The sequence below is a fragment of the Lissotriton helveticus genome, chromosome 5_1 (assembly GCF_964261635.1).
Source record: "Lissotriton helveticus chromosome 5_1, aLisHel1.1, whole genome shotgun sequence".
In the NCBI taxonomy this organism is placed as follows: Eukaryota; Metazoa; Chordata; class Amphibia; order Caudata; family Salamandridae; genus Lissotriton; species Lissotriton helveticus.
Genome location: NC_136065.1, coordinates 831,928,453 through 832,072,631, shown reverse-complemented (window position 1 = coordinate 832,072,631; position 144,179 = coordinate 831,928,453). Strand labels below are relative to the sequence as shown.

Here is a 144,179-nt window from a genome sequence, read left to right as displayed (position 1 = left end):
CTGTATGTTGAATTCATACAATTCTTTTTCATCTCTGCCACTTTGGTATTTACATATTTTTTGTTGGATGTGATTGGGACATGTTCATTCACAGAACCAGTATGAACAGATTTTCTGATGTCATCAGCTTGGCTGTGGAACATGTTCCAACCGAAAGCGCTACTCTTGAAAGAGTCAATATTTTAGAGGCCCCAAGATCTCCTGACAATTTTGCTCTCTTTTCTCCTGTAGGAGGAAGCGTCATGACCTCTATGTAAAGGATGGCAACATTTGAATTAAAAAATATAAATCCGTCAAGTTAACTTTCCCCATTCACTTTAGCAAAACATTTAATCAAGTTATTGCTGTTGTTGCTGGTTTTGAGGGCAGGTGGTGGTTCGGCCGCACTAAGTAGGACAATATAGGACATTTTTACTGAAAATAAACGCTCATTGTGAAGCAGGTGGTGGCCCCATTCTTTCCGGGTCCAGATCCTAATTCCAGTGTATCTTTCACTCCTGTTGTATGCAGATATTTCAGAAATCAAAATTGTCAAAATGATTTTGATCTATAGGTTGTGAGCTTGAAGAACTTTAATGGTACCAAACTGGGAAATCTGTGAGGCTCCTAAAAGACTAGTGTGGCTGAAAAGCATGAAAAACTGGTAAGAAGTAAATCACTTGTAGGTGAACCTGCCATGCTATTGACTCCATTCCAGTCTTAAATCTGCTTTGGCAGGTGAACAGTAAGCCTACAAAGATAAAGCTTTACAGTGACAGAGAAAGGCGTGCCCCGTAGTAAGTATCCCATTGACCATGGCTTTGATCACAAATCTTTGGCTTTGCCTTGATTACAACTAGTTCTCAATATGCTGCCTATTAGATCATCTGGTAACCTCGTTAAAAAATATCAAACACAGACTCCACTAGTCTTATTGAACACACCAGAGTCTCCTCTATTTTTACTGTCAAGCTTCTTGGTGCTAGTTTTGATCCCTGTAGATGAACCTTCTGTTTATCATAACTAAATAGATAAGCATGCTATCTACAGATCTTTGTCTTTTAATGACATTTAAGTATCGTATAACATCAAAAGTTTTGATTGGTATGTGAGACTAAAATTATTTCATCTAGCTTTCTGCACATTTTCCCAACATTTATTTTTGGTTGGTCAAATTGAGAATATAATAGTGACACACACTGTAAAAAGAACAACAGAAGGAAGCGTACATGAGTTTTATTGAATTCATCATGATGATTGGGGAACTGGAAACCCCAACACTTTGAAACAAAATTTAAAAAGAGTCAAAGTAGAGGGATTGCCATGTAATCATAAATTAAAGAGAGATCTGTATGATGAGACTGAATTGAGGATATTAGCATTGCTTTTTATAGATGCATATTGTTGCTTTTAAATTGATATACCCTATGGTCTTTGATCCCTTACCTCAACCATTGATAATAAGGAGCCAGAAAACAGAGACAACTGAGAATATGTACAGGAAAATGTTGGAGCGCGGTGTAATGCCAAATTTGACAACGCCGCAATCTGACAGTTTCAAAATGCAGAGATGTGCCGTATTTACAAAAATATGGCGCACCCTCGTGTTTCCCCTAGTACTGGCTCTAAAAAAGCTGCTAAGTGCCAGAGGAGGCACCCTTGCGTCATGTTGCTAGATCTGCCTGCACTGCAGGGGCGATTGTTTATGTGCAAGAAGGGACATCTTCCTGCACATAAACAATCTTTAAAGGTAATTTGGTGTTTCTATGCAGCACACATAGAAAGAGCAAAGTACTAGAAGACGTTATTAATTTCTCCTGGTATCGGCACCCTAAGAACAGATTTTACCTGGCCTTAGCTTTTGGTGCTGCCCCATCCTTGTAATTATGGGGCAGCGTAAAATAGCAATGGGCATTTGCAAAGGAACGCCCACCTCAACACACATTGCCCACCCCTTTGCGGCAGCAGACAACTTAACAGAACTTTTTAAATATGGGGTATGAAGTAATGTCACCGGAATGTCAGAAAAAGTGACACTCCAGTGGCATTAGGGTCTTATAAATATGCCTCGTTTTTTAGATCTGCCAAAGAAGTTCCGGTTCTTGAGCTCGGGCGCTTAGTCCATTCCACTTTCCACATCAGTTTAACTGGAAACTTTTCAAAGTATCAAAGGCATGGGTAGTACCCAGCTAATTACAATTCCACCTCAATTGTAATTTTGGAATACCTAAAGCATTGCCTTCATACTTAATCAATCTCGTGTAACTTTTTGAAAACGATGTTATCTTCTGATTTTGATACGTTTGTATAGCATTGTCAGTGAAGAGTTGAAAGAAAGGGTTGTAAGCACTCATGAGCGGTGACTGCATGATAAATTGATATTACAATTATAGCACGATCCTAGTAAAGCTACTAAATGGACATTTTTTAAACATGACGGTAAAAAAGGCCACCAGTTACATCAAGTCTGCAAGTTCTGCACAGATTTTACTTAAGGTTTTGCAATTGTTACAGTGAATATATTACGACCTTGTCATTTGTTTGGAGATTGTATGTTACAAGCATGCCCCATCTCATGTTTCATCTCACATTTAATCACCATTTTTATCCACTTTCAAGTTGATCACATAAGATGGCAACTAGCAAACTGATTTCATCGCAGAACACATAGGATCCCAAAATTTGGAAAGATAGGTTGGCCAGATTGTGCTTGCACTTAGCTAGCTCATGTTCTCATCTTCCTCCTATTTAATCTGCCTGTTTATATCATTTGTCTAAATCACAACTAATTACTTACGGTCTTGACATTTCTCCACGACTTTAACATCTTGGCACTGGGCCTTCTGAGTTTCTCTGCATCCTCCCTTGGCAGACATGGTCGTCACTTGCACCGGCGTGAAACTCAGCCACTAGGTAAAATATCGGAAGAGTCACTTCGAGTTGTGCCCAGCCTGGTCGAAGATGAGGCTTATATACACAGGCATCCCTCCCTTCCACTTGTTGAGCAACATTATCAGTCATATGTTCACACCCATAATTTGCATCATATCTCCAGAGGAAGATCATGATTAATTGGTTTGTTTTCTTGCGTGAGGGCAGAGTGTTGGGCTTTCTAATCTCGCAAGATATTTCACAATTATGCCGCACTGTTCCTATTTTTGAGGTGTGTCTTTTAAGGTTTGCTGATAAATCATTACTAGTATATGTTAATTATTTGAATACATACCATTTGGCGGAAGACCATTCAGAATTTGCATACCAAGCATATCTAGGAGAGTGTTACTTGACCTCTGATCTCACTACTCTTTCCTTACTTCCTCTTTTGGTGTGAAATTCCTTTAGTTCAACACACCTATCACACTAACCCTTGAAGCCCATGGAATGCATTGTTTAGGTATGTGAACAGAACTGTAAATGACTTTTTCCCCTGTCAGTTGGCTGTGGTATTTCCTTGGAGCTAAAATTATTTCCCCACTTAGCTATGTGGCAATATTTTCCAGTGAGTGCTCAGGAAGTTGCCTCCTCTGAGATTGTTGTTCTTTTCCACTTCAGTGCACTTTTCCTTATGATTTTCCTAGTCCCAATGGGCTCCCAGTGTAGTGATCCTCAAACGATGAGGAAAGATCGAAACCTTCTACTTCCCTATGCTCAGCCTTTATGCCAAAGGGGTGTGAATCCTAAACCAACAGACAATCTATCTTCACCCCGTTCATCTTTGTTCTCCAAGCTGGTCCACATCACCCTGTTCCGAGATGGAATCTCCCAACTCTACTCATGAATTTGGCCTCCAGATCCAGGATGGGACTGACTTCAGGCCAATACACAGAGCTTGAAAAACATAAACTTCTATTTGGAGCATGGTTCCAGGCTATGTTGGTATTAGAGAGTAGCAGTATGTGTCTAATCCATGGAGAAATATAGCAAGAATGATGGTTAATGTCCTTACACAACACAATCCACCTTCCAACACTTAGTCCTCATTAGGACTGGCTTCCAACCAACCTTACTTTTAGCATTGTGGGAAGAGATCACCAGAGAAGCCCTTTGTATTCACCAGACACACCCTCCATTACCAGGGGGAAGAGGAAGCCCATGTTTCTAGGGTCTGCCACCAAATCCATCACCGGTGGTAGGGAACCTCTGGACCTGGCCTCTACCATCACATGGCACACCCTCCACCAGTGGTGGCAGGAATCTGCAGAGGATAAAGGCCTTGGATCAGGCCTCTGTTCCCACAATTCCATCCACATCTACAGTCCGAGACAGGAGGGTCTTGAACAGTACTGTAGCCAAATGCTTCTTTATGGGGAAATGCCCCCTGAATCACACTTGGCCTTTGGCCCCACCCAGCAGACCAGTGTAGACTTTTATGGGGCCTCTGTGCCAAAACATTTATGTAAATAGTGCTTAATACTAGTTCAAATGTGTATCTGTGCTGTAAATACATGGTCTTACTGTTAACCACTTTAATAATACTCAATGCATCAAAGGTGAAATATGAAAGTCTGAGTTAGACTTGCCAATCATTAATACTCCTCCACAACTACCTCCCCTTGAAAGGTGGGCAGTTGCGGTGAAGATTCAGGGGCATATTACCAACAACTAGCGATATTTATCACCAAATGGGTTTAGCAAGGTTTTTTTTATCGCCAAGCATCGCCAGATATTATCGCAGAGATAACGTGCTTTTAGCAACGTTTATCTCTGAAGCGATAAAATATCCGGTGATAGCGCCGAAATGAGTGAATGTCGCTGAGAATACAGCGATATTCACGCATTAACGCCATTAGGGTCTTAGCCATAATATCCACCTCCCTTTGGATATAATGGCTAAGAACTGGTCTGAGCAGGCGTTAGCTTTTGGAGATATTCGAGCTTAGCGCGAATATTTCCATTGCTACGCCTGCATTGATAATAGGCGATAGCGATGTTAGCAACTGGTTTTAGTCCCTAACAGGTTGGTTACGCCCACTTTGCATGTCATTAGTGATAAATATCGCTGACATGCAAAGCAAGCCCCAAACCGCTCGCTATCGCCTACAAGCTGTCGCTAACTGCTGTTAGCGACAGCTTGCTAATAGGGCAATAGAATTATCGCCGCTTAGCGGCCTAAAGCGACGATATTCTCTTATCGTCCTCCTTGATAATATGCCCCTCAGTGACATGGGAGTCTGATTCCCAATTAACACTATCAGCCTTTCAGGAGCATTATCTGATAGGCTGTGATGAAAGGAGTTTGGAGGGAAGGGACTGCAGACAGGAGAAATGAGCTTTGGTGAGAGTGGACAATGGAAGGATACAAGGTCAATAAAAGGTGGAGGTGGGCAGTTATAGGACACAGGGTATAAAAGTGCAATGAGGGAACAGATGGGGAAGTGAGCAGTGCTGGGCCTTATTTGCAAAGCAGCCCTGGCAAAAATGCTCAAACCATCTTCCCCTTTGATATTTCACTTTCCACCCCTTTATCTCTCTATGTTTCTCCTTCCTTCCTTCCCTTCTCTTCTCTTCTCTTCTCTTCTCTTCTCTTCTCTTCTCTTCTCTTTCTCCTTGGATTCGTGACCCTCGTTCCCTCTCTCTAGAAGACTTTTTATCTGCTGCTATCGATAGGGGAGCTGGAGAAAGTGACAGACGCTCCAGCAGAGGCACTGGGACCCGGATTGTCTCCAGCCCACCAGGATATGCCGGGTGGAATAAAAGACCAGTCTGGCCCTGAAAGTGAGATTATTAGGGAGAGGGTTGAGGTTTATGAGAGGGAGTGAAAGGAGTACCAAGCTGTGATAGAGAAATGAGCAGTCACAGAAGAAGTGGATAATGACATCAGAGGTAGACAGTGACACTAGCACTGCCCCAGTGTCATGATCTTCCGTAATGAGAGAGGAAACAGCATCACCCCAGAAAGCCAAGAGACATAGGGTTGTGAGAATTCGTTTTGAATTTTGCAGGAGTAGAACCACAAGATCCAGAGGGCATTAGGGCAGCCACTATGTCTTCTCCAGTGTTTTGTACTGCCTATTTTAGCACCTCTCCTAGAAAGGGCAGGTGTTTGACAATCGTTTGAGAGCTGATGGACCATGGCTCTTTGTTCGAATTTCTCCTCGAGGCCACTTGGATTCATTGTTCCAGTCTTTGTTAGCTCTATGTCATCGGAGCTTTTCTTTGAGTGCTCTGAAACCATCAATCGCTCCTTGGCCCAGAGCGCCTTTCCTGCCTTTTCTTGTCCCCTCAGCTGCAGACACTCCGTAGAGCGGGAGGGCTCATCTGCAGAAAAGAGAAGGAATCGTTTGGCAGCTCGCTTCTGAACTTTTCCTGCACGTTCCTTCCCCGAACGCTGGTTTTAACCACTTCCATGCTAATGACAAGGTCAGCTCGTCATGGAGTGCCCATTCATTTCAATGGAAATTACATTCAATGTCTAGGCACTGGCTTAGCATTCAATTAAAGAGGAAGCCCCTTCTTCCTACCTCAGCCGTGCCTGGGGGACTCGCCTACGCTCTGAGCTGCTGGAGCACCTCGCAGAGAACAAAAATCCATCATTCTTCTTCCCTGGATATTTTTCTGTTCTTTTTTCTAAGCACATGTGCTTGATTTTGTTTCTTTATACGAGACTAGTCACTTTAACCAGAGGGTCAGCGCACACTCCCAGCACGAGAGTGAAGATCGCGCTCATATTTATTTTGACTTTTTTATTATCATTTGTATCTTTTCCAGGGATTACAGCCTTGCTACTTTGATTAAACTATCAGATGGCATTTTAGGATCGCAGCTGCTTGCAGATTATCCGTAGGAATTACGGCAGATACATTTAGCACTAGTGAGCCCTCATTCTTTGATGACATTTATCTGAGCTGCAGCCCTTCCCTGTATGTACAGCATGCAAGTTGGCCTAGAGGAGGGGGGGTTTTAACACAGCTACCATTCATACTGTCATAGCGGGGTGTCCGTTGTTATTAATAGCTGTGCTTTCTTTCATATACAGGGTGCCACCATAGGTTCCTGGTACCTCGAGAAAGAAGGATTTCCCGTGTTAAGGAAAGGACCGAAGAGGCCCTGTGGTGGTGGACCACTGCCTTTTATTTTTTTATCCATTTCCATTTTCCCCAGCCTATTTCTGTGCAGGGTAGGGTGTTATATGCTCCCTGCGGAGTAGTGCAAAGGAGAACTGTGAACTGTACATCGCCCCTGCTGGATCTGTTCCTGAGGGTTGTTGGCTGGTGTGATGTGCACCAATCTTAACCTGACAGATTGACACGCCGAAGTAGCATACCGAGCCTGGGTGATGGACACCAATGCGGTCCTCACCTTCATTTTAGAGACTATGTCTGCCATGCAAGTGGAGGTTCATGCTTTTCTAACTGAAAAACCTGACCTAAGAAATGGGTACTATACAGAGAGATGTGGCTAGACTAGTTAGAAAGGGTAAGCCAGAACATGCTGGAGGGTCTTACATCAGGGAGTGGATGTTGCATACCGCCACAGCACCCGCAAACAGGTGTACCTCTAAGCCATCAAAACCCATTTCAACAGGAGGGAGAGCATCTAGAGCTGGGTAATTAAACACCCCTCACTCTCCCCATAGTTGGCATCAAGGCCGGCAGCAATTCAAGTCATTCAGCCTTCACAAATACTCTTGACTGCCCCTGAAGGATTCTATGGGATCCAAAAAACTGCACAGAGATACGCAAGCTGTTTGAAAGGAAATTGCATCTGCTAACTTTGGATCGAGAATTAATCACTCTCAAGCAAGGCTCCGGGACCTTCTAACATATATTACCACGTTCAATCGCCACTTGGACAAAACGGATTGGCCACAAGAAAAGAGAACCACCTTGTTTTATCAAGGGCTTTGTGTGGAGGTGAAAGACTGTCTTGCTCAAGTGATCCCCCTGCCTCATACATGCAAACAATTGATCAAACTCACAGTACAGCTCGATCATAGGATGCAGGAAAGGAAGAATGACAAAAATCGATGTGACTTCAAGTACTTTGTGCCTCTAGGTCGACCAGGCCCTGGAGAAGTGGCAAAAGCCCCAGAAGGAGTGTAACCCATGAAAATAAATGGGATACGAGATCCCTTACAGTCGAGGAAGGGGAAAAGAAATGTAAGCACATCTCTGTCTCTATTGTGGAAAAGGAGGACCCTTTATCAAAGACTGAAAGGCCAGAACTAGGCATTTGGAAAGAACACCACAGTCCAAGACTCAGGCAATAGTTCTGGGGCAATGGAACAGGAGTGACAAATCAGAAAAATAGCAAACCCAAGCCAGCATGAGACCCCTAGCTCGGGGAGAAAAGACTAAGAGGTCACTCCTATAAATGCGAATACCATACAGCATTCGGGTCCACACCTGAAGTGTGCTTGTCTCTTTGGATGAGGGATGGAATATTGTCACAAGTACCAGCTTTGTTGGATTCGGGAGTAACGGGTAACTTCATTGACAGAACATACGGCAAAGACTTTGGAGTGACTTGTCAAAAGAAACAGGTACCCGAACCTGTGAAGGCAGAAGACGGAACAACGTTCACATCAGGACCCGCCAGATACCATGTACAACCTATAGTCATGTAGTTCGGGAAGGAACACTACGTGAGAATACAGTTCGACCTGATAGATGTGCTGCACTTCCGGTTGATTCTTGGTATGCAATGGTTCACGCTGCATGACCCCACTATAGGATGGGCCAGTCGTTGATGCCCCTTTCTGCAGAGAACATTGTACTAAGAACCAAGCAGTGCTGCCCCAACCTATGGATTCACAAGCACACCTTCTGTCAGTTGAATGTGAAGACCAGGGACTATGTTGTGTTACATCTTTACCTCCCAATTATTACTGTTTCTGCTCTGTATTCAATAAACAGGTAACGAGTGGCCTCCCCCCCATGGGGAGCACGATTGCTGGATTGAACTGACTCCAGGAGCAGCAATCCTGTGTAGCCGTATTTACGTTTTGACAGAATCGGAGACTCAACATCTCAGGGACTACCTGGACGAAAACCTAGCCAATGGTTTCTTATGTGCTTCGTCTTCCCCTGCTTCCTCTCCTCTCCTATTCATTCTGAAGAAGGAAGGCGAGTTGAGGATCTGCATTGACTACAGAGCTATTAACAGAGTCACCATAAAAAACGATAGCCCTTGCCTCTTATTTCGGTTGTGTTGGAAAAGCTGAATGGATAGACTATCTTTACGAAGCTGGTTCTCCGTGGCGCCTATTACCTGGTGAGAATGAAACAGGGTGATGAGTGGAAGACGGCATTCCGAATGAAGTTTGGACTTCAAATACCAGGTTATGCCCTTCGGCCTGTGTAATGCTCCATCAGTGTTTCAGTACTTTATGGATGTAGTGCTTCATGGACTCCTAGACGTGTGCTCCATGGTGTACATCAATGACATCCTAATATCCTCTTCCAGTCCTATGGAGCATGTGACACATGTAAGAGCCCTACTGGACAGACTGCAAAATAACTCATTGTATACCAAATTGGAGAAGTGTTTGTTTCATGCCTCTGGTGTGGAGTTCCTGGGATATGTTATCAATGCCAGGGGAATACGGATGGGCACTAGGTAGGTGGATGAGATCACACAATGGGAACCCCCATCAAATCTCAAGGTCTTGCAGAGCTTCATTGGCTTATCCAACTTCAACAGGAGGTTCATCAAGGACCTTTCTAAAATTATTTATCCTTCATTTTGACGGCCCAAGCTGAAGCAGCCTTCCTGGGAGGGTAGTCCTGTTTCTCCCAAGCACCTCTGCTACAACCTCCAGATGCTCAGCTACCATTTGTTCTAGAAACAGACACCTCATACCATGCTTTGGGGGGTATTTTGTCACAAAGACATCCCGATACAGGCCAGTTACATTCTGTGGCCTTTTGTTCTAAAAAATTCACCCATGTGAAAGAACTATAGCATTACGAATAAGGAATTGTAGGCAATCAAAAAGGCATGTGAAGAGTGGATACATTTTCTACTGGGGGCAAGCGTATGGTTGAGTTTTATACAGACAACAGAACTTTACATTTCTGAACACTGCCAGGGCGCCCACTCCGTGGCAAGTGCGTTGGTCCTTTTCCCTTTTTGGATTACGATTTTATTATCAAATACCCACCAGGACCTCAACATGGCAAAGCAGGCGTGTTATCCAGAACTGAAGCTGTCTTAACAGAAGAGGATACACCTGACGCAGAACCCCCCTGGCATCCTGCATAGGGCAGTATTCCTATAGAAAGAAATAGCCTTGATCACAGAGGAAGACTTTATGGAAGACCTAAAGGTATGCCTCTCTGCTGTGGACAAACAGGGGTGGTTGGGAGATGACCAATCAAGAGAAGTGAGAAAGAGGGTCTGTTATACCGTCTCCATGCATTGTACACACGAGAAGCGGGGTGGGCCCACAATTCTACCATGATAGGACAAATGGGTGTATACAAAACCAATACTCTCATAGAAAGACATTTCTGGTGTCCTGGGTTGCGGGCAGCTGTTAAGCAGTATGTCAAGGAGTGTGCAGTTCGTGCCCAACCAAAGTCTAGTCATACAAAACCTGCTGGACTGCTGTGTCCTATCACTATTCCACCCACTTCAAGGCACACCGTCTCCATGGACTTCATCGTAGAGATGCCACCTAGCAACGGACATTCAGTGATACTGGTGTTGGAGGATCATCTAACAAAAATGGGTCATTTGTTCCGATCAAGGCAATACCTACATCCTCCGTCTTAGCAAATGTCTTCTTGCAAAATGTGGAAATAGTACATGGTATACCCACAGGGATTATAAATGACCGAGGAACACAGTTCACATCCTGATTCTGGCGAGAACTCTGCAAAACCATGAAGGTCGATGCTTGTTCATCTACAAGCTACCATCCGCAAACCCGATTGGAAGACCGAGCGCTTGAACCAAACTCTGCAACAGTACTTACAATGTTTTTCAGTGCTATGCTAAACAGAATAGAGTACCCTTGTGTGGACTGCCAAATTCGGTTACAACAATGGGAAACACACCATGTTGGGGTGTTCTCCGTTTTATTGTGTATATGGGTTCAACCCCAACATGCTTCCCTTTGAGTGGTCAGTGGTAGCAAAACATCCCTCTATACAGGAGCATTATGCACATCTCCGTGCGGTACTCCTAGAAGTGAAGGGTTAATTAGCCAAGGACCAAGAAGCTGGTAGGCACTTTGCAGACAAGAAACAGTCTAAGGAGCCTTCTTATCAGGTAGGGGAAAAGGTTTGGTTAGCTACTTAGTACCTACATTTAAAGGGAGTCAACAAACTAAAACCTGAATATGTAGGGCCATACCCAATTGTAAAAATTGTAAACCCTGTTGACTATGAAACTGGCTCTACCGTTGTCATGGCGTATACACCCTGTTTTTCATGTCTCCCTTCTGTGTCTTTGCCCACAGAACACAAGGGTGTCTAGCACTCCAGTGCCTGGGGATGTGGACGATAAACTGGAGTACGAGGTACAAAGAATATTAGATTCCAGTAGTCGGAGAGTGACGCAGCTTGAGCGACTGACTGCCTCTTTGCCTTCCAGTACTGAATGTTTATACCTTACCCAATGCCCATAACCTCAAAGGCAGGTATCCCCTTCCCATTATCCACTACTTTTTAACCTTTACATCCCTCATCTTCTTAATACTATATATTGATTCTCACATTCATGCTATAACAAACATACGTTTGCTGATTGATTATATATGCTGCTTAACTGACAAAGATGTGTTAAAATTAGATCCAATTATTTGAACATTATGACTTTTATCTGACCAAGGTGTGGTAAAATTAGATCCAACTATTTTTTTTTTTTTTAAAGATCTGTTTATTGGATTTTCTGTTACATTTACAATATATGATATGTACATTCGTCAACACAGTATCACATAGCATAGATTATTTACTGCAGCAAATAAGTTGATTTGTGTGCTCATGCCTTGGAGAAGCATGTGCTTGGTTGTTTCCCACTAGTTTCCTGTATTAAGGTTTCTGTATATAATGTCCATTGCTCATTTGTTTAACAGAAATGTCCATGCTACATTTGTCACATTCCAAACAATGTGACTTGCATGTGGAAGGCAGTAGACAGATAAGCTCATCAACTATATTAAACATAAACAAAGGTAAGAGTTGAGCGATGCAGCAATAGTTTTCCCTTGTATATCAACCCATCTTTCCATATCCCCAGTTCTGCCTACAATATTTGATGACTACAATAGATATTTATGCCCCCATGGATAGAGACTTTGAAAAAGCAGAGCAGGCATTTACACAGGTGACTGGTAGGCTGTGTCGCTGTATGCTTCACCCCACTCTCGTCAGTCAGGTGTCTACTCTTCTATGAGTCAGTTGAATATAGTGAGGGGCTATCAAAGGCAGGCTGCAACCAGTGGGAGCTAACTTGGTGCTGTCACCTCATATGTATGCAAGAGGGGGCACTCTGTATGTGTCGACCATGGTGTAGTAAATAGTAGAGAAGGATATGGAAATGGTTCTACTTACTGTGTTAACTACAGTCAGAAGTAAGTAAACGTGCATTTCATGAAGAGGAAGATGATGTTTGAGGAGCTGTGCAGTGTAAGGGTTTGACACAAAAAATGCCAAAGTGGACGAACACAGTGAAGTGTGCAGTGGCAGGAGGAAAGTGAGAGGAGATGGGAGCAATAATCGGAGAAGTGATCAGTGGGTAGAAAGCAGAATACAGAAGAAGTGAGAAGTGTCAAGAAAGGTTTGCAAGAGATGGGAGAGGATAACAATGAACAAAGACATGGACAGTGATGTAAGAGGTGGGCTTTGAAAAGAAAGAGACGTGCATGGGAAATGGTTACTGGCAGGAGAGTTAGACAAGGGGACAAGGTAGTGAGTTCAAGAGGCAGTGAATTAAACTGTTGTAGTGGGGGAGATTGTGGATGTGACCTAGGCAGTCACAGGAGAACTAGTTCTTGATACCACAACAGACTTTACTTAGTGAGGGCAATATCGGGTCCATTGACATGAATGTACAAGTGTAAGGTCAGAGAATTAAGTATTGTAGCTAAAGTGTCCCAGTGCAATCTCTATTGCGCCCCTCACACCTATCACCCTCACAATTAAACTCACCTTCTAAATGTTTAAGGATGGGTGACTGACTCAAAATCATTTTGCTCTGAGCGTGATAAGGGCTTAAAAAGCACGTTTGAAAGCTATAGTTATAGGGAGCATGCAACTTTCAATAACCCATTCGATGCCATGACCCATTCGATGTGTTCACATAGCAAGTTTGAAGAATATTATTTTAGAGAACATATGCAACTCTCAATAACCCATTCAATGCGATACCTAACTGTCCGAGAACTTGACCACACTTGCGTTTGGAGAGGGGCCCTACAAGTTTTTCCACAATCTTTGGCGGCAGAGCGGTATTACAAAGAATTCAAGCCATTGACCATGGCTATTTTTGGTGCTAGAACTTGGGACCATACTATTTGCAAGAAATTAGCTGTCAAATACAATTTCTTTGTAAGATGGCTCCTTTGCACTCCTTAGAATGACAAGGATAGAGACACGTTTGCCAATTCATATAGATGTGTGCCTCCACATCCTCTTATTTGAGAGGAGATTTATGCTCTTGCTCTACTTGTTCTACTGGTTAAAACTATAGAGTTCACCAGCACATACAACATTAAACCAGCCATTTATGAATTATTAGATGATCCCAGAGCAAGTTAATGTCCTATGGTTTATTTTGTTAGATGATAGATTTCGAGTATAACCATACCCAAGGTATTCTGGCAAACGTAGTGTTAACAGTCTAATGAGTTGGAGAAAGTGCCAGTGTGGAACACACGAAGTTGGTTCCAGAGTTTAGTATTCGCACACAGACATGTGATTAACCACCTGGGGTGAGCTAGAGGGTTGATAATTGTCAGAGCAGGTTTGAAGCAGCAAATGCAGCTATCATCGAGAATGGCAAGATGTTCAGAGGCATACCATGGAAACTTCAAAATGATGACATTATGCAACGTTAGTTTTAAATCAGTTGAACTTGAGTAAACTCACAAGTCACGGTAAGCGCGTTGATAACCTCTGCTTGCAATTATTTGGTACAAGTGGTTTCATGGGTTCACGCAGGGTTTAGAGCATTGTGAAAACCTTGGGTATTCAGGTTTGAGGAGAAATAAGAGGGCTCAATGATTTGGGGTGTGCATCAGGGGTGGCCATGTGCCGCTGCATGTTTAAAATAGATTAATTAATTGATAAATGAATTTGGTCTGTTACGTAGGTGGCTTTTTAACACTAGTAATATGAATGCATTTGAGTTTGTATATCGAAAGAAGAGTGTATTCATCGTGCTGATGGTTGTCTATTGATTCCTTTTTATTGTCACACGCCCCGATGAAGGGATTATCCTGAAATGCTTTGTGTGCTTTTACAATAAAGTCGTGACATGTGGAATCGTGGAATTCTCCTGTGTCTTTATGAAAAAATGGTATACGAAGACGAGAATGAGTATAATGAATTGATGAGTTTGAGATGAACAAAAGAGAAAAGAAATGGAGTAAATAAGTGGAATAAGTTGAGGGGTAACATTACAAATTAATTGATTGGATTCATTCAGCAATGTTTTTGGCTGTGCAGTTTGGATGGGGATCAAAAGAGGTGCCCACGTGTCGGTTCATTGTTTTACTCTCTCCATACTACATTAACTACTCTGGGTTGTTCAAATGTATGTTTAAACCATACTCAAAATCAGCAGATCTGATCCCAGCATTACAACCACAATGTTGGTGGTGGCCTTTATGTCAGATAATTGCAAACTACAGAAAGGGCATTAAACCCTTGTCAACACAATCATCCCTCCTGCTGAGCACCAATCAGGCACAGACCGAAACCTAGAGTGGGCCTCTGAGGTGCAAATGTTTGCACCTAATAGACCCCTCCTCTTTCTCAAAATAACTACTGTTGTCTCAACGACTAGAGGAGAAATGGCAGTATTGCCGTAAAATGATTTGAGTGACTAGGCATTATTTACCTGCTACATTCTATGGGAGAGTTGATTACTGGCATCTCCTGTTTTGAAATGTCTGCCAGTTCATTTCAACTTGGTCCTTTGCTTCACGCGGGACCTGGAAGGCCACACATATATGTTTTTTCCTTCAATGTCATGCACAGTGAGTGAGGAGTGTGTACTGTATTTGGCAGTATGGTGACAAGAATCCATTTTGTGTCCTTTAGATTGTGTGGTTCACAAGAGAGGGTTTAGAGTCTGGCAGACAGGGATGTGAATGGTACAAAAGTCCCTGGATTGCCTCAAAGGATCTAGACATTACAATTTGTGTGGCCTACTGTAATACACCACAAGTAAAAAGTGAACCAAGGAGAAGCTAGTGCTTAGTTTATAAAATAATGAGTACCAGTGCCCAAAGCTGTGTTTAAAATCACAGGGCACTTAATTCCAAGGTTGCGTAGTCATGAATCTGCCACAGGCCTCTTTAATCCACTGCCAGACATTCCCTGCCCTTTTATGTCCCTCCTGTGGACTCCTGGTTTCTCCTTTTTTCCAGGTTTTCGGCCTTTTTCTTCCTTCCCTCTCTCTTGCACTCGCGAAAAGTTTATCAAACAAGTGCTGGTTCCCAAAACTGAGTGCCCGTGGCACCCACTGGCAACCACCGGCTCAAATTAGGCACTGGGAGGTGCTCTATAGTTCAAGAGAACCCTGCTTCCAGCTAATGCATGGAGAGGTTGGAGATGTAATACGGAGAGTAAATGAAATTTCCATCAAATTCATAGCTGGCAAGGACCGGCGATCCTTGGAAATGACCATAATCAGTTAGTCAGTCAGATAAACTTTGTTAGGTCAGTATTGGCCATTAAAGCACATAAAACACACAAGACAAAAATACTAAAACTACTGAAATACATAATAAAAAGGAAGGACAAATAATTCATATACAATTGCCAGTACAGATCTCTGAACCATCTAAGCCCTTTATATAAAAACTGTATCTAGCAATCTGAGGACATTTACTCAGAGAGCAGTAAGGCTACAAAAGAGACCATTAAAATGCATTTGTATACAGTACTTAGATATTATAAAAAGAGGGGCACTAATATATTAGAATAAAAATTCCTAAAAATCAGCTCAATGCATAAACTATTTTTTTCTTCGTCTTAGGGCACCTGATAAAAAAGTAGCAACACCAAAATAGTTAAAGGGTTAAAACAGCATTTGCAGGTTTATCAGGGCTGGCGTCACTTGTGCAAAATTACAGTGCTTTGAAAGAGGTAAAATCTATGTTTTCCGTAGGTCGTTAAACAATTCTTAGAAGAAAATAAAATGTAAAGAGAACTTCTTCCAAAAAGTCATCACAAGCACAGGGCTTTAAGGCACCTGGCTTAAAAAAGCCCTTTGGGACAGTGAACACCAGTGGATATAATTAAACTTGAACCCAATTGAAAGAAAATGTTGGCGTGGGTTCTTATTATAGGTCCAATATTGTTGTTCAAAAGTCCCTGGGCTCAATATAAGGTATTGCCTTATTGTGGCTTGATGATTTCCCTATTTCCACTTTCTGCCTTTCTTCTGTCTAGAAATAGCGATGTTATGTCTTTCAACTCATAGGGATATAGCTGTCTATGGTGGTTACACAGACTGGAGCGCCCTAAGTTGGCTAGCTTCTCCGAACCATAGTCCAACCAAGGGATATCAATAGCCCTATCCAGCGCCATACAGTCTTCTAAAACAGACTGGTTCAGGGTAGGAGTAGGGCTAGACCATATTTTTAGTCACTGTATTAAAGGAGCCATAGCTATAAGGTCAGAAATGCAACTCTGTCCAATTTCATCATATTCCTTGAACACCTGGAGATCACAGGCATCCTTATAACCCCAGACATCACTACCATATGTAGTCATTGGTATACATTTCTCATGATAGATCTTCAATATTGGATGAAGAGGTTTGGCCCCCAAGCTCCTGGCAAAGTCCATTGTGGCTCCTGCTGCTCTAGCCAGAGTGTTATTTTGAGAGTGCACTGGTTCTAGTTGAGGATACTCTGGCACTATTTAGAGTAGGGCAGTTGCAGCAAAATTGCAAAAATTGGCTAATGTGCAGTTGCTATATTAAGAGTGCAATGATGTTGGCAGCGCTCTAAATACGTCCGATGGGACATCTGCCACATATTGGCAAATGGGTCCTCGGAATCCTCTATTTTAAAATAAACCAAATAGAGTTTCAATTGTATAATCCATACAAATATGCATTAATACACAGGAAAAACAAATATTCAGATATGAAAAAATCCAGAAGTTCTTTATTGCAGTTTGGTTTTCTACATGTTCGTTAAGAAATAAATATTCAGTTTTGCAATGAAAATGATAACGGACTGTCAGCCTAACATTATACTGTTAAGTCAGTATTGTAGGTGTACCATTGCAAGATGTAAACAAATGAATAGAATATATTCAGTGAAAAATAGAAAGTTAGCAACCTAGGTCAAAAATGTTTATTTACTTGGGTTCCTGGAAGTTGTAAAAAGACAATTGAATGATAAATGTATAGTAATCATGTAGAACACAATTACATTGCCATACAAAATGTATTTTAATTCGATATTCTCACGTATGGATTTCCTAAAGAATCAAGGGGTTGGAAGATGAAGCTCCTGAGTTAGTTTTCAAACTATATACCACTCACTTCTTTTCTGCTTTAATGGTTCATGCAAAAGTCTTGAATAATTGCATTATCTAATACATAATCTATGTGAAGACAGTATTCAGAAGCAGCTGATAAGGATATAAAAATAGCCCTTAATGCACCTACAATTATATTCACCCTCCTATGAACCCATCCTATGACACTGGTGGTATTGGTGGAAAACCTAAATATTCTTGGATGACTCCGTAAAGCATGTTCTAGGGCCGCTCTTAAATTTTTGTCAAGCTCTAATTGCTGACAAACAATGGCTGTTGCTCGTCCACTTCTCACCAATACCTGACGGCCTTCCCTTTTCACTCCAAAGGATGGCATCTCCACACAAGCAGTCTTTAAAACGTGCATTAATTAGTTACACTCCATCATTTTGCTCTCCTGTTCATCACATTCTCTACTCATAGACTGCCTGACTTGCCTGTTCCAACTCTGGGGGTTCAAACTTACCATCCCAATCCTACAGATTCTCTCTTGTATGCTTAAACTTTGGGATCTCCAGCACTGAGCTACTTAACTGCAACCAGGAACAATAACCTCAAAGGCTATGTTAGCATTTTCCATTTAGTTCTTCTGGTACAATTTGTGTATTACTCTTCGTAGAGCATTCTGTAATATCCAATGACAGCACCTAAAAATAGTGTGGCTTCCATAAGGTGTCACACTTACCTCTGCCTCTCTAAGAAGGAGGTGATGGATCAAATGATATGCCCATACCTTCATGACTGCTAGGAGACGCAACCCAAAGTGCTGCAAATGGGTCCTCGATTCAATATCAATCCGAATGCCGATTCTCAATTTACTTGAGTAACACCAAAGTTCCTAATTTTATGGTTCCATACTAACCACATGCTTCTCCATATCTTGCCTCCTAATACTAAGGACTGTCTTCAAACCCCAGTTCAAGAATTAACCAGATTTGTTTGTATATAATGGTGTGATAACACACATACACTTTTTTATCCTTCTAACAGAAGCACAAATGTTACAGACTTCAAATTCATTATTCTTTCCCTTGTTCCTCATAGGAATACAATATGATATATGTTTCACACACCCTGTTTGTCTATTATGGCAAAGATTGGGGTACCCCCTTTAAAGTGTCATTAAAGTCTCTATCATACCCGGGGATTTTGTGGTCCACATCTAAAACAGTGGGACTTCTGAGATAGCTGCTTGGGCAGGTGGTTGTAATGAACATGTTTACGATGGTACTCCAGTTGTGTTTCCCTGGTGAGCTAACCAATGGATCAGAAAACGCATCCTCTTCTGATAACTTCATTCCCTCATGAGCAGCCCTCCAACCTGAGCAAAGGCACCGCATATGTAAATGGCATCACATCTTAGGCCTCTGAAGAACCTAGCAACAGGCAGCCATGCAGGAGTATGTCAACAGACTATGTGCGAAGTGCGCAAAACAACTGCAGTCAAGATCATCCATCTGTGATTCCTCTGTGGTTATTAGATGGCAATACTGGTAGATGTCTGTTAGAGGCTGCTTCCTCTACTTTATTAATTGTAATAGGAAACAATGAATGAATATTCCTGAAAATTCAGTGTCCCTGTTGCAATTCAGTGTTGGTATGAGAAGTTGCATGGACTGTACAAAATTCAATGTGCATTGGATAAATCTTACACAATTCTGTTGCAAGGTAATGTGTGTATGAGAAGTTGAATGGACTTTACAAAATTCCATTCCACTAGGATGAACCTTACACAATTCTGTTGCAATGTAATGTATGTATGATACATTGGGTGGACCTTACACAAATCCAAGTTGTGAGTTACACAACACCAGCCAGATGTCAGAACCTAAGGTCCTCGTCATGTGGTGGGCAGGCTACCCAGTGTAGATCACAGATTCACCACACATGCCATGAATCAAAAGCACTGTTCTTAGAATGCTTAACTGATATTTATCCATACTTTCCCCGTTCTCAGTTCCCACAGGTATTTAATGATAGAATACGGGGGTGATTGGGTGATGGTGTTTCTCATAAGAGAATGCATTTACAGTATTATCAAACTCCCAATAAGGCACACAGACTTCTCTGGGGGTGGCACTAAATTATGTGCCTCAAAGTGTTCCTGTTCCTCTGGCCCAAGTCTATTCTTTGGGATTACTGTGTCCTTGGTGGAACCAGAGATTTCTGCCATCCATGCAACGTTCACTGGCTCAACTTGCACATGATCCTGAGAAACCCCTTTTTATTGCCTTTAGCATCCAAGTTTCACATAGTACTAAATGAATGATCAGATTATTTATAAGAGATGAGACAGACAAAAGAACTTTTCATAATTTAACATTTTACTGCAGTCTCATTCAAGTGGCATTATTCTGTATACATCATAGTACATAATGTAATGAGACGGCTTGCAGTGCAATCGGAATCCATTTTAATTTCCAGTTTTACTTCTTAATCACAGGGAGTGGAAGGTAGATTCATAACATGGGAGCTGGTGGTTGTATTCTCAGGTCAGCACTTCCTGCCACCTTTTACTGACTGCTGGTCCTGGCAAACTGGAGCACATGGGGCTGTTGAAGAAGAAAGTGAACATTAATGAGTGATTTATATGACATGTCATGTACAGAAATGTGGTTTCAGAGCAAAAATAGAAGAAAATGATTCTCTGACACATTTATATTAGTGGGGAGAGGGTATTTATTTCTTCAAAGGAAGAAGATAGATGAACAATATTTGACTAAGGTGTTCCACAGAACATTATAATTTGAACACTCAGGATCATGGAACTGTCTTGCTATAGATGGCCGCTAACCCCAGCTTCATCGAAAAAATGCTGTGCAAGAATGATGCTCCCCTCACATCTTGTGTATTATCTTTCAACATGGATTGCCGGGCCGCTACGCTGACACTTTGAGATGCCAAATTGTAATGTTTAGTGTGCTATACGGTTACCGTAGTCAAACAAGTCAAACATTTTGTCCCCATCTAATCATGTGTGTACTTTTGTGGATATTGAATATTAGTTAGTTCCTTCTGCATTTTTCATGAGGCTCTATGTATCACTGAAGAAGTACTGACAATATTACCTACAGCTGCTCCTCTTCTAAGTTACATTGTACCATTATAAGTTGGTGAACACAAACAGGATATTTTAGAGTTGTGTTTATTTACGGTCAAAACTCTAAAAATCAGTCATGTTGCTTATCTTTACAAAACCAACCCAGATCGCAAACCAACCTTGTGTATCAAATCTTAATAGCAGTATCAGATGAAGTCTCAAGAGCACCAGAAGCCTGCAAAAAGTGAGCCTGCTGAAAGGTTTCAATGTCATTAGAAAACCTTCTATCATTTTTCTGCCAAATAAAGACTCCATCTCCCACCTGGAGCTTTTTATCCTGATGGTGTCTGCTTACCCTCTGTGGCTAACTGAAATAATAAGACAAAGAACAACCGAGAGCCAAAAGAAACAACCGTTGCAAATAACAGCGCACGATAACCTGGTGATTAACATTTCATCGACACAATTTACTGTGGAAGAAACCCAAGTGTTACAAAAAGGGCAATCTTTTGTACCCACCACGAGAACTAACACTCTTGAATTGGAAGTGAGCACTTTCAAACTTGTTCGCAACATCAGATTGAGACATTACTTTCAAAATGTTGTCACACCTACGATCCCAGAAGATGACATACTGCGAGGCCTTCGTCCCTCCAGCAATTTTTTGGCTCCTGTGAGTCATAAGATTATCGACTTGTTTGAAAACCTTGTCAAAAGAGACATTGCTAAATTACCGTTCCAAACGAGAGCTAAACGTGAGAACCTCACTAAAAAGGAGAAGAACATCCTGCATAAAATTGCCAGTAACCCATCGATAGTATGTCAAACAGCAGACAAGGGAGGTGCCCTTGTGATCATGGACGCTACATTTTATGAGGAGCAAACATTGGCTCACACTTCTGATCCTAACACTTATGTATCATTACCGACAGACCCCACTTATGAGTTCACTACCGTTTTGGTTGGAATCATTAAGCAGGCATTTGACAATGGAACCATCAATAAGCGTGCTAGAAGATACCTAACGCCTGATAATCCTAAACCTCCCAGGTTATACATGTTGCCCAAAGTGCACAAGCATCCTACGAAACCGCCCCTAAGACCCATCGTGTCGACTAAATGAAGCATGCATGAGAACATTGGAAAATTCCTGGATAAATATCTCCAACCCTTTGTGGTCAACACCAGATCACATGTCAGATACACTACTGATTTTTTGGTAAAATTTCAAGAAGCCATTAACAAACTGGATGATCAAGATCTTATACTTTGCACGGTGGATGTATGCTCATTGTATACATCCATACCTCATGATTTAGGCATGACGGCCATTGAACATGAATTATACAACTCTGACATTGATGTAGATCTTCAACTATTATTGATGGAACTTATGGTATTCACGCTTTACCATAGTTATTTCACAGTGTTCAACAAGTGGTTTCACCAACTGTGTGGAACAGCCATGGGAAATTGTGCGGCTTCGTCGTATGCGAACATCTTCATGAAGGCCTTTGAAGAACAGCACATTCTCAATCAGGCAGTGTGGCATGAGCATGGCAAACTCTACTTGCGATTTATTGATGACATTTTTATCCTGTGGAAGGGCACTGAAAATGAATTGACTGAGTTTCTGAGCACTTGGAATTCAATTAATGACCGGATTCAGTTCACATGGAACTTATACAGAGCATGCATCCATTTCCTGGATGTTGAGATTCAACGTAAAATGGGAAAATGGTATACTACCATATTTCGTAAACCGACTGATCGTAATTCCTTGTTACATCATCAAAGCTTTCACAGACCTGGATTGAAACGCAATTTACCCTTATCACAACTTATGCGTGTCAAACGAATAGTATCTTCTGAAAAGACATGCCAGGAAGAAATCATCAACATGTTGGATAGGTTCAAGACCCGGGGTTATCCCCCACAAACTTTGGAGAAGGCGGTTAATCGCATTCACGCAATGAATCGTGATGACTTGTTACAAACACGAGTCAAAACTGACAACACCCGGACGGTTGTTGTCTCTAAATATTCCATCATGAGCAACCGGTTCAGGAACATCATCTCTAAACATTGGTCTTTGCTCAGTTTGGAACCAGATTTTCAAGGAATATTCGCACAGCCGCCAATGTTTGCCTACACTAGGGGACGCAATCTCAAGGAGATCCTGTCTAAGCCCAGTGCACAGATCGAACCCGAAACTTTTAAAGGCCTCAGACCATGTTACAACTGCAGCAATTGCAACAACTGCATACAGGGCAATATTACCAGCCACCCCATGAAGGGTCATCCCATTAAACTGCGAGTGAATGCCACCTGCAACTCTAACAACTTGATTTACATGTTGAAATGCCCATGCGGAAAATGTTACGTTGGCCATACAGAAAGAAAAATCAGAACCCGCTTACTCGAGCACAAGAGTAACATAAGGACTGGCAATACCAAATCCACATTAGCTGTACACTTTGCTGAACAAAAACATACTGTGGCTCAACTCAAGTATCTTGTATTGGAACAAGTTACCCCCACACACAACAACAAACAGACCCTGTTGAAGAGAGAGAACTTTTGGATCCGCTACATGGCGACGATGCAGCCACACGGTCTAAATGATCGGATGGAATTTCTGTGTTATTTGTGATTTATATATGCCTTTTTATCATGATGACTCTCCAATTTTTTGATGTGAACATTTGCGTATGTATATGTATGGTGTTATCACCTTCTTTAGTTTCATTGGTTAGGTTCATGCTCTAACATACACTTGTACATTTTAGTTTAATTATCACGTTTTGGTGGTTTTACGGTATGGGAACTTTTTTCATCCTGTTTTTTCAATAGTATTCACGCTCCTTTGCCATCTCAAGATGGCGCCCGTTTAACGCTGCACTCTCTAGTCCACTGTTTATTTTTATGTCTTTGCGCGCGTCACACGCCGACTTTAAAACTTACGGGGACCCAGCACACTCGGGGTTCCTAGTCACCGTGTCGAACAGAGAATCTTCATATACCCGTTAGACTGTAAGTACTCCCTACGGGGGACCCGACACACAAGTTTTCTAAATATTCACGATGTGGGACTGATGGTTATGTGCTCATTCACAGATTTGGCGTAACGATCGACCACGGATGTAATTGATCCGTGAGTATTGAATTGTGTCCTGGCATGAAACCTTCGGTGATTTGGCATGTTTGGGCAACCTTGGTGGCTTGAGACTATTTGGCACTTTATCGTTTCTTCACGTTTACATTAGGAGAATCCTCGTCAGCCTTCATTTCATATTTAATGATGTTTTGTTTTCCGGTCTTTCACGCTGATATCTTCCTGCTAACATTGTTTCTCTTGCTGTTGGATGCATTTATTATTTTTTCACGCTGTATGCTCACCTCATCACATTTTATGGAACTTTCCATTCAGGCACGCTTAAGGTTCACTACACCATATTGAGTACTAGGTGGTGTTGTAGAGAGAAGGCAGTTGAACACCCATGATAGCATAATATTTTCTTTTATGTTTGTAGAGCTGTCCCCTGAGGAAGGGCTATTCAACGCCCGAAATGCATTGGGAGGATTAATTGTTGGATGACCTCTTAAGTTGGATGATGTATACGCCTCTTTGAAATCTTGATGAACTCTTGACTTGATGTGAATTAAACAATCATGGAACCTCTCTGAGTTTTGGATTTAACATTTGGATTTAATCAGATGAATTGTTTATAAGACACTTCGTGTCTTTCTGCGCTGTGCACCAGGGAGTCTTCCTCCCAGTGGAGGGAGCTTTGTATTAGTGTTACCCTCTGTGGCTCACATGTATTGAACTTTGAATCTGTTTTAATGTATGCAGTCTCTCGGTTCGCACAATTGGACGCATCCACCCAGGCTGACCACGTGTACTCACAGGTCAGCTTAGTTTGGACTGCTTACCCTATCTGCATTGGTCAGCGTTGACCAGTGGGTGGCAGGGGAAATCACAGCTGTTAATGTATGGGATTCTACCTTGATTACCCACCTACAGTGGGTCATTCAGAGATCTAGGGGAGACAGGAGACTAACGCCCACCAGAGTCCTAGTTTTGGGCCCCAATATCCTGTTGCTCTGATGTCAGAGCAGTGAAGAACCAGGTTTCAAAACTAGTGTTCATGCTACTGGCTCTAAAGTAGAGCCATACACAACATATCAAAATGGAGAGTAGAAACTGATTAAGAATCAAAATATCGATAAGACATTTCAGAAAATGCATGATATGGACACATTATTCACCAAAAGCCAGGCTGTATGTTTTTTGCCGAAGATAAGATGTGTGAAAAAATGTTTTCATTCTCTTTTTTCCGAAGTGATTCGCTCTCCATCTATAGCGACTAGTCTCTAAATTAGAGCAAATAGGGAATTTGGACTCAGATTCTCAAATCTTTCGTGCAAAGCAGAGCAGCATCCACATTTGCTGTGCTGCGTTGCACAAGAGGGAAAATACCAGGCAGTGCCATATTTCTAAAGGTCAGTCTGCTGCTGGTGTCATCCCCTGTGCTGGGCTTAAATGGGGCAGCCTTGATCGACACACAGCCTCGCACAGGTGCAGAGGTGAGTGTGCACTGTCCAGCAAAGGATCTGTTCTGAAGACAAACATTTTGTGTACAAATTCCTATGCATAGACAAACACAGACAGTTCTCACACAATGGATCTCTGGTGTGCACTGCAGCACGCATGCAATGTGCCTTTTTTTTTTAAATGTACACATTTCTCCTTATTTGCACCTGTTTGAAGTAGGCGTTATTGACACAATACCCTGTCTGGTTATTTTAGTAGACTGGCCATTCAATCAAAACCTATGAGTACTTGTGTTGATCTGATCCAGTAACATGTCTTTGACACTAAACCACAGAAAGTAGTTTTTGCAGATTAAAAAGTACACCTTTCCTGTGCAAAACACCTTTTGTAAGAGATAGAAAGTAGTAGGCACAGCTTTGCGTCGTGCTAGCTCCTGCCTAAAGTCTTAATAAACCTGAGGCTTGATGTTCTTGTGTAACCTTTTTCAATGGGCAAGACACCATGCTCTGAAGATGTTAAGAGTAGTCCATTATAATGCTGGAAAGAGACAGACAGGATCAGTCACCGAAGTCCATCCTGGAAGACAGAAATGTGGCACCTACACCTGCTCTTTTAGGGAAGACCAAGTTTTAACGGATCTTACCAACGCTCATTGCCATTCCGAACTGTGCGGTGAGGTCAAGAATCATGCCATAAGAATTCTTAAGTCTGAAGCTGGACCTACATGTTGTGAATAAGGTGCACATTCTGAAGGGATAGTTTGGTGCTGGAACAAGCCTCCGTAACCAGCCATCAGTCGATTCACGGGAAGAGCCTTATTCAATGGACTGACGCGTCACACAGGAAGTGACAGCACCTTTCCAACCATAACAGTCTCTTTGCGGCAAGGGTGTGAACCACCTGTGTGTCGCCTTTATTTCTCATTGGAAGACCAATCTTTTACATCTACAGTTCTCCAGATCTGCAGTACTGTCACTAAAACTACAGATACTGCTTTAGTCGCACTTGACAGCATTCAAATTACAACCTTAGTGGCTTATTTATGAGCCCCATGCAAAACCTTTGCACCACTGAGTGAAAGCCAACGCAGTGCTATATTTACAAAGTGACACATCTAGGCAGATGTGCCACTTTGTAAACCCCTACGCCACATTACCTGCGTCAGGTATAATGATTGCAGCGGGGGCGTTCCCAGGCAAGAAAGCCTCGTAGAAATGGCACAGTGAAATCTAGCAGATTTCACTGCACCACTTCTGGGATGCCACTGCGTCAAAACCTAACACCTGCCTCATAGCAGGCATAAGGCTGACACAGTGCAATTGTTGTAGGCCTCCCCCATTACTGGAGTTGCGTCATGCTTACGACACAACTGCAGCAATGCTTGAGTTTTACGTCAATAGATACATCAGGATTCCTGAAGCATCTGTCAATCCTTGCGACATGGACTTCTACACAGTAAATACGGCTTATCTATGGTGGCGTAAGAAGGGCACAGAGAAAAGTGTTGCATCGCTTTTTTATCGCAGCGTTACAACACTTAAAAAAAGGTTAGGCCCTTAATCTTTAGAATGGCTTTGGGATTGGTCTTCCGCCATATTATGCTTTTGAAAACTGAAGAGAGGTCTTTATCAATAATAGACTCACCCTAAAAAAATAACTAGCATTATGAAAGAAAATACACATTGCTAAATAACAATGTTTTTTACTTCAATACATGAATGACGTCTCTTAATTTGGAATGGTCAGCGCTGTGGTCATCTTCATGAAATGAAACTTACCTGGCTCACACTGGGGCTCACACTGGGGCTTACACTGAGGCTCACATTGAGGGGCTGGGTCCTGGCACAGCACCACTGGGGCACATGCTGAAAAGGAAGACAAGGGTGCACATTACAAACTCATACATAACATACGGTAGAGTGCACCTCTGATCTACATAGCCAAACCTAGCAGTCTTACATTAGACAAAGGCTACTGAGACACACAGGGGCCTGCTTTACAAGCCCATTCACAACCCTGCTGGGCTGTCTACATCATGATATATGTCCATAATATCGACCTACAATTATATCGCATCTGCTATTTCACAAAGTATATAGTTACTATTTTGAACTTTTTATCTAACTCACTTTGTGATGTGACTGTTAGATCAATGTCGTGGATGTGATATTGTTGTCATGCGATATAAAGTATGTGGTATAGAGATACCTCTACAGCGCAAACTGAATAAAGACTATTAGTGGTTTGGAAAACAGTCGACTAAAGATTTCCAAGTAAACCGACATCATTTTATTCAATATAAGGAGCTTATAAAAGGGGTCATTTTTCAAAGTAATAACACATCGAAGGGAAGTTCGACCACAGTCAGCAGAGTGATTTACATTTTTTTTTTCAGGCATAAGTTTGGCCCACTAGTATGTATGTCTGACTCGTGCCTGAAAAGAAAAAGAGGTGAAGAAACTATCGAAAAGTTTGAAAGCAGGAGTTACTTAAATAGAAATTTAAAACAAAAAAGTTCTTAAAAGAACGCAAATGCCCGTCCTGAAATGGTCCAACAAACGCATGAACACATAAACATTGATGAAAACAAGCGTATTTCAGCTATGACTGTCAGCGTCATGTACTTACGCACATACATGCACAGTTTACACCTGTGCGGGCATTAACTGTTTATGAATCCATCAAATGCCATCGCACTGTGTGTGGAATTCATACAATTCTTTTTCAGCACCCTCATTAGTATTTACATATTTTATGTTGGATGGGAGTGGGACATGTTCATTCACAGAACCAGTATGAACAGATTTTCTGTTGTCATCAGCTTGACTGTGGAACAGGTTCCAACCGGAAGCGCTACTGCTGAAAGAGTCAATATTTTAAAGGCCCCAAGATCTCCTGACAATTTTGCTCTCATTGCTCCTGTGGGAGGAAGCATCATGACCTCTATGTAAGGGATGGCAAGATTTGAATGAAAAAATATAAATCGGTTAAGTTAACTTTCCCCATTCACTTTAGCAAAACATTTAATCAAGTTATTGCTGATGTTGCTGGTTTTGAGGGCAGATGGTGGCTGGGCCACACTAAGTAGGACAAAATAGGACATTTTTACTGAAAAAAAACCCTCATTGTGAAGCAGGTGGTGGCCCCATTCTTTCTGGGTCTAGATCCTAATTCCAGTGTATTTTTCACTCCTGTTGTATGCAGATATTTCAGAAATCATAATTGTCAAAATGATTTTGATCTATAGGTTGTGAGCTTGAAGCACTTTAATGGTACCAAACTGGGAATCTGTGAGGATCCTAAAAGACTCGTGTGGCTGAAAAGCATGACAAATTGGTTAGAAGTAAATCACTTGTAGGTGAACCTGCCATACTATGGACTCCATTCTAGTCTTAAACGACTTAAAGAGGCAGTGAGGTTTCAGAAATTCTCCTGATTTCCCTATTGCTCAATCTGCTTTGGCAGGTGAAGTAAGCCTACAACCATAAAGCGTTACAGTGACACAGAAAGGCGCGCCCCGTAGTATCCAATTGACCATGGCTTTGATCACAAATCTTTGGCTTTCCCTTGATTACAACTAGTTCTCCATATGCTGCCTATTAGACCATCTGGTAACCTCGTTGTTGATTCTGGCACAGTTTAAAAAAGATCAATCACATACTTCACTAGTCTTATTGAACACACCAGAGTCTCCTCTAGTTTTACTGTCAAGCTTCTAGGTGCTAGTTCTGATCCCTGTAGATGAACCTTCTGTTCATCATAATTAAATAGATAAGCATGCTGTCTACAGATCTTGGTTTTTTTAATGACATTTAAGTATCGTATAACATCAAAAGTTTTTATTGGAATGTGAGACTAAAATTTCGTCTAGCTTTCTGCACATTTTGCCAAATTTAGTTTTGGTGGGTCAAATTGAGAATATAATAGTGAAACACACTGTAAATAGAAGAACAGAAGGAAGCGTCCATGAGTTTTATTGAATTCATCATGATGATTGGGGAGCTGGAAACCCCAAACCTTTGAAACAACATTTAAGAAAACAGCCAAAGCAAAGGGATTGCCATTCAATCATAAATTAAAGAGAGAGTTGCATGATGAGACTGAATTGAGGATATTAGCATTGCTTTTTATAGATGCATATTGTTGCTTTTGAATTGACATACAATATGGTCTTTGATCCCTTGCCTCAATCATTGATAATAAGGAGCCAGAAAAAGAGACAACTGAGAATATGTACAGAAAAATGTTGGAGCGCGGTGTAATGCCAAATTTGACAACGCCGCGCTCTGACAGTTTCAAAATGCAGAGATGTGCCATATTTACAAAAATATGGCGCACCCTCGTGTTCCCCCTAGCACTGGCTCTAAAAAAGCTGCTAAGTGCCAGAGCAGGCACCGTTGTGTCATGTTGCTAGGTCTGCCTGCACTGCAGGGCTGATTGTTTATGTGCAAGAAGGGACATCTTAATGCACATAAACTATCTCTAAAGGTAATTTGCTGTTTCTATGCAACACACATAGAAAGAGCAAAGTACTAGAAGACATTATTAATTTCTCCTGGTATCGGCACCCTAAGACCAGGTTTTACCTGGCCTTAGCTTTTGGTGCTGCCCTATCCTTGTAAAAATGGAGCAGCGCCAAATAGCAATGGTTGTTTGCAGTGGAATGCCCACTGCAACACACATTGACCACCCCTTTGCCGCAGCAGACAGCTTTACAGAACTTTTTAAATATGGGGTATGAAGTAATGTCACCGGAATGTCAGAAAAAGTGACACTCCAGTGGCATTAGGGCCTTATAAATATACCTTGTTTTTTAGATCTGCCAAAGAAGTTCTGGTTCTTGAGCTTGGGCAATTAGTCCATTCCACTTTCCACATCAGTTTAACTGGAAACTTTTCAAAGTATGAAAGACATGAGTAGTGCCCAGCTAATTACAATTCCACCTAAATTGTAATTTTGGAATACCTAAAGCATTGCCTTCATACTTAACATCTTTTTCAAAAAGTTAAAGGAGATTGATTATCTTCAGATTTTGATACGTTTGTATAGCATTGTAAGTGAAGAGTTGAACGAAAGGGTTGTAAGCACTCAGGAGCGGTGATTGAATGATAAATTGATATTACAATTGTAGCACGATCCTAGTAAAGCTACTAAATGGACATTTTAAAAACATGACGGTAAAAAAGACCACCAGTCACATCAAGTCTGCAAGTTCTGCACAGATTTTACCTAAGGTTTTGCAGTTATTACAGTGAAAATATTACAACCTTGTCATTTGTTTGGAGATTGTATGTTACAAGCATGCCCCATCTCGTTTCATCTCACATTTAATCACCATTTTTATGCACTTTCAAGTGGATCACATAAGATGGCAACTAGCAAACGGATTTAATCGCAGAACATATAGGACCACAAAATTTAAAAAGTTAGAATGTTAGGTTGGCCAGGTTGTGCTTGCCCTTAGCTAGCTCATGTTCCCATCTTCCTCCCATTTAATCTGCCTGTTTATATAATTTGTCTAAGTCACAACTAATTACTTACGGTCTTGGCATTTCTCCACGACTTTAACATCTTGGCACTGTGTCTTCTGAGTTTCCCTATATCCTCCCTTGGCAGACATGGTCGTCACTTCCACCGGCGTCAAACTCAGTCACTAGGTAAAATATCAGAAGAGTCACTTTGAGTTGTGCCCAGCCTGGTCGAAGATACGGCTTATATACACAGGCAACCTACCCCTTCCACTTGTTGAGCAACATTATCAGTCATATTTTCACACCCATAATTTTTATCATATCTCCAGAGGAAGATCATGATTAATGGGTTTGTTTTCTTGCATGAGTGTTGGACTTTCTAATCTCGCGAGATATTTCACAATCATGCCGCACTGTTCCTATTTTTTGAGGTGTGTCTTTTAAGGTTTGCTGATCAATCATTACTAGTATATGTTAATTATTTGGATACATACCATTGGGCGGAAGACTATTCAGAATTTGCATACCAAGCATATCTAGGAGAGTGTTACTTATTTGACCTCTGATCTCACTACTCTTTCCTTACTTCCTCTTTCAGTGTGAAATTCTTTTAGTTCAACACAACTAGCACACTAACCCTTGAAGCCCATGGAATGCATTGTTTAGGTATGTGAACAGAACTGTAAATGACTTTTTCCCCTGTCAGTTGGCTGTGGTATTTCCTTGGAGCTAAAATTATTTCCCCACTTGCTATGTGGCAATATTTTCCAGTGAGTGCTCGGGAAGTAGTCTCCTCTGAGATTGTTGTTCTTTTCCACTTTAGTGCACTTTTCCTTATGATTTTCCTAGTCCCAGTGGGCTCCCAGTGTAGTGATCCTCAAACTATGAGGAAAGATCGAAACTTTCTGCTTCCCTATGCTCAGCCTTTATGCCAAAGGGTTGTGAATCCTAAACCAACAGACATTCTATCTTCACCCCGTTCATCTTTGTTCACCAAGCTGGTCCGCGTCACCCTGTTCTGAGATGGCATCTCCCAACTCTACACATGAATTTGGCCTCCAGATCCAGGATGGGACTGACTTTAGGGCAATAAACAGAGCTTGAAAAACATCAACTTCTATTTGGAGCATGCTTCCTGGCTATGTTGGTATTAGAGATCAGCAGTATGTGTCTAGTCCATGGAGAGGATAGCAAGAATGATGGTTAATGTCCTTACACAACACAATCCACCTTCCAATTCTTAGTCCTCATTAGGACTGGCACCCACCCAACCTAACTTTTATCATTGCGGGAAGAGATCACCAGAGAAGCCCTTTGTATGCACCAGACACACCCTACATTACCAGGGGAAAGAGGAAGCCCATGTTTCTAGGGCCTGCCACCAAATCCATCACCTGTGATAGGGAACCTCTGGACCTGGCCTCTACCATCATATGGCACACCCTCCACCAGTGGTGGCAGGCATCTGCAAATGAGAAAGGCCTTGGATCAGGCCTCTGTCCCCAAAATTCCATCCACATCTGCAGTCCGAGACAGGAGGTTCTTGAACAGCACAGAGGGAGATTGTTATCTTGTACTGAGAGGCACATTTATGTCTGCTTCAATGATACTCGCCCAACTATTCATCACTAACCCCATCACCTCAGTGGCCTCATAATCCTGCTCTCCACTACTATCCTCCATATACCTCGGTCCCTTCACGATCCTGCTATGCATGTCTTACAACCAGCTGCTGTTCAGTTGTTTTCGACTTCCCACCTTTCCCTTAACACTATTCACTTTCCCAGTACACATTCCCTCCCCAACACCGTTTATGAGACTCCCCCTCTTGCCTCCCTATACTGCCCAGCCTCCCTCACTTCTCCTACATCCAGGTGCTCTTGGATATTCAGTTTCTCACCCTTTTTACACTTCCTTCTCCTTCCTTCGCCCCAGTGCCCCCACTCTCCTGGTTTGCCTGTCTTCAACTACACAAACTCACTTATCTCCCCTTCCTTCACACCAGAGCCCTCCCACATCCCCCAACTATCCCACTGCCCTGTAGTAACCTCATCTCAGTCCCATCCTTCTCCTTGCCCTTCCCTGCCATCCTACTCACCAGCACCCTTCACTGGAGCTCCCACACCCCCTTCACCCCACCAGCTGAGGGCCCTTCAAGCACATCATTGCAGATTACATAGTCTTTGCTGGTCTCCCTGACCCCACTGGACCTCTTCGGTTCCCCTTTAGATGGTGATCCCTCGGTGGCATGGCATGTACCTGCGTTCTACTTCTCTGCTCAACTAACCTACTTGACTTGTCTCACCGCTGCGTGTCCTGATGTGCCGGGCTGTACTGCCTGCGTTGGTGTGATGTAGCTTTACTCCTTCGTTGTTTATGCCTGACTCATGTCTTCTAGCACATCCCTACAGCTCTATAAATAACAGTGGCCATAATTGCATCCCTCAGTGACAGATCATCTACAATATAAAATGTACCAGTCTGTGGTACACTTATTAAATATTGGCACTACACAGATACATATTTGGCGCCATTTGCTTTGTAAGCATGAGACAGAGCACATGCATTTAGGCGATGCTGCCACTGCCACCTTTTAGCTTTTTAGGTCGAGGTACGATTGCAGAGAAGCTGCTACGCTAGCAATTACTCTATTGCTATGGCTTTTGTGCTGGAAGGGAGACAGGAGGTGGGACACGCGGACTGGCAATGTGCACGCGTACGGAGTGCATCTCCTGTCCATAGGCGTGCACATCGCCTGTCTCCCTTCACGCACCACATCTGTCAGCGCGCATTCACTTTCCCTCCCAGGCCTCCTCCACCCCCCTCCGCTCTTTGAAGTCATCGCAGCTGGTAGAGAGGGGCACATAGAGGGCTCTCCGTGTGGTATGCCCCGTCTCCCCTTGCACAGCTCTTGTTGTTTGTGGCTTCCCCCCTTCCTCGTTGCCCTCACCCCACCCTCCAAACTCACACACAGCTATAGGATTCTCAGGGCTAAGAAACCTTGCACTGCGACTCCCCCCCTCGACCCCAAAGCACTACCCCAGCTGCGGCATGTAAAGGTTAACGCTACATTGGAAGTCTCGTCTGATGGAAATCCGCTCAATCTCTACAACTGTATTTCTATATATATACACATCTGTATTATAATGTATTTACTCTCATGTAAAGCGCTCTAATGGCTGCGGGTCAAGTGTGCGCTATATAAAAGTCCCCCACCTCAAAAAACAAGCATTTGCAATGCAACAGGTCTTGTTTTTTAAGCTGTTTTATTTTTAGTAAGCCGTTTCTGAGGAGAACTTTGGTTGGTAGCTCCCTATTTTTTAAGCACAAGTTTGTGATGCAGCTGCTGGGTGAACTTCTGCAGCGTGGTGTAACTTATGTTCGAGTGTTTTATGACTCCTTTTGAACGTTGATTTCCCCAGTAGCTGCCAACTCTTGTAAAACTCTAGTTACGGAATGTGACATGCATTTGATCTTATGTTGGCAATCGGACATGGGGCAGGCTCTGCTATTTGTGGTGTGGCTAGAACTTCAGAGCGCTCATTGAAGGCAAGACGCCCCTTTCCTTTTGTCAATATAGTATACTCTTCAAATTTTAATATTTGTAAGCAGTAATTGAACGAATACAACTAACATATCTGATGACCGCTATTTGTAAATGGAAACATAATGCCCTGCTGACATATGCCTCTCGTAAGAGTATGCCATTATTGCTGGTTCCTGAGTGTTGGGCTGGTTGAACAGTTAGTTGGATGTGCTATACCCCCTTCTTCTCTTTTCATTGTTCGGCATCCTCCCGGGTCCACATGACAGTTGCTTGTTTGCCTTTCTGCCCCCTGTTAGACTCGTTTTTTGTGCCCTTCTGCCCTCTGTTAGACTCGTTTTCCCCTTGTTTTTCTGCCCTTCTGCCCTCCGTTAGACTCGTTTTTTGTGCCTTTCTGCCCTCTGCATCACCACATCATAACTCAGCGCTACCCCAGCATCATTATCACTCAGCACCACCACAGCACCACTCAGCACCACCTCAGCACCACCACAGCACCACCCCAGCACCACCCCAGCACCACCCCAGCGCCACCCAAGCACCACCCCAGCACCACCCCAGCACCACCCCAGCGCCACTCCAGCACCACTCCAGCGCCACAAAAGCGCTACAACAGCGCCACAACAGCACCACAACAGCGCCACAACAGCACCACAACAGCGCCACAACAGCACTACAACAGCGCCACAACAGCACCACAACAGCGCCACCACAGCACCACAACAGCGCCACCACAGCACCACAACATCGCCACCACAGCACCACTCAGCGCAACCACAGCACCACTCAGCGCAACCACAGCACCACTCAGCGCAACCACAGCACCACCCAGGGCAACCACAGCACCACCCAGCGCAACCACAGCATCACTCAGCGCAACCACAGCATCACTCAGCACCACCACAGCAACACTGGTTCAAATATGTTCTCTCAATGTTTCAAGCTTTATTACAAATGTCACAAAAAGATGTTAATATTTCACTTCTGTTCTTGGATTTTCGTCACAATAAAATACACTGAACATAATCTTCACAAAAGTTATTTACAAAAGTTTAAGCTATTGCCATTATAAATTACAATCACTTTTATTTAAGTATTAATTATTTTAAAAAATGTAAAGCCATTGTTATTTGTAATATCAATACATCTAAGTCACGTAAATACAAAACATGTTGCATTACAAATGCTATAGGTCTCACATTTGCCAAACTTATAACTATTGGCATTGTAAATGACAAAGCTATAAATTTAGCTATTTTCAAAACCAACACATAAATAAAAAAATTGTCATTTACAAGACCAATAGCTCTAACTTTCGTAACGCGAGACCTATTGCATTACAAATGCTTGTTTTATTATCATTTGTATGTTTTCCAGGGATTGCAGCCTGGCCACTTACGAACTTTCAGTAATTCTTCGAACTTTAGGCACTGCACATACAAGAGTGCTTAGGGGCGACCCGGAGGAGGGGCTAGCGGTGTGCGGTCCATTGCTGTTTTTTCTACATAAGGGCTCCCTTGAGCCACCCAAGCTGACGAGCTTCTGGACGACGCACCTGCGTGCTGGGCAATGAGGCCCGTGACGGTTACGAGGCAGCCTTCTCTTCCACCCCTATTGACTTTCTCTACTGATGAGGGAAGATATCCTGAAACCTGGGCCATGTCCCGGGTCTTGAGATCGGGGTAACAACAAGTATCTACTTCCACCTACATAGGTGAACCACTTACGAACTTTCAGTAATTCTTCGAACTTCAGGCACTGCACATACCAGAGTGCTTAGGGGCGACCCGGAGGAGGGGCTAGCGGTGTGCGGTCCATTGCTGTTTTTTCTAATGCTCCATCGGTGTTTCAGTACTTTATGGATGTAGTGCTTCATGGACTCCTAGACGTGTGCTCCATGGTGTACATCAATGACATCCTAATATCCTCCTCCAATCCTATGCAGCATGTGACACATGTAAGAGCCCTACTGGACAGACTGCAAAAGAACTCATTGTATACCAAATTGGAGAAGTGTTTGTTTCATGCCTCTGATGTGGAGTTCCTGGGATATGTTATCAATGCCAGAGGAATATGGATGGGCACTAGGTAGGTGGATGAGATCACACAATGGGAACACCCATCAAATCTCAAGGTCTTGCAGAGCTTTATCGGCTTAGCCAACTTCAACAGGAGGCTCATCAAGGACTTTTCTAAAATTATTTATCCTTAATTTGGACGGACCAGGCTGAAGCAGCCTTCCTGGGAGGGTAGTCCTCTTTCACCCAAGCACCTCTGCTACAACCTCCAGATGCTCAGATACCATTTGTGCTAGATACAGATGCCTCACACCATGCTTTGGGGGGTATTTTGTCACAAAGACATCCCGATACAGCCAGTTACATCCTGTGGCCTTTTGTTCTAAAAAATTCACCCCTGTGAAAGAACTATAGCATTACAAATAAGAAATTGTAGGCAATCAAAAAGGCATGTGAAGAGTGGATACATTTTCTACTGGGGGCCAAGCGTATGGTTGAGATCTATACAGACAACAGAACTTTACATTTCTGAAGACTGCCAGGGCGCCCACTCCGTGGCAAGTGCATTGGTCCCTTTCCCTTTTCGGATTACGGTTACATTATCAAATACCCACCAGGACCTCAACATGGCAAAGCAGGCGTGTTATACAGAACTGAAGCTGTCTTAACAGAAGAGGATACACCTGACGTAGAACCCCCCTAGCACCCTGCATAGGGTAGTATTCCTATAGAAAGAAATAGCCTTGATCACAGAGGAAGACTTTATGGAAGACCTAAAGGTATGCCTGTCTGCTGTGGACAAACAGGGGAGGTTGGGAGATGACCAATCAAGAGACGTGAGAAAGAGGGTCTGTTATACCGTCTCCATGCATTGTACATACCAGAAGCGGGGTTACAAGAACAAGTCTTCACGTGGGCCCACAATTCTTCCATGATAGGACAAATGGGTGTATACAAAACCAATACTCTCATAGAAAGACATTTCTGGTGTCCTGGTGTTAAGCAGTACGTCAAGGAGTGTGCAGTTTGTGCCCAAGGAAAGTCTAGTCATACAAAACCTGCTGGACTGCTGTGTCCTATCACTATTCCACCAACTTCAAGGCACACCGTCTCCATGGACTTCATCGTAGAGATGCCACCTAGCAACGGACATTCAGTGATACTGGTGTTGGTGGATCATCTAAAAAAAATGGGTAATTTGGTTCCGATGAAGGCAATACCTACATCCTCCGTCTTAGCAGATGTCTTCTTGCAAAATGTGGAAAGAGTACATGGTATACCCACAGGGATTATAAATGACCGAGGAACACAGTTCACATCCTGATTCTGGAAAACCATGAGGGTCGATGCTTGTTTATCTACAAACTACCATCCGCAAACCGTTGGGAAGACCGAGCGCTTGAACCAAACTCTGCAACAGCATTTACAATGTTTTTCAGTGCTACACGAAACAGAATAGAGTACCCTTGTGTGGACTGCCAAATTTGCTTACAACAATGGGAAACACACCATGTTGGGGCATTCTCCGTTTTATTGTGTATCTGGGTTCAACCCCAACATGCTTCCCTTTGAGTGGTCAGTTGTAGCAAAACATCCATCTATACAGGAGCATCATGCGCATCTCCGTGCGGTACTCCTAGAAGTGAAGGGTCAATTAGCCAAGGACCAAGAGGCTGGTAGGCACTTTGCAGACAAGAAACGGTCTAAGGAGCCTTCTTATCAGGTAGGGGACAAGGTTTGGTTAGCTACTAAGAACCTATATTTAAAGGGAGTCAACAAACTAAAACCTGAATATGTAGGGCCATACCCAATTGTAAAAATTGTAAACCCTGTTGACTATGAAATTGCCTCTACCGTTGTCATGGCGTATACACCCTCTTTTTCATGTCTCCCTTCTGTGTCTTTGCCCACAGCACACAAGGGTGTCTAGCACTCCTGTGCCTGGGGATGTGGACGATGAACTGGAGTACGAGGTACAAAGAATATTAGATTCCAGTAGTCGGAGAGGGACGCAGCTTGAGCGACTGACTGCCTCTTTGCCTTCCAGTACTGAATGTTTATACCTTCCCTAATGCCCATAACCTGAAAGGCAGGTATCACCTTCCCATTATCCACTACTTATTAAACCTTTACATCCCCGATCTTCTTAATACTATATATTGATTCAAACATTCATGCCATAACAAACATACGTTTGCTGATTGATTAAATATGCTATTTAACTGACAAAGGTGTGTTAAAATTAGATCCAATTATTTTAACATTATGACTTTTATCTGACCAGGGTGTGGTAAAATTAGATCCAACTATTTCTTTTTTTTTTTAAACAGCTGTTTATTGGATTTTCTGTTACATTTACAATATATGATGTGTATATTCGTCATCACAGTATCACATAGCATAGATTATTTACTGCAGCAAATAAGTTGATTTGTGTGCTCATGCCTCGGAGAAGTATGTGCTTGGTTGTTTCCCACTAGTTTCCTGTATTAAGGTTTCTGTATATAATGTCCATTGCTCATTTGTTTAACAGAAATGTCCATGCTACATTTGTCACATTCCAAACAATGTGACTTGCATGTAGAAGGCAGTAGACAGATAAGTCCATCAACTATTTTAAACATAAACAAAGGTAAGAGTTGAGCGATGCAGCAATAGTTTTCCCTTGGATATCAACCCATCTCTATATTTCCCCAATTCTGCCTACAATGTTTGATGACCACAATAGATATTTACACCCCCATGGATAGAGACTTTGAGAAAGCTGAGCAGGCATTCATGCAGGTGACTGGTAGGCTGTGTCGCTGTATGCTTCAACCCACCCTCACCAGTCAGGTGTCTGCTCTTCCATGAGTCAGTTGCAAATAGTGAGGGGCTATCAAAGGCAGGCTGCAACCACTGGGAGCTAACTTGGTGCTGTCACCTCATATGTATGCAAGAGCGGGCACTCTGTATGTGTCGACCATGGTGTAGTAAATAGTAGAGAAGGATATGGAAATGGTTCTACTTACTGTGTTAACTACAGTCAGAAGTAAGTAAACTTGTATTTCATGAAGAGGGAGAGGATATTTGGGGAGCTGTGCAGTCCAAGGGTTTGACACAAAAAATGCCCTAGTGAACAAACACAGTGAAGTGTGCAGTGGCAGGAGGAAAGCGACAGAAGAGGTGAGCAATAATTGGAGAAATGATCAGTGGGTATAAAGCAGAATACAGGAGAAGTGAGAAGTGTCAAGAAAGGTTAGCAAGAGATGGGAGAGGATAACAATGAACAAAGACATGGACAGTGATGGAAAAGGTGGGCTTTGAAAAGAGAGAGACGTGTATGAGAAATGGTTACTGGCAGGAGAGTTAGACAAGGGGACAAGGTAGTGAGTTCAAGAGGCAGTGAATTAAACTGTTGTAGTGGGGTAGATTGTGGATGTGACCTAGGCAGTCACAGGAGAACTATGTCTTGAAACCACAACAGACATTACTTAGTGAGAGCAATATCGGGTCCATTGACCTGAATGTACAAGTGTAAGGTCAGAGAATTAAGTCTTGTAGCTAAAGTGTCCCAGTGCAATCCCTATTGCGCCCCTCACACCTACCACCCTCACAATTAAACTCACCTTCTAAATGTTTAAGGATGGGTGACTGACTCAAAATCATTTTGCTCTGAGCTTAATAAGGGCTGAAATAGCAAGTTTGAAAGCTATAGTTTTAGGGAGCATATGCAACTCTCAATAACCCATTCAATGCGATACAAAACTGTCCAAGAACTTGACCACATTTGCGTTTAGAGCGGGGCCCTACAAGTTTTTCCACAATCTTTGGCGGCAGAGCGGTATTACAAAAATTTCAAGCCAATGACCATGGCTATTTTGTGGTGCTAAACCTTGGGACCATACTAATTGCAAGAAATTAGCTGTCAAATAAAACTTCTTTGTAAGATGGCTCCTTTGAACTCCTTAGAATGACAAGGATAGAGGCACGTTTACCAATTCTTATAGATGTGTGCCTCCACATCCTCTTATTTGAGAGGAGATTTAAGCTCTTGCTCTACTTGTTCTACTGGTTACAACTATAGAGTTCACCAGCCCATACAACATTAAACCAGCCATTTATGAATTATTAGATGATCCCAGAGCCAGTTAATGTCCTTTGGTTTATTTTGTTAGATGATAGATTTCGAGAGTAACCATACACAAGGTATTCTGGGAAACGTAGTGAAAACAGTCTAATGAGTTGGAGAAAGTGCCAGTGTGGAACACACGAAGTTGGTTCAAGAGTTTAGTATTCGCACACAGACATGTGATTAACCACCTGGGGTGAGCCAGAGGGTTGATAATTGTCAGAGCAGGTTTGAAACAGCAAATGCAGCTATCGTCGAGAATGGCAAGATGTGCAGAGGCATACCATGGAAACTTCAAAATGATGACATTATGCAACGTTAGTTTTACACCAGTTGAACATGAATAAACTCACAAGTCACGGTAAGCGCCTTGATAACCTCTGCTTGCATTTATTCGGTACAAGTGGTTTCATGGGTTAACACGGGGTTTAGAGCATTGTGAAACCCTTGGGTATTCAGGTTTGAAGAGAAATAAGAGGGCTCAATGATTTGGGGTGTGCATCAGGGGTGGCCATGTGCCGCTGCATGTTTAAAATAGATGAATAAATTGACATATGAATTTGGTCTGTTACGTAGGTGGCTTTTTAACACTAGTAATATGAATGCATTTGAGTTTGTATATTGAAAGAAGAGTGTATTCTTCGCGCTCATGGTTGTCTATTGATTCCTTTTTATTGTCACACGCCGCTGATGAAGGGAATATCCCGAAATGCTTAGTGTAATTTTACAATAAAATCGTGATGATTTGAGTGAGTAGGCATCATTTACCTGTTACATTCCATGGGAGAGTTGACTACTGGCATCTCCTGTTTTGAAATGTCTGCCAGTTCATTTCAACTTGGTCCTTTGCTTCACAGGGGACATGGAAGGCCACACATATATGTTTGTTCTTAAATGTCAGGCACAGTGAGTGTAGAGTGTGTACTGTGTTTGGCAGTATGGTGACAAGAATCCATTTTGTGTCCTTTAGATTGTGTGGTTCACAAGAGAGGGGACAGAGTCTGGCAGGCAGGGATGTGAATGGTAGAAAAGTCCCAGGATTGCCTCAAAGGATCTAGACATTACATTTTGTGTGGCCTGCTGTAATACACCACAAGTAAAAAGTGAACCAAGGAGGAGCTAGTGCTTAGTTTGTAAAATAATGGGTTTCAGTGCCAAAAGCTATGTTTAAAATCCCGTGGCTCACAGGGCACCTAATTCCAAGGCTGCGTAGTCTTGAATCTGCCACAGGCCTCTTTAATCCACTGCCAGACATTCCCTGCCCTTTTATGTCCCTCTTGTGGACTCCTGGTTTCTCCTTTTTTGACAGGTTTTCTACCTTTTTCTTCCTTCTTTCCCCTTTGTGTCTTTGCTCTCTTGCACTCAGGAAAAGTTTATCAAATAAGTGCTGGTTCTCAAATCTCAGTGCCTGTGGCACCCACTGGCAACTAACAGCTCAAATTAGGCACTGGGAGGTGCTCTATAGTTCAAGAGCACCCTGCTTCCAGATAATGCATGGATAGGTTGGAGATGTCATACAATGAGTAAATGATATGTCCATCAAATTCATAGCTGGCAAGGACCGGCGATCCATGGAAATGACCACAATCAGTTAGTCAGTCAGATAAACTTTGTTCGGTCAGTATTGGCCATTAACCCCTTCGATGCTTGTGACGGAACGGTTCCGTCACGAGCGCCGGTTGGGCTGTGCTTATGACGGAACCGTTCCGTCACAGCCACGCCCGTTTCTTAGAACCTTCAGCACAGCGCGAGAATTCGTGCCGCGCTGAAGGTGTTAAAGCACATAAAACACACACGAAAAACATACTAAAACTACTCAAATACATAATGAAAAGGACAGACAAATAATTCATATACAATTGCTAGTACAGATCTCTGAGCCATCTAGACCCTTTATATAAAAACTGTATCTAACAATCTGAGGACATTAACTCAGAGAGCAGTCAGGCTACAAAAGAGACCATTAAAATGCATTTTTATACAGTACTTAGATGTTATAAAAAGAGGGGCACTAATATATTAGAATACAAATTCCTAAAAATCAGCTCAATGCATAAACAATTTTTTTCTTTTTCTTAGGGCACCTGATAAAAAACTAGCACCACCAAAACAATTCAAGGGTTAAGACAGCATTTGCAAGTATATCAGGGCTAGCTTCACTTGTGCACAATTACAGTGTGTAGTAAATTACCTCTCTACTGTTCTCCACTGAATAGTGTATCTTATTGATGTACTTTCATATAAATGCTATGTTTGAGGTATCTTACTTATCTTTCTCTCTGTTTCTGCTGTCATTCCCTAAGGAAGGAGGCTGTGTAGTGAATTACTTCTCTACTGTTCTCCACTGAATCGAATGTCTCATGACATCATGGATTGCCTGGGTGTCTCTCTGTGCTCACAGTGTCAGTTGGTCAACTCAGGCTGAGCTGCTAGGAGGCTGCTCCTGGTGGGGCTTTATCTATACTTCCTATCTTCTCCTACTTACCTATCCTAGAACCAAGCTACAATAAAGGATTACCTACTCATGCAGTTGGACTGTGCATCTTCCTTTACTACACAGTGCTTTAAAAGAGGTCAAATGTATTTTTTTCGTAGGTCGCTATAAAATTCACAGAAGAAAATAAAATGTAAAAGATCTTCGTCCGAAAAGTTGTCACAAGCACAGGGCTTTAAGGCACCTGGCTTAAAAAAAGCCCTTTGGGACAGATAAACACCAGTGGATATTAAAACTGAACTCAATTGAAAGGAAATGTTGGTGTGGGTTATTAATTTAGGTCCAATAATGTTGTTCAAAAGTCCCTGGGCTCAATATAAGATATTGCCTTATTGTATGCTTGTTGATTTCCCTATTCTCTCTTTCTGCAATCCTTCTTGCTAGAAATAGCGATTTTATGTGTTTCAACTCATTGGGATATAGCTGTCTATGGTGGTTAAACAGACCGGAGCACCCTAAGTTCGCTAGCTGCTCCGAAACATAGCCCAACCAAGGTAAATCAATAGCCCTATCCAGCCTCATACAGTTGTCTAAAACAGACTGGCTTGGTGTAGGAGTAGGGCTAGACCATATTTTTAGCCACCGTATTAAAGGAGCCATAGCTATGAGGTCAGAAATGCAACTCTGTCCAATTTCATCATGTACCATAAAGGTGCAGGGGAACTGCTATGAGTTTTACGTAGGAATCTATTTTATGAACACCTGGAGATCATAGGCATCCTTATAACCCCAGACATCACTACCGTATGTGGCCATTGGTATACATTTCTCATTATAGATCTTCAACAATGTATGAAGAGGTTTGGCGCCCAAGCTCCTGGCAAAGTCCATTATGGCTCCTGCTGCTCTAGCCAGAGTGTTTTTTGAGAGTTTGCTGGTTCTATTTGAGGATACTCTGGCACTATTTAGAGTTGGTCAGTTGCAGCAAAATTGCAAAAATTGGCTAATGTGCTGTTGCTTTATTAAGAGTGCAATGATGTTGGACGCGCTCTAAATACATCTGATGGGACGTCTGCCACATATTGGCAAATGGGCCCTCGGAATCATCTATTGTAAAATAAACCAAATAGAGTTTTAATTGTATAAATCATACAAATATGCAACAGTACACAGGAAAAACAAATATTCAGATATGAAAAAATCCAGAAGTTCTTTGTTGCAGTTTGGTTTTCTACATGTACGTTGAGAAATAACCATTCAGTTTTCCAATAAAAATAATAACAGACTGTCAGCCTAAAATTATACTGTTAAGTCTATATTGTAGGTGTACCATTGCAAGATGTAAACGAATTGATAGAATATATTCAGTGTAACACAGAAAGTAAGCTATCTAGGTTCCTGGAAGTTGTAAAAAGAGAATTGAATGATGAATGTATAGTAATCATGTAGAACACAATTACATTGCCATACAAAATGTATTTAAATTCAATATTCTCAAGTATGAATTTCCTAAAGAATCAAGGGGTTGGAAGATGAAGCTCCTAAGTTAGTTTTCAAACTATATACCACCCACCTCTTTTCTGCTTTAATGGTTCATGATAAAGTCCTGAATAATGGCATTATCTAATACATAATCTATGTTAAGACAGTATTCAGAAGCAGTTGATATGGATATAAAAATATCCCTGTATGCATCTACATTTATATTCACCCTCCTATGAACCCATCCAATGACACTGGTGATATTGGTGGGACACCTAAATATTCTTGGATGATTCCGTAAAGCATGTTCTAGGGCCGCTCTTATATTTTTGTCAAGCTCTAATTGCTGACAAACAATGGCTGTTGCTCGTCCACTTCTCACAAATCCCTGATGGCCTTCCCTTTTCACTCCATAGGATGCATCTCCGCACAAGCAGTCTTTAAAACGTGCATTAATTAGTTACACTACATCATTTTGCTCTCCTGTTCATCACATTCTCTACTCATATGCTGCCTGACTTGCCTGTTCCAACTCTGGGTGTTCAAACTTGCCATCCCAATCCTACAGGTTCTCTCTTGTACGCTTTAATTTTGGGACGAGCTGCTTTCCTGCAACCAGGAACAATAACCTCAAAGGCTATGTTAGCATTTTTCATTTAGTTCTTCTGGTACAATTTGTGTAGACTGTTGCATTTATTATCTTATTAATTTTGAATCGGCCATTCTTCTATGGCTGACCACTGGTTCTTCAGTTTGACTATACTGGTCCCTAATGGAATAATCACCATGTCATATGTGAGGTCTACATTTTTGAGAATGTACATGCTGATGGCATATTCTTCTGCATTTTATTACTTGTATGTTTGTGTGTGTGTCCCACACTACTTATCTATCTATCTACCACCCTGATGAAGGTGTGCCCCCTGAGGTTCCGTGAAAATTATTACGATGTTCTGGGCATTACCGAATATGGACGAGTTTGGTATCTACGAACCGCAAATGACGAGTTCGGCAAGTGTGCGAAATTTCGCTACACTACCTGCCAGGGTTCGTCTAATATTACGCGTTCTTCATCTGAACCCTCGGGTTCCATTTTAGATACGGCATCCATTTTGTTTCTTGCCCTCACGTAGTCAGCGAGCAGATAACTGTTCGCCCCCTGACCCTCTAGTTCCCAAGCCTTGCGGAAGACGCATATTCCTTTCATGCATCTTTATGGCCGGAGGAATGACACGGCAAAGGCAGATGGCCCAGCTTGAGGGTAATCTGGTCGTGCCGGCTTATTGTGACAGCCTTGCAGGCGATGGGATCTAACTCTTTGATCCTACGATCATGCTTCCGATATTACCCCCACACTCTTTTCTCTACACGTGTCTGACTTCCTTGCAGCTGCTCTTGTCTCTTCTTCTTTGTCATTTACAAACTCTAATGGGTGTGCCTAATGGTGGGAATGTGTACTTTTACAGTTGGGAACCGGCATGGCTATTGTAATTATGTTCCGGGATTCTGAACACATGAAAGCGACCCTTTTGAAGTCTACTGTGGGAACTGAATTGTAATCTTTTGTCCACATGTTATGCAATGGCAACATTCTGTATAAAAGAGAGCGACCAACGTATACAATTTGAAGCAGACTCGCAGAACCTACATGTTCATGTACTTCTTATGACTCCTGTTTCCCTGCAGTAATAAAAGCTGATCCTTGACGCCGAAGGAAGTGTCCCGTGTCTCTGTAGTTTGTGCGCCGAAACAGGTATCCCATGAAGGTTATAGGTGTTGTTCCCTGGCACCGCTGGTACTGTTAAAAGTCCAGTCCTTCAGTTGGCGCCCAACGTGGGGCGACTTCAGCGGTACCGGTCCAAAGCCTGATGATCGTGAGGAACTTCGTGTGAAATCTCCGAGGGAAGGTGCACCCCGCTTCATCGATCCTGTTGTCGAAATAAGTGGCCCGAAGTTTTTCCCTGCGAAGATTCCCGCCTCCTGACGGCTGCGACGGACCGATGCCCTGACTGTCGACCTGTCTTCGACGCCCGGCGCAGACCTTATGTACAAGCGAGACGATAGACTGGCCTTCCTGGTGACGCCATTGAAGTTCTGAGTTAAGTATTTTGTGGGTCGCTCCCAGTCCTTAGTGGTTGTTCTAGCTTCTTGAAAGCTTTGTTGTTAGCCTTTAAGGCTTTGTTGTGATAGCTCACCGAGCTTTGTAATAGCCTCCTCAGGCTTTGTGGTTAGCTCTCCGAGCTTTGTGATAGCCTTAAGGCTTTGTTGTATTGCATGGTTCCATTGCATTTGTGGTTCTTAGTATTGGTCCTTAGTATTATTTGACAGTTTCAATTGCCAAAAACCGAGGGTTTTGACTTACACGAGGTTTAATTACTTCGGTAATCCTTGAAGTTTGATACTAGGTTAGTGTGCACGATGCCTAGCCATAGTAATTTGTTTCGTATTTTCAAATGTTGCGCAATGGATTCCCGGTTGGAGGACTCGTGTCCGATACCTCCAGTTGGAACTCCGATACATGATCTTTATAGTCGACATGGGGTGGGGCCTATAATATATAATGATTACTGGGTCCGTTATACAAAGAAAGACGGTGACCTTAGATGGCCACCACATGGAACTTTTGAACTTTCGATTTTAGATAATCTTGAGGCTAAATTATTCTTAAAGAAAGCTAGGCCAGCTATGTTTGATTCCTTTCGGATATGGCGTAAAGAGGCCAAACAGAAAGAAATCAAACAACTTAAAAAGGATCAAAAGCAAGGGTTTGTTCCGATAATGCAAACTATACGAGAATGTAAACAGGAAAAAGAAGAAAAGGAAATGGAAATCTCTACTAGATTGCATCATATGAAAATAGATAAATGTTACCCAGCTTTACCGAATAATCTAGAAAAGAAAGAAGAAGATTTGAAGGAGGATTCCTTGTTATCGTATTTAATGAAATCACCACCTCCTTATGTACAGGGTGCTACTGCTCCTGTAGCTCCTCCTGTAGTACCTCCTGTTGTTCCCCTTGTTGCTCCAGCGGCTGCGGGTCAGCCCGCTGTTAACCCTACGTTTGTTCCACCACCTGTCCTTGTTCCTACTGCTCCTGTACCTGTACCTTCACAGACTGTTGTTTCTGCTACTCCGACTACCTTGTCCGTTCCTACTATGCCTTCCTTCACCTCCAGTGTTGTTGCCCCTGTTTTTCTTTCTCCTTCTGTTCGTAAGCGTGTTCCTAACTCTGTTGCTACCCTTTATTCACCTCTTTCTGGTCCATTATTTTCGTCTGATTCATCTGAGACTCCTCAGAGACGGAGTCAGATCCCTAGTGGTAGGGAGAAAGAGACGTTAACAACCATGGCGCATAGGTGGATGAAACATCCTGCTAATTACACTCCACGTGTAGTCTTTGATACATTTTCTCAGTTTAATGAGCCTACGCAGAGATTCGTGTTTGAGGAGATGTGTAACTTTTTGAGGGAAGAATGGTATAATGATGATGTAGATAATGTACCGTCCGACATAATTGAACTTCAGAGTCACTTTTCGAACGGTATGATTATAGGAGACGATGTACGACGTGCCGTGGAACGCTTATTAGCGTTTAGATCCACAGCACATTCTCGGGTATCAGCAGATGATACCACCGAGAATTGGAAAGCGGTTCCTGGTCAGTATCCCATGAGAGAGGTTCCGCCACTGTGGGTGCCTGGTGATCCTAATGCAAACCCTGTGGTTCTACCACATTTTCGAAGAGTGTGGATACATCTTCCATGGAAACGATCGGAAGTTTTGCAAGTGAAGCAATCCTTACCTGATCCGCGTAAAAACCTGGCTGGTTATTATAAAGAGTTATCACAACTGGTAGAAGCTTCTATTATGAACCTTGCCGACATCGACATGTTGTTTGGCAATGTTGTACCGCAACCAGTTTGGGCCAAAATTCGTCAAGCCAACCACGCAGTTGAGTTAGGGGGTGATTGGGCTGCACTGCTAGCAGCTGATGCATTACAAGTTGGTGGGGCTAAACCTGACCAGTTGATCTTGGATTTGCCTCAGAAAATAATTACGCTCATGAAAACTCTCATGCCAGCGATGAAGGTGAACTGGGATAAGTTATCAGCTTGTAAGCAAAAGAAAGACGAGAGTGTCTCGGATTTCTTTACAAGGTTTGAGGAAGCGTTTGTCGATCACAGCGGCCAGGACATGGGCGCTGAGGGAGGACAGCGGTTATTCGTTGACAAGTTCGTATCGAATTTGCTGCCTGAGCTATGCAACAAATTAAAGAATTCAGAGAGTGCGTGGGCAGTTTCAACCCCTGCGCAAATACTAGCAACAGCCCAGTATTATGAGAATAGGGAAAAGGAAGAAAGTGATCGTGTAGAGAAGAAAACGAAGGAGCTAAAGACGAAGGTTTTGTTACAGCAAGCATACCCTCCACGATCAAACCAAACTGATTCACAACAGCAGTATCGACCACGAGCACAGCCCAATAGGACACAGCCGCGTTCTGACAATTTTGATTATAGATTTTCCCTTGGGTATAATCAGTGCGCATATTGTAAGAAAGAGGGACACCTAAAATATGATTGTCTTGCCTTACGGGACCGCCTAAATGGTGTGTCAACACGAGGAAATCGTGGTAGTGGTCCCCAACAGGCATCACGAGGTAGAGGTCGTGGTTCATCCCACAATCAGAGTGATCGTTATCAAAATCAATCAGATGCAAATAATTGTTTTGACCAGCGAAATGCAGGGTCAGTTCGATCTGCACAATATAATGTTGACGATTATTACGTAGAGCATGAGACTGTTGTAAATGACCATTACTAGGACAGCCAACGACAAAGAGAGGGAGTAGTGTCAGTTCCGGTCGATCAGAGTGGGCCTTACGTTGCAGTGGCTACATCGGGTGTAGTTGAGCCTTTTCTGTTAGACACTGGTGCGACGAAAAGTTCCATCATGCATTCGAAACTCCCTGGCGCACCTTTGTCTGGCTTAACGAACGTTTCCGTTGGATTCTCTGGCGCCCCTGTTAGCAATCCAGTTTCTAGTCCTTTGCCCCTTATGATTGGTCCTCGTGAGCTAACGGCTCCACTGATTCTATCTACAGGTTGTGGTGAAAATCTTTTGGGCCTGGATTTGTTGAAACGATTATATGCAACATTGTATTGTTCCCCCGAAGGAGTGGAGCTTACATTGGGACAGAGAGTGATCTCTCAATGTATTTATCAGTCGACAAATTCCCACCGGAATTGAGTTCCCTCCCTGCGTCCTTATGGGCCACAGGTCCTAATGATGTAGGCTTGTTAGACATTCCACCCTATGTGATTCAATTGAAACCAAATGCGCGATTACCGCGTTTACCTCAATATCGTATCTCTCTTGAGGGCGAACGAGCGCTGTTAGCAATCGTTCATGATCTCATTGGAAAAGGTGTTGTTGAAGAAACTCGTGGAAATGTGTGTAATAGCCCTGTATTACCAATTCTGAAACGAACTGACCTAACTAAAGCTCCTGTGTATCGTTTCGTAATAGACTTAAGAGAAGTAAACAAAATAGTGGTTCCACAATTTCCTGTAGTGCCCGACATTACGGCCTTACTAACAATGATTCCGGCATCTGCCTCCTGGTTCACAGTGATCGATCTAAAGAATGCTTTCTTTAGCATCCCGATTGCCGAGGAAAGCAGAGACCTATTCGGATTCTCATTAGGTGGTCGTAGTTTTAGGCTAAAACGCGCTCCACAGGGCTACTGTGAGAGTCCGTCAATCTACAGCCAAGCACTTAAAGGTCAACTTGATGCCTTTGTATTACCTAAAGGTGCAGCTTTGATTCAATACGTTGATGATCTTTTAGTGGCAGCTGATACAGAAGCTATTTGCAAAACGGCTACAGTATCATTGTTACACTATCTACATGACTTACATCACAAGGTATCGCCTTCAAAGCTACAGTATTGTTGTCAAGAAGTTACCTATCTAGGTCACTTATTGTCAAGAGAAGGGAGAAGGTTGACCCCAGAAAGAATTGCAGCGATTTCCCGAATGACTGTGCCAAAAACCCAGAGAGATGTTCGTGCCTTTTTAGGTATTACGTCCTATTGCAGACAATGGATTCAAAATTTTTCATTGTTGGCGAAATCATTGATAGCCCTTACGTGCAAGGATGTTTCATCCCCATTGCCTTGGACTGAAGAGTGTCAGAAAAGTTTTTCTGAATTACGTGATGCGTTGTGTTCGACTCCTGTGTTGGGCACTCCTGACTACAGTAAGCCGTTTACACTATACGTTCACGAGAGGGACGGTTGCGCGTTGAGTGTTCTGACACAACCTTTTGGTGGTAAGCAACGCCCATGTGCCTATTTTTCTTTGACTTTAGACCCAGTAGCAAGAGCCTTGCCAAGTTGTTTAAGGGCAACAGCGGCAGCTGCGGCGTCCATTCGACAGTCCGCAGGTTTAGTTATGGATAATATGCTCACGGTAATGGTTCCGCATGCAGTTGACACTCTATTGAATCGAACGAAAACTCAACATCTGACGAGCGCAAGATTGTCTGGATATGAGTTGACGTTGCTGGCCAGTCACATACGGATAAAACGATGTAATGTGTTGAATCCAGCAACATTGCTGCCGATCGACACAGAATCAAGTGGTGAAGCAGTACATGACTGCTATCTCAGAACTGAAGAGGAAACCAAGGGTCGTATTGACCTAAAAGATACTCCATTGACAGATCCCGATGGTACTTTGTATGTGGATGGTTCTTGTTTCAAGTTGCCGAACGGTGATGTGACGACTGCGTATGCTGTAGTTACATTGAGAACGATTGTGGAAAGCGAAAGACTAAGTCAGAATTCGGCTCAGGCTGCCGAGTTAATCGCTTTGACGAGAGCGTGTGTATTGTCTAAAGATAAACGGGTGAATGTGTTTACAGATAGCCAGTACGCGTTTGGTGTGGCACATAGTTTTGGACGATTGTGGAGAGAGAGAGGATTCCTTACGTCGCATGGCACGAAGATTCAACATGGTCAGCTTGTAAATGATCTTTTAGATGCACTCACATTGCCTAAACAGGTGGCCATAGTCAAATGTAACGCACATCAGAAAGTAACGGACGATGTGGGTCGTGGTAATGCGTTTGCAGATGAAACGGCTAAAGAAACGGCTAGAGATTTAACGAACAGAATGTATGTTACGAGCTCAGTGAGATGGCCAACAGAGACTGGTATGTGTGAAGACACATTTGAAAGCGTGAAAGGAATACAGAATGAAGCCACCGAGACGGAAAGGACTAAATGGAGAGAGAGCACGGGAAGATTAGATGAGAATGGATGTTGGGTTGATTTATCAGAGAAACAGAGATGGATGTTACCGGATGCGTATGTGCTTGCTGTTGTTACAATGGCTCATGGTATGGCACACATCAACACTAAAGGCATATGCAAGTTGTTGTCTCATGTATGGAAAAATGATGGGATTACTAAGTGTGCCGAGAGAGTGGTTAAGAATTGTATGGTGTGTTTGATGCACAATCCTGGTAAGGGCACCCCCACTCCACCTGGCCATTTTGCCCCTCCTACGTACCCTTTCGAAGTTATCCAGTTGGACTTTATCCACATGGAGAGATGTAATAACTTGAAGTATGTGTTGGTTGTGGTGTGTGCATTCTCTAGGTGGATTGAGGCTTACCCCCTTAAGGATAATACGGCCTTATCCACGGCAAAAATGTTGCTCAAAGAGTATTTTTCCCGCTACGGAATGCCTCGGGTCGTATGGTCGGACAACGGAAGTGAGTTTGTTGGGAGTGTGATGAAGAGTGTGTGTCGCGGTTTAGGGATAGTACAAAAATTCCATAGTGCAAATCATCCACAATCAGCAGGATTGGTGGAAGGATATAATGGCACTTTAAAACTGAAATTGGCTAAAATTCAGGCAACAACTGGTTTATCATGGCCCGACGCTTTGCCTTTGGCTCTCCTGTCGACCAGGGCAACTGTACACTCTCGAGTAGGGCTCAGCCCATATGAGATTGTGTTCGGCCGTCCTGCTAATGTATGGGGAGTCCCAAGACTAAAAGAATTTGACAGAATTGAATACCCTATGTTGATTGATTATCTCTATGATCTGACTGCTAAATTGAGTTTGATTCATCAACAGGTCTTTGAGTCTCTGCCGTCACAAACAGAGGGTCCTGGTCATCGACTTCAACCAGGGGACTGGGTCCTTGTCAAAAACTACGGACGAAAACGAAACCTAGAACCAAGATTTGTGGGCCCGTTTTAAGTACAGCTGGCTACGAGGACGGCGGTTCGACTACACGGACGCCGGAACTGGGTACACGCTACCCATACCAAAAGAGTCCCGCTTCCTTTGCCGTCGGACACCTGGATGAGAAGAGGTCTTTCTTCATCTGAGACTGACACTCCACCACATTTCGTTCCATTCAGCGAAGCACGGCTTGTATTTGACACCGTTGCTGACTCCTCTCAAACAATTTCCTCCACGTCAACCTTGGAAAATTCAACTGTTGAACAATTGCCTGAACAATTGAACACTCCTTTACCGTCCAATCCATTGTTTGAAGATCAGACTCGCCCTGGAAGTAGCCGATATTTTCTTCGTCCACGAACAAGCCATAAATAAAAAGATTTTTTTTTTTTTGTTTCTAGGTTCTACATTGCTCTGAAAATAGTGGACATTATATATTGTGTATCTTTTTCTTTTTCGTACAGCCAAGAACATTATTTAGCTAGAACCTACCATCCAGGTTGACCGTAAGGCCGTGCGGGTACTTCCTTCTATTTAGCAGCTACCGACACAAGGTTGGTTTCTATTATCAATTTCTGGGAACTCCTGGGAATTGATAACCGCTACTCAGAACGAAGTGCGTCAAGAACGTCGCGGACGGTCGTTAGGGGATGGAATCATCATTTGAGCTGTCGAAGAGAGAAGAAATGTTGGCGCAAAGATCTACATTACAGAAAATATGTCATACGAAATGGTTTTTCTCACAAGTAATCATACTGTTTCTCACCATATCTATGCTATTGGTAGGAGGAATATATTATGGGTCTCAGTTCTTATTGTCTTCTGCTACACCTACTCTTCCATCTCATGATCAATATTTCGTTTCTACTGTTTCTCCACATTCCTTTTATCCTTTGCCTCAACACGAACAAGTCAGACGTGCAGAATTCAGAAACAACTCTTTTATCCAACTTTTGCATCAGCATCAATTAGTGGTAAACACTACCAATTGTTGGGTGTGTGGGTTAATGCCACATACTATGGATAAAGGTATTCCGTACCTAGTTCTGCCTTATAGTGCACAAGGGTCAGCTCGAGCATTTCAAACTATGTTCCGTAGCGCACTAGATTCCTACCCCCATCGAGAACCACGCTCAGCAAACTCTGGTCCTGGCCCGTACCACAAGACTCTGGCGAGAGCTATTGCAGACTTAGATAGAGATATTTTTGACGCATCGCTCATCCCAGAGGAAGAGGTGCGAGCGTATAAGGAACTAAGTGAGGCCGAGTACAGCTTATCAGTGGGTGAGAGGCAGCTTAAAAGCTCGCCACCGATATGGATTGTACCTCACCTTGGTAATTTCTGCTTGAAAGGTCTTGGTCGAAATCCGAGAGCTCAGTTTGGGGAGAGTGCTTGTACCGAGATGTATGTCTTACCGACGCTCTCTTCCCCTGTCTTCCTGCCTGCCAAGGGTACTTACTTTGTATGTTATGATCGAGCCTATACATGGTTACCTCATGACTTCTCGGGTACCTGCTATATTGCGAATCTTTTGCCTCCCACTTTCACTGTGGCCTCTGATTACCACAGAACTAGAATTGTAAGAGGCGTGGTTAGCAAAGAAGATACTTCCGGACAAGAAGCGGGAGACTTCTTTAAGGGTTTCCTACCGTTCTGGGGACCGATGGTTAATAGCAGGAACCTGAGACAGTTAACTCGTGTAGTAGAATCAACTGCCAACATAACTGCAAATGCCCTTGGAAATTTAACAGCCGAAGTCCAGGCGGATAGACTGATGACGTTGCAGAACCGTATGGTTCTAGATATCATTCTAGCAGATAGAGGTGGGGTTTGTAAAGTCATCCATTCGAGCTGCTGCATATTCATACCTGATAACGCTCCAACGGTTTATCAAGCCATCTCTAAGTTGCACAAAATTTCGGAGTCCATACACGTGGACGAAGGAAATTGGACGCTTCTGGGATGGTTTTGGGGTCTGATATCGACTTGGGGTTGGAAGATTCTGATGATCATAGGGATTGTTGTGACATTTCTATTCTCATGTTGTCTTTGTGTACAATGTGGTCCTGCCTTATGTGGCCTTTGTGCTACGACGTGTATAAGACAGCCCGTTGTCACCAAGGAGGCATTGAAGGATAGAATAATGTATCAACAACATCTGGATGATCTGATGAGTATCGAAATCGATTATGATTCCGACTAGTGCTTGCCTACATGAGGGCAAAAGGACCGTCTGAGGTTCCGTGAAAATTATTACGATGTTCTGGGCATTACCGAATATGGACGAGTTTGGTATCTACGAACCGCAAATGACGAGTTCGGCAAGTGTGCGAAATTTCGCTACACTACCTGCCAGGGTTCGTCTAATATTACGCGTTCTTCATCTGAACCCTCGGGTTCCATTTTAGATACGGCATCCATTTTGTTTCTTGCCCTCACGTAGTCAGCGAGCAGATAACTGTTCGCCCCCTGACCCTCTAGTTCCCAAGCCTTGCGGAAGACGCATATTCCTTTCATGCATCTTTATGGCCGGAGGAATGACACGGCAAAGGCAGATGGCCCAGCTTGAGGGTAATCTGGTCGTGCCGGCTTATTGTGACAGCCTTGCAGGCGATGGGATCTAACTCTTTGATCCTACGATCATGCTTCCGATATTACCCCCACACTCTTTTCTCTACACGTGTCTGACTTCCTTGCAGCTGCTCTTGTCTCTTCTTCTTTGTCATTTACAAACTCTAATGGGTGTGCCTAATGGTGGGAATGTGTACTTTTACAGTTGGGAACCGGCATGGCTATTGTAATTATGTTCCGGGATTCTGAACACATGAAAGCGACCCTTTTGAAGTCTACTGTGGGAACTGAATTGTAATCTTTTGTCCACATGTTATGCAATGGCAACATTCTGTATAAAAGAGAGCGACCAACGTATACAATTTGAAGCAGACTCGCAGAACCTACATGTTCATGTACTTCTTATGACTCCTGTTTCCCTGCAGTAATAAAAGCTGATCCTTGACGCCGAAGGAAGTGTCCCGTGTCTCTGTAGTTTGTGCGCCGAAACAGGTATCCCATGAAGGTTATAGGTGTTGTTCCCTGGCACCGCTGGTACTGTTAAAAGTCCAGTCCTTCACCCCCCTGGGCTGTACACCGAAACGTGCGTTGGTCTTTAATTCCCTCGTGCTATTGGACCTTGCCTCCATCCACTACTGGGAGGACACACAAGAACTCTCCATTCTGACATCACATGGCTGTTTACCATCTGGATTGATTTTAGATGCTCTAGGAATGTTATTGTTGAATGAATGTGTATGCCTCTTTGAGTGAATGTAAGCATGACTGATGGTTATGAGTATTATGTATGGGCCCTGTAGGTATTTATGTATTATACCTCATATATCTATTTATTTACTATGTGAAATTTGATAATCATTTTTTCAATGATGAAAATAAAACAAAAACAATGTTGCTAATTAGTTCAACTTTCAGATTTCTTTGATTATATCTGCTGGTCAGCCCTAGACTTTATAGGATTGTGACTCTTTTTTAGGGCCTATTCAAACCCCTCTATATAGGCAGGTGCCTTCTTGTAAGTGTTGGTTCCTTTTACACACACACTTTTTTGTCCTTCTAACAGAAGTACAAATGTTACAGACTTAAAATGTATTATTCTTTCTTTCCCTGGGTCCTCATAGGAATAAGATATGATATATATTTCACACACACTGTTTGTCTATTAGGGCACAGATTGAGGTACCCCCTTTAAAAGTGTCATTAAAGTCTCTATCATATGGACTTTGTGGTCCACCTCTAACACAGTGGGACTTCTGAGATAGCTGCTTGGGCAGGTGGTTGTACGATGGTACTCCAATTGTATTTCCCTGGGGAGCTAACCAATGGACCAAAAAACGCATCCTCTTCTGCTAACTTCATTCCCTCATGAGCAGCCCTCCAACCTGAGCAAGGGCACCGCATATATATATGGCATCGCATCTTAGGCCTCTGAAGGACCTAGCAACAGGCAGCCTTGCAGCAGTATTTCAACAAACTTTGTGCGAAGTGCTGCAAAACAACTGCTGTCAAGCAGTCAAGATCATCCATCTGTGGTTCCTCCGTGGTTATTAGATGGCAATACTGGTAGACGTCTGTTAGAGGCTGCTTCCTATACTTCATTAATTAAAATAGGAAACAATGTATGGATGTTCCTGAAAATTCAGTGTCCCTGTTGCGGTGCACTGTTGGTATGAGAAGTTGCAAAGACTGTACAAAATTCAATTGGAATTGGATAAACCTTAAACAATTCTGTTACAATGTAATGTGTGCATGAGAAGCTGAATGGACTTTACAAAATTCCATTTCACTAGAATGAACCTTACACAATTCTGTTGCAATGTAATGTATGTATGATACGTTGGGTGCACCTTACACAAATCCAAGTTGTGATTCACACAACTCCATCTAGATGTCAGAATCTAAAGTCCTTGTCATGTGGTGGGCCAGCTACCCAGTGTAGATCACAATTTCACCACACATGCCATCTACTCAGGGCAGATCACAGTTTCACCACACATGCCATGAATCAAAAGCACTGTTCTTAGAATGCTTAACTGATATGTATCCATACTTTCCCCATTCTCAGTTCCTACAGGTATTTAATGATAGAATACCAGGGGTTGTTGGGTGATGGTATTTCTCAGAAGAGAATGCATTACAGTATTACCAAACTCCCAGTAAGGCACACATACTTCTCTGGGGGTGGCACTAAATTATATGCCTCAAAGTATTATTGTTCCTCTGGGCCAGGTCTCTTCTTTGGGACTACTGTGTCCTCGGTGGAACCAGAGATTTCTGCCATCCATGCAAAGTTCACTGGCTCACCTTGCACATGATCCTGAGAAACCTCTTTTTATTGCCTTTAGCATCCGAGTTTCACATAGTACTAAATGAATGATCAGATTATTTATAAGAGACAATGACAGACAAAAGAACTTTTCACAATTTAACATTTTACTGCAGTCTCAATCAAATGGCATTATTCTGTATACATCATAGTAAATAATGGCATGAGAAGGCTTGCAGTCCAATCAGAATACATTTTCATTTCCGGTTTTACTTCTTAATCACAGGGAGTGGAAGGTAGACACATAACATGGGAGCTGGTGCTTGTATTCTCAGGTCAGCACTTCCTGCCACCTTTTACTGACTGCTGGTCCTGGCAAGCAGGAGCACATGGGGCTGTTGAAGAAGAAAGTGAACATTAATGAGTGATTTATATGACATGTCATGTGCATAAATGTGGTTTCAGAGCAAAAATAGAAGAAAAGGATTCTCTGACACATTTATTTGAGTGAAGAGAGGGTATTTATTTCTTCAAAGGAAGACGATAAATGGACAATATCTGACTAAGGTGGTTCACAGAACATTATAATTTGAACACTCAGGATCATGGACCTTTGTTGCTATAGATGCTGCTAACCCCAGCGTCCTCCACAAAATGCTCTGCAAAATGGTATTCCCGTCACATCTTGTGTTTTATCTTTCAACATGGATCGCCGGGCCACTAAGCTGACCACTTGAGGTGCCAAATTTGAATGTTTAGTGTGCTATAGGGTTACCATAGTCAAACAAGTCAAACATTGTGTCCCCATGTAATCATGTGTGTACTTTTGTGGATATTGAATATTAGTTAGTTCCCTCTGCATTTTTCATGAGGCTTTATGTATCATTGAGGCAGTACTGAATATATTACCTACAGCTGCTCCTCTTCTATGCTACATTGTACTATTAAAAGGTGCTGAACACAAACAGGATATCTGAGAGGTGTGTTTATTTCGGGTCAAAACTCTCAAATGTCGCTTATCTTTATAAAACAAACCCAGCTCGCAGACCAACCTTGAGTAGCAAATCTCAACAGCAGCATCTGGTGAAGTCTCAAAAGCACCAGAGCCCTGCAAAAGAGGAGCCAGCTGAAAGCTTTCAATGTCATTAGAAAACCTTCTATCATTTTCTGCCAAATAAAGATTCCTTCTCCCTCCTGGAGCTTTTTATCCTGATGGTGTCTGCTTACCCCCTGTGGCTCACATGTATTGAACTTTGAATCTGTTTTAATGTATGCAGTCTCTTGGTTCAAACAATTGGACGCATCCACCCAGGCTGACCACGTGTACTCACAGGTCAGCTTAGTTTGGACTGCTTACCCTGTCTGCATTGGTTAGCGCTGACCAGTGGCTGGCAGGGGAAATCACAGTTGTTAATGTATTCGATTCTACCTTGATGGCCCACCTACCATTGGTTATTCATAGATCCAGGGTAGACAATAGACTAACGCCCACCAGAGTCCTAGTTTTGGGGCCCAATATCCTGTTGCTCTGATGTCAGAGCAGTGAAGAACCAGGGGGCATATTGCCAAGACAGGTAATAAAATTATCGCCACTTTAGCGGCAGAAAACTGCCGCTAAAGCGCTGATAATGGGCTTGATAATATGCTCTATGGAATTACAATTGAAGCTCAGGTTAGATGTGAAGGACATCTAACTTGAGCTTCAATTGGAATTAAATAGAGCATATTATCAAGCCTATTATCGGTGCTTTAGCTGCAGTTTTCTGCCGCTAAAGCGGCAATAATTTTATTGCCTGTCTTGATAATATGCCCCCAGGTTTCAAAACTAGTATTCATGCTACTGGCTCTAAAGTAGAGCCATACACAACATATCAAAATGGAGAGTAGAAACTGATTAAGAATCAAAATATCCATGAGTCATTTCAGAAAATGCGTGATATGGACATATTATTCACCAAAAGCTAGGTTGTATGTTTTTTGCCAAAGATAAGATGTGTGAAAAAAAAATGTCATTCTATTTTTTTCAAAAGTGATTCTCCCTCCATCTATAGGGACGAGTCTCTAAATTAGAGCAGATAGGGAATTTGGACTCAGATTCACAAATCTTTTGTGCAAAGCAGAGCAGCATCCAAATTTGCTATTCTGCGTTGCACAAGAGGGAAAATACAGGGCAGTGCTATATCTCTAAAGGTCAGACTGCTGCTGGTGTCATCCCCTTTGCTGGGCGTAAATGGGGCAGCCTTGATCGACACACAGCCTCGCACAGGTGCAGAGGTGAGTGTGCACTGTCCAGCACAGGATCTGTTCTGAAGACAAACATTTCCTGGACAAAATTCCTATGCATAGACAAACTCAGACAGTTCTCACACAATGGATGCCTGGTGTGCACTGAAGCACACATGCATGTGCCTTTTTTGAGAAATGAACACATTTCTCCTTATTTGCACCTGCTTGAAGTAGGCGTTTATGACACTATGCCCTGTCTGGTTATTTTAGTAGACTGGCCATTCAATCAAAACCTATGAGTACTTGTGTTGATCTGATCCAGTAACATCTCCTTGACACTAAACCACAGAAAGTAGTTTTTGCAGAATGAAAAGTTCACCTTTCCCTTGCAAAACACCTTTTGTAAGAGATAGAAGGTAGTAGGCACAGCTTTGAGTCGTGCTAGCGCCTGCCTAAAGTCTTAATAAACCTGAGGCTTGATGTTCATGGGTAACCTTTTTCAATGGGCAAGACGCCATGCTCTGAAGATGTTAAGAGTCTTCCATTATAATACTGGAAAGAGCCAGACAGGATTAGTCACCGAAGTCCATCCTGGATGACAGAAATGTGACACCTACATCTGCTCTTTTAGGGAAGACCAAGATTTAACGGATCCTACCTACGCTCATCGCCGTTCCGAACTGTGCAGTGAGGTCAAGAATCATGCCATGAGAATTCTTAAGTCTGAAGCTGGACCTACATGTTGTGAAAAAGGTGCACATTCTGAAGGGATAGTTTGGTGCTGGAACAAGCCTCCATAACCAGCCATCAGTCGATTCACGGGAAGAGCCTCTTCCAATGGACTCCTGCACTGACGCGTCACACAGGAAGTAACAGCACCTTTCCAACCATAACAGTCTCTTTGCTGCAAGGGTGTGAACCACTTGTATGTCGCTTTAATTTCTCACTGAAAGACCAATCTACTTACGTCTACAGTGCTCCAGATCTGCAGTACTGTCGCTAAAACTACAAATGCTGCTTTAGTCGCACTTTACAGCATTCACCTTACAACCTTAGGGGCCTATTTATGAGCCCTTTGTAAAACTTTTTCACCCCGTTGCATCACTTTTTGTGATGCAGCGGCAGAGTAAATAATAGGCCACGTCGTGCTATATTTACAGAGTGATGTATCTAGGCAGATGTGTCACTTTTAAACCCCTGCGCCACATTACCTGCGTCAGATATAATGTATGCAGGTTTGGCGTTCCCTGGCAAGAAAGACTCGTAGAAATAGCGCAGTGAAATCTATCAGATTTCACTGCGCCACTTCTAGGATGCCACTGCTTCAAAACCTTACACCTGCCTCATAGCAGGTGTAAGGGTGACACAGTGCAATCGTTGTAGGCCTCCCCCATGGATGTATGACGTTACAACACATACTTTTAAAACGCCTACCTTTACATCGCAGTTTTTACAACGCATGCTGTTACAATGCATAGCGCTAAGGGGTGCTGGATAGTGAATAGTTTAATTTACTATTCAAACTCCAGTCCCCGTGGATAGTAGGGAAGGTGTTGGATAGTAAATTAAATCTATTCCCTATCCTAGAGCGCCCCCCAGCGCAATGCGTTGTAATGACATGCGTTGTAATAGTTGCGTCGTAAAGGCACTGCGTGGTAAAAGTTGCGTTGTAAAGGATGTTCCCCCTCCCCAATGCATTACTGGAGTTGTGTCATGCTTCCGACACAACTGCAGCAATGCATGAGTTTTACATAAAGATACGTCAGGATTTCTGAAGCATCTGTCAATCCTTGCGACTTGGATTGCCGTACAGTAAATACGGCGCATCTATGGTGGCGTATGGAGGGCACAGAGAAAAGTGTCACTGTTTTATCGCAGCGATGCAACACCTCAAAAAAATTGGGCCCTTAATGTTAGCATGGCTTTGGAATTGGTCTTACCTCCATATTATGTTTTTGAAACTGAAAAGAGATCTTTATAAATAATAGACTCATCCTAAAAAAGACTAGCAATATGAAAGCAGATACATATTGCTAAATAACAATGGTCGTCTTCATGAAATGAAACTTGCCTGGCTCACACTGGGGCTCACACTGGGGCTTACACTGAGGCTCACATTGAGGGACTGGGTCCTGGCACAGCACCACTGGGGCACATGCTGAAAAGGAAGACAAGAGTGCACATTACCAACTCATACATAACATACGATAGAGTGCATCTCTGATCGACATTGACAAACCTAGCAGTCTTACATTAGACACACAGGGGCCCATTCACAAAGCTGCTGGGCTGTCTACATCATGATATAAGTCCATAAGATCGACCTACAAAAATATCGCATCTGCTATTTCACAAAGTATATAGTTACTATTTTGATTTTTTTGATCTAACTTACTTTGTGATTTGATGGTTAGATCAATGTAGTGGATGTGATATTGTTGTCATGTGATATAAAGCATGTGATATAGAAATAGTATACCCTCTACGACACACACTGAATAAAGACTATTAGTGGTTTGGTAAACAGTCGACTAAAGATTGCCTAGTAAACAGACGTCATTTTATTCAATATAAGGAGCTTATAAAAGAGGTCATTTTCCAAAGTAATAATACATCGAAGAGGAGTTCGACCACAGTCTGCAGATTGCTTACACAGTTTTTTTCAGGCATATGTTTGGCCCACTAGTATGTATGTCTGACTCGTGCCGGAAAAGAAAAAGAGGTGAAGAAACTATTGAAATTTTGAAAGCAGGAGTTACTTAATTAGAAATTTAAAACAAAAAAAGTTCTTAAAAGAACGCCAATGCCCGTCCTGAAATGGTCCAGCAAACGCATGAACACATAATCATTGATGAAAACAAGCGTATTTCAGCTATGACTGTCAGCGCACATACATGCACAGTTTACACCTGTGCGGGCATTAACTGTTTATGAATCCATCAAATGCTATTGCACTGTATGTGGAATTCATACAATTCTTTTTCAGCACCCACATTAGTATTTACATATTTTATGTCGGGATGTGACTGGGGCATGTTAATTCACAGAACCAGTATGAACAGATTGTCTGTTGTCATCAGCTTGGCTGTGGAACAGGTTCCAACCGGAAGCGCTACTGCTGAAAGAGTCAATATTTTAGATTACCCAGAAGATCTCCCTATAATTTTGCTCTCATTGCTCCTGTGGGAGGAAGCATCATGACCTCTATGTAAGGGATGGCAACATTTGAATGAAAAAATATGAATCGGATAAGATAACTTTCCCCACATTTCACTTTAGCAAAACATTTAATCAAGTTATTGCTGTTGTTGCTGGTTTTGAGGGCAGATGGTGGCTGGGCCACACTAAGTAGGACAATATAGAACATTTTTACTGAAAATAAACCCTCATTGTGAAGCAGGTGATGGCCCCATTCTTTCTGGGGCCAGATCCTAATTCCAGTGTATCTTTCATTCATGTTGTATGCAGATATTTCAGAAATCAACATTGTCAAAATGATTTTGGTCTATAGGTTGTGAGCTTAAAGGCTAGTAATGGTACCAAACTGGGAAATCTGTGAGACTCTAAAAGACTAGTGTGGCTGAAAAGCATGAAAAGTTGGAAATAAGTAAATCACTTGTTAGGTGAACCTGCCATACTATGGACTCCATTCCAGTCTTAAACGACTTAAAGAGGCAGGTATTGGTATTGTTATTGTTAATTTTGACTTGTAGAGCGCTTAATACCTGCAGGTCTCTAAGCGCTGCAAGAAGATCACCGGAAGTTCCAAGGGGGAGTTGTAACCCAGAGGGGAGTGTTATGCCCAGGCTTCTGTAAATAGTAGGGTCTTAAGATTCTTCCAGAATGGAAGGAGGCAGCTTTCGGAGCGGAGCTGACCAGGCAGCCTGTTCCAAAGTTGCAAAGCACACAAGGTAATGGACGGAATGTTGCACATTGGCAAAACATTCACCCCCAGTCACAGATCTGGGTTTAATCCATCATTATTTTGCTCACCACGCCACCCCAGTTTAGACAGGACCATATGCAAATCAGTCCAGCCCGACTGCCAAGCCATGTCTTCACTGGACTGGAATCAAGCATCCGAGGACCGGTTTCTGGCTATCAGCCGTCATCAGCCAGGATAGCTAGACTCCAGTGGCGTAGTGAGCACGGGACCCACGACTGGGCATACCCTTCCACATAGGGCGAGCATTGGCAAAACATTCACCCCCAGTCACAGATCTGGGTTTAATCCATCATTATTTTGCTCACCACGCCACCCCAGTTCAGACATGGCCATATGCAAATCAGTCTTGACCCTGTGCGTTTTGCTGTTCCAAAGTTGCGGTATAAGGACCGAGAAGGCACGGCCGCCTTTAGTGGTGTAGTTGAATTGTGGGCATTTTAGAAGGCCTTCCACGGAGGACCTTAGTGAGCGGCACAGGCGTATTTCTCCAGGCGATCCTTGATGTAACTGGGTGCCTGTCCAAATAGGGCCTTGTGTGTAATGCAGAGACCTTTGAATTTACCCCTCTGCTTGTTGGGTAGCCAGTGTAGTTGTTGCAGTAGGGGTGATGCCCGAGTGTGCCTAGGTAGCTTGAAGATTAGCCTGGTGGCATCATTCATCACTACCTGGAGTTTGCCCAGCAAAGAGTTCGGTAGTCCAATGTAAAGCGAGTTCCCATAGTCAAGACAGGTCAAGATCAGGGCGGCCACCACTGTCCTCGTGGTTGAGAAGGAGAGGTTGGAGGAGAGTTTCCTCAACTGTCTGAATAGGCCCACACAAGTTCCGAACATGGTGGAGACTTGATTGGCCAAGGAGAGATTGGCATCTATTTTGAGTCCCAAACTTTTTACCACCGGAACTGGTGATGGAGTATCACCCAGCTTGTGCGGCCAGTAGTGGGAATTCCAAGGGTTGCTATCATTGGTGATGGGCAAAACCTCAGTTTTATCCAGATTGATCTTGAGTGAATTGCCCGTCATCCAGTTTACCACAAATCGCAGTACGTCTTTCATTCGTGTGTGGGCCTGTGGGGTATTTTCTATTTATAGAATAATTTGCGTGTCATCCGCATAGTTAAATACCTGTCCTTCCATCAAGGCTAGGTCCTTCATTAAAGGTCTGAGGTATATGTTGAACAGGAGAGGGGACAGTGCTGACCCTTGTGGGACTCCACAGGGAATGGACCCCCTCTCTGACACCCAGTCGTCCATCTAGATTTTTTGGCTGCCGTCTGTCAGGAATGAAGTAATCCATTGGAGGATTGGCCCTCCAATACCAATGTCCAGTATTCTTTCCAGGAGTTGGGAATGGTTAACCGTGTCGAACGCTGCAGACAGGTCTTAGAGGACTAAGACACATGGCTTCTTGTTGTCTGCTGTGATCCTGATTTCATCAAGTACTGACAACATCACCAACTCGGTACTATGGTGAGCTCTGAAGCCAGTCTGCCGGTCTCCAATGAGATGGTGGACCTCCATAAACCTGGATAGTGTTTGCAGGACATGTTGTTCCATGATTTTGTCCAGGAAAGGAAGTTGGGCTATGGGTCTGTATTTTTTCATATTGGAAGTGTCAGCTCCTGTTTTCTTGAGTAGGGAGATTACTCTTGCTTCTTTAAAATTCCTGGGGACCTTCCCTGTTTCCAGCGAGAGGTTCAACATGGCGAGGATTGCTCACTCCATTGTTGGAAGCACAAGTTTAAAGATCCTAGGTGGGCAGGGATCTGCGGGTGAGCCAGATTTGATTTCGGTTGCAATGCGTTGCAGGGTCTCTCGGTCAAGAGTTTGAAAGGAAGAGATCAGCTCTACCCTATTTCCCCGTGTCTCCGCCTCTACATGGAGGAGTTGCTTAAAGGGGGATTTGTCTATGTCAGCCAGGATATCTTGTAATTTATCGAAGCAGGATAAGAATTTATTACATTGTTCCTGGCTGGACTGTACATCCAGCAACTGTTTTTGACTCAGTTCTTTGAGGATTTTAAATGTTTCCTTTTGTTTGTTCGTTGCCACCAAGATCCTATTTTCATAATATTCGGCTTTCCTGCTAAGAGGCGCTTTTTATAAGTGGAGACTTTTGCCCTGTAATCTACGAGAGCCTGTGGCTCATAAGCTTTACGCCACAGTCTTTTGTGGTGCTTCAGAGCCCTAAGCTCTTCCTTGAATAAAGGTGTGCCCTTGCCCTTGTTTCCAGTTTTTATTTTCTTGACTGGGGCTAATGTATTAATGGCAGATGATAGCTGACTGGAGATGGATTCAGCCCACTCTTCAATATCAGCTGTCTCTGGCCTCCTGACGGGGTTTTCTCGAAGTGTGCTCTCTAAGCTGGGACCCTCGATTTTATTCCAACTTCGTACTAGTTTACAGTTGGGTGGCGGGCGTAAATCATGCTTAGCTAGGGGGAGTAGAAGATTAATAAAATAATGGTCTGACCACTCACAGAGAATAGTATCTACTAGGTTCACTAATGGGAGAGTTGCCCAAACCAGGTTTAGGGTGTGTCCCTTCTTGTGGGTAGGGGTCGTTACTAGCTGTTTAATCCTAAGAGTGGTAAGCGTATCATCTAGCTGTTGGGCCTTTGCCCCTTGGGATTGTTGATCCCAGTGGTATTAAAGTCTCCTGTGAGGTTTCAGAAATTCTCCTGATTTCCCTATTGCTCAATCTGCTCTGGCAGGTGAAGTAAGCCTACAACCATAAAGCGTTACAGTGACACAGAAAGGCATGCCCCGTAGTATCCAATTGACCATGGCTTTGATCACAAATCTTTGGCTTTGCCTTGATTACAACTTGTTCTCCAAATGCTGCCTATTAGATCATCTGGTAACCTCGCTGTTGATTCTGACACAGTTAAAAAAATAGCAAACACAGACTTCACTAGTCTTACTGAACACACCAGAGTCTCCTCTATTTTTACTGACAAGCCTCTTGGTGCTAGTTTTGATCTCTGTAGATTAGTCTTCTGTTTATCGTAATGAAATAAATAAGCATGCTGTCTACAGATGTTGGGTCTTATAATGACATTTAAGTATCGTATAACATCAAAAGGTTCAATTGGTATGTGAGAGTACAATCACTTTGTCTATCTTTCTGCACATTTTGCCAAATTTAGTTTCGGTGAGGCAAATTGAGAATGATACACACTGTAAAAAGAACAACAGAAGGAAGCGTACATGAGTGTTATTGAATTCAACATGATGATTGGGGAGCTGGAAATCCCAACACTTTGACACAAAATTTAAAAAGAGCCAAAGTAGAGGGATTGCCATGTAATCATAAATTAAGAGAAAGTTGTATGATGAGACTGAATTGAGGATATTAGCATTTCTTTTTCTAGATGCATATTGTTGCTTTTGAATTGACATACAATATGTTCCTTGATCCTTTGCTTCAAGCATTGATAATAAGGAGCCAGAAGAAAGAGACAACTGGGAATTTGTACAAGAAAATGGCGGAGCATAGTGTAATGCCAAATTTGACAACGCCGTGCTCCGACTTTTTCAAAATGCAGAGATGTGCTGTATTTACAAAAATATGGTGCACCCTTGTGTTTACCCTAGTACTGGCTTTAAAAAAGCTGCTTAGTGCCAGAGCAGGCACCGTTGTGTCATGTTGCTAGGTCTGCCTACACTGCAGGGCTGATTGTTTATGTGCAAGAAGGGACATCTTAATGCACATAAACTATCTCTAAAGGTAATTTGCTGTTTCTATGCAACACACATAGAAAGAGCAAAGTACTAGGAGACATTATTAATTTCTCCTGGTATCGGCACCCTAAGACCAGGTTTTACCTGGCCTTAGCTTTTGGTGCTGCCCTATCCTTGTAAAAATGGAGCAGCGCCAAATAGCAATGGTTGTTTGCAGTGGAATGCCCGCTGCAACACACATTGACCACCCCTTTGCCGCAGCAGACAGCTTTACAGAACTTTTTAAATATGGGGTATGAAGTAATGTCACCGGAATGTCAGAAAAAGTGACACTCCAGTGGCATTAGGGACTTATAAATATACCTTGTTTTTTAGATCTGCCAAAGAAGTTCTGGTTCTTGAGCTTGGGCAATTAGTCTATTCCACTTTCCGCATCAGTTTAACTGGAAACTTTTCAAAGTATGAAAGACATGAGTAGTGCCCAGCTAATTACAATTCCACCTAAATTGTAATTTTGGAATACCTAAAGCATTGCCTTCATACTTAATCAATCTCCTTTAACTTTTTGAAAAAGATGTTATCTTCAGATTTTGATACGTTTGTATAGCATTGTAAGTGAAGAGTTGAAAGAAAGGGTTGTAAGCACTCAGGAGCGGTGATTGAATGATAAATTGATATTACAATTATAGCACGATCCTAGTAAAGCTACTAAATGGACATTTTAAAAACATGACGGTAAAAAAGACCACCAGTCACATCAAGTCTGCAAGTTCTGCACAGATTTTACCTAAGGTTTTGCAGTTGTTACAGTGAAAATATTACAACCTTGTCATTTGTTTGGAGATTGTATGTTACAAGCATGCCCCATCTTATGTTTCATCTCACATGTAATCACCATATTTATGCAATCTCTCGTGGATCCCATAAGATGGCAACTAGCAAACTAATTTCAGCCCCGAACATATAGGATCACAAAATTTGAAAAGTTAGAAAGTTAGGTTGGCCATATTGTTCTTGCCTGTAGCTATTTCATGTTCCCATCTTCCTCCCTTTTAATCTGCCCTTTTATATCATTTGTCTAAGTAAGAACTAATTACTTACGGTCTTGGCATTTCTCCACGATTTTAACATCTTGGCACTGTGCCTTCTGAGTTTCTCTGCATCCTCCCTTGGCAGACATGGTTGTCTCTTACACCTGTGTCAGACTCAGCCACATGGGAAAATATTGGAAGAGTCACTTCGATCTGTGCCCGGTCTAATCGAAGATGAGACTTATATACACCGGTAACCTGCCCCTTCCGCTTGTAGAGCAACATTATCAGTCATATTTTCACACCCATGATTTTTATCATATCTCCAGAGGAAGATCATGTTTAATTGGTTTGTTTTCCTGCATGAGGGCAGAGTGTTGGGCTTTCTAATCTCGCAAGATATTTCACAATTATGCCGCACTGTTCCTATTTTCTGAGGTGTGTCTTTTAAGGTTTGCTGATCAATCATTACTAGTATATGTTAATTATTTGGATACATACCATTGGGCAGAAGATTATTCTGAATTTTCATACCAAGCATATCTAGGAGAGTGATACTTATTTGACCTCTGATTTCACTACTCTTTCCTTACTTCCTCTTTGAGTGTGAAATTCCTTTAGTTCAACACAACTAGCACACTAACCCTTGAAGCCCATGGAATGCATTGTTTAGTTATGGGATCATACCTGTAAATGACTTTCTCACCTGTCAGTTGGCTGTGGTATTTCCTCTGAATTAATATTATTTCTCCACTTAGCTACGTGGCAATATTTTCCAGTGAGTGCTCGGACAGTAGTCTCCTCTGCTGTTCTTTTCCACTTTAGTGCACTTTTCCTTATGGTTTTCCTAGTCCCAATGGGCTCCCAGTGTAGTGATCCTCAAACTATGAGGAAACATCAAAACCCTCTGCTTCCCTGTGCTCAGCCTTTATGCCAAAGGGATGTGAATCCTAAACCAACAGACATTCTATCTTCACCCCAAGCATCTTTGTTCACCAAGCTGGTCCAAGTCACCATGTTCTGAGATGGCATCTCCCAACTCTGCACATGAAGATAGACTCAAGATCCAGGATGGGACAAACTTCAGGGCAATATTCAGAGCTTGAAAAACATCACCTTCTATTTGGAGCATGCTTCCGGGCTATGTTGGTATTAGAGATCAGAAGTATGTGTCTAGTCCATGGAGAGGATGGGAAGAATGATGGTTAATGTCCTTACACAACACAATCCACCTTCCAACTCTTAGTCCTCATTAGAACCGGCACCCACCCAACCTAACTTTTATCATTGCGGGAAGAGATCACCAGAGTAGCCCTTTGTATTCACCAGACACCCCCTCCATTATCAGGGGAAAGAGGAAGCCCATGTTTCTAGGGCCTGCCACCAAATCCATCACTGGTGGTAGGGAACCTCTGGACCAGGCCTCTACCATCATATAGCATGCCTTCCACCAGTGGTGGCAGGCATCTGCAAAGGAGAAAGGCCTTGGATCAGGCCTCTGTCCCCACAATTCCATCCACATTTACAGTCCGAGGCAGGAGGTCCTTGAACAGTATTGTAGCCAAATGCTTCTATATGGTGAAATGCCCCCTGAATCACAATTGACCTTTGGCCCCACCCTGCAGACCAGTGTAGACCTTTTAGGGGTCTCTGTGCCAAAACATTTCTGTAAATAGTGCTTAACAATAGTTGCAAATGTGTATCTGTGCTGTAAATACATAGTCTTACTGTTATCCACTGTAATAATACTCAATGCATCAAAGCTGAAAGTATGAAAGCCTGAGCTAGACTTACCAATCATTAATACTCCTCCACAACTACCTCACCTTGAACAGTGGTCAGATGCAGTGAAGATTCAGTGACATGGGAGGCTGATTCCCAATTAACACTACCAGCCTTTCAGCAGTACACTCTGACAGGCTGTGTTGAAAGGAGTTTGCAGTGAAGGGACTGCAGACAGGAGAAATGAGCTTTGGTGAGAGTGGACAATGGAAGGATACAAGGTCAATGAAAGGTGGAGGTGGGCAGTTATTGGACACATGGGATAGAAGTGCAATGAGGGAACAGATGGGGAAGCATCGCAGGCAAAAATACTCAAACCATCTTCCCCTTTGATCTTTCGCTTTCCACCCCTTTATCTCTCTCTTTCTCCTTCCTTATCTTCACTTCTCTCTCTCTTCTATGTCTCTGATTGCTTGGACTCTCTGACCCTCTTTCCCTCTCTCTAGAAGACTTTTTATCTGCTGCTATCGATAGGGAAGCTGGAGAAAGTGACAGAAGCTCCAGCAGAGGCACTGGGACTCCAATTGTCTCCAACCCACCGGGACATGCCGGGTGGAATAAAAGGCCAGTTTGACTGAAAGCTGATGGACCATGGCTCTTTGTTCGAGTTTTTCCCCGATGCCATTTGGATTAATTGTTCCAATCTTAACTAGCTCCACGTTGTCAGAGCTTTTCTTCGAGTTCTCTGAAAGCATCAAACCCTACTTGGCCCAGAGCGCCTTCCCTGCTTTTGCTTGTGTCCTCAGCTGCAAACGCTCCGTAGAGCCGGAGCTCTCCTCTGCAGAAAAGAGAAGGAATCATTCGGCAGCTCCGCTTTAAAACCAGCGTTCGGGGAAGGAACCACAGGAAAATGTTCTGGGGCAATGGAACAGGAGCGAAGAATCAGAAAAATAGCAAACCCGAGCCAGCCTGAGACCCCTAGCTCGGGGAGAAAAGACGAAGAGGTTGCTCCCATAATTGTGAATACCATACAGCATTCAGGTCTATACCTGAAGTGTGCGTGTCTCAATGGTTGAGGAATGGAATATTGTCACAAGTACTTAGCTTTGTTGGTTTCAGGAGCAACGGGTAACTTCATTGACAGGACATACGCCAAAGACCTTGGAGTGCCTTGTTAAAAGAAACCCGTGCCCGAAGCTGTGAAGGCAGAAGACGGAACAGCGTTTATATCAGGACCCGCCAGATACCATACACAACCTATAGTCATGTAGTTCGGGAAGGAACACTATGAGAGAATACAGTTCGACCTGATATACGTGCCGCACTTCGGTTGATTCTTGGTATGCAATGGTTCATGCTGCATGACCCCACTGTAGGATGGGCCAGTCGTGGAGTCCCCTTTTTGCAGAGAACATTGTACTAAGAACAAAGCAGTGCTGCCCCAACCATTGGATTCACAAGCACACCTTCTGTCAGTTGGATGTGAAGACCAGGTACTATGTTGTTTAACATCTTTACCTCCCAAGTATGACTGTTTCCACTCTGTATTCAATAAACAGGAAGCAAGTGGCCTCCCTCCCCATAGGGAGCATGATTACCAGATTGAACTGACTCTGGAAGGAGCAATCCCGTGTAGCCGTATTTACGCTTTGACAGAACCGGAGACTCATCATTTCAGGGACTACCTGGACGAAAACCTAGCCAATGGTTTCTTATGTCCTTCATCTTCCCCTGCTTTCTCTCCTCTCTTCTTCATTCTGAATAAGGAAGGCGAGTTGAGGATCTGCATTGACTACAGAGCTATTAACATAGTCACCATAAAAAAGATACCCCTTGCCTCGTATTTCGGTTATGTTGGATAAGCTGAATGGATCAACTATCTTTACGAAGATGGCTCTCTGTGGCGCCTATCAGCTGGTGAGAATGAAACAGGCCGATGAGTGGAAGATGGCATTCCGAACGAAGTTTGGACTCTTCGAATACCAGGTTATGCCCTTCGGCCTATGTAATGCTCCAGCGGTGTTTCAGTACATTATGGATGAAGTGCTTCGTGGACTCCTAGATATATGCTGCATGTATCCTCCTCCAATCCTATGGAACATGTGACACATGTATGAGCCCTACTAGAGAGACTGAAAAAGAACTCACTGTATACCAAATTGGAGAAATGTTTGTTTCATGCCTCTGATGTGGTGTTCCTCGGATATGTTATCAATGCCAGGGGAATACGGATGGACACTAGGTAGGTGGATGAGATCACACAATGGAAACCCCCCTCAAATCTCAAGGTCTTGCAGAGCTTCATCAGCTTAGCCAACTTTTACAGGAGGTTCATCAAGGACTTTTTTACAATTATTCATCCTCTCAAACATATATTGAAAAAAGGGGTGTCCCTCATTTGGACAGACCAGGCTGAAACAGCCTTCCAAGGAGGGTAGTCCTGTTTCACCCAAGCACCTCTGCTACAACATCCAGATGCTCGGCTACCATTTGTGCTAGAAACAGATGCCTCATACCATGCTTTGGGGGAGACATTTCCTACTGGGGGACAAGTGTACAGTTGGGATTTATACAGACAACAGAACTTTACATTCCTGAAGACTGCCAGGGCGCCCACTCCGTGGCAACTGCGTTGGTCCCATTTCCTTTTCAGATGACGATTTTACTATCAAATACCCACCAGGACCTCAACATGGCAAAGCAGGTGTGTTATCCAGAACTGAAGCTGTCTTAACAGAAGAGGATACACTTGACGCTGAACCCGCTGGCATCCTGCATAGGGCAGTATTCCTGTAGAAAGAAATAGCCTTGATCACAGAGGAAGACTTTCTGGAAGACCTAATGGTATACCTGTCTGCTGTGGACAAACAGGTGTGCGTGGGAGAAAAACATTCAATAGAAGCGAGAGAGAGGGTCTGTTATACCGTCTCCATGCATTGTACAGACCACAAGCGGGGTTACAAGAACAAGTCTTTACGTGGACCACAATTCTACCATGGGAGGACACATGGGTGTATACAAAACCATTACTCTCATAGATAGACATTTCTGGTGCCCTGGGTTGCATACAGCTGTTAAGCAGTACGTCAAGGAGTGAACAGTTTGTGTCCAAGGAAAGTCTAGTCATACAAAACCTGCTGCACTGTTGTGTCCCATCACTTTTCCACCAACTCCATGGCATACTGTCTCCATGGACTTCATTGTAGAGATGCCACCTAGCAATGGAAATTCAGTGATACTGGTGTTGGTGGATCATCTAACAAAAATGGGTAATTTCGTTCCGATGAAGACAATACCTACATCCTCCGCCTTAGCAGATGTCTTCTTGCAAAACGTGGTAAGAGCACATGGTATACCCTCAGTGATTATAACTGACCGAGGTCCACAGTTCAAATCCTGATTCTGGCAAGAACTCTGCAAAACCATGAAGGTTAATGCTTGTTTATCTACAAGCTACCATCCGCAAACCGATGGGAAGACCTAGCGCTTGAACCAAATTCTGCTAAAGTACAAAACAGAATAGAGTACCTTTCTGTGGACTGCCGAATTTGCTTAAAACAATGGGAAACACACCATATTGGGGTATTCTTTGTTTTATTGTTTGAATGGGTACAACCCCAACATGTTTTCCTTTGAGTGGCTAGTGGTAGCAAAACATCCCTCTATACAGGAGCATCATGTGCATCTCTGTGCGGTACTCCTGAAAGTGAAGGGTCAATCAGCCAAGGACCAAGAAGCTGGTAGGCCCTTTGCAGACAAGAAACGGTCTAAGGAGCCTTCTTATCAAGTAGGGGACAAGGTTTGGTTAGCTACTAAGAACCTACATTTAAAGGGAGTCAACCCACTAAAACCTAAATATGTAGGGCCATACCCAATTGTAAAAAATTTAAACCACGTTGACTATGAAACTGGCTCTACCGTTGTCAAGGCGTATACACCCGGTTTTTCATGTCTCCCTTTTGCGTCCTTGCCCACTTCATACGAGGGTGTCTAGCACTCCTGTGCCTGTGGACGTGGATGATGAACTGGAGTACGAGGTACAAAGGAAATTAGATTCCAGTAGTAGGAGAAGGACACAGCTTGAGGGACCGACTGCCTCTTTGCCTTCCAATACTGAATGTTTATACCTTACTTAATGCCCATAACCTCCAAGGCAGGTATCAACTTTTCATTATCCACTACTTGGCCAGGTGCCACCCCCTCAGTGATCCTATGTAGTACTCTTAGCGCCAAGACGCCCACGGGCAAACGCACGCGCTTTATAAATTGTATTAATAAATAAATAAATAAATACTTTTAAACCTTTACATCCCTCATCTTCTTAATACTATATGTTGATTCTCATATTCCTGCCATAACAACCATATGTATGCTGATTGATTATAAATGCTATTTAACCGACAAAGGTGTGTTAAAATTAGATCCAATTATTTGCACATTTAGGGCCAGATGTAGGTAATCCCAAATTACCGATTCTTAAATACCGAATCATACCGATTCAGTATTTAAGAACTGGCAATTGGGATGTAGGTAATTTTACCGATTTAATTACCGAATCGGTATGGATCTGTAATTACCGATTACTGGAGGCCCATAGGAATGAATGTCAATTATCGAATCTGTAAATACCGATTCGGTAATTGGAGGAAACATTGAAGGGTGGCAGGGTGTCACTTTGACACCCTGTTGCACCCCTCAATTGTGCATGGGTGCACATGTTGCAGACATACATCCCCTTAGGGCATGTATATCTGCAACATGGCACTGTTTAAAAAGCAAAAAAAATGCTTTTTAAAGGGTTTTCATTATTTACCACCAACTTCTAGTTGGTGGTAAATAACGAATTCTTCAACCCCTGTAGCACTGATTACAGTGCTACCTACATGTCAAAATATAGATTTGGTAATTTTACCGAATCGGTATTTTACTGAATCGGTAAAATTACCGAACTCGGTAAAATTACCGAATCTGTATTTTAACATGCCCCTACATCCCAAACTCCAAATACCGTCGGTAACAGCCGAAATCGGCCGTTACCGACCGGTATTTGCCTTCCTACATCTAGCCCTATGACTTTTATCTGACCAGGGTGTGGTAAAATTAGATCCAACTATTTTGTTTTTTTTAAACATCTGTTTATTGGATCTTCTGTTAGATTTACGATCTATGATGTGTACATTCCTCATCACAGTATCACATAGCATAGATTATTTCCTGAAAGCAAATAAGTTGATTTGTGTGCTCATGCCTTCGTGAAGCATGTGCTCAGTTGTTTCCCAGTAGCTTCCTGTATTAGGGTTTCTGTATATCATGTCCATTGCTCATTGGTTTAACAGAAATGTCCATGCTACATTTGTCATATTCCAAACAATGTGACTTGCATGTAGAAGTCAGTAGACAGATAAGTCCATCAACTAATTTAAAAATAAACAAAGGTAAGAGTTGATGATGCAGAAATAGTTTCCCCATGGATATCAACCCATCTCTCCATATCCCCAGTTCCGTCTACAATGTTTGATGACTAAAAAAGATATTTACACCCCCATGGATAGAGACTTTGAGAAAGCTGAGCAGGCATTCACACAGGTGACAGGTAGGCTGTGTCGCTGTATGCTTCACCCCACCCTCGTCAGTCAGGTGTTTGCTCTTCCATGAGTCAGTTGCATATAGTGAGGGGCTATCAAAGGCAGGCTGCAACCACTGGGAGCTAACTTGGTGATGTCACCTCATATGTATGCAAAAGGGGGCACTCTGTATGTGTCGACCATGGTGTAGTAAATAGGAGAGAAGGATGTGGAAATGGTTCCACTTACTGTGTTAACTACAGTCAGAAGTAAGTAAAAATGCATTTCATGAAGAGGGAGATGATGATTGGGGAGCTGTGCAGTCCAAGGGTTTGACACAAAAAATGCCAAAGTGAACAGACACAGTGAAGTGTGCAGTGGCAGGATGAAAGTGACAGGAGAGGTGAGCAGTAATTGGAGAAGTGATCGGTGGGTAGGAAGCAGAATACAGGAGTAGTGATAAGTGTCAAGAAAGGTTAGCAAGAGATGGGAGAGGTAAACAATGAACTAAGACATGGACAATGCTAGATGAGGTTTTGAAATGAGAGAGGCGTGCATGAGAAATGGTTACTGGCAGGAGAGTTAGACAAGGCGGCAAGGTAGTGACTTCAAAAGGCAGTGAATTAAACTGTTGTAGTGGGGGAGATTGTGGATGTGACCTAGGCAGTCACAGGAGAACTGTGTCTTGAAACCACAATATACTTCTTAGTGAGGGCGATATTGGGTCTATTGACATGAATGTACAAGAGTAAGGTCAGAGAATTAAGTATTGTAGCTAAAGTGCAATCCCTATTGTGCACCCCAACACCTACCACCCTCACATTTAAACTCACCTTCTACATTTTTAAGGATGGGTGACTGACTCATAAGCGTTTTGCTCAGAGCGTGATATATGCTGAAATAGCAAGTTTGAATGCTATTGCATTAGGGAGCATAGGCAACTCTCAATAACCCATTCGTTGCCATGACCCATTCGATGTGTTCACATAGCAAGTTTGAAAATTATTATTTTATAGAACATATGCAACTCTCAATAACCCATTCAATGCTATACCCAACTGACCAGGAACTTGACCACACTTGCGTTTAGAGAGGGGCACTACAAGATTTTCCACAATCTTTGGCGGCAGAGCAGCGTAACAAAAATGTCAAGCCAGTGACCATGGCTATTTTTGATGCTAAACCTTGGGACCACACTAATTGCACTACATTAGCTATCAGAGAAAACTTCTTTGTAAGATGGCTCCTTTGAACTCCTTAGAATTACACGGATAGAGCCACTTTTGCCAATTCACATAGATATGTGCCTCCACATCCTCTTAAATGAGAGGAGATTTAAGCTCTTTCTGTACTTGTTCTACTGTTTAAAACTATAGAGTTCACCAGCACATACAACATTAAACCAGTCCTTCATGAATTATTGGATGATCCCAGAGCCAGTCAATTTCCATTGTTTTACTCTGTCCATACTACATTAACTACTTTGGGTTGTTCAAGTGTATGTTTAAACCATACTCAAACATCAGCAGATCTGATCCCAGCATTACAACAGCAATGTTGGTGGTGGCCTTTATGTCAGATAATAGGAAACAACAGAAAGGGCATTAAACCATTGTCAACACAATCATCCATCCTGCTGAGCGCCAATCAGGCACAGACTAAAACCCAGAGTGGGGCTCTGTGGTCCAAAGGTTCGCACCTAATAGACCCCTCCTTTTTCTCAGAATAACTACTGTTGTCTCATTGAATAGAGAGGAAATGGCAGTAGTGCCTGAAAATGATTTGAGTGAGTAGGCATTATTTGCCTGCTACCTTCCATGGGAAAGTTGACTACTGGCATCTCCTGTTTTGAAATGTTTGCCAGTTCATTTCAACTTGGTCCTTTGCTTTATGCGTGACATGGAAGACCACACATATGTTTGCTATTAACTATCAGGGACGGTGAGTGTAGAGTGTGTACTGTGTTTGGCAGTATGGTGACAAGAATCCATTTTGTGTCTTTTAAATTGTGTGGTTCACAAGAGAGGGGCAGAGTCTGGCAGACAGGGATGTGAATAATAGAGAAGTCCCAGGATTGCTTCAAAGAATCTAGACATTAAATTGTGTGTGGCCTGCTGTAATACACCACAAGTAAAAAGTGAATAATGTGTACCGTGCCCAAAGCTGTGTTCAAAATCCCGTAGCTCACAGGGCACCTAATTCCAAGGCTGCGTAGTCTTGAATCTGCCACAGGCCTCTTTAATCCACTGCCAGACATTCCTGCCCTTTTATGTCCCTCCTGTGGGCTCCTGGTTTCTCCATTTTTTACGGGCTTTCTGACTTTCTCTTCCTTTTTTCCCCTTTGTGTCTTCTCTCTCTTGCACTCGGGAAAAGTTTATAAAATAAAAATAAATGCTGGTTCTAAAAACTGAGTGCCAGCGGCACCCACTGGCAACCACACGCTCAAATTAGGCAATGGGAGGTGCGCTATAGTTCAGGAGAACCCTGCTTCCAGATAATGCATGGATGGGTTGGAGATGTCATACGGAGAGTAAATGAAAGGTCCATCAAATTCATAGCTGGTAGGGACCGGTGATCCATGGAAATGACCATAATCAGTTAGTCAGTCAGATAAACTTTGTTCGGTCAGTATTGGCCATAAAAGCACATAAAACACACATGAAAAAAAATACAAAAACTACTCAAATAGATAATAAAAAGGACAGACAAATAATTCATATACAATTGCTAGTACAGATCGCTGAGCCATCTAGACCCTTTATATAAAAACTGTATCTAACAATCTTAGAACATTAACTCAGAGAGCAGTAAGGCTACAAAAGAGACCATTAAAATACATTTTTATACAGTACTTAGATATTAATAAAAAAGGGGGCACTAATATATTAGAATAGAAATTACTAAAAACCAGCTCAATGTATAACCTATTTTTTTCTTCGTAATAGGGCACTTGATAAAAAACTAGCAACACCAAAACAGTTCAAGGGTTAAGACAGCATTTGCAAGTATATCAGTGCTGGCTTCACTTGTGCAAAATGACAGTGCTTTAAAAAAGGTAAAATGTAGTTGCAATAAAATTCACAGACGAAAATAAAATGTAAAAGATCTTCTTCCGAAAAGTCGTTACAAGCACAGGGATTTAAGGCACCTGGCTTAAAAAAGCCCTTTGGGACAGATAAACACCAGTGGATATAATTAAACCTGAACCCAATTGAAAGAAAATGATGGTGTGGGTTATTAATATATGTCCAATAATGCTGTTCAAAATTCCCTGGGCTCAAAATAAGGTATTGCCTTATTGTAGGCTTGTTGATTTCCCTATTTTCCCTTTATGCCATCCTTCTGGCTAGAACTAGCGATTTTATGTCTTTTAACTCATTGGGATATAGCTGTCTATGGTATTTAAACAGCTTGGAGTGCCCTAAATTCGCTAGCTGCTCTGAAATATAACCCAACCAAGGGGTATCAATAGCCCTATCCAGCCTCATACAGTCTTCTAAAACAGACTGGTTAGGAGTAGGGATAGACCATATTTTAGCCACTGTATTAAAGGAGCCATAGCTATAAGGTCAGAAATACAACTCTGTCCAATTTCATCATGTGCCATAAAGGATGGGTTGCAGGGGGAACTACTACATGAGTTTTATGCAGGAATCTATTTTTGAACACTTGAAGATCACAGGCATCCTTATAACCCCAGACATCACTACCGTATGTAGCCATTGGTATACATTTCTCATTATAGATCTTCAATAATGGATGAAGAGGTTTGGCCCCCAAGCTCCTGGCAAAGTCTATTGTGGCTCCTGCTGCTCTAGCCAGAGTGTTTTTTTGAGAGTTTGCTGGTTCTATTTGAGGATACTCTGGCACTATTTAGAGTTGGACAGTTGCAGCAAAATTGCAAAAATTGGCTAATGTGCTGTTGCTATTTCAAAAGTGCAATGATGTTGGCTTTACTATAAATAAGTCTGATGGGACATCTGCTACATATTGGTAGATGGGCCCACAGAATCCTCTATTATAAAATAAACGAAATAGAGTTTTGATTGTATGATCCATACAAATATGCAGCAATGCATAGAAAAAACAAATATTCAGATATAAAAAAATCCAGAAGTTTTTTATTGCAGTTTGGTTTTCTACATATTCGTTGAGAATTAAATATCCAGTTTTCCAATAAAAATGATAACAGAATATCAGCCTAAAACAATACTGTTAAGTCAGTATTGTAGGTGTACCATAGCAAGATGTAAACAAATGGATAGAATATATTCATTGTAAAACAGAAAGTTAGCAATCTAGGTCACAAATGTTTATTTACTTGGGTTCCTGGAAGTTGTAAAAAGAGAATTGAATGATGAATGTATAGTAATCATGTAGAACACAATTACATTGCCATACAACATGCATTTTAATTTGATATTCTCATGTATGGATTTCCTAAAGAATCAAGGGGATGGAAGAAGCTCCTGAGTTAGTTTTCAAACTATATACCACTCACCTCTTTTCTGCTTTAATGGTTCATGCAAAAGACTTGAATAATGACATTATCTAATACATACTCTATGTTAAGACAGTATTCAGATGCAGTTGATATGGATATAAAATAGCCCTTAATGCACCTACATTTATATTCACCCTCTTATGAACTCATGCTATGACACTAGTGGTATTGGTGGGGCAACTAAATATACTTGGATGATTCCGTAAAGCATATTCTAGGGCCACTCTTAAATTTTTGTCAAGCTCTAATTGCTGACAAACAATGGCTGTTGCTTGTCCACTTCTCACCAATCCCTGATGGCCTTCCCTTTTCACCCCAAAGGATGCCATCTCCACACAAGCAGTCTTTAAAACGTGCATTGATTAGTTACATTCCATCATTTTGCTCTCCTGTTCATCACATTCTCTACTCATATGCTGCCTGACTTGCCTGTTACAACTCTGGGTGTTCAAACTTACCATCCCAATCCTACAGGTTCTCTCTTGTACGCTTTAATTTTGGGATCTCCAGTACTGAGCTGCTTTCCTGCAACCAGGAACAATAACCTCAAAGGCTATGTTAGCATTTTTCATTTAGTTCTTCTGGTACAATTGGTGTATTACATAGAGCATTCTTTTATATCCAGGGACAGCACCTATAAATAGTGTGGCTTCCATAAGGTGCCACACTTAGCTCTGCCTCTATAAGGAGGTGAAGGATCAAACCATATGCCCATACCTTCATGACTGCTAGGAGACTCAACCCAAAGCGCTGCAAATGGGTCCTCGATTCGATATCAATCCGAATGCCGATTCTGAATTTACTTGAGTACCACCAAAGTTCATAATTTTATGGTTCCATTCTAACCTGATGCTTCTCCATATCTTGCCTCCTAATACTAAGGACTGTCTTCAAATCCCAGTTCCAGAATTAAGGAGGTTTGTTTGTAAATAACGGTGGTGAACACCCACACACTCACACTTTTTTTTATCCTTCTAACATAAGCACAAATGTTACAGACTTCAAATTCATTATTCTTTCTCTGGGTCCTCACAGGAATAAGATATCATATATGTTTCACACACCCTGTTTGTCTATTATGGCACAGATTGAGGTACCCCCTTTAAAAGTAACTTTAATTTTTTGGATTTTGTGGTCCACCTCTAACACAGTAGGACTTGTGAGATAGTTGCTTGGGCAGGTGGTTGTAATGAAGATGTTTACGATGGTACTCCAGTTGTGTTTCCCTGGTGAGCTAACTAATGGACCAGAAAACGCATCCTCTTCTGCTAACTTCATTCCCTCATGAGCAGCCCTCAAACCTGAGCAAAGGCACCGCATATGTAAATGGCATCACATCTTAGGCCTCTGATGGACCTAGCAACAGGCAGCAGTATTTCAACAAACTATGTGTGAAGTGCTGCAAAACAACTGCTGTCTAGCAGTCAAGACTATCCATCTGTGGTTCCTCTTTGGTTATTAGATGGCAATACTGGTAGACGATGGGAAAAGCGCCTGGGATAAAGAGGAGGGAAAATGTTTAAAAGCTTTGCTGTCCCTCCCGGGGTCGGCAATGATCCAGGCAGTTAGAGTAGAATTGGGCCTAACCGCATGGAATGTCCAGGTGCAGATGAGTGTTCTTAGATTCTGGAACAGCTTGGGTCAGGGGGAAGTCACTAAGGTATCACAATGGTGTATGAAAGAAATTCAGACCAGTGAGTTAAAGTGGGCGAAGGCAACAAGAAGGAAACTCCTGGCCATTTGTGATTACCTGAATGTGAACATTGACCTTATGACACTCCAAACTAATGTAATAAAGAATGTTCTTAAAGTGCAGGGTAAAGAAACTTCTAGGGTGACAGACCAAATGTATCTGAGAGAGAAAGACTGTAAAGTTTATGAGCTCAGGATGGGAGAAAGACTCAAACTTCCCTTATATAGACTTGTTACCAAACCGTTGGATAAGAGCAGAAGTTTTTAAATTACGTATAGGTATTAATCTGTTATTTACAAATAGTGCAATAAAAACTGCCCTAATGCATCCTGATGGTAAATGTGTGTGTAAAATAGGAATGAAATGTGATATTTTGCACATCTTACTGGATTGTTATATGTTTTTAAATTTACGTAAACAGTTTCTTTGCCCGATATTTTTAAAATATGAGGTTGAGGATCGCACTAAAGCACGGGAGCTTCTAGATGATATGGAAAATTTTGACATTGCGATAGCCATCGGGAAATTTATGCAGGGGGTATATAAGTTCCCGTTCCGACTGGAGGCCCAAAATAGCCAATAGCCCTATAATCCAAATGAACTCTGGTTTTAAATTGTATAAAGGTTGTTTTTAGGATAATTTTTATTGTTAAGAATATGAATTTGTGTTATGTGATTTTAAATGATAAAGGATGAACTGTGGTTTATAGATCAAATGGTCTAAATAAACATTTTTTTTGACTTTGACTTTGGTAGACGTATGTTTCAGTGTCCCTGTTGCAATGCACTGTTTGTATGAGTAGTTGCATGGACCATACAAAATTCAATTAGAATTGGATAAACCTTACACAATTCTGTTGCAATGTAATGTGTGTATGAGAAGTGAATGGACTTTACAAAATTCCATTTCACTAGGATGAACCTTACACAATTCTGTTGCAATGTAATGTATGTATGATACGTTGGGTGGACCGTACACAAATCCAGGTTGTGATTCACACAACACCAGCCAGATGTCAGAATCCAAGGACCTTGTCATGAGGTGGGCCATCTACCCAGGGCGGATCACAATTTCACTACACATGCCATGAATCAAAAGCACTGTTCTTAGAATGCTTACCTGATATTTATCCATACCTTCCCCATTTTCAGTTCCTACAGATATTTAATGATAGAATACAGGGGGTGATAGGGTGATGGTGTTTCTGAGAAGAGAATGCATTTACAGTATTACCAAACTCCCAATAAGTCACACAGACATCTCTGGGGGTGCCACAAAATTATATGGCTCAACTTGCACATGATCCTGGGAAACCTCTTTTTATTGCCTTTAGCATCCGAGTTTCACATAGTACTCAATGAATGATCAGATTATTTATAAGAGAAAATGACAGACAAAATAACTTTTCATAATTTGAGACTGCATCTCATTCAAATGGCATTATTCTGTACACATCATAATACATAAGGGCATGAGAAGGCTTGCAGTGCAATCAGAATCAATTTTAATTTCTGGTTTTACTTCTTAATCACGGGGAGTGGAAGGTAGACTTATAACATGGGAGGGGGTGCTTGTATTCTCAGGTCAGCACTTCCTGACACCTTTTACTGACTGCTGGTCCAGGCAAACTGGAGCACATGGGGCTGTTGAAGATGAACGGCGCATCCAAGTATTTACTTACACCATAAGGGGAACGGCTGCCTTCACTGCCATCATTTCCCTGGACATTTCCTTTGCCGTGAGGGGAACAGCTGCACGCATGTCGACACGCTGCTCTGCCACGGGGAAGCTGGTGACTACATCTCCCAGCAGGCATTGAGCGGCGCAACCAGAGGGCGCCACCAAAAGGCGCCAGAGACCTTAAAAAACAGCACGGCCCTCCCGCAGCGCGGGACGCCGCATCCAAGCATTTATCTGCGCCGTGAGGGGAACGACTGCCTTCACTGCCATCGTGTCTCTGGACATTTCCTTTGCCATTAGGGGAACGACTGCACACACGCCCGCATGCCGCTCTGCCACCGGAAAGCTGGTGACTACATCTCCCAGCAGGCATTGACCGGCGTCACCAGAATGCGTCAGAGACCTTCAAAAACAGCGCGGCCCTCCCGCAGTGCGGAATACCGCAACCAAGCATTTACCTGCGCAGTGAGAGGAACGGCTGCCTTCACTGCCATTGTGTCACTGGACATTTCCTTTGCCGTGAGGGGAACAGCTGCACGCACGCCCCCAAGCCCACACGCCGCTCTGCCATGGGGAAGCTGGTGACTACATCTCCCAGCAGACATTGAGCGGCACAACTAGAGGGCATCACTAGAAGGCACCAGAGACCTTCAAAGACAGGGGCCCTCCCGGGAGGGCCCGTCCAGGCCCATCAGAGGCCGGAGGAGGCTGGGCTGGTCCCCACCTCTAACTTTTTAACCCCGGGATCTGCAAACAAAGTACTGTGGCTGTGTCCCCCGGATTGTTATGGTATAGTTATTGGAATTGTTTTGCCCTTTACTGTCACACAGTGAACACAGCTCGCATCCCAATTGACTCTATGCTGAGAATAATCTTGGAACATTTCCGCACTCATCTTTTTATGTGCTGCACAGACCCTCTTCTATTTTATCTTTGACCTTTGGAAAGCAAACTATATAAGTGGTTACCTGCATTAGCTTTGTAATTTTGCGTCTGTAGAATTTGGTACTTTAATTGGGCTGGGCCCAGATAGTGCCCCCCATTAGAGGTTTCTCCAATAGGTATGCCAGTAGTTGTGTATACCCTTAGAGCCCCGTACTGGAGATTTGTAACATTAAGCTCCTGTGCCCACTCTAAATTTAAACCCTTTAATCAACGCTAGAGTCTAACTTAGAGATACTGTAGAATGGGGAGACTAACCTGCTTTGAAATGAAACAGGCCCTGGCTATGCCCAAACCTAACACCAAGCCAACCTCTATCGATAGGATGTTGGAAAAGGCTTTAGGAGCTGTGGCGTGGCCACCCAAATAGATGGGACCGAGAGACAACTGTCCTTGACCCCAAATCTAGAAATCGCAATTAAAGACCCTAGCACCTCAAAAAATCATAGGGGTTTCGATAACTGATTCTCCCACTGACCAAACATCAATAACCGAAGCAGCTAACCCCGAGCAACCTAGGGCTGTCACATCTAACCAATCGGGTAAAAAAGGTAAACCCAAACCCAAAGCGAAAGCAGCGGTAAGAAGGAAGAAGCCCGCAGGAACGATTTCTGATAATGGGAAATCTGGGACTGGTGACCCAGAAGACAGTACAGAAACCACAAGTGATCAGCCAGTGTGGGTCACAAATCTAGTGGTGGATCTACAGACCCAAATGAGAGATATAGTTGAGGACGAACTCAGACCTTTACAGGAGAGGGTTGACAGGTTGACAGTACTTTTTAATGATTGGATAAGCACTAGGGGGGCATCCCATTGTAATGTTTGTCCTGAAAGCAGAACACTAGAACAGACCACTGCAAGCATTACACTGGCCAATCCAGGCCCCAAACCCAGTGAACAAGCTCTGTTACCAACATTAAACAGGGACACATACACCGTAGGCTATTAGAGACAGCATTTTAAGGCCCCCAACAGTTACTTCTAATTTAGCCCATTGTCCTCCTTTACTTCATAAATTTAGAGGGCAAAGGCAAACAAAAACACAGCAGGTAGGGGGAGGCGCCCCCATTAGCACAGAAGCTACCAATGACTTCTTCCCCCCTCCAGTTATAAACTTACCTCCTGCATCAACCCCTCACATCCTTATCATTGCAGGCATCCCTGAACTTAGAAGGGACCAATATAAATCCCACCAAGAATTAAAGAATAAATGTATCCATTGGCTTGCAAACCATAGGCATTTTAGTTATGAGCATGTGGAAGACATTTTAACTACACGCAGGGTGAGCTGGATAGGCAGGCGACACAAGCATTTACATGGAGATTGTATAGTAATTAATTTTAGAAATCCGTTGATGGCCCAAAGCTTTTTAGCTAGAGAGGATGGGAGAAAATCGGGCGGCACCAAAGTGCTTCCATTGGGTTATTTCTACCCCCCCCCCCCCAACAGGCCTCATCATGATATTAGGCACTATGAGCGGGGTTGGAGAAATGACCCCAATAATTGCGAGTTACCTCCCCCGGACCAGAACTGGCAAAGGCAATTTATCTTTAATATTCCCACAGCAAATAGGTATAGCAGCTTAGACGGAGTAGATTGACTTAAGGACCAGCCCTCCTACATTAAAGACCAAATGCGTCCGCCCTCAATAGAAATCGAGGCTCAGGCCAGTGATATAGGACCTTGCATGCTGCGTGGGGAAGGTAAAGCCTGTGGGAGAATGAGTGGCTCCCCTGGCTACGCCCACGATTGCCGTGACATGATACCGAGGGATAATCTAAAACCCTCACTAACCAGAGGGCTCGATTTGAAGGACGATAGTGTGAAGAAAAAGGCCTCACCGCAATCATCCCCTCTAGTGGCTAATAAACCGAACTGCCCCAATTGCCCAAAGACAAAGGTTCTATCGTTGAACATTGGGGGGTCTGAATAACAAGTTGGATGACCCAAATCTCTTTATTAGCCAATACAAGATCTGCATGTTCCAGGAGGCATGGGCCAGAGGGGATGTTTCCAAATTGAGTTTTGCCACTTTCAGTATTCCCGCAACATCAGGGGGTAAAGGGAGACCATTGCGAGGCCTTAGCACATGGGTGGGAGTTCACTTAGGTTGTACGGCTAAGCAGATTGATACAGTATCCAACGATATTTCATGTGTTATACGTCAGTTTCCATCCAAGATTTTGATAGCTCTTTTAAACGTGTACTCTAAACCAACCGCCCAGGGTAAGGAGTCTAAAACGCTGGAAGAGCTAACTACGTTCTTAGCCACCATTGCAGATAAACATATGGTGATCCTAGGAGGGGACTTCAATTGCCAGTTTGAGCCACTAGAGGGAATGCTTCAGGACAGCCTATATGATGAGGATACATTTTGGGCAATCCCGGAGACCAGGTGCCCACCAGTTAAAAAATGGTGCCCTTGGTGATCCAGATGAACTGCCTTGCTTTGAAACACTCCCTAAGAGCTTGCAATGGTAGAACTTTGTCTGACACATCGAGCAGTTACACCTGCCATAGAAATGAGCGAGGCTCTCTATTAGACTATATTTTAATCAACTCCAAATCCTGAGACAGGCTAATTGATTTTAAGGTTATTCCACGGCGAGACAGTGACCATTATGCGTTAGTACTAGAACTAAAAGAGCTCAATCCTGGGAGTGTCCTTAATATGGATAATCCTATTGATGCTAGGTTGAAACTTTCAAATTGTAGGAGAAGAGTTCGTTGGTCTGACATCAGCCAATCACAAGATAAACTCAGCACTCTATACAAAGCCCTGATCCCGGTGCTTCTGACAGCATCTAACTCAATAACCCACCATAGGGATAGTATAGACTCTGAGATGGTCACAATGAACCATGGCAGGTTAGGGAAAGTCACACTAGACTTCTTCTTTCCCAAAAAAACTAATAGGCCAAGTAGGAATCCCCCCTACCATTGGTATAACAATCATTGCCATAATGCTAAAAGATCGCTGGTACTTGTTATCAAGGCCAATGATCGCCCGTTAATTAAAACTGCTAGGACGACCTATAAGGTGGCCATTTCTGAAGCCAAAAAAGGGTGGGAAATGGATAAGTAGGATGTTTTGAGAAGGTTCTTGGGAGCTAGGGATATGAGGACCTTCTGGAAAGTTGTCAACACAGGTAGCTCTGGTGCTAAATCACCGATGAAGCCGAATTTGGAAGCAGAGGTTTGGCTGGACTATTTTGAATCGCTCTACTCTAAGGGAGATACACTGAATGATGAGATAATTGAGGGATGCCCTTGAGGGACTGACTATTCCGCCAACATAGGGGAAACCAATGGCACTATGACAATAGCTCTAGTACAAGTATAAGTTTAAATGAGATTAAGAGAGCCCTCGCTAAAATAGCTCAACGTAAAGCACCTGGATTAGATAAAATTCCTGGGGATCTTTTTCGCAGTGAACCATCTGTATGGGCACCATACCTCTGGGTGTTATTTAATGCCATACTTCAAGGCATGAAGATTCCCCCCAGCTGGGTCGGAGCCGAAATAATCCCCATATACAAAAAAGGTTCACTGCTATTACCAACCAATTATAGGCTGATTTTGGCGCGTCGACTGCTGCTTCGGTTACAAACCTGGGTGGAGGAACGGAAGAACATTTATGGAAAAAGAGATAGAACGCTCTCACTAGCAAACAACCAATTGGTGACTGCCAGAATTAAAATAGCGTTTCTCCCCTATTTCATGTAATAGGCCCTGCTCTGTAGCTCCCCTACGTCGAATTTGAAAACTACTTTCGATAAATATCAAAAGAATTGTTATTATGTTTTAAAAAGGTAAACTTTAAAAGTCTCTTTATTTTGTGCTTGTTTGGGGCATTACGAATTTGAATCGTGCTGTTATTACCATGTTGTATGAAATAACACTAATATTACAAATAGCCATTCCAGCGGCCATTACTTCAATTTACCCAAATTATCGTCGCAGGTTACCTTTGAGAACCTAAGAGAACTGTAGTAGATTGGCGCGAATGTAACTTTAGAAAACCGTTGGGCACTAGCCATAAGATCTTACCAAACACAGTCCTCATTTATATATGTGTGATAAAACCCCCACATAATAGATTTAATTTCTAATATGTGAGGTTTTCTTAAAATAATGCTGTCTCTGTAGTAGACTTAAATATATATCAACACAGAAAGGTAATCGAAAGTTTTCCTATTCCCCATGTAGCCGTTTTTCCTGAAATGCAACTTCATCGTCAAGTGTCCTCATTGGTGCATATTGAGCTCGAGGACATAAAAAGCATGAAGACTTTTTACTAACAGAATTAAAAACATCAACTCAGACATTTTAATAGTAAGTATGCCGTCATCTTTAAAATTTCGCTATTTGGAGACCTGTTTTTGTTTTTGAAAATACCCAAATAAATCACGTTTAGTTAACATATAGGATCGATCCAATCATACTCATTTTTCTCTGCTTTTCCTTCTATCCTTCACAATTCCATCTATCTTGATAGATTATTTTTCTTGTAATATGTGTATAATTTTTAACATAGCCAATCCACTCTTGCCAAATGAGAGAAAGATATATGTTTTTCAGTAGAGACACACACAATGTACAATGACCATTAAATGTAATAAAATGAAACGAGAATAACGAATGAAAGAATGTACAATCTGAATTAGGAAAAATGTTTTATCATGGGGAACGGGTCCCCAGGTTACAATGCCTACCGACAGGACAGGCCCATAGGAAAGGGAGGAGGGATAGCCATAATAGCGAGAGAACATTTCAAAGTCCGCTGCTCGCCAATACCTATCAACTCTTGCGAAGCCATGCTGTTTGATATAAAACTATCCCCCACCTATAACTTTAAGGGAACACTGATTTACAGACCTCCGGGGACAAGATCTGCGTTTCTCACAAATCTTAGCAATATCACCGAGTCTATAGCATCAGAAGACTCTACCACGATGATGGGAGATTTCAACTTCTATCTAGAGCTTCTCAGTGATAGGGATACCGCAGCCCTCGTATCTGACCTAGACATAATGGGCCTTAGACAATTGGTTAAAACCCCTACCCATTTGGCAGGCCATACGCTGGACGGAATCTTTACGAATGTGGAAGGATTGTGTATCACCTCAGTTCTCCCTATGACCTGGCCAGACCACTCAGTCATCTTTAGTAGACTCACCATCAAAGGTCCTCAGAGAACAAAAGCCGCCCTTGCGAAAAAGGGCACTTTCAAAGCATGGAAGGACATCAATCCCAACGACCTAACGTTTCTTCTCAACACCACAACTCCGGAATTATCCACTGACCCCACCACCGCAACCAACCAATTCCAAAAATGGTTAGGTGAAGCTACGACTCAGCTGGCACCCACCAAATCAATATCTAAAAATAGAAATATGCCCAAAGCTCAGTGGTATACGGCAGAACTAAAAACTCAAAAACAATTAACCAGGAATAGGGAAAGACACTGGCGAAGAACCTACGACAGTGAAAACAAGGAAAAATATAAGAAAGCTCTTGCTACTTATAAAACAATGTTAATTGCTGCAAAAAATGATTTTTTCACACGCCACATAGAAACTGCTAAAAATTCCAGCAAACAGCTATATCACATTGCCAAAACCCTTGCTGGCAATGCCCCGGATCTCAACCCACCCCCATCGCAAACACTATTTGATGCTTTATCGGAGTTCTTTTTTGCAAAAGTTAACGACATTTATCAAGTATTCAACTCAGACCAGGTTAGTAGTAGTGCCACTACCCCCATGACCACTCCCAGAACCACCATGGCCTGCTTTAGTCCCCTCACCACTGACCAAATTAAGGGCATAGTAACAACAATCAAAGCTGGATCCGCCTTGGATCCCTGCCCAACTTCCGTACTTGCCAAGGTATCGGATACAGTAATCCCAATTATTACCATGGTCTGTAATACAATTTTGGCATCTGGATCTTATCCTGACTCACTAAAAAACACCTTGATCAAGCCTCTGCTTAAGAAGCCTGGTTTAGACAAAGGAGAATTAAAAAACTACCGCCCTATAGCAAGCCTCCCTTTTCTAGCTAAGGTTACAGAAAAGGCTATGAACCAGCAGCTATCAGCCTACATAGAAAACAACAATCTGCTAGATGACACGCAGTTCGGTTTCCGCAAACATCATGGAACGGAAACCGCTCTTATCAAAGCAGCCGATGACATAAGAGTCATCCGTGATCAAGGAGGAACTGCTTTGCTAGTTCTCCTGGACTTGTCAGCTGCTTTCGACACGGTTGACCATAAGATCTTGGTCGACCGTGTCGAGAGGATGGGCATTACGCTCACGGCCAGGGACTTACTTGCCTCCTTCCTGGCCAACAGAACTCAGGCGGTCACAGTGGGCCCTTTCCAGTCGGCTGATCTGTCGTTGCCGTGTGGGGTGCCCCAAGGCTCATCCCTAAGTCCGACACTATTTAATATATATGTGTCGGACCTTGCCAGTGTCATCAAAGCACATGGGATGGGCCTAACCTCATACGCTGACGACACTCAGTTGGTGCTGGCTATAAAGGGCGACGGACAAAGGGTGGCAGAGAGATTCCAAAGTGGGATGATTGCTATCGGCGAGTGGATGGCAAAGAATTGCCTAAAGCTCAACTCCGATAAAACGGAGGTGGTCATCTTTGGTAATCTCTCCCCAGCGTGGTCGGCTACTTGGTGGCCATCGGCCTTGGGCACACCCCCCAGCCCCACGGTCAAAGTCAGAAACCTAGGGGTTACTTTCGATGACCAGCTTAACTTTATGGCCCATGCAAACAAGGTGGCAGCTAACGCCCACTTCAAGCTTAGAATGGTAAGAAAAATCACACCTTATCTACCAGACTCAGCAGCAAAAACTTTAGTCACCTCCCTAGTGCTTACTTCGCTAGACTACTGCAATGGTCTGCTGCTCAATGCTCAGAGCAGAGTCACCAAAAAACTACAGACCGTGCAGAATGCTGCCGCTCGCGTTCTGTCAAAAAAAACCAAGTTTGCACCTATTTCAGACACGCTTAAAAGCTACCATTGGCTGCCCATCCACAACCGAGTAAAATTTAAATCTCTGTGCACAGTATATAAATCCCTACAGGATCAAGGACCTCGTTACCTCAAAAATCAACTGATCCCCTACAATCCACCTAGAACTCTCAGATCCACTTCTCTTAACCAACTAGTGGTTCAATGAAGCCGAACAGTTTCCTGGGGCGATCGCCGCTTCTCAATCGCAGCCCCTAGACTCTGGAACACTTTACCTAACCATATAAAAGCAAGTCCCACACTTCTCCAGTTCAGAAAAAAACTGAAAACATGGTTATTCAATCAGTGATCCATATTTCCGTACTTCCTGATCAAGGTGAGACATCAATGCACTTTTTAGCGCCGAGACGCCCAAGGGTAATTGTACGCGCTCTATAAATGGCAGTAATAAATAAATAATAAATAAATCAGAATATATGAATAGTTGATATTTATCATTGTAGAAATATGAGGCTTAATGTTACTAATAGTAATGTGAAAAACTGACCCAATGCCTTCTAACAGTTAGAATGGATTAGAATATATAAAGATGTATAGCGACTGATCTATATCTTTTTTGTGTTTATATCCCTTTTTCTTAGATTTATGTTGCTTAATGTCATGTTTTGTTAACTGCGAATGACGGTCACCTGACGAAGGCTACTGGCCGAAACGCGCATAGTTCAATTCCACCGCTTTGCCTACTTCATTTTTACAACGACCGAACATTGTCTTTCACAGTTTAATTTCTCAATTTTTTTTGTCCTGTGTATGTATAATTTTGTGTGTAACATGTCAATATCTGTACAAAATATATAATATAAAATGAAATCTAAAACATCTATATATATATATATATGAAAAATGAATAGAAAAAAATAAAAATAAAAATATAGTTTTGTGAATTTTAATACATCGTACTGAATTATTTTTTCAATAGATACAGTCGTCTTGATGCTAAATAAATATTTGGGCAGTCGCCAATTGGTTGTTTGCTAGTGAGAGCGTTCTCTCTCTTTTTCCATAAATGTTCTTTCTTCCCTACGACTAGCAAACTTAGTATTTGTAGGGGTCCCCTGTTTTTCAAAAAATGGAGGAACGGAAGATACTTACCCCCCTACAGGCAGGGTTTAGAGAAAAACGGTCTACTTTGGAACAAATACTCCGGCTACAACTATTACACTGGAAGATCATGTGTCTAGAGGGTGACAGCCTCTACTTAATATTTGTAGAGCTAAGATCAGCTTTTGATTTGGTCCCAAGGGAAAAATTGTGGGCAGTCCTCCACGAGATGGGGGTTCCAGCATATCTATCCCAACTCATAAAGCGGCTGCATGAGGAAAATTTCGCCCAAATCAGGTTTGGTAAGGATGGAAAGCTAACTGCACCCATCCCGATCAAACGCGGTGTTTGACAGGGCTGTGTGCTCACCCCTACTCTCTTTAGTCTATACATAAACGGTCTAATAGATTATTTACTTGTAGAGAAAGACCTTGATGCACCCAAGCTAGCCTTGCGTATAATCCCAGCAATTATGTTTGCCGATGACACTCTATTATTATCTAAATCACCCATGGGATTCAGAGGGTACTCAATAGATTTGAAACATTCTGTAGTGAAAGAGGATTAGAAATTAACCTACAGAAAACCAAATTTATGACATTTAACAGCCCTAACAGCACACAAGCAAACCCTTCACTAAATGGCAAACCCCTCGAGAGAGTTTCCTCTTACGATTATCTCGGCAGTACAATCACAGTGACTATGGATTGGGGGGCACAAATCAAAAAATCATCACTAAAATTGTCGCAATCGTCAGGTGGAATCATGAAGGTTTTCGGTAAGTCCAGCAAGAAACCAGTGAGTCCTGCCATTGAAATGTATACGGTCGAAGCTCGGGGAGGGGCGCTATATGGCGCAGAACTATGGGGTCACTCTAGTTCTGAGAACCTAACGCAAACAGAGAATAACTTTCTTAGACAGTTGTTGAATCTCCCACGAAGCACCCCACTAACTCCGCTCCGACTAGATTTGGGTGTCAGGGCAATTGCTGATAAATCTAATCTAACCATAGACCTTTATTATATTGGCGCCACCTGTGGGTTACTCCAGAACTTCTATCATACAGGGAGGAATTAAAAGAAGTGATGAACCTGCGGGGGGCAGACAAACTGTCGTGGCTTGCGTATATTAAGCACATTCTAGCCAGTATGGGGTTGGGGGAACTCTGGGCTGACCCTGAGCTCGCTTGCACCTCACTCCCCAGGAAACTGTTAAAGGTTCATTATGGGGAGTATAAAATGGCACAGTTTTATAGTAGCCACCGAGTAGGCAAGTTAACCTCAGCCTTTTTAGAAATCAAAGATAGGTACAAATTTGAGCCGGATGACATCAAGCCGGCAGCTGCTAGAAAGCTTTTTCTTCAGTTTAGGTATGGGGTTTTGCCTCTCCGCTGTTTCACACACAAGTGGGGGGGTCCGCAAGTCCTGAAGTGGCCGGCATGTGACTGCGCTGCTGAGTCAGTACTCCATGTGTTTTTTAGCTGTCCTGGCGGCTACCATAAGGCAAGAAAACAATGGCTGGTGCAGATTTGCAGAAACCTTGGAACTAGGCGTTGCTCTGAGGCTGTCAGGATACTGAAACACGATTTTAGTATCCCACTTGTTTACTCAGTCGCAGGTTTTCTATTTTCTATGTGGTGTACCCGCAGGATATTTTTAAAAGCATCCCTAAATAGTTAAGATAATGATTCTGGAGGAAACTAAATAAACGTATCATTAAATACCCGGAAAAAATATCTATCTATGGTCACTCTTGCCAGTTTTAAAACTAGGTCTTGTTTTTATATGATTAATTCTATCTGAGATATGTATGTTTGGTTTTCCAATTATGTCAACAGGAAAATTGTTCTTTTACTCTATATGTTTATTCCAAAGTATGTATATATATTTTTTTATATGCTCTTAATGCTTTTTAAAATCTAAGTATTGTTTCCTGTCCTTGAGTAGTTTAGTAGTCTACTACCAAAATTGCTGTGAAAACCTCATGCAGAAGCAGCCTGCATCGTGGGGCTCCCAGTGCTAGGTCATGTTAATTGCTTCATAAAATGAGTGGTAATAATAGCGGTCATCTTTCTATGAAAATTGTTTTTACTTAAATTATTTATTTATTTGCACTATGCACTTTCCAAAAATTAATCCTTGTCTCCTGCGTTGAATAACCCTCTGTTATATCCACTGCCCTCACTTTCTTTTAGTGAAGTAACTAGAATAGGGAGCATTTTAAAATTGGGTGTGGAAATTATTTATTTCATATGTGTGCCAGCAATGTCCATTACTGTTTTTAGGTCTTGGCTAAGTGCGCGGAAGCGCGTTCTCGCCGAGAACCTTTTGTCGCCGTGTCTGCTTTCCAGAAGACAATCCTGGCCGCGCGCATCTCCTTGGAGGCGATTTCAAACTGGCACGCGCACAAGTACGAGCGCTCAATTGACACACACACACACACGATCGCCCATGCACGCACGCACCCACACACACAGAGAACCCACCCCCGCCGTTGCATACACACACACGCGCGCACACACACACACAAGTGCTCCGTGCGCCCCCCCCCCCCGATATCTCAGTTCTGCAGGACTATGATCAAAGTGCAAAGGAGCCGTTCAAAACCCAATCCACTCAACTCCTAGTGAGATAGTAGAATCACCACATCAGGGCTACAAACCTCTTGGGTAGGAGGGCACTGGGTAGGGGATCGAGCATTTTGGTTGGAGGAGAGGCCTCTACCTCCCACCTTGCACCCAACGAGATACCATGCCACCTCGTCAGTAAGAAAGCTTGCCGCCCATAAAAACTCTGGAGTAAGTTGTTTTGTAGCTAGGAATGGTTCCTTGACCATGACAAAACCTGACGGATTTAGCTGCTGTACTCCAGAGTCAAAGCGATACAAAAGAGGATGATGGACGGGGCGTTTGAACAAATCAAACACTCACCCCCAGTCAACTGATCTGGGTTTAATCCATCACCATTCTTTAGTTCACTCAGCCACCCCAGTTCAGACATGGCTATATGCAAATCAGTCTGACCCTGTGCCTTATGGGAACAGTCCAGCCCGAACGGCCAAGCCATGTCTTCTGTAGTAAATGAAGTGAAGAGGCCAATGAAAGAATATAAGGCATTTATTATGCACTACAGAGAATAACTGGTGATCCCATCAGAAAGCAGGGAGCTAACTGACTGGAGAGAACACAGTGAAAGATGACATCAGGAAAATGGAATGTAAGATTTAAAGGGGTACAGCAAAACATAAGTGCAGAGAATACAACATCTTCCTTGGACCGGAAACAAGCATCCTGGGACCGGTTTCGGATTCATAATCCTCATCAGCCAGGCTATCTTGAATCCAGTGGCCAAGTGAACAAAGGACTCACGTCTGAGCATACCCTGCCACACTTAGGGCGAACAAAGCGATACAAAAGGGGATGATGGACGGGGCGTTTGAACAAATCAAACACTCACCCCCAGTCAACTGATCTGGGTTTAATCCATCACCATTCTTTAGTTCACTCAGCCACCCCAGTTCAGACATGGCTATATGCAAATCAGTCTGACCCTGTGCCTTATGGGAACAGTCCAGCCCGAACGGCCAAGCCATGTCTTCTGTAGTAAATGAAGTGAAGAGGCCAATGAAAGAATATAAGGCATTTATTATGCACTACAGAGAATAACTGGTGATCCCATCAGAAAGCAGGGAGCTAACTGACTGGAGAGAACACAGTGAAAGATGACATCAGGAAAATGGAATGTAAGATTTAAAGGGGTACAGCAAAACATAAGTGCAGAGAATACAACATATCCTCTTCCCTTCGTATAGAAGAAACAAAAGTAAAAAAAAACAAAATACTAAGCACATGCTCTTCGTTACAGAGAGAGACCTTACTTGCAAACAAAATCATGTAAGTAACCCGGAGGTCTTCTCACTCTTTGAGCTCTACCAGCACCAACCTCATTAGGAGGCACATTACCCCCACACTTAGCCTTCTTGTACAGTGCCACAGGCCTCAAATTCCAACTCTCACCGTTAAATAGAGTCACAAACCTTTTATGGACAATTGTTCCAGAACTTTCAAATATGGGCGAAGTGCAGGGGATAAGCAACTCTCTCTCCTTGCACCCTTCACAATCAGGTCTTTCACTTCACTCAACACCACATCCTTAGCCATGGAGGTATTCCACCAACTCCTACTAATTGCTCCAGCACACATATCCACTACCTCATCCACAGCAGCCACAGACCCTTCTGAATTGAGTGATTCTACCCCTAACTTGTCTACCATCTCCCAAGGTAGTGGAAGTCTAGAGAGCCCATCAGCTTGGCAGTTCCTCCAACCTGGAATATACTCAACATTGTACAAATACTCTTGAATCCTAGCAGCGAGTCTAGCTAACCTCGCAGAACCCTTGCCAGTCCCACCAGGTGAAAGGATTTTAACTAAGGGTTTGTGATCTGTCAACAACGTAAACTTGAACCCCCACAAGTACATTCTGTAATACTCACAACCCCACGCTGCAGCCAGAGCCTCCCGCTCGATTATAGAGTAATTCCTCTCTGCCGTTGTGAGCGTCCTTGAAGCAAAAGCTACAGTCTTGAGTCCAGATTCATGTACTTGAGCAAAAACCGCACCAACCCCCACAGCACTCGCATCCACCGTCAAGACTGACTTACGGTTGGTGTCGAACGGTGTTAAGATGCCTGCCTCACAAATTTCAACTTTGATCTTTTTAAAACACTCTTCCTGTTCCACACCCCACACAAACTTGCATCCTTTCCTCAACAACACCTTAATCTTTTCGGTTTTCTCTGCAAAATCTCTTACAAACTTAGCATAGTACTCGATGAGGCCGAGAAAAGACCTCAACTGATCTTTGTCACACGGAGCTGGTGCATTCCTGATAGAGTCCAATAAGTCTCTCTTGGGTTTGACCCCGTCAACAGACAAAGTATATCCAAGGTATTCAACTTCCTCCACCGCAAATTTACATTTCTCTTTCTTTAGAGTCAATCCGGCTTGTTCCATCCTTTCCAAAACAGTTTTTAAAATCAAATTGTGTTCTTCAACAGTCTCCCCAAATATCAAAACATCGTCCTGGAAATACACCACGTTGTTCACACCCTTCAGTACAGCTCCCATCATTCTTTGAAATACTCCAGCTGCAGAAGCAAGTCCGAAAGGCATACGTGTGAATTGATATATCCCCTCAGTTGTTATGAAGGCTGTCAACGCCTTGGAGTCTTGATGTAGCTTTATTTGGTGATAAGCGCTGCGGAGATCCAGCTTAGAAAAGTACTTTCCCCCTTTTAGTGACAAAACCAACTCGTTGATGTTCGGTAATGGAAAGTTGTCTACTACAATGTTCTGGTTCAAGGTGCGAAGGTCCACACAAAAACGGAATTTTCCGTCCGATTTGGTCGTAATAACTACGGGAGAAATCCAGGGTGACGTTTCGATCTGTTCTATCACCCCCTGGTCTAGCATCTCCTTCAACATCTTCTTCACTTCCTCACATGCAATAAATGGAACCTTCCTCACCCTGTGTTGCATAGGTACGGCATCATCACGCAGTACAATTTTATGCACATAACCTCTCAACTCTCCAATGTGCTCATCAAACAAACCATTCATTCCTTCAACAATCGAATCCGTGGTTATACTATCAACAACCATCACCTGTTGTGCTGCCCTGGGATTGATGATTATACCGAGGTCATACTGTTGCCCCCACCACAAAATTGCAGGACCCGATTTGGCTACATACACCTTTCCTTTAGCGGAACGGTCCTTAAATGATAATACACATACCATAAATCCGATCACATCTATACTCTCACCCTGATACCCACAGGGACTAATATCACTAGCTAATAATTGCACGTCCTTCCAATTTTCCAAGTACATATCTTTGGGGATAATAGTCCACAATGACCCCGGATCAACCATCAACTGGACCTCTATTTTATCGATAAGAAATTGGGCCTTAGGCCTGTTTCTTCTACCAGGCTCACCTTCGCTCACACCATCTTCACCCAAACACAATATTTTGTTGGCACCCTCAACACCAATAATATCTCTCACTACTTCCCTGTTTTCCACAACAGCCACTTTAACAGCATTTGTACCCCTACACATCTTGGCGAAATGTCCTTTCCTCCCACACTTTCTACACACTTGGTCAATAGCAAAGCATCTCCTGAAATCTGAGCTATGGAAAGTACTCCCGCACCTACTGCACATCCTCCCTTGGAATCTATTCCTGTCATTGCCTGAAAACCCATTGTTAAATCTCCTCGGACCTCTGTCACCCAGATCTACACTTTTCTTGTTCACAGCAGCAACTTCATCATGCTCAACACAAGAAACTCCATTCCCTTGTACATTTTCCTTTGCGTTATCTTTTCTTTCCATCTCTCTCATGCATGCATTCGATTCCTCAACTACTTTCGCTATGTCAATAGCCATTTGCAAGGTAGGATTTTTCGCCGCCCACAGTTTTTCCTGCATCTTTTTATTCCGGCATTGTACTATCAACTGATCACGTATCATTTCGTCTCTTATCTCTCCGAAATTACATTTAATGGACAACTCACGTAACCTAGCCACAAATTGGTCCACTGATTCCTCATTCCTTTGGGGTTGAGTGTAAAATTTATGTCTCGCCATGACGATATTTACTTCCTTTGCATACTGCTTCTTCATACGAGCCTTTGCTTCCGTGTACACGTTGGTTATTGCCCTTCCATCTTGGTTTAGTCCTACTGGAAGATATTTAAAAGAACGTTGACCTTCTTTGCCTAAAGCACTTAACAAAAGGGCTTTTTTCCTAGTTGCGCTGAAATCCTTCCCATCAAGCGCTTCTATATAATTCTCAAAAATGTCTATCCATTCATCCCACTCAATGGGTGGATCTCCAGTAGTTTGTAGGAACATAGGCGGTACAATAACATTAAGGTTCTCCATTTCAAAAGTTTTTTTTTTTTTAAATGTACACTCTCGATATATTGCTTATAAAATAGTGTAGGCACTACTCTTCTCTACACACAGGTGGTCATTTTCATTGATGTGGGCACACTTCCACACCAAACACACAATAAAATATTTTTTATTGACATTCTAGTGACCCTTGAACCTTTAAAGTGTACTTTTGGTTTCTCCAAATAATTTTCTCACCGTTTAAATCACTTCCCTTGTTGTTTGCTGTCACTCGTCTTTTGAATAATTAGCTACGGAATGTGTCCTTAGCCAGCTGCCATGATGCTTGAATAACACGTTGTTTAGTTACTGGAAACAGCGCTCGTATAACGCGTTGCCTAGATACCGTGTAAGCAAAATGGCGTCTCCGTTGCGTCGATGCGTCATTGCCGCCTGACGTTGCTTGACGCTGGTCTCCGGTCCACTTCCTGCTAGACGTTCTGTGTGACGTCTACGGTGCGAATGGCTTGGTTCGAGCGGTGACACCAGGAAAGATCAGGTAGGCGCTGTCTGCTCGCGCTCGTACTTTAAAAGATGCTGACAGATTCAAAAGATGCAGCAGACTGTTTTCCGACGATCACAAATAACGTTAGCGATCAATAGAGTAGAAATTGTGCATTTTGTTTCGAACTAAGCAGTCAATCCATAGGCAATCAAAAGGAAAGTAATGGTCCGTTTTAATTCCAATTAAATGCACAGTTCTAATGACGATCCTGCACTACTCTTAAGGGACACAGTCAGACTCGAAATTAGGTTAAAATGTCTCTCAAACTCACCAATAGTTTAATAAAGTGTCGAAGCCATAGGTCGATTTCCTTTACTCTTTTGTAGTTCTTCTTTTCCCAAAGAATGTCTCTTTCCTTACTGGAACTTTTCCATGAAGATGATGCACTTTTCCTCACAGTGGCTTGAAATAATTCTTGTGAGGTTTTCCTCTGGTGATTTCCTTTTCTTCAGTTTCCTTTTTTTTTTTTTTTAGCTCTTTTGTCAAGTTCTTCACCAGTCTCAAATATTTTTTTTATAATTGCGTGGTTCTTCTCTCACCAGTGGAGTTCTTCTCCCTCTGTAGTTGTTTAGCTCGCCCTGCTCATTGTCGCCATGTGTAGTAAATGAAGTGAAGAGGCCAATGAAAGAATATAAGGCATTTATTATGCACTACAGAGAATAACTGGTGATCCCATCAGAAAGCAGGGAGCTAACTGACTGGAGAGAACACAGTGAAAGATGACATCAAGAAAATGGAATGTAAGATTTAAAGGGGTACAGCAAAACATAAGTGCAGAGAATACAACATCTTCCTTGGACCGGAAACAAGCATCCTGGGACCGGTTTCGGATTCATAATCCTCATCAGCCAGGCTATCTTGAATCCAGTGGCCAAGTGAACAAAGGACTCACGTCTGAGCATACCCTGCCACACTTAGGGTGAACAAAGCGATACAAAAGGGGATGATGGACGGGGCGTTTGAACAAATCAAACACTCACCCCCAGTCAACTGATCTGGGTTTAATCCATCACCATTCTTTAGTTCACTCAGCCACCCCAGTTCAGACATGGCTATATGCAAATCAGTCTGACCCTGTGCCTTATGGGAACAGTCCAGCCCGAACTGCCAAGCCATGTCTTCCTTGGACCGGAAACAAGCAACCTGGGACCGGTTTCGAATTCATAATCCTCATCAGCCAGGCTATCTTGAATCCAGTGGCCAAGTGAACAAGGGACTCACGTCTGAGCATACCCTGCCACACTTAGGGCGAACAAAGCGATACAAAAGGGGATGATGGACGGGGCGTTTGAACAAATCAAAAACTCAGCCCCAGTCAACTGATCTGGGTTTAATCCATCACCAATCTTTAGTTCACTCAGCCACCCCAGTTCAGACATGGCTATATGCAAATCAGTCTGACCCTGTGCCTTATGGGAACAGTCCAGCCCGAACTGCCAAGCCATGTCTTCCTTGGACCGGAAACAAGCATCCTGGGACCGGTTTCGGATTCATAATCCTCATCAGCCAGGCTATCTTGAATCCAGTGGCCAAGTGAACAAGGGACTCACGTCTGAGCATACCCTGCCACACTTAGGGCGAACAAAGCGATACAAAAGGGGATGATGGACGGGGCGTTTGAACAAATCAAACACTCACCCCCAGTCAACTGATCTGGGTTTAATCCATCACCATTCTTTAGTTCACTCAGCCACCCCAGTTCAGACATGGATATATGCAAATCAGTCTGACCCTGTGCCGTATGGGAACAGTCCAGCCCGAACTGCCAAGCCATGTCTTCCTTGGACCGGAAACAAGCATCCTGGGACCGGTTTCGGATTCATAATCCTCATCAGCCAGGCTATCTTGAATCCAGTGGCCAAGTGAACAAGGGACTCACGTCTGAGCATACCCTGCCACACTTAGGGCGAACAAAGCGATACAAAAGGGGATGATGGACGGGGCGTTTGAACAAATCAAACACTCACCCCCAGTCAACTGATCTGGTTTTAATCCATCACCATTCTTTAGTTCACTCAGCCACCCCAGTTCAGACATGGCTATATGCAAATCAGTCTGACCCTGTGCCTTATGGGAACAGTCCAGCCCGAACTGCCAAGCCATGTCTTCCTTGGACCGGAAACAAGCATCCTGGGACCGGTTTCGGATTCATAATCCTCATCAGCCAGGCTATCTTGAATCCAGTGGCCAAGTGAACAAGGGACTCACGTCTGAGCATACCCTGCCACACTTAGGGCGAACAAAGCGATACAAAAGGGGATGATGGACGGGGCGTTTGAACTAATCAAACACTCACCCCCAGTCAACTGATCTGGGTTTAATCCATCACCATTCTTTAGTTCACTCAGCCACCCCAGTTCAGACATGGCTATATGCAAATCCGTCTGACCCTGTGCCTTATGGGAACAGTCCAGCCCGAACTGCCAAGCCATGTCTTCCTTGGACCGGAAACAAGCATCCTGGGACCGGTTTCGGATTCATAATCCTCATCAGCCAGGCTATCTTGAATCCAGTGGCCAAGTGAACAAGGGACTCACGTCTGAGCATACCCTGCCACACTTAGGGCGAACAAAGCGATACAAAAGGGGATGATGGACGGGGCGTTTGAACAAATCAAACACTCACCCCCAGTCAACTGATCTGGGTTTAATCCATCACCATTCTTTAGTTCACTCAGCCACCCCAGTTCAGACATGGCTATATGCAAATCAGTCTGACCCTGTGCCTTATGGGAACAGTCCAGCCCGAACTGCCAAGCCATGTCTTCCATGGACCAGAAACAAGCATCCTGGGACCGGTTTCGGATTCATAATCCTCATCAGCCAGGCTATCTTGAATCCAGTGGCCAAGTGAACAAGGGACTCACGTCTGAGCATACCCTGACACACTTAGGGCGAACAAAGCGATACAAAAGGGGATGATGGACGGGGCGTTTGAACAAATCAAACACTCACCCCCAGTCAACTGATCTGGGTTTAATCCATCACCATTCTTTAGTTCACTCAGCCACCCCAGTTCAGACATGGCTATATGCAAATCAGTCTGACCCTGTGCCTTATGGGAACAGTCCAGCCCGAACTGCCAAGCCATGTCTTCCTTCGACCGGAAACAAGCATCCTGGGACCGGTTTCGGATTCATAATCCTCATCAGCCAGGCTATCTTGAATCCAGTGGCCAAGTGAACAAGGGACTCACGTCTGAGCATACCCTGCCACACTTAGGGCGAACAAAGCGATACAAAAGGGGATGATGGACGGGGCGTTTGAACAAATCAAACACTCACCCCCAGTCAACTGATCTGGGTTTAATCCATCACCATTCTTTAGTTCACTCAGCCACCCCAGTTCAGACATGGCTATATGCAAATCAGTCTGACCCTGTGCCTTATGAGAACAGTCCAGCCCGAACTGCCAAGCCATGTCTTCCTTGGACCGGAAACAAGCATCCTGGGACCGGTTTCGGATTCATAATCCTCATCAGCCAGGCTATCTTGAATCCAGTGGCCAAGTGGCACGCGCACAAGTACGAGCGCTCAATTGACACACACACACACACGATCGCCCATGCATGCACGCACCCACACATACAGAGAACCCACCCCCGCCGTTGCATACACACACACGCGCGCACACACACACACAAGTGCTCCGAGCGCCCCCCCCCCGATATCTCAGTTCTGCAGGACTATGATCAAAGTGCAAAGGAGCCGTTCAAAACCCAATCCACTCAACTCCTAGTGAGATAGTAGAATCACCACATCAGGGCTACAAACCTCTTGGGTAGGAGGGCACTGGGTAGGGGATCGAGCATTTTGGTTGGAGGAGAGGCCTCTACCTACCACCTTGCACCCAACGAGATACCATGCCACCTCGTCAGTAAGAAAGCTTGCCGCCCATAAAAACTCTGGAGTAAGTTGTTTTGTAGCTAGGAATGGTTCCTTGACCATGAAAAAACCTGACGGATTTAGCTGCTGTACTCCAGAGTCAGCATTTGACCCCATCATGCTGACTTGCTTGATGTAATGGTAAACTCTATTCCTAAGTTTATATTATTTCAAAATGTATTTCACCGCATGGCGCGAAATATTCCAGCCCACAAAATATAATTGACATTTAACTCCTTCGTTTTTGTTTATACCGCACGTTTAGTATTATGAGGTATTTTTGCAATGTAGAGCTTGGCACTTTCTTGAACTGAGAAGCCTTTAGATTTCTTATGGTCTGGCTCTGAATGTAAATCTGAAAACAATTCCTTATATTTTAGACTGATCGTTTATTGTATTTGTAATAATTCAGTGGAAATCAGACTTTATGGCTTTGCACCTGTAAGCACGCACACAAGTAAGAGCGCTCAATTGACACACACACACACACACACGAGCGCCCATGCACGCACGCACCCACACATACAGAGAACCCACCCCCGCCGTCGCATACACACACGCGCGCACACACACACACAAGTGCACCGAGCGCCCCCTCCCCCCTCCCCCCTTCCCCCTCCGGCCCACTTACCGTCACTCCGGACTTTATCCGCCACCGCGGGGCTCTCCCTCGGGCATGGGAGCCCCGCCTCACCAGCAATGCTTCTCTCAGTGGGCGCGTGCACGGGCTTCCAAAGCCGGAATTCCCGCCCCACGGAAGGTTTCGGTTTCGCTCACGTCGGAATCGCTGGGGGCGTGTGGTGAGTACCCTTTATTTAGAACCTGCCCTTCGCCAAGGATATCGTTGCTCTTATCAAAGCTTGTCCCCCCAGAGGCTGTGCTCATCAGACCCCCACCGATTTCTTCAGACATGGCACCTCTTTCTTTGTGTGAGGCTACTTATGGACATCACGCCCCCTCCTCCACCCCTATGAACTTGCCTGAGTCCGCCAAACTATGCGCTGCCTAAAACGAAATAATTAAATGTGTGTTCAGTTTTTGATCGTTTATGCTGTACATAAAAGCTTCTGAATGTAATCTGGAATCACACTGTGCGCCTGCCTGCACGCGTGGAGTTGGGAGCTTTGATGCAGGCTACTCAATCAGGAAAGCACGCTCCTACGTTTATTCTACCATTTTTAGTGGCTTGCCTCATTTAAAAAAATCTTGGGGGCTGTGTGTCCCTGAAGTATTGTTCTTTTTGCAGTTTAATACACCGCGAACTTGATCTGACGGTATTGGACCGCTTTACATGAGCACCAGTTGCATTACAAGGCCAGGTTGTGTTTTTTTAAGGCACAGGGATATTATGAGTTTTGCCAGACTTAGGGCGTGTAAGGGACACAGCTTACTTTATTGGACACATGTAATATTATCGAACATGTCAACTTTATGAAATCAAGAGCCATTGCGGAGTTTGTGGATATATGTGGTTGCTGCGTGTTGTGTACCGGATATACTTCCATTGGGTCTTGCCCCTTACTACAAGCATTTTCGTGGTTTGGAATAGCTCTGTCCACACTTTGTACTCCGGTTGAGTAGTGATGGAGCGTCCTCTGAAAGGGGTTGCGATCACGGGCATCGTATCTGCATGACTAACAATGGTTTACATTGACATCTACTGAATACACTCTTGTCAACATGCATTCCTCTAGCTCCTAGTGGACATCAGATGGAAGATCCTACGGCGAAGAGGCATGGCTTCTGTTTGACCCCCACCCAGTGTGTCAGGTGAGCTGCGGAGGCAGGCGCCATCTGGAGCCACAGCAGCATGCCTGGTGCCTGCTGCATGCAGGGCCGGAGTGGCTCGCCCCTCCCCCTCGTATGAAAGTGTGAACGTAACTAGCACATCCTCAGTGCACTTCACAGAAATAATGTTCACTCCACCCTAATACCCGGTCACTCTGTGACTTTTAGGTGCCAGTGACTTCAGGTGACATAAAGTAATGTAATGTAGCAGCACAGAGCAAGTGCCTGCTATCAACAGTGCTTGCCCATGATCAATGGTTTCGGATTTAGATTTTTGCTGCGAAATGCCACTTGTCACATCGCTTTTTTTTTTAAGTGGATGGCTCTCGATTTATTTCAGCTTTTAGGCTACGTTTTCCTGAAAAAAATAAGTTTTCATATACATATGGTTTACACATCTGAAAGACAATCCCGCAAGTCACCCTGGTCCCAGATTTTAATTTGTCATTCGAAGCATGGCCATAGCTTGGTTTATTTTTAGTACTTTAGTGGCAGTGCTCACTGCAGGACAACTTTCAGTTCTTATATTTTCTGCTTCTATTGTCCGGGATTTTCACTCGGTGGTACTTTCGCGGCAACGTCACACTCCGCAGGACTTAAATAAATACCTATGCCATTGTTAAGTGAGTTTAATGAGGCACAAATCTCATCAAAACTGCTATATTTTGATATAATTTTTGTTTACATAAAATAAGCAAGAAGTTACTTTTTAAAGTGCAATTTACTTTTAAAAAAATACAGGTTTCAGGTTGGGAATACCTTGCTAAACAATATCACATGATTTCATAATAGTGTCATTTATTTGGCCCTGCCCTTCTCAGAACAGTGGCAGTAGGTTGTAGGAATTTTCAAAAATGCATGAATCAACACACTGAGGTAAAGAAACCTATTTTATAGCTGATGTACCATGATTATATTTTTATTTGTATGAAGACTTTGTGCTTTTTAGTAAGTGTGTGTGTGGTGCTCTGTGTGTGAGGGGGGCTCTGAGTGGGTGTGGATGTGTGTGTGTGGGCGTGTGTCTGTGTGGGGCTCTGTGTGGGTGGCTCTGTGTGTGTGGGTGGCTTTGTGTGTGTGGCTCGGTGTGGCTCTGTGTGGATGTAAATGCAATAGATCATGCATTTGTGAGCGATTAACCTATTGGCATTGTAAATGACAATGCCATTTATTTAACGATTAAGCTATTGGCAATGCAAATGACAATGCCATTTATTTAAGATAAAAAAAAAAAAATGTCATGAGCAATGCCAATAGCTCTACCTTTAATAATGCCGAGACCATTGCATTGTAAATGCTTGTTACTATTTGTTTTTCACTACATGCAATTGATTTTCTTTGTAGTTTCAAATGTATTTGTAAGTACTGTGTCTGTACTTTTAAGGTCATATTGACCGAAATAAAGTTTATTGAACGAATGTATGTATGATACGTTGGGTGGACCTTACACAAATCCAAGTTGTGATTCACACAACACCAGCCAGATGTCAGAATACAAGGATCTTGTCATGAGGTGGGCCATCTACTCAGGGCAGATCACAGTTTCACCACACATGCCATGAATCAAAAGCACTGTTCTTAGAATGCTTAACTGATATTTATCCATACTTTCCCCATTTTCAGTTCCTACAGGTATTTATTGATAGAATACAGGGGGTGATAGGGTAATGGTGTTTCTCAGAAGAGAATGCATTTACAGTATTACCAAACTCCCAATAAGGCACACAGACTTCTCTGTGGGTGGCACTAAATTATATGCCTCAAAGTGTTATTGTTCCTCTGGCCCAGGTCTCTTCTTTGGGACTACTGTGTCCTCGGTGGAACCAGAGATTTCTGTCATCCATTCAAAGTTCACTGGCTCAACTTGCACATGATCCTGAGAAACCTCTTTTTATTGCCTTTAGCATCCAAGTTCAAGTTCAGAAATTTATATAGCGCACTACTCACCCATACTGTCTCAAGGCGCTTGGGGGAGGGGGTGCTATTACGTATCGAATATCCAAGTTTTAAGTTGCTTTCTGAAGGAGAGGTGGTCCTGAGTAAGGCGAAGGTGGGTGGGGAGAGAATTCCAGGTCCTGGCCGCAAGGTAGGAGAAGGATCTTCCCCCCATAGTGGATCTATGGATGCGCGGGATAGCGGCGAGGGCTTGATTGGACGATCGTAGTTGGCGGGTGGGGGTGTAGAAGGACAGTCGCTTGTTGAGGCATTCGGGTCCTAGGTCGTAGAGGGCTTTGTGTGCGTGGGTGAGGAGACGGAACGTTATTCTCTTGTTGACGGGGAGCCAGTGGAGGTCTTTCAGGTGATCGTAAATGTGAGCTTGACGAGGGATGTCCAATATGAGTCTGGCTGAGGCGTTTTGGATGCGTTGGAGTTTTTTCTGTAGTTTGGCTGAGGTTCCGGCGTAAAGGGTGTTTCCGTAATCCAGTCGGCTGGTGACTAGTGCGTGAGTGACCGTCTTTCTTGTTTTGGTGGGGATCCAACGGAAGACTTTTTTGAACATGCGTAGGATGTTTAAGCATGATGATGAGACGGCGTTGGCTTGTCTGGACATCGAGAGGGAGGAGTCCAGGATGAAACCCAGGTTACGTGCGTGATTTGTAGGTATGGGTGCTGTTCCCAGGGCAGGTGGCCACCAAGAGTCGTCCCAGGCAGAAGGGGAAGAGCCTAAGATGAGGACTTCCGTTTTGTCCGAGTTTAGTTTTAAGCGGCTGTTCTTCATCCATACGGCTACTTCTTTCATTCCTTCGTGTAGGTTGGTTTTGGCGGTGTTTGGGTCTTTGGTAAGAGAGAGGATCAACTGAGTGTCGTCTGCGTAGGAGATGATGTTGAGGTTGTGTTGGCGTGCGATGGATGCGAGGGGACTCATGTAAACGTTGAAGAGGGTGGGGCTGAGTGATGATCCTTGAGGTACGCCGCAGATGACTTTGGTGGCTTCAGATCTAAAAGGGGGGAGGCGGACTCTTTGGGTTCTTCCGGCGAGGAACGAGGTGATCCAATCCAATCCTTTTCCTTGTATGCCGACGTTGCTGAGGCATTGTATGAGGGTGCTGTGACAGACTGTGTCGAAGGCTGCGGAGAGGTCAAGTACGATGAGGGCGACTGTTTCTCCGTTGTCCAATAGAGTGCGTATGTCGTCAGTTGCTGCGATGAGGGCGGTTTCGGTGCTGTGTTTGGCTCGGAAGTCGGACTGTGAGGGGTCGAGGGATTTGTTGGATTCAAGGAAGGCGACGAGCTGACTGTTGACTGCTTTCTCAATGACTTTGGCAGGGAATGGAAGGAGCGAGATGGGGCGGTAGTTCTTAAGTTCAGTGGGGTCTGCTGTGGGTTTCTTCAGAAGCGCGCTGAGTCGGCATGTTTCCAGCTTTCCAGGAAGGTAGCGGAGTTGAAGGAACAGTTGATGACATCGCGGAGATGGGGTGCGATGATCGAGTCTGCTTTGTTGAAAATGTGGTGGGGACATGGGTCGGATGGCGATCCTGAGTGTATAGAGTTCATCAGGCGGATGGTGTCTTCGGTGGTGATTGGGTTCCAGGCGTGAAGGTTGTTGGAGTGCGGTTTTGGTTCGGGGGTGGGTGGAGTGGGCTGGTCTTCGGGCTGGATTTTGAAGCTGTTATGTATGTCGACGATTTTGTTGTGGAAGAATGAGGAGAGAGAGTCGCAGAGGTCTTGGGAGGGAGTGATGTCGTTGGTGCCAGCGGTGGGGTTGGTGAATTCTTTGACGATGTTGAATAATTCCTTGCTGTTTTGGGCATTGTTGTCGAGTCGATCCTTGAATGCTGATTTCTTGGTGGATCGGATGAGTTGGTGGTGTTTGCGGGTGGCGTTCTTGAAGGGGGCCAGGTTGTCGGTGGTTGGGTTTTTTCTCCAGGCTTTCTCGAGGGAACGACAGAGCTTCTTGGATTTTTTCTTAGGTTGTCGTTGAACCAGGGGGCTTTTTTGCTACCTTGATTGATTTGATGGTTTTTCAAAGGTGCAAGTTCGTTGGCGCTGTTGGTAATCCATTGTGTGATGTTGGCGGCTGCTTGGTTTGGGTCTGATGATTTGTCAGGAGGGTTTTGGTGAAGCGATGTGAGGAGTTGGTCGGCGGTGATTTTGTTCCAGTTTCTTCGGGGAATTGGTTGTGGCTGGTTGTGGGTCGTGGTCTTTTTGTAGTTGAAGTGGACGCAGCTGTGGTCCGTTGAATGGAGAGCTGTGGTGTGATGGAAGGAGATGTGCTTGCTGGAGGTGAAGATGGGGTCAAGCGTGTGTTCGGCAAGGTGGGTGAGGGTGTCAACAAGTTGTTTGAGTCCGAGATTGGCCAGGTTGTCCAGAAGGGTGGTGGTATTGCAGTCGTTTTTCTTTTCCAGGTGGAAGTTGAGGTCTCCCAGAAGGATGTAGTTCTCGGAGGGGAGGGCATGTGGGCTGATGAAGTCAGAGATATCTTCACTGAATTGTGTACGAGGTCCTGGTGGTCTGTAGATGAGGGTGCCTCTGAGTGTGGTCTTGGGGTCGGTGTGAATCTGGAAGTGAAGGTGTTCGGCGGTAGCGAGGATATCGTCGGTATTGGTCGTGATGCAGATGGTGTTTTTATGGACGATGGCGATGCCTCCTCCTGTTTGGTTGTTTCGGTCCTTTCGGATGATGTTGTAGCCTTCCGGGATGGCTATGGCGATGTCGGGCGCTGATGACGCGTTCATCCAGGTTTCTGTAAGGAAGGCGACGTCCGGCGAAGTAGTATCGAGTAGGTTCCAGAGTTCGATGGCATGTCTGTGGACCGAGCAGGTGTTGAGCAGGATGCATTTCAGGTGGTTAGTGCTGGGGCTCTGTTTGGAGTTTGTGGGTTTCGTGTTGGTCCAGATGCAGTCGAACTTGCAGGAGTGGCAGGCGAAGGGTCCGTGGGTGTGTCCTGGGGCGGCTTGGTAGCAGTCTGGGAGACGGCCGGGGTTGAGTGCAGAGAGGGTGGCGGCGTCGTAAGATAAGCGGGTGGAGTGGATTTGGCGGGGGGCAGGGGGTCTGGCGCTGGGCGCGGTCCAGGCGCGGACGGGCGTAGACGGGCTTACCTTTGGCGCACCTTCGGCGCGCATGGGGCGCGACCGCTGCGCGTGAACGCTGCGCGCAATAGCATCTGTCATAGGAGGGTAGTGGAGGGGGGAGGGGCGAGGGAGGAGCAGCTGGGAGGCGTGAGCGGGGTGGAGATCCGGGCAGGGAGGCACGACAACAACAACAAAATGGCAGACAGCCTAAAGCGAAACAGGATTCAAATGCGATGCAAATGGCAGTGGCACCGGCACAATCAGGCACACACCAAATCTACAGGCAGTGCAGCACAATTGAAAGCACAGCAACAGCGCACTTTGGCAATCTAGCGCTACGATATAAAAATGAATTCAATGAATAAACAATCAAGGCAATCTAGCTCTACTATGAAAATGTGCAAATTAATCATGCAATAACAGCAGTCTGGCGGTGAAGCGCTACGATACCAGGCTGCAAGCAGGGCGGGGAGCAGCGTGGGGAGCGACCGCTTCTGTTGGGAACAGGACGGTCAAAATCCGAGTTTCACATAGTACTCAATGAATTATCAGATTATTTATGAGACAATGACAGACAAAATAACTTTTCATAATTTAACATTTTACTGCAGTCTCATTCAAATGGCATTATTCTGTATACATCATAGTACATAATGGCACAAGAAGGCTTGCAGTGCAATCAGAATCAATTTTATTTCCGGTTTTTCTTCTTAATCACAGGGAGTGGAAGGTAGACGTATAACATGGGAGCTGGTGCATGTATTCTCAGGTCAGCACTTCCTGCCACCTTTTACTGACTGCTGGTCCTGGCAAACGGGAGCACATGGGGCTGTTGAAGAAGAAAGTGAACATTACTGACTGATTTATATGACAAGTCATGTGCAGAAATGTGATTTCAGAGCAAAAATAGAAGAAAAGGATTCACTGACACATTTATTTGAGTGAGGAGAGGGTACTTATTTCTTCAAAGGAAGACGATAAATGGACAATATCTGACTAAGGTGTTTTACAGAACATTATAATTTGAACACTCAGGATCATGGACCCGTGTTGCTATAGATGGCCGCTAACCGCAGCTTCAGGTACAAAATAATGTGCAAAAATGGTGCTCCTGTCACATCTTGTGTATCATCTTTCAACATAGATCGCCGGGCCACTAAGCTGACACTTTGAGGTGCCAAATTTGAATGTTTAGTGTGCTATAGGGTTACCATCGTCAAATAAGTCAAACATGGTGTCCCCATCTAAACATGTGTGTACTTTTGTGGATATTGAATATTAGTTAGCTCCTTCTGCATTTTTCATGAGGCTTTATGTATCATTGAAGCAGTACTGACAATATTACCCAGAGCTGCTCCTCTTCCATGCTACATTGTACTATTAAAAGGTGGTGAACACAAACAGGATATCTGAGAGGTGTGTTTATTTTGGGTCAAAACTCTCAAATCAGTCATGTCGCGTATCTTTATAAAACCAACCCAGCTCACAGACCAACCTTGAGTAGCAAATCTCAACAGCAGCATCTGGTGAAATCTCAAAAGCACCAGAGCCCTGCAAAAGATGAGCCAGCTGAAAGTTTTCAATGTCATTAGAAAACCTTCTATCATTTTTCTGCCAAATAAAGATTCCTTCTCCCTCCTGGAGCTTTTTATTCTGATGGTGTCTGCTTACCCCCTGTGGTTCATATGTATTAAACTTTGAATCTGTTTTACTGGATTCAGTCTCTTGGTTTGAACAATTTGACGCATCCACCCAGGCTGACCACGTGTACTCACAGGTCAGCTTAGTTTGGACTGCTTACCCTGTCTGCATTGGTTAGCGCTGACCAGTGGTTGGCAGGGGAAATCACAGTTGTTAATGTATGGGATTCTACCTTGATTACCCACCTACAGTGGGTCATTCAGAGATCCAGGGGAGACAGTAGACTACGCCCACCAGAGTCCTAGTTTGGGGCCCAATATCCTGTTGCTCTGATGTCAGAGCAGTGAAGAACCAGATTTCAAAACTAGTGTTCATGCTACTGGCTCTAAAGTAGAGCCATACACAACATTTCAAAATGGAGAGTAGAAACTGATTAAGAATCAAAATATCCATGAGTCATTTCAGAAAATGTGTGATATGGACACAATATCCACCAAAACCTGGGCTGTATGTTTTTTTGCCAAAGATAAGATGTGTGAAAAAAAAATGTAATTCAATTTTTTTCAAAAGTGATTCTCCCTCCATCTATAGGGACTAGGCTCTAAATTCGAGCAAATAGGGAATTTGGACTCAGATTCACAAATCTTTAGTGCAAAGCAGAGCAGCATCCAAAGTTGCTATTCTGCGTTGCACAAGAGGGAAAATACAGGGCAGTGCCATATCTCTAAAGGTCAGTCTGCTGCTGGTGTTATCCCCTGTGCTGGGCTTAAATGGGGCAGCCTTGATCGACACAGAGCTTCGCACAGATGCAGAGGTGAGTGTGTACTGTCCAGCAAAGGATCTGTTCTGAAGACAAACATTTCCTGTACATATTCCTATGCATAGACAAACTCAGACAGTTCTCACACAATGGATGCCTGGTGTGCACTGCATCACACATGCATGTGCCTTTTTTGAGAAAGGAACACATTTCTCCTTATTTGCACCTGCTTGAAGTAGGCGTTTATGACACTATGTCCTGTCTGGTTATTTTAGTAGACTGGCCATTCAATCAAAACCTATGAGTACTTGTGTTGATCTGATCCAGTAACATCTCTTTGACACTAAACCACATAAAGTAGTTTTTGCAGAATGAAAAGTGCACCTTTCCCTTGCAAAACACCTTTTGTAAGAGATAGAAGGTAGTAGGCACAGCTTTGGGTCATGCTAGAGCCTGCCTAAAGTCTTAATAAACCTGAGGCTTGATGTTCTTGGGTAACCTTTTTCAATGGGCAACACGCCATGCTCTGAAGATGTTAATAGTCGTCCATTATAATGCTGGAAAGAGACAGAAAGGATCAGTCACCGAAGTCCATCCTGGATGACAGAAATGTGACACCTACATCTGCTCTTTTCGGGAAGACCAAGATTTAACGGATCCTACCTACGCTCATCGCCGTTCCGAACTGTGCAGTGAGGTCAACAATCATGCCATAAGAATTCTTAAGTCTGAAGCTGGACCTACATGTTGTGAATAAGGCGCACATTCTGAAGGGATAGTTTGGTGCTGGAACAAGCCTCCATAACCAGCCATCAGTCGATTCACGGGAAGAGCCTCATTCAATTGGCTCCTGCACTGACGTGTCACACAGGAAGTAACAGGACCTTTCCAACCATACCAGTCTCTTTGCTGCAAGGGTGTGAACCACTTGTATGTCGCTTTTATTTCTCACTGAAAGACCAATCTACATATGTCTACAGTGCTCCTGATCTGCAGTATTGTCGCTAAAACTACAGATGCTTCTTTAGTCGCACTTTACAGCATTCACCTTACAACCTTAGGGGCCTATTTATTTGCCCCTTGCAAAACGTTTTCACCCCGTTGCATCACTTTTTGTGATGCAGCGGCAGAGTAAATAATAGGCCACGTCGTGCTATATTTACAGAGTGATGTATCTAGGCAGATGTGTCACTTTGTAAACCCTTGCGCCACATTACCTGCGTCAGATATAATGTATGCAGGTTTGGCGTTCCCTGGCAAGAAAGACTCGTAAAAATAGCGCAGTGAAATCTATCAGATTTCACTGCGCCACTTCTAGGATGCCACTGCGTCAAAACCTTACACCTGCCTCATAGCAGGTGTAAGGGTGACACAGTGCAATCGTTGTAGGCCTCCCCCATGCATCACTGGAGTTGTGTCATGCTTCCGACACAACTGCAGCAATGCATGAGTTTTCCATAAAGATACGTCAGGATTTCTGAAGCATCTGTCAATCCTTGCGACTTGGATTGCCGTACAGTAAATACGGCGCATCTATGGTGGCGTAAGGAGGGCACAGAGAAAAGTGTCACTGTTTTATCGCAGCGATGCAACACCTCAAAAAAATTGGGCCCTTAATGTTAGCATGGCTTTGGAATTGGTCTTACCGCCATATTATGCTTTTGAAAACTGAAAAGAGATCTTTATAAATAATAGACTCATCCTAAAAAAGACTAGCAATATGAAAGCAGTTACATATTGCTAAATAACAATGGTCGTCTTCATGAAATGAAACTCACCTGGCTCACACTGGGGCTCACACTGGGGCTTACACTGAGGCTCACATTGAGGGACAGGGTCCTGACACAGCACCACTGGGGCACATGCTGAAAAGGAAGACAAGGGTGCACATTACTAACTCATACATAACATACGGTAGAGTGCATCTCTAATCCTCATTGACAAACCTAGCAGTCTTACATTAGACAGAGGCTACTGAGACACACAGGGGCCCATTCACAAACCTGCTGGGTTGTCTACATCATGATATAAGTTCATAGGATCGACCTACAAAAATATCGCATCTGCTATTTCACAAAGTATATAGTTACTATTTTGATTTTTTTTATCTAACTTACTTTGTGATTTGATGGTTAGATCAATGTAGTGGATGGGATATTGTTGTCATGTGATATAAAGCATGTGATATAGAAATAGTATACCCTCTACGACACACACTGAATAAAGACTATTAGTGGTTTGGAAAACAGTCGACTAAAGATTGCCAAGTAAACAGACATAATTTTATTCAATATAAGGAGCTAATAAAAGGGGTCATTTTTCAAAGTAATAATACATCGAAGAGGAGTTCGACCAAAGTCTGCAGAGTGATTTACATCGTTTTTTTTCAGGCATAAGTTTGGCCCACTAGTATAATGTCTAACTCGTGCCGGAAAAGAAAAAGAGGTGAAGAAACTATCGAAATTTTGAAAGCAGGAGTTACTTAAATAGAAATTTAAAACAAATAAAGGGGCATATTATCAAGGGGGTTTATCTCCGCTTTTTTGGCTTTAAAAGCCAAGAAAGCGGAGATAAAATTATCTCCCTATTACCAAGCTGTCGCTAACACCAGTTAGTGACAGCTAATAGGAGATAGCGACCATCTTGGGCCCCGCTTTGCATGTCAGTGATATTTATCACTAATGACATGCAAAGTGGGCGTGCCAAGATGTTAGCGACTGGAAACAGTCGCTAACATCGCTATCTCCTATTACCAACTTTTGGAGATATTCGCGCTAAGCGCGAATATCTCCAAAAGCTAACACCTGCCCTGAGCAGTTCTTCACCATGTTATCCAATGGGAGGTGGATAACATGGCTAAGAGCATTTGCTCGATAATGCATGAATATCGCTGACTTTTCAGCGATATTCATGCATTGCGGCCGTTTTTTATCGCATTTGCGATAAACCTTGCTAATAGCAAGGTTTATCTGCGATAAAAATCGCCGATGTGCGGCGATAATTTTTGTCTCTAAACAAGTTAGAGACAAAAATTATCGCTAGTTGTTGGTAATATGCCCCAAAGTTCTTAAAAGAACGCCAATGCCCGTCCTGAAATGGTCCAACAAACGCATGAACACATAAACATTGATGAAAACAAGCGTATTTCAGCTATGACTGTCAGCGTCATGTACTTACGCACATACATGCACAGTTTACACCTGCGCGGGCATTAACTGTTTATGAATCCATCAAATGCCATCGCAATGTGTGTGGAATTCATACAATTCTTTTCCAGCACCCTCATTAGTATTTACATATTCTATGATGTGACTGGGGCATGTTCATTCACAGAACCAGTATGAACAGATTGTCTGTTGTCATCAGCTTGGCTGTGGAACAGGTTCCAACCGGAAGCGCTACTGCTGAAAGAGTCAATATTTTAGATTACCCAGAAGATCTCCCTATAATTTTGCTCTCATTGCTCCTGTAGGAGGAAGCTTCATGACCTCTATGTAAGGGATGGCAACATTTGAATGAAAAAATATAAATCGGTCAAGATAACTTTCCCCACATTTCACTTTAGCAAAACATGTAATCAAGTTATTGCTGTTGTTGGTGGTGTTGAAGGCAGATGGTGGCTGGGCCGGTTTGCAGCCATTATCCCGCATTTTTTATCCCATTTTTTCAAAACGCATGTGCATTTATCACGCATGCCTTTACAACGAATTACGTTTTAAAGGCATGTATGGTAAATGCACATGTGTTGTGAAAACCACGATGACGAGAGAGGTAAGTGGGCCTGGGTTAATTTTTTCGTGGGTTAGTGATTGTGTAGTGTAGTGTTGTGTAGTGTAGTGTAGTGTTAGTGTAGTGTAGAGTTGTGGTGGTTGTTTAGTGTAGGGTCCTGCTGGGTGAAGTGTTATAGGGTTTAGGGTAGTGTTGTAGTGTTTGTGTAGTGTAGGGTCATGCTGGGGGTAGTGTTTTAGGGTTTAGGGTAGTGTTGTAGTGTTTGCGTAGTGTAGGGTCATGCTGAGGGTACTGTTTTTGGTTTTATGGTATTGTTGTAGTGTTTGCGTAGTGTAGGGTCATGCTGGGGGTAGTGTTTTAGGGTTTAGGGTAGTGTTGTAGTGTTTGCATAGTGTAGGGTCATGCTGGGGGTAGTGTTTTAGGGTTTAGGGTAGTGTTGTAGTGTTTGCGTAGTGTAGGGTCATGCTGGGGGAAGTGTTTTAGGGTTTAGGGTAGTGTTGTAGTGTTTGCGTAGTGTAGGGTCATGCTGGGGTAGTGTTTTTGGGTTTAGGGTAGTGTTGTAGTGTTTGCGTAGTGTAGGGTCATGCTGGGGGTAGTGTTTTAGGGTTTAGGGTAGTGTTGTAGTGTTTCCGTAGTGTAGGGTCATGCTGGGGTGTAGTGTTTAGGGTTTTGGGTAGTGTTGTAGTGTAGGGTCATGCAGGGGTAGTGTTTTAGGGTTTAGGATAGTGTTGTAGTGTTTGTGTAGTGTAGGGTCATGCTGGGGTGTAGTGTTTTAGAGTTTAGGGTAGTGTTGTAGTGTTTGTGTATTGTAGGGTCATGCTGGGGTGTAGTGGTTTAGGGTTTAGGGTTGTGTTGTAGTGTTTGTGTAGTGTAGGGTCATGCTGGGGTGTAGTGGTTTAGGGTTTAGGGTAGTGTTGTAGTGTTTGTGTAGTGTAGGGTCATGCTCGGGTGTAGTGGTTTAGGGTTTGGGTAGTGTTGTAGTGTAGGGTCATGCTGGGGGTAGTGTTTTAGGGTTTAGGGGGTGTAGTGGTTTAGTGTAGTATTGTAGTGTTTGTGTAGGGTCATGCTGGGGGTAGTGTATTAACCACTTGGCTGCTAAGGGTGGTCGATGAGCTTCATTGACTTTCCATTGAAATCAATGGAAAGTCCATGACGAGTTACCCTTGTCATTAGCGCTGAAGGGGTTAAGGTACTGTTGTAGTGTTTGTGTAGGGAAGTAAAGTGCTTTATGGTAGTGTTGGGGGGTCGTGCTGGATAGTGTAAACATAGAAAAAGGACTGTGTGTCAAGGGTGGGTGGTGCAGGGGTACTACATCAGAGTGTAGGGTAGTGTAGGGTAGGGTAGTGTACTTTTACTTACCTTTACAACTTTTACAACGAGTATACCTTTAATATGCATGCCTTTACGTTGTAAAGGCATGCGTGCTAAAGGCATATTCGTTCTAAAAGTTTTCGTTCTTTTAATTTGCGGCCTAATAGTACATCCGGGATTATTTTTGCGGACTGATGGTATGCGGGCTGTTTGTCTGCGGGATAACGTCATATATTCGGCTGGGCCACACTAAGTAGGACAATATAGAAAAATTTTACTGAAAATAAACCCTCATTGTGAAGCAGGTGGTGGCCCCATTCTTTATGGGTCCAGATCCTAATTCCAGTGTATCTTTCACTCATGTTGTATGCAGATATTTCAGAAATCAAAATTGTCAAAATGATTTTGGTCTATAGGTTGTGAGCTTTAAGGCTAGTAATGTACCAAACTGGGAAATCTGTGAGACTCTAAAAGACTAGTGTGGCTGAAAAGCATGAAAAGTTGGAAATAATTAAATCACTTGTTAGGTGAACCTGCCATACTATGGACTCCATTCCAGTCTTAAACGACTTAAAGAGGCAGTTATTGGTATTGTTATTGTTAATTTTGACTTGTAGAGCACTTAATATCTGCAGGTCTCTAAGCGCTGCAAGAAGATCAGCGGAAGTTCCAAGGGGGAGTTGTAACCCAGAGGGGAGTGTTATGCCCAGGCTTCTGTAAATAGTAGGGTCTTAAGATTCTTCCAGAATGGAAGGAGGCAGCTTTCGGAGCGGAGCTGACCAGGCAGCCTGTTCCAAAGTTGCAAAACACACAAGGTCATGGACGGAATGTTGCACATTGGCAAAACATTCACCCCCAGTCACAGATCTGGGTTTAATCCATCGTTATTTTGCTCACCACGCCACCCCAGTTCAGACATGGCCATATGCAAATCAGTCTTGACCCTGTGCCTCATGGGAACAGTCCAGCCCAAACTGCCAAGCCATGTCTTCCCTGTACTGGAATCAAGCATCCTAGGACTGGTTTCTGGCTATCAGCCGTCATCAGCCAGGATAGCTTGACTCCAGTGGCGTAGTGAGCATGGGACCCACGACAGGGCATACCCTTCCACATAGGGCGAACAGCAAAACACACAAGGTGATGGACGGAATATTGCACATTGGCAAAACATTCACCCCCAGTCACCGATCTGGGTTTAATCCATCGTTATTTTGCTCACCACGCCACCCCAGTTCAGACATGGCCATATGCAAATCATAAGGACCGAGAAGGCACGGCCGCCTTTAGTGGTGTCGTTGAATTGTGGGCATTTTAGAAGGCCCTCCACGGAGGACCTTAGTGAGCGGCACGGGCGTATTTCTCCAGGCGATCCTTGATGTAACTGGGTGCCTGTCCAAATAGGGCCTTGTGTGTAATCCAGAGGCCTTTGAATTTAGCCCTCTGCTTGATGGGTAGCCAGAGTAGTTGTTGCAGTAGGGGTGATGCCCGAGTGTGCCTAGGAGAGTTTCCTAAACTGCCTGAATAGGTACACACAAGTTCCGAACATGGTGGAGACTTGATTGGCCAATGAGAGATTGGTATTCTTTCCAGGAGTTGGGAATGGTTAACCGTGTCGAACGCTGCAGACAGGTCTAGGAGGACTAGGACACATGGCTTCTTGTTGTCTGCTGTGATCCTGATTTCATCAAGTACTGACAACATCACCAACTCGGTACTACGGTGAGCTCTGAAGCCAGCCTGCCTGTCTCCAAGGAGTTGGTGGACCTCCATAAACCTGGATAGAGTTTGCAGGACATATTTTTCCACGATTTTGTCCAGGAAAGGGAGTTGGGATATGGGTCTGTATTTTTTCATATTGGAAGTATCAGCTCCTGTTTTCTTGAGTAGGGAGATTACTCTTGCTTCTTTAAAATTCCTGGGGACCTTCCCTGTTTCCAGCGAGAGGTTCAACATGGTGAGGATTGCTCCCTCCATCGTTGGAAGCACAAGTTTAAACATCCTAGGTGGGCAGGGAAATGCGGGTGAGCCAGATTTGATTTTGGTTGCAATGCGTCGCAGGGTCTCTCGATCGAGAGTTTGAAAGGAAGAGATCAGCTCTACCCTATTTCCCCGTGTCTCCGCCTCTACATTGAGGAGTTGCTTAAAGGGGGATTTGTCTATGTCAGCCAGGATATCTTGTACTTTATCGAAGAAGTGGGATAAGAATGTATTATATTGTTCCTGGCTGGACGGTACATCCAGCAACTGTTTTTGACTCAGTTCTTAGAGGATTTTAAATGTTTCCTTTTGTTTGTTCGTTGCCACCAAGATCCTATTTTCATATTATTTGGCTTTCCTGCTTTTTTATAAGTGGGGACTTTTGCCATGTAATCTACGAGAGCCTGTGGCTCATAAGCTTTGCGTCACAGTCTTTCGTGGTGCTTCAGAGACCTAAGCTCTTCTTTGAACAAAGGTGCGCCCTTGCCCTTGTTTCCAGTTTTTATTTTCTTGACTGGGGCTAATTCATTAATGGCAGATGTTAGCTGACTGGAGATGGATTCAGTCCACTCTTCAATATCAGCTGTCTCTGGCCTACTGACGGGGTTTTCTCGAAGTGTGCTCTCTAAGCTGGGACCCTCGATTTTATTCCAACTTCGTACTAGTTTCCAGTTGGGTAGCGGGCGTAAATCGTGCTTAGCTAGGGGGAGTAGAAGATTAATAAAATAATGGTCTGACCACTCACAGAGAATAGTATCTACTAGGTTCACTAATGGGAGATTTGCCCAAACCAGGTTTAAGGTGTGTCCCTTCTTGTGGGTAGGGGTCGTTACTAGCTGTTTCATCCTAAGAGTGGTAAGCGTATCATCTAGCTGTCGGGCCCTTGCCCCTCGGGGTTGTTGGTCCCAGTGGTAGTTAAAGTCTCCTGTAAGGTTTCGGAAATTCTCCTGATTTCCCTATTGCTCAATCTGCTCTGGCAGGTGAAGTGAGCCTACAACCATAAAGCATTACAGTGACACAGAAAGGCATGCCCGTAGTAACCAATTGACCATGGCTTTGATCACAAATCTTTGGCTTTGCCTTGATTACAACTTGTTCTTCAAATGCTGCCTATTAGATCATCAGGTAACCTCGCTGTTGATTCTGACACAGTTTAAAAAATATCAAACATGGACTTCACTAGTCTCCTCTATTTTTACTGGCAAGCTTCTTGGTGCTAGTTTTGATCTCTGTAGATTATTCTTCTGTTTATCGTAATGAAATAAATAAGCATGCTGTCTACAGATGTTGGGTCTTATAATGACATTTAACCACATGAGCGCTAGCGAAATTCCCCTCCTGTGCTCTTCTTTACAAAAACCCATTATTCATGACGAGCTGGGCTCGTCATGAGCGTAGCAGGAGGCTACCTCATGACGAGCCCAGCTCGTCATGAGCGTCGAAGGGGTTAAGTATCGTATAACATCAAAAGGTTCAATTGGTATGTGAGAGTACAATCACTGTGTCTAGCTTTCTGCACATTTTGCCAAATTTAGTTTCGGTGAGGCAAATTGAGAATGATACACACTGTAAAAAGAACAACACAAGGAAGCATACATAAATTCTATTGAATTCAACATGATGATTGGGGAGCTGGTAACCCCAACACTTTGACAGAAAATTTAAAAAGAGCGAAAGTAAAGGTAATGCCATGTAATCATAAATTAAGAGAAAGTTGTATGATGAGACTGAATTGAGGATATTAGCATTTCTTTTTCTAGATGCATATTGTTGCTTTTGAATTGACATACAATATGGTCCTTGATCCTTTGCTTCAAGCATTGATAATAAGGAGCCAGACGAAAGAGACAACTGGGAATATGTACAAGAAAATGTCGGAGCGTGGTGTAATGCCAAATTTGACAACGCCGCGCTCCGACTTTTTCAAAATGCAGAGATGTGCTGTATTTACAAAAATATGGTGCACCCTTGTGTTTACCCTAGTACTGGCTCTAAAAAAGCTGCTTAGTGCCAGAGCAGGCACCGTTGTGTCATGTTGCTAGGTCTGCCTGCACTGCAGGGGCGATTGTTTATGTGCAAGAAGGGACATCTTAATGCACATAAACAATCTCTAAAGGTAATTTGCTGAGAAAGAGCAAAGTACTAGGAGACATTAATAATTTCACCTGGTATCGGCACCCTAAGACCAGGTTTTACCTGGCCTTAGCTTTTGGCGCTGCCTTGTTTTTTAGGTCTGCCAAAGAAGTTCTGGTTTTTGAGCTTGGGTGCTTAGTCCATTTCGCTTTCCACAACAGCTTAACTGGAAACCTTTCAAAGTATGAAAGACATGGGTAGTGCCCAGTTAATTACAATACCTAAAATATTGCCCTCATACTTAATCAATCTCCTGTAACTTTTTGAAAACTATACTATCTTCTGAATTTTGAAACATGTGTTGCTCATATATAGCATTGTGAGTGAAGAGTTGAAAGAAAGGGTTGCAAGCACTTAACAGCGGTGATTGGCCTGATGAATTGATATTACAATTATAGCACAATCCTAGTAAAGCTACTAAACAGAAATTTTAAAAACATGACAGTTAAAAATACTACCAGTCACATCAAGTCTGCAAGGTCTGCACAGATTTTACTTAAGGTTTTGCAATTGTTACAGTGAAAATATTACAACCTTGTCATTTGTTTGGAGATTGTATGTTACAAGCATGCCCCATCTTATGTTTCATCTCACATTTATACCATATTTATGCAATCTCTCGTGGATCACATAAGATGGCAATTAGCAAACTAATTTCAGCGCAGAACATATAGGATCACAACATTTGAAAAGTTAGAAAGTTAGGTTGGCCATATTGTGCTTGCCTGCAGCTATTTCATGTTCCCATCTTTCTCCCATTTAATCTGCCCTTGTATATCATTTGTCTAAGTAAGAACTAATTACTTACGGTCTTGGCATTTCTCCACGACTTTAACATCTTGGCACTGTGCCTTCTGAGTTTCTCTGCATCCTCCCTTGGCAGACATGGTCGTCTCTTACACCTGTGTCAGACTCAGTCACACGGGAAAATATTGGAAGAGTCACTTCGATCTGTGCCCGGCCTAATCGAAGATGAGACTTATATACACCGGTGACCTGCCCCTTCCGCTTGTTGAGCAACATTATCAGTCATATTTTCACACCCATAATTTTTATCATATCTCCAGAGGAAGTTCATGTTTAATTGGTTTGTTTTCCTGCATGAGGGCAGAGTGTTGGGCTTTATAATCTCGCAAGATATTTCACAATTATGCCGCACTGTTCCTATTTTTTGAGGTGTGTCTTTTAAGGTTTGCTGATCAATCATTACTAGTATATGTTAATTATTTGGATACATACCATTGGGCAGAAGATTATTCTGAATTTTCATACCAAGCATATCTAGGAGAGTGATACTTATTTGACCTCTGATTTCACTACTCTTTCCTTACTTCCTCTTTGAGTGTGAAATTCCTTTAGTTCAACACAACTAGCACACTAATCCTTGAAGCCCATGGAATGCATTGTTTAGTTATGGGAGCATAATTGTAAATGACTTTCTCACCTGTCAGTTGGCTGTGGTATTTCCTCTGAATTAAAATTATTTCTCCACTTAGCTACGTGGCAATATTTTTCAGTGAGTGCTTGGACAGTAGTCTCCTCTGAGATTGCTGTTCTTTTCCACTTTAGTGCACTTTTCCTTATGGGTTTCCTAGTCCCAATGGGCTCCCAGTGTAGTGATCCTCAAACTATGAGGAAACATCAAAACCCTCGGCTTCCCTGTGCACAGCCTTTATGCCAAAGGGGTGTGAATCCTAAACCAACAGACATTCTATCTTCACCCCATGCATCTTTGTTCACCAAGCTGGTTGAAGTCATCCTGTTCTGAGATGGCATCTCCCAACTCTGCACATGAAGGTAGACTCAAGATCCAGGATGGGACACACTTCAGGGCAAAAAACAGAGCTTGAAAAACATCACCTTCTATTTGGAGCATGCTTCCTGGCTATGTTGGTATTAGAGATCAGCAGTATGTGTCTAGTCCATGGAGAGGATAGGAAGAATGATGGTTAATGTCCTTACACAACACAATCCACTTTCCAACTCTTAGTCCTCCTTAGAACCGGCACCCACCCAACCTAACTTTTATCACTGCGGGAAGAGATCACCAGAGTAGCCCTTTTTTTTCACCAGAAACCCCCTCCATTATCAGGGGAAAGAGGAAGCCCATGTTTCTAGGGCCTGCCACCAAATCCATCACTGGTGGTAGGGAACCTCTGGACCAGGCCTCTACCATCATATGGCATGCCCTCCACCAGTGGTGGCAGGCATCTGCAAAGGAGAAAGGTCTTGGATCAGGCCTCTGTCCCCACAATTCCATCCACATTTACAGTCCGAGGCAGGAGGTTCTTGGACACTATTTTAGCCAAATGCTTCTATATGGTGAAACGCCCCCTGAATCACACTTGACCTTTAGCCCCACCCAGCAGACCAGTGTGAACCTTTTAGGGGCCTCTTCCCAAAACATTTCTGTAAATAGTGCTTAACAATAGTTGCAAATGTGTATCTGTGCTATAAATACATGGTCTTACTGTTATCCACTTTAATAATACTCAATGCATCAAAGTTGAAAGTATGAAAGCCTGAGCTAGACTTACCAATCATTAATACTCCTCCACAACTACCCCCCTTGAAAAGTAGTCAGTTGCAGTGAAGATTCAGTGACATGGGAGGCTGATTTCCAATTAACAGTACCAGCCTTTCAGGAGCATCATCTGACAGGCTGTGATGAAAGGAGTTTGCAGACAAGGGACTGATGCAGGAGAAATGAGCTTTGGTGAGAGTGGACAAAGGAAGGATACAAGGTCAATGAAAGCTGGAGGTGGGCAGTTATTGGACACATGAGATAGAAGTGCAATGAGGGAACAGATGGGGAAGTGAGTAGTGCTGGGCTTTATTTCCAAAGCATCGCTGGCAAAAATGCTCAAACCATCTTCCCCTTTGATCTTTCGCTTTCCACCCCTTTATCTCTCTCTTTCTCCTTCCTTATCTTCACTTCTCTCTCTCTTCTATGTCTCTGATTGCTTGGACTCTCTGACCCTCTTTCCCTCTCTCTAGAAGATAGGGAAGCTGGAGAAGCTGTAGAAAGTGACAGAAGCTCCAGCAGAGGCACTGGGACTCCAATTGTCGCCAACCCACCGGGACATGCCGGGTGGAATAAAAGGCCAGTTTGACTGAGAACTGATAGACCATGGCTCTTTGTTCGAGTTTTTCCCCAATGACATTTGGATTAATTGTTCCAATCTTCGTTAATTTTTACTTCGTCAGAGCTTTTCTTCGAGTTCTCTGAAAGCATCAAACCCTCCTTGGCCCAGAGCGCCTTTCCTGCTTTTTCTTGTGTCCTCAGCTGCAAACGCTCCATAGAGCCGGAGCTCTCCTCTGCAGAAAAGAGAAGGAATCCTTTGGCAGCTCCGCTTTAAAACCAGCGTTCGGGGAAGGAACGCACAGGAAAAAGCTCTGGGGCAATGGAACAGGAGTGAAGAATCAGAAAAATAGCAAACCCGAGCCAGCATGAGACCCTAGCTCGGGGAGAAAAGACGAAGAGGTTGCTCCCATAATTGTGAATACCATACAGCATTCGGGTCCATACCTGAAGTGTGCGTGTCTCAATGGTTGAGGGATGGAATATTGTCACAAGTACTTAGCTTTGTTGGATTCAGGAGCAACGGGTAACTTCATTGACAGGACATACGCCAAAGACCTTGGAGTGCCTTGTTAAAAGAAACAGGTACCCGAAGCGGTGAAGGCAGAAGACGGAACAGCGTTTACATCAGGACCCGTCAGATACCATACACAACCTATAGTCATGTAGTTCGGGAAGGAACACTATGAGAGAATACAGTTCGACCTGATACATGTGCCGCACTTCGGTTGATTCTTGGTATGCAATGGTTCATGCTGCATGACCCCACTGTAGGATGGGCCAGTCGTGGAGTCCCCTTTTTGCAGAGAACATTGTACTAAGAACCAAACAGTGGTGCCCCAACCATTGGATTCCCAAGCACATGTTCTGTCAGTTGGATGTGAAGACCAGGTACTATGTTGTTTTACATATTTACCTCCCAGGTCTGACTGTTTCCGCTCTGTATTCAATAAACAGGAAGCAAGTGGCCTCCTTCCCCATAGGGAGCATGATTGCCAGATTGAACTGACTCCAGGAGGAGCAATCCCGTGTAGTCGTACTTACGCTTTGACAGAACCGGAGACTCATCATTTCAGGGACTACCTGGACGAAAACCTAGCCAATGGTTTCTTACGTCCTTCATCTTCCCCTGCTTTCTCTCCTTCATTCTGAATAAGGAAGGCGAGTTGAGGATCTGCATTGACTACAGAGCTATTAACAGAGTCACCATAAAAAAGATACCCCTTGCCTCGTATTTTGGTTATATTGGATAAGCTGAATGGATCAACTATCTTTACGAAGCTGGATCTCTGTGGCGCCTATCAGCTGGTGAGAATGAAACAGGCGGATGAGTGGAAGATGGCATTCCGAACGAAGTTTGGACTCTTCGACTACCAGGTTATGCCCTTCGGCCTATGTAATGCTCCAACGGTGTTTCAGTACTTTATGGATGAAGTGCTTCGTGGACTCCTAGACATATGCAGTCACAGTAACCACTCACCTGAACTCCTGGTTCTTCTTCTATGAGATGAACATACCCAAATCCCTTTAAACACCAATCGAATGACAGAGACTGATGAACTCTATAACATTCGAAGGGTCTTCCAAGGGAAATGGGAATTGGGAAACAAAGAGACAAGAGAGAGAGTCTTGTTCTGCTGATGTCTTTTGATACTTCGTGTTGATTTGTTCTTCTCTAGCGTGTTCTGTCATTTACACCCTCAGAAGAACTGCTAAGACATAATAAACACAACAGCTTAATTACTAAAGACTCTTCCTTTATGCAACACCTATGATCTGAACCTGCTTTTACAAAGTTTACCTAGAAATCTCTTTCTCTGCACCCCAGGTAGAAGTGTAACATCAAAGGCTGATGTGTTGCTTAACTTGACTCTCTTGTCCTGCAATATTGAAACCAACATTTAAATGTAACTTCAATTATACACACACAAATAACTTATTTGAAGATTTGCTGTATCCTTGTACTCAGATTTTACCTTTGTATTGTGGTAATTCTTCTTACCATGTTTAGTATGCAAATGTCCAAAGTTTTACATAGCCATAAGTACTGTTATAATCCGTTTTTAGGAACTGCGCTTTAACAGTCAATCGGTTCCTTTATCCAAAAGTACTGTTCGAAATTCCAAAGGTAAATATCGCCGCATTCAAAATACTATCTCTGTATGTCAAAAAACTAAACACAATGTTTGCGCAATACCTTATCTGTTTGCTTTTCTTCTGTTTTTCTTTGTAGGTTCCCCAGCAACGCGAGACACGGAAGCCAGGGTTGGTCTAGGTTGGCCCACTGAAGTCCAGGATTTCTCAAGAACGGGCCCCGGGAAGTGACGACGTTGAAAACAGGAAGTGAGGAGACGAAGGACGAATTCCACTCGGAGATGGCTCAGACGCGCAGTCCGAATCGACGGGATTACAGGTAAGATCCTATGCTGACGAGACTAAGCACCGAGCACTGGCGCGAGCGGCTTAAATAGGTTCCTGCTGCCGCGTGCGCCTCGTGCTTTAATCGGCACGTGTCAACAGTCAAATACGCGCCTTAGAATACAGGTGAGGGAGGAAGATTGAATAATACATCGGCCACCAGTGACAAATACAACTTTTGACATGAACACAATGTTTAACATACCTTATTGATTAACCTGACCAATTGACAACCTAATACATAAATTGGAACTCCTTGTGACAAGGCATGATTGGAATTCAAGAACACTTGGCATAATTGGTTTTGGCATGATTGGAAATCGAGGTGACCGTGACAGTACTCCCCCACAAAGGCCCCCCTACAGGTCGTGGCTTAAGTGGATTACGGGCATGACATTGTCTAACAAATCATGGGGCATTAACATTGGACGCTGGTTCCCAAGACCTCTCAGCTGCGTCATAACCTTTCCAATCAATTAGGTAATATAGTTTTCCACGCATCCTTTTAGCATCTAGGATTTGTTTTATCTCATACTCAAAATGGTCTCCTACAAGAATGGGGGGGAGGATTATCCTTAAAGAATCCTGGTTGATGAGGTTTCAATAAGGAAACATGGAAGACTGGATGTATAGGATGTTCTGGAGGTAGGGTTAGCCGAATTGAAACTGGGTTTAAAATCTCTTGGATAGGGAAGGGTCCTATGCAACGGAGTTGTAATTTTCTGGGCCCCTCCAGACTAATATTCCAGGTGGATAACCAAACTAAATCACCCTTTCTGTAAGGGGGTTCTGGATTTCTATGTTTTTCTGCCTTTTTCTTTTGTAAAGCCTTATTTTTAGCTAAGAAATGCCTGGTCTTTTCCTGAAAAAGGTGTAATTGCCTTAGTTTCTCTGATACTGCAGGTACATCTTCTTGATCTAATTTTAATTGTACTGGGATGTTTCTAGGGTGATAACCCGAGGTAGAGTAAAAAGGCGAACAACCTAAAGCAGAGTGTTCACTATTGTTATTAGCAAATTCTGCTAAAGGCAAGGCCTTGTCCCATTGAGAAGTAAATGTAGCCAAAAAACATCGTAATGATTGTTCCAAGAATTGGTTAACTTTTTCTGTTTGGCCATCAGTTTGTGGATGGAATGCTGATGACAGTGCTACTTCAATTTCCAATTTTTGACATAAGTGTCGCCAGAATTGTGAGACGAATTTCGGGCCCCTATCAGAAATAATTTTACTGGGCAGGCCATGCAATTGAACCACATTCGCAATAAATATGTCACTAAATTCCTTTGCTGAAGGTAATTTGGTCAGGGGAATAAAATGACCCATTTTTGATAATAAATCTACCGCAACTAAGATTGTTGTAAAACCATTGGATGGAGGCAAATCGGTGACAAAAGCGACACTAATTGTGTGCCATGGAACTGGTGGGACGGGTAATGGTTGTAAATACCCAACCGGAGCCATGTGCAGAGATTTATTATGAGCACAAATGGGACATTTTTTGACATAATCTTGAACGTCACTTCATAACGTATTCCACCAGAAGGATCGTGAACACATTTCAACAGTCTTATGAACCCCTAGGTGCCCTGAGAAGTTGGAATCATGATGCCATTCTATTATTTTCAGTCTCAACTCATCTGTGGGTACATACAGTTTTTTCTTATAAAAGAATAACATATCTGAAATAGAACAATTCTTTTTACGAATCCAAGAGTCAGAATCCCTGTCTTTCAAGTTTCTTCTAACTTGTTGTAAGAAGGTGTCAGATTGAGTATTAGCCACTATTCTACTGATAGGAATAACATTTTGAGCATGCTTCTTTGGATCTAGATGTTCTTTTTCATGAAGACGAGACATGGTATCTGATAACAACTGTTTTTTACCTGGTCTATAGGTTATCAAAAAATCGAATTCACTAAAGAAATGCAACCAACTCATTTGTCTGGGTGTGAGGGCTTTAATGGAAGCAAAGAACTGTAAATTCCTGTGGTCAGTGTAAATTGTAACTGTATGTTTCGCTCCTAAGAGATGATGTCTCCATTCTGCAAGAACGTCTTTTATAGCCAATAGTTCTCTTTCGGCTATTGTATAGTTCTGCTCTGCAGGTAGGAGTTTTCATGAGAAATATGCTAACGGATGTAAATGCCCTGACCCAGGATCTTTTGAGAATGCCACCGACAGCGGTTTGAGAGGCGTCCGCTTCAACAATAAAGGGTAGCTCAGGATCTGGATGTCTTAACACTGGGGCTGAAGTAAGGGCTCTCTTTAATTCTTTAAAAGCGTCGTTAGCTGCCTCATTCCATTGAAAAGTATGCCCCTTTTTTAACAGTTGTGTTATGGGCGAAACTATTTTTGAAAAGTGAATCACAAATCCAAATCGTCAGTAAAAATGTTCAAATCCTAAGAATTTTTGGACGTCTTTTACTGAAGTGGGGATTGGCCAATTAGTAATTACTTCAACTTTTTTTGGATCCATTTCTATACCTTTTGGTGAAAGTACATAGCCTAGGAATTATACTGAATGAGCATGAAACACACATTTCTCTAATTTAGCAAATAATGAGTGCTCTCTTAATATGTGAAGTACTGTCTTAACGTGTTCCACATGCTCTTCTTCATTTTTAGAAAAGATCAAAATGTCGTCTATGTAGACGATTACAAAAACATCCAGTAATTCATGAAGTACCTCGTTAATGAAATACTGAAATGCCGCCGGGGCATTACACAGCCCAAACGGCATAACAGTATATTTGAAGAGACCGAATATGGTACGGAATGCGGTTTTCCACTCATCACCTTCACGTACTCGTATAAGTGCCGCGGAGATCTAATTTTGTGTAAATAGTGGAGCCCTTAACCTGATCTAGCAAGACAGGGATTAAAGGTAAGGGGTATTGATTCTTAATTGTGGCTTTGTTGATCATGCGATAATCGATACATGCCCTCAAATCTCCTGTCTTTTTTGCTACAAAAAAAGAGGAGAAGAGACCGGGGACGTAGAATTAAATCTATCCTACAGTCATATATTCTATGAGGGGGCAATTGGGTAGCTTGAACTGGGTCAAAAACATCAGCATATTCTCTGTATCTATCAGGTAGGGTACTGTTTGAAGTGTCAGTGATAGCACAGTGTAAAGGGAATATCGATCTTTGGCTTCTTGGTAACAATGTGTTCTACAAAACATAGAATCAAGACTCACTGTTCTAAGGATCCATTCTATCTTTGGATTGTGCTTCTCAAGCCATGGTATACCTAGAATTATTCCGAATGCTGGTGTGTCAATGAGGTCAAATGTGACTTGTTCCGTGTGCCCATTTTCACAAACAAGAATCAGTGGTACTGTATGATATCGAATCAGACCTGATGATAGGACTGAGCCATCAACTGCTCTAACTGGTTCAGGTTCTTCCTTAACTTCATGTGAAATTTTTTGTTGTTTTGCTAGGTTTAAGTCAAAGAAGTTCCCTGTAGCCCCAGAATCAAGGAGAACCGGAAGAATGTGTCTTTGTTGAACAGTGACAATCACTGTCATGTGGATCATCATGTGCCTAGCTACACTTGTCTTGGTTTTTGACTTTTCACTTGAGGTCCTAGTTTTTAGATTACTCAAAGAAATGACCTCTGCTTTCTTTGATCAACTCAGTTTTCTGACTCACTTTGTTCTGTTAAGGCCACTCCTTTCTTTTGTTTAGGGTTTACCGAACATTCTTTAGCGAAATGTCCGCTTTTTTCACAATATAAACATAACAGTTCGGTTTTCGCGAGGGACACGGAACGGAGACTGCTCTACTCACAGCAGTAGAGGAACTCAGGCAAGTGTTGGACAATGGAGCGAAGGCCGCCTTGGTGCTACTTGACCTATCGGTGGCCTTCGATACCGTCAGCCACGAGATCCTCCTAACCCGACTAAAAGCAGCAGAAATACATGACTCAGCATGTACCCTCATTGCTTCCTACCTAGAGAACAGAACTTTCTCGGTAGAATCAGGAGGAGCTAAATCAAATATATTCAATCTGCCATGCGGGGTCCCGCAGGGCTCCTCGATGAGCCCCACTCTTTTTAATCTATATGTGGCCCCTCTTGCTGAAATAATAAGGAACTGTGGATTCACTCCAATATCCTACGCTGACGATACTCAAATCGTGGTGTCAATCAGTAAGGATGTGGAGGACACAGCAGAAAAATGTCAACATTGCATGGTACAGGTCAGCCAATGGATGAAAAGAAACTGCCTAAAACCTAACGGGGACAAGAGTGAGGTCATGATATTAGGAGGTAACACAAATATATGGTCTCCCTCCTGGTGGCGTAAAAATATGGGAATATGCCCAGAATCATCAGAAAAAGTGAAGAACCTGGGAGTCACTCTAGACACCAATCTCTCATTTGACGCCCAAGCCAGCAAGCTGGCATCAACACTTTGGTATATCCTAAAAATGATAAAAAAGATACTACCTATCTACCGCAGGATTCGCGTAAGACAGTGGTGACAGCTTTAGCTTTGTCAAGACTGGACTACGGGAATGGCCTTTATGCTGGAGCCAGGATGAAAATCTTAGCCAAACTTCAACGCCTGCAGAATGCAGCAGCCAGGCTTGTATTAGGCATACCTAAGTTTGAACCAATCAGCCACAAACTAAAAACCCTGCACTGGCTGCCAATTGCAAAAAGGGTACAATTTAAATCATTGTGCCTGGCGTACAAGGCTATTAACGGAACTGGATCACAATTCTTGAAGTCACATTTAAAACATTATGAGCCAAATAGACTTCTCAGATCCGGCCAAAAGAGACTCATCAGGGTCCCGAGATTCAGAAGAGCCAATTGGGGCGGAAGAAGTTTCCTTGTACATACAGCAAGAACCTAGAATCAGCTGCCTCTTGCCATAAAAATCAGCCCATCCTTGAAATCGTTTAGAAAGGAAGTTAAAACCTGGCTTTTCTCCGCATAGCTCTAATTAACATCTTCAAGAGCCAAGGGTATATCTTAGCGCCAAGACGCCTTCGGGCATTCGCGCGCTCTATAAATTGATAAATCAAATCAAATCAAATAACTTTTCTTTCCTTTTTTCTTTCTTTTTCCTCTAAAGAAAGAGGCCCTCTGATTTCAACCAATTTGCATTGGTTCTGGGTCACCAGGCTTATCTTCCTTGTCCTTATCTCTTTTTTCTGTTTTAAACAAAACTGATTTAAAATCTGTTTTAACCTGAAATCTGTTCTTGACCTTTCTCCTTTTCTTTCGCTTAGTTGATGGTCTAATCGAACCACCAGATCCACAAATTCACCATAATCCACTGGTAAATTAACTATATGAGCTAGGGAATCTTTCAATTCCTCTTGTAACCCACGATAGAACAGTGAGGTCCGCTTTTCTTCGGGCCACTGAGTTTCGGAAAGGAGTCTGTTAAAGGTGGTGATATAACTAAACAAATCTTTAGTTCCTTGACGAAGATTAAGAAGCTCATTGTCGCTTGACTGAACGAATACATGACGGGCAAAAAGCTGTGTCATGGCATCCTTAAAATCCTGATAATTCTGTAGAAGAGGATAATTTTGGTCTACCAATGGAATTGCCTAATCGGCTGCCACGCCTCCCAAATACGAGATGACAAAGGCTGTTTTTGCACAATCTGTATTAAATACTTGGGGTTTGCAAAGAAAATGCAACTGACATTGATTAATAAAGGCTGCGAAACGAGAACTATCACCTACAAAACGCTCAGGGTTAGCCAATGGAACAGGTGTGGGGGTAACTACTGTTACCTGTACATTAGAATCAGTTTTTTGAGCTGACTGACTATCAGAAGAGAATGCTGTGCCAAATTTAGGAGGAGATAAAATTGGACGTTTGTCAGGACCTTTAGGATCTCTCCACTGCCTAAATCCCATTTTAGTTTTAGACAGCTCTTCCCTAAGAACATTGTTCTGCTGCTTTAAATGTTGCATTTCTATTTGAAGAGTTCGCACAATTTCTGACAAGTCATCAGACTCGTCCATTTTCGTTGATCCCACAGAAAGAGGAGTAGTGGCTTAGTCTTCTGCCACAGTAACCACTCACCTGAACTCCTGGTTCTTCTTCTGTGAGATGAACGAACCCAAATCCCTTTAAACACCAATCGAATGACAGAGACTGATGAACTCTATAACATTCAAAGGGTGTTCCAAGGGAAAGGGGAATTGGGAAACAAAGAGACAAGAGAGATAGTCTTGTTCTGCTGATGTCTTTTGATACTTCGTGTTGATTTGTTCTTCTCTAGCATGTTCTGCCATTTACACCCTCAGAAGAACTGCTAAGACATAATAAACACAACAGCTTAATTACTAAAGACTCTTCCTTCTTTTTCTCTGCACCCCAGGTAGAAGTGTAACATCAAAGACTGCTGTGTTGCTTAACTTGACTTTCTTGTCCTGCAATATTGAAATCAACATTTAAATGTAACTTCAATTATACACACACAAATAACTTATTTGAAGATTTGCTGTATCCTTGTCCTCAGATTTTACCTTTGTATTGTGGTAATTCTTCTTACCACGTTTAGTATGCAAATGTCCAAAGTTTTACATAGCCATAAGTACTGTTATAATCCTTTTTTAGGAACTGCGCTTTAACAGTCAATCGGTTCCTTTATCCAAAAGTACTGTTCGAAATTCCAAAGGTAAATATCGCCGCATTCAAAATACTATCTCTGTATGTCAAAAAACTAAACACCTTGTTCGCGCAATAACTTATCTGTTTGCTTTTCTTCTGTTTTTCTTTGCAAGTTCCCCAGCAACGCGAGATGCGGAAGCCAGGGTTGGTTTAGGTTGGCCCACGGTAGTCCAGGATTTGTCAATAACGGGCCCCGGGAAGTGACGATGTTGAAAAACAGGAATTGAGGAGACAAAGGACTAATTCCACTCGGAGATGGCTCAGACGCGCAGTCCTAATCGACTGGAGTCCAGTGCCGACGAGACTAAGCACCGAGCACCGAGCACTGGCGCGAGCAGCTTAAATAGGTTCCTGCTGCCTCGTGCTTTAATAGGCACGTGTCAACAGTCAAATGCCACGCCTTAGAATACCGGTGAGGGAGGAAGGTTCAATAATACATCGGCCACCAGTGACAAATACAACTTTTGACAAGAACACAATGTTTAACATACCTTATTGATTAACCTGACCAATTGACCACCTAATACATAAATTGGAACTCCGTGTGACAAGGAATGATTGGAATTCAAGAACACTTGGCATAATTGGTTTTGGCATGATTGGAAATCTATGTGACCGTTACATATGCTGCATGTATCCTCCTCCAATCCTATGGAGCATGTCACACATGTAAGAGCCCTACTAGAGAGACTGAAAAATAACTCACTGTATACCAAATTGGAGAAGTGTTTGTTTCATGCCTCTGATGTGGCGTTCCTGGGATATGTTAATAATGCCAGGGGAATACGGATGGACACTAGGTAGGTGGATGAGATCACACAATGGAAACCCCCCTTAAATCTCAAGGTTTTGCAGAGCTTCATCAGCTTAGCCAACTTCTACAGGAGGTTCATCAAGGACTTTTTTACAATTATTCATCCTCTTAAATATATTGAAAAAAGGGGTGTCCCTCATTTGGACAGACCAGGCTGAAGCAGCCTTCCAAGGAGGGTAGTCCTGTTTCACCCAAGTACCTCTGCGACAACATCCAGATGCTCGGCTACCATTTGTGCTAGATACAGATGCCTCATACCATGCTTTGGTAGGGTATTCTTTTTTTTTTTTTTTTCTTTTTGTGTTCCTCATCTCAACCATGGCTGGACCATCAGTACCGTGGACTAGGAAAAGTGTGACTTGAAAAACAGACATGCTGTCTCAGTGCAAGACTGGAAGGGGTCAATCGTTACGAAGGGGCGCCAGGACCCTGCAGCCAAATCAGTTTCACAATGAATCACAGACCCTTATGTACTATTGGGATGGTGCTTGCCATTAGCCAAATTCCACCATTGATTTTACCACAGATTGACCTTAATGAAAAGGACAAACATGGTAGAGCGAAGAGAGTGCGACATGGCTTCGTAATCATTGGAACTGGGGAAAAAAAAAAACCAGTTTCTAATTATTGAGACCAATCGAGTTTCAGCTAAAAAGCTCTTTTGTCCGGTTTACCACCTCTAGAAAGATCCAATTTCGATATAGAAAGCATGGAGGAACTCCAATCTTGTAGTGTCGGGGGAGAGTCCTCTTTCCACCGCCTGCAAATCTCCCGTCGGTAGGGTATTCTGTCACAAAGACATCCCGAGACAGGCAGGTTACATCCTGTGGCCTTTTGTTCTAATAAATTCACCCCTGTGAAAGAACTATAGCATTACGGATAAGGAGTTGTACGCAATCAAAAGGGCGAGTGGAAACATTTCCTACTGGGGGCCAAGCGTACAGTTGGGATTTATACAGACAACAGAACTTTACATTTCTGAAGACTGCCAGGACGCCCACTCCGTGGCAACTGCGTTGGTCCCATTTCGTTTTCAGATGACGATGTTACTATCAAATACCCACCAGGACCTCAACATGGCAAAGCAGGTGTGTTATCCAGAACTGAAGCTGTCTTAACAGAAGAGGGTACACTTGACGCTGAACCCACTGGCATCCTGCATAAGGCAATATTCCTGTAGAAAGAAATAGCCTTGATCACAGAGGAAGACTTTCTGGAAGACCTAATGGTTACGCCTCTCGTACACTCATGACGAGCTGAGCTCGTCATGTAACGCGGTCTTCCGCAAAAGTCAGCGCACAGCGGGAAAAAACGCTAGCGCGCAAGGTGTTAAACATCTGTTTATTGGATCTTCTGTTAGATTTACGATATATGATGTATACATTCTTCATGACAGTATCACATAGCATAGATTATTTCCTGAAAGCAAATAAGTCGATTTGTGTGCTCATGCCTTCGAGAAGCATGTGCTCAGTTGTTTCCCACTAGCTTCCTGTATTAGGGTTTCTGTATATAATGTCCATTGCTCATTGGTTTAACAGAAATGTCCATGCTACATTTGTCATATTCCAAACAATGTGACTTGCATGTAGAAGTCAACAGACAGATAAGGCCATCAACTGTTTTATAAATAAACAAAGGTAAGAGTTGACGATGCAGAAATAGTTTCCCCATGGATATCAACCCATCTCTCCATATCCCCAGTTCTGGCTACAATGTTTGATGACTAAAAAAGATATTTATACTCCCATGGATAGAGACTTTGAGAAAGCTGAGCAGGTATTCACACAGGTGACAGGTAGGCTGAGTCGCTGTATGCTTCACCCCACCCTCGTCAGTCAGGTGTCTGCTCTTCTGTGAGTCAGTTGCATATAGTGAGGGGCTATCAAAGGCAGGCTGCAACCACTGGGAGCTAACTTGGTGCTGTCACCTCATATGTATGCAAAAGGGGGCACTCTGTATGTGTCGACCATGGTGTAGTAAATAGAAGAGAAGGATATGGAAATGGTTCCACTTACTGAGTTAACTACAGTCAGAAGTAAGTAAACATGCATTTCATGAAGAGGGAGATGATGATTGGGGAGCTGTGCAGTCCAAGGGTTTGACACAAAATATGTCAAAGTGGACAAACACAGTGAAGTGTGCAGTGGCAGGATGAAAGTGACAGGAGAGGTGAGCAGAAATTGGAGAAGTGATCGGTGGGTAGAAAGCAGAATACAGGAGTAGTGAGAAGTGTCAAGAAAGGTTAGCAAGAGATGGGAGAGGTAAACAATGAACAAAGACATGGACAGTAATAGATGAGGTGGGCTTTGAAATGAGAGAGGCGTGCATGAGAAATGGTTACTGGCAGGAGAGTTAGACAAGGCGGCAAGGTAGTTACTTCAAGAGGCAGTGATTTAAACTGTTGTAGTGGGGGAGATTGTGGATGTGACCTAGGCAGTCACAGGAGAACTATGTCTTGAAACCACAATAGACTTCTTAGTGAGGGCGATATTGGGTCCATTGACATGAATGTACAAGAGTAAGGTCAAAGAATTAAGTATTGTAGCTAAGGTGTCCCAGTGCAATCCCTATTGTGCCCCCCAACACCTACCACCCTCACATTTAAGCTCACCTTCTAAATGTTTAAGGATGGGTGACTGATTCATAAGCTTTTTGCTCAGAGCGTGATATATGCTGAAATAGCAAGTTTGAATGCTATTGCATTAGGGAACATATGCAACTCTCAATAACCCATTAATTACATGACCTATTTGATGTGTTCACATAGCAAGTTTGAAGATTATTATTTTATAGAACATATGCAACTCTCAATAACCCATTCAATGCGATACCCAACTGTCCAGGAACTTGACCACACTTGCGTTTAGAGAGGGGCACTACAAGATTTTCCACAATCTTTGGCGGCAGAGCAGCGTATCAAAATGTCAAGCCAGTGACCATGGCTATTTTTGATGATGAACCTTGGGACACACTAATTGCACTAAATTAGCTATCAGAGAAAACTTCTTTGTAAGATGGCTCCTTTGAACTCCTTAGAATGACACGGATAGAGCCACTTTTGCCAATTCACATAGATATGTGCCTCCACATCCTCTTATTTGAGAGGAGATTTATGCTCTTTCTGTACTTGTTCTACTGTTTAAAACTATAGAGTTCACCAGCACCTACAACATTAAACCAGTCCTTAATGAATTATTAGATGATCCCAGAGCAAGTCAATTTCCATTGTTTTACTCTGTCCATACTACATCAGCTACTATGGGTTGTTCAAGTGTATGTTTAACCCATACTCAAACATCAACAGATCTGATCGCAGCATTACAACAGCAATGTTGGTGGTGGCCTTTATGTCATATAATAGGAAACAACAGAAAGGGCATTAAACCCTTATCAACACAATCATCCATCTTGCTGAGCGCCAATCAGACACAGACTAAAACCCAGAGTGGGGCTCTGTGATCCAAAGGTTCGCACCTAATAGACCCCTCCTTTTTCTCAGAATAACTACTGTTGTCTCATTGAATAGAGGAGAAATGGCAGTAGTGCCTGAAAATGATTTGAGTGAGTAGGCATTATTTGCCTGCTACCTTCCATGGGAGAGTTGACTACTGGCATCTCCTGTTTTGAAATGTTTGCCAGTTCATTTCAACTTGGTCCTTTGCTTTATGCGGGACATGGAAGGCCACACATATGTTTGCTCTTAACTATCAATCACGGTGAGTGTAGAGTGTGTACTGTGTTTGGCAGTATGGTGACAATAATCCATTTTGTGTCTTTTAAATTGTGTGGTTCACAAGAGAGGGGACAGAGTCTGGCAGACAGGGATGTGAATAATAGAGAAGTCCCAGGATTGCCTCAAAGAATCTAGACATTAAATTGTGTGTGGCCTGCTGTAATACACCACAAGTAAAAAGTGAACCAAGGAGGAACTAGTGCTTAGTTGTAAAATAATGAGTACCGTGCCCAAAGCTGTGTTCAAAATCCTGTTGCTCACAGGGCACCTAATTCAAAGGCTGCATAGTCTTGAATCTGCCACAGGCCTCTTTAATCTACTGGCAGACATTCCTGCCCTTTTATGTCCCTCCTGTGGGCTCCTGGTTTCTCCATTTTTGACGGGCTTTCTGACTTTCTCTTCCTTTTTTCCCCTTTGTGTCTTCTCTCTCTTGCACTCGGGAAAAGTTTATCAAATAAAAATAAATGCTGGTTCTCAAAACTGAGTGCAAGCGGCACCCACTGGCAACCACATGCTCAAATTAGGCAATGGGAGGTGCGCTATAGTTCAGGAGAACCCTGCTTCCAGATAATGCGTGGATGGGTTGGAGATGTCATACAGAGAGTAAATGAAAGGTCCATCAAATTCATAGCTGGTAAGAACCGGTGATCCATGGAAATGACCATAATCAGTTAGTCAGTCAGATAAACTTTGTTCGGTCAGTATTGGCCATAAAAGCACTTAAAACACACAAGAAAAAAAATACAAAAACTACTCAAATAGATAATAAAAAGGACAGACAAATAATTCATATACAATTGCTAGTACAGATCGCTGAGCCATCTAGACCCTTTATATAAAAACTGTATCTAACAATCTGAGAACATTAACTCAGAGAGCAGTAAGGCTACAAAAGAGACCATTAAATACATTTTTATACAGTACTTAGATATTATTAAAAAGGGGGGCACTAATATATTAGAATAGAAATTCCTAAAAACCAGCTCAATGTATAAACTATTTTTATCTTCGTAATAGGGCACTTGATAAAAAACTAGAAACACCAAAACAGTTCAAGGGTTAAGACAGCATTTGCAAGTATATCAGTGCTGGCTTCACTTGTGCAAAATGACAGTGCTTTAAAAGAGGTCAAATTTATTTTTTCCGGAGGTTGCTATAAAATTCACAGCCGAAAATAAAATGTAAAAGATCTTCTTCCGAAAAGTCGTTACAAGCACAGGGCTTTAAGGCACCTGGTTTAAAAAAGCCCTTTGGGACAGATAAACAGCAGTGGATATAATTAAACCTGAACCCAATTGAAAGAAAATGATGGCGTGGGTTATTAATATATGTCCAATAATGTTGTTCAAAATTCCCTGGGCTCAAAATAAGGTATTGCCTTATTTAAGGCTTGTTGATTTCCCTATTTTCCCTTTCTGCCATCCTTCTGGATAGAAATAGCGATTTTATGACTTTCAACTCATTGGGATACAGCTGTCTATGGTATTTAAACACCTTGGAGTGCCCTAAATTCACTAGCTGCTCTGAAACATAACCCAACCAAGGGATATCAATAGCCCTATCCAGCCTCATACATTCTTCTAAAACAGACTAGTTAGGAGTAGGGATAGACCATATTTTTAGCCACCGTATTAAAGGAGTCATAGCTATAAGGTCAGAAATACAACTCTGTCCAATTTCATCATGTACCATAAAGGATGGGGTGCGGAGGGAACTACTATATGAGTTGTATGCAGGAATCTATTTTTGAACACCTGGAGATCATAGGCATCCTTTTAACCCCAGACATCACTACCGTATGTAGCCATTGGTATACATTTCTCATTATAGATCTTCAATAATGGATGAAGAGATTTGGCCCCCAAGCTCCTGGCAAAGTCTTTTGTGGCTCCTGCTGCTCTAGCCCGAGTGTTTTTTTGAGAGTTTGCTGGTTCAATTTGAGGATACTCTGGCACTATTTAGAGTTGGACAGTTGCAGAAAAATTGCAAAATTTGGCTAATGTGCTGTTGCTATATCAAAAGTGCAATGATGTTGGCTCTGCTATAAATACGTCTGATGGGACATCTGCCACATATTGGCAAATGGGCCCACAGAATCCTCTATTATAAAATAAATGAAATAGAGTTTTGATTGTATGATCCATACAAATATGCAGCAATACATAGGAAAAACAAATATTCAGATATAAAAAATCCAGAAGTTTTTTATTGCAGTTTGGTTTTCTACATGTTCATTGAGAATTAAATATCCAGTTTTCCAATAAAAATGATAACAGAATATCAGCCTAAAATAATACTGTTAAGTCAGTATTGTAGGTGTACCATAGGAAGATGTAAACAAATGGATAGAATATATTCAGTGTAAAACAGAAAGTTAGCAATCTAGGTCACAAATGTTTATTTACTTGGGTTCCTGGAAGTTGCAAAAAGAGAATTGAAAAATGAATATATAGTAATCATGTAGAACACAATTACATAGCCATACAACATGTATTTTAATTTGATATTCTCATGTATGGATTTCCTAAAGAATCAAGGGGTTGGAAGAAGAAGCTTGAATAATGACATTATCTAATACATACTCTATGTTGAGACAGTATTCAGATGCAGTTGATATGGATATAAAAATAGCCCTTAATGCACCTACCTACATTTATATTCACCCTCCTATGAACCTATGCTATGACATTGGTGGTATTGGTGGGACACCTAAATATACTTGGATGATTCCGTAAAGCCTATTCTAGGGCCGCTCTTAAATTTTTGTCAAGCTCTAATTGCTGACAAACAATGGCTGTTGCTTGTCCACTTCTCACCAATCCCTGATGGCCTTCCCTTTGCACTCCAAAGGATGCCATCTCCACACAAGCAGTCTTTAAAACGTGCATTAATTAGTTACACTCCATCATTTTGCTCTCCTGTTCATCACATTCTCTACTCATAGATTGCCTGACTTGCCTGTTACAACTCTGGGTGTTCAAACGTACCATCCCAATCCTACAGGTTCTCTCTTGTAAGCTTTAATTTTGGGATCTCCAGTACTGAGCTGCTTTCCTGCAACCAGGAACAATAATCTCAAAGGCTATGTTAGCATTTTTCATTTAGTTCTTCTGGTACAATTGGTGTATTACTATTCATAAAGCATTCTTTTATATCCAGGGACAGCACCTAAAATAGTGTGGCTTCCATAAGGTGCCACACGTAGCTCTGCCTCTATAAGGAGGTGAGGATCAAACCATATGCTCATACCTTCATGCTGCAAATGGGTCCTCAATTCGATATCAATCTGAATGCCGATTCTGAATTTACTTGAGTACCACCAAAGTTAATAATTTTATGGTTCCATTTTAACCCCATGCTTCTCCATATCTAGCCTTCTAATACTAAGGACTGTATTCAAACCCCAGTTCCAGAATTAAGGAGGTTTGTTTGTAAATAACGGTGGTGAACACACACACACACACTTTTGTTTATCCTTCTAACATAAGCACAAATGTTACAGACTTCAAATTCATTATTCTTTCTCTGGGTCCTCACAGGAATAAGATATTATATATGTTTCACACACCCTTTTTGTCTATTATGGCACAGATTGAGGTACCCCCTTTAAAAGTAACTTTAATTTTGTGGTCCACCTCTAACACAGTGGGACTTCTGAGATAGTTGCTTAGGCAGGTGGTTGTAATGAAGATGTTTACGATGGTACTCCAGTTGTGTTTCCCTGGAGAGCTAACCAATGGACCAGAAAACGGAACCTCTTCTGCGAACTTCATTCCCTCATGAGCAGCCCTCCAACCTGAGCAAAGGCACCGCATATGTAAATGGCATCACATCTTAGGCCTCTGATGGACCTAGCAACAGGCTACCCTGCAGCAGTATTTCAACAAACTATGTGTGAAGTGCTGCAAAACAACTGCTGTCAAGCAGTCAAGACCATCCATCTGTGGTTCCTCTTTGGTTATTAGATGGCAATACTGGTAGACGTATGTTTCAGTGTCCCTGTTGCAATGCACTGTTGGTATGAGAAGTTGTATGGACCATACAACATTGGAATTGGATAAACCTTACACAATTCTGTTGCAATGTAATGTGTGTATGAGAAGTGAATGGACTTTACAAAATTCCATTTCACTAGGATGAACCTTACACAATTCTGTTGCAATCTAATGTATGTATGATACGTTGGGTGGACCTTACACAAATCCAAGTTGTGATTCACACAACACCAGCCAGATGTCAGAATCCAAGGACCTTGTCATGAGGTGGGCCATCTACCCAGGGCAGATCACAGTTTCACTACACATGCCATGAATCAAAAGCTCTGTTCTTAGAATGCTTAACTGATATTTATCCATACTTTCCCCATTTTCAGTTCCTATAGATATTTAATGATAGAATACAGGGGGTGATAGGGTGATGGTGTTTCTCAGAAGAGAATGCATTTACAGTATTACCAAACTCCCAATAAGGCACACAGACTTCGCTAGGGGTGGCACAAAATCATGTGGCTCAACTTGCACATGATCCTGGGAAACCTCTTTTTATTGCCTTTAGCATCCGAGTTTCACATAGTACTCAATGATTGATCAGATTCTTTATAAGAGACAATGACAGACAAAAGAACTTTTCATAATTTAACATTTTACTGCAGTCTCATTCAAATGGCATTATTCAGTATACATCATAATACATAAGGGCATGAGAAGGCTTGAAGTGCAATCAGAATCAATTTTAATTTCTGGTTTTACTTCTTAATCACAGGGAGTGGAAGGTAGACTTATAACATGGGAGCTGGTGCTTGTATTCTCAGGTCAGCACTTTCTGACACCTTTTACTGACTGCTGGTCCAGGCAAACTGGAGCACATGGGGGTGTTGAAGATGAACGCCGCATCCAAGCATTTACTTGTACTATAAGGGGAACGTCTGCCTTCACTGCCATCGTTTCCCTGGACATTTCCTTTGCCGTGAGGGGAACGGCTGCACGCACGTCCACACGCCGCTCTGCCACGGGGAAGCTGGTGACTACATCTCCCAGCAGGCATTGAGCGGCTCAAACAGAGGGCGTCACCAGAAGGCGCCAGAGACCTTAAAAAACAGCACGGCCCTCCCGCAGCACGGGACGCCGCATCCAAGCATTTATCTGCGCCGTGAGGGGAACGGCTGCTTTCACTGCCATCGTGTCCCTGGACATTTCCTTTGCCGTGAGGGGAATGACTGCACACACGCCCGCACGCCGCTCTGCCACCGGAAAGCTGGTGACTACATCTCCCAGTAGGCATTGACCGGCG

General features: G+C 43.0%; 4 long non-coding RNA genes across 5 annotated transcripts in view; all 4 read right to left on the bottom strand.

Annotated features, from left to right (window-relative positions):
• The window catches only part of LOC144754937 (uncharacterized), a 13,018-nt gene extending 10,086 nt beyond the window's left edge, over positions 1-2,932 (bottom strand). Inside the window, exon 1 of the long non-coding RNA XR_013594806.1 lies at positions 2,777-2,932. This is a non-coding gene — a long non-coding RNA (uncharacterized LOC144754937). The remainder of the gene's footprint in view (positions 1-2,776) is intronic.
• Positions 2,933-19,954: 17,022 nt separating this feature from the next.
• LOC144754935 (uncharacterized) lies at positions 19,955-30,943 on the bottom strand. Its single transcript, XR_013594805.1, has 3 exons — positions 30,788-30,943; positions 27,025-27,111; positions 19,955-20,200 (listed from the first exon to the last, which is right to left on the bottom strand). It is a non-coding gene; the product is annotated as an uncharacterized LOC144754935 (long non-coding RNA).
• A 26,605-nt stretch (positions 30,944-57,548) lies between these two features.
• Positions 57,549-68,512, bottom strand: LOC144754934 (uncharacterized). Its single transcript, XR_013594804.1, has 3 exons — positions 68,355-68,512; positions 61,700-61,786; positions 57,549-57,797 (listed from the first exon to the last, which is right to left on the bottom strand). It is a non-coding gene; the product is annotated as an uncharacterized LOC144754934 (long non-coding RNA).
• Positions 68,513-83,278: 14,766 nt separating this feature from the next.
• On the bottom strand, positions 83,279-123,155 carry LOC144754933 (uncharacterized). 2 transcript variants are annotated; one of them, XR_013594803.1, is made up of 3 exons: positions 122,998-123,155; positions 114,818-114,904; positions 83,279-83,411 (listed from the first exon to the last, which is right to left on the bottom strand). It is a non-coding gene; the product is annotated as an uncharacterized LOC144754933 (long non-coding RNA). The 2 variants fall into 2 exon arrangements; XR_013594802.1 differs by lacking the exon at positions 83,279-83,411 and adding an exon at positions 111,313-111,467.
• Positions 123,156-144,179: the final 21,024 nt, after the last annotated feature.